This window comes from Tursiops truncatus, chromosome Y (assembly GCF_011762595.2).
Source record: "Tursiops truncatus isolate mTurTru1 chromosome Y, mTurTru1.mat.Y, whole genome shotgun sequence".
NCBI classification, from domain to species: Eukaryota; Metazoa; Chordata; class Mammalia; order Artiodactyla; family Delphinidae; genus Tursiops; species Tursiops truncatus.
This window is the reverse complement of record NC_133428.1, coordinates 4,935,956-5,065,639: the sequence shown is the minus strand read 5'-3', so window position 1 is coordinate 5,065,639 and position 129,684 is coordinate 4,935,956. Positions and strand designations below refer to the sequence as shown.

Here is a 129,684-nt window from a genome sequence, read left to right as displayed (position 1 = left end):
ACTCAAACCACATGGAATTCCCACTTTATCGTATGTTTTGCATATATAAATTATTAGGAAAAGATAACCGATGGAAGGGGCAGATGGTATAAGTTATCTCACCCATTTCAAAGCAACATGAAGAAAATAACATATAACAGATGGTCAACTTGGTTCATTTAAAACTGCACAGCACTGACTTGGAGGGCACTGTGCTTGGGGAGATAAGTCAGACAAAGGGAAATTCTGTATGGCACCCCTTACACGTGGAATCTAAAAAAATACAAGAAACTAGTGAATATAACAAAAAAGAAACAGACTCGCAGATATAGAGAACAAACTAGCGGTTCCCAGCAGGGAGAGGGAAGTGGGGAGGGGCAAGATAGAAGGAGGGGATTAAGAGGTACAAACTAGTAGGTATAAAGTAAATCAGCCACAAGGATGTATGGTACAGCACAGGGAATACAGCCAAGATTCTGTAATAACTGCAAATGGGTGTAACCATTAAAAATGGTATAAAAAATAAAAATTGAAAAAAGAAAACCAAAGAGTTCACCCAACAAAAAACATTTTTAGGGCTTCCCTGGTGGCGCAGTGGTTGAGAGTCCGCCTGCCGATGCAGGGGACACGGGTTCGTGCCCCGGTCCGGGAAGATCCCACATGCCGCGCAGCGGCTGGGCCCGTAAGCCATGGCCGCTGAGCCTGCGCATCTGGAGCCTGTGCTCCGCAACAGGAGGGGCCACAATGGTGAGAGGCCCGCGTACCGCCAAAAACAAAACAAAACAAAACAAAAACACAGACAAAAATTTTTAGATGCATATCAAGCTGAAATAGATTTTACCTATGTAGCTAGCAAAAAAACCCTTAGAAGTAACTTTAAAGTACACGGCAGTAAAGATCTGAAGAAAAGTATTTTTTTAAAATGATTGAATGAGTAGAAACAGGAAGAATATTTTCTGAAGGCCAATTTGCCAAGCTGTTTCAGAATTTAACATGTAGGTAAGCAGGAAGTTTGGAGGAGGAGAGATGAAGAGTGAGGCGTTTTTCTATTTCCCATTCGTGTGTTCATGGTTCAAATTAAAATCCTAGAGGTAGAAAGAGAAAGAAAGGGTGGGAAAGCCACATTTCTGCCCCAGCCCTGGGGCTCCTGCACCGGGGGGGAAGGTGCAGACTGGCTCTGCCGGCCAGCAGGTAGGACATCTCCTCCATGGGGGGAGCAGGCAGACCCTACGTGGGGCCTCAGGAGCTCCCCGACCCACCAGGAGGACAAGCAGAGGAAGACAAGTGTGGATGGAGGTTCCTCTTCCCTCCAGAGACTCGAAGCCAATCCAGGACGCCTCCTTCTTGGAGCACTTGTGCCGGAGACAGTAAGAGCTGGCTTCTTCCAGCTCTGGGAAGTCCACCTTCCCCCCCAGTTGCCACCACCCGGACAGTAAGAGCTGGCTTCTTCCAGCTCTGAGAAGGGGACTTAAATTCTGAAGAACTCTGTGAGCCAGCTCTTCCACCGTCAGAAGCTTGAAATCAGTCACGGCGGGATTAAGTACTGACACCATGGACGTCGGGAGAAGCCACGCGTCAGGGCCTTATTTCCCCCGGGAGAACCGGTTTACAAAGCACACCACCACCTAAGACCTTCTAAGCCTCTGCGGCGCTGACACGGAGCAAGACCCTACGTGGCCTTCTCAGGACAGACACTCCCCCACCCAATGTCCTCCACCTGCCTCTTTTCTGTAGAAAAACTTTAGCCAGAGAATAACTTTAACCAGAGAAGTGAGAAAATGCAGAAGCAAAGGAAAGCAGTCAAACAAAACCAAATAATAACAGTTGAGCCATTACACAAAGTCAAGGACGCTTAGTCCCTCCTCAGGGACTCTCGATCGTATTCTGAGCCACGTCCTGTGAGCTGCTCTGCAGATACTGAAGACCCCGCCAGGTGGAAGAAGTGAACTGCACGGTGACCGGGCTGTAGCCATGTCATAAGCTGCCACCATTCTGAGAACTGGCCTCAAGGAAATGGGAACCAACTGACCTCGGAAGTGAAGACCAACCGTACTGAAAACAATCAAGAGGATACAGATCAGACCATCCCATGACAAATTTCAAGACGACGATAACAGCTGACTGTGCTGTTTCTGCATGTAGCCCCGTCCCTCCGCCTTGACACTCCCTTTTTTTTTTTTTTGCGGTACGCAGGCCTCTCACTGCTGTGGCCTCTCCCGTTGCGGAGCACAGGCTCCGGACGCGCAGGCTCAGCGGCCACGGCTCACGGGCCCAGCCGCTCCGCGGCATGTGGGATCTTCCCGGACCGGGGCACGAACCCGCATCCCCTGCGTCGGCAGGTGGACTCTCAACCACTGCGCCACCAGGGAAGCCTGAAACTCCCCTTTGAAAGCTCCCGTCCACTGATCAGCAGGGGAGAGGTGCCTTTTAGACACGAGTCCACCTTCTCCCCCCAGTTGCCACCATCCGGGATAAAGCACACTTTCCTTTCTACCAATGCCTGCCTCTCGAGTATTGGCTTGAGAGTGGCGAGCAGCGAGACCCGAGTTCGGTAACACGACGACAGCTGAGTTCTGTGTTCTTGGTCTCAAGGGATTAGAGCAGCAGGCTATATATGGGATTCATTACGCCTGGCAAAGCCACTAAACGGTTTTCTAAGTGTGATCAGGATACCGATGATGGTGGGGATTGACGGGAAAACAGATGTGGAGTGAAAATCCAGAAAGGTATATTCTGAGCTACTACATGGTGCTTAAAGCAAACGAAAAGACCCAGGAGCCTAGGTGCAAATATAGGAGACAACTGCCTTCCACCGGCAGCTTTCGGTTAAACAGAAAGCAGAATAAATTTGAGAATAGGAATATTCTCAGTGCAGAAGCAGAATAGGCTGCAACCCCCTAATGTTCAGAACAACTGGCCAGAAGAACAATCACAGGCTTCAAAACCCGTTAGGGCTTCCCTCGTGGCGCAGCGGTTGAGAGTCCGCCTGCCGAGGCAGGGGACGCGGGTTCGTGCCCCGGTCCGGGAAGATCCCACATGCCGCGGAGCGGCTAGGCCCGTGAGCCATGGCCACTGAGCCTGCGCGTCCGGAGCCTGTGCTCCGCAGCGGGAGAGGCCACAGCAGTGAGAGGCCCGCGTACCGCAAAAAAAAACCCAACAAAACCAAAAAACCCTGTTAATTTACTTTCAGATGTTAGAGAAACATTGCAGATCTACATCTGCTAATGTATACGCAAACACTACACACCGATGGTAAAACAAAGTATACAGTGGGCGCTAATAAAATGAATACAAGTTTCATGTGGCCTTACCAGCCTAAAATAATAAGAAAACCCCTTTCAATGGGATTATTTGCTGAGGTCAGAGGTTGAAGAAACGGTGAAGGGTGATTTAGAATGATTTGCTAAAAATTAAGCAAAGGACAGGCAATTCAGAAAAAAAGAAATGTGGAAGTCCAAGACATGTGGCTATGTGCAAAACCTCACTCATAAATGTGGACTGAAAATACTGAGATATGACTTCTTTAACCCAATCCAGGTACCAAACACTATAAAAGCTGGCCTGTCCACTTGCTGCGGACAAGGCTGTGAGAAACTTCTCTTCTCTGTTGATGGGTGTAAATTGATAAAAGTGTTTCTGGGTTGCAACGGGCAGTATCTGATCATAATTGAGCACATCCTTTGGATCCAGCATTTTGTTTCTAGATCCTTTTCTAGAAACGACTGCTACACACACACACACACCAGATACACACACACCAGATACACACACACGGACCCCAGATATACACACACATACACACACCAGATACACATCCCACACCAGCGGTGCCCAACCTTTTTGGCACCAGGGACCGGTTTCGTGGAAGACAATTTCTCCATGGACCAGGGGTCGGGGGTGGGGGGCGATGGTTTCAGGATGATTCCAGTACATCACGTTCATTGTGCACTTCACTATTATTATTACGTTGTAATATATAATGAAATAATGATACAACTCACCATAATGCAGAATCAGTGGGAGCACTGAGCTCGTTTTCCTGCAACTAGATGGTCCCATCTGGGGGGTGATGGGAGACAGTGACACCCGACATGAGGGCTTGTGTCCAGTCTACTCCGTAAGACGCAGCTTAACTGTCACTTGCCACTCACTGATAGGGTTTTGCTATGAGTCTGCAAGCAATTGATTTATGATGGTCTCTGCGCCATCAAACCTCTCTGCTAATGATAATGTGTATTTCCAGCCGCTCCCCAGCGCTAGCATCACCGTCTCAGCTCCACCTCAGATCACCAGGCATTAGGTTCTCACAAGGAGCGCGCCACCTAGATGCCTCGCATGCGCGGTTCACAGTGGGGTTCGCGCTCCCGTGAGAATCTAATGCCGCCGCTGATCTGACGGGAGGGGGAGCTCAGGCGGTAATGCGAGCGAAGGGGAGCGGCTGTAAATACAGGTGGAGCTTCCCTCACTCGCCCGCCGCTCACCTCCTGCTGTGCGGCCCGTTTCCTAACAAGACACGGACCAGTACCGGTCCATGGCCCAGGGGATGGGGACCCCTGCCCCACAACACACACACACACAAAGATGCAACCACATGGGTATATACATGCACACTATTTTATATAAAGCACGGTTTGCGTTGTACAAAATGCAAAAAAATTCTCTTTTCAGCAATTCAATACATAAATTACAAAAGGGCACCTTGCCTACAGTAGGAGACCATCTCCTCATTGCAAAGGAAAGTGCAGTAAGTTTCTCTACACTTAGTGGCAGAGAAACTACACATAACAGAGTTTTACATGAGGATGTCCTTGCATGTCCTGAGAACTGCTCCAGGCACCAGACATACAACAGTGAACAAAACCAGAGACCAACTTCCCTGCCTCCATGGAGTTTGCATTATAACGGGGAGAGACAGACAGTAAAGATAAGTAAGAAAAGTGGGCATAACCCATTAGAAAGTGCTCAGTGCTATGGAGAAAAATAAATGAAGGAAGGGGTTGGTGAGTAGGGGCAGGAGAAATGAGTTGAAATTTTAAATACGATGCAGGAGGGACCCCTTTATGAGAAGAGAGCTGAGCCAAGTCTTTAAAGAAACGGTGCAGATGATGACACAGATAGACAGACAGATACAGACAGATAGGTGGATGGACAGTCTTATGCTAAGGTCCCGGGTCTCTGAACTTCAGTGCTACTGACATTTGGGGCTGGAGGACTCTGATGTGCGGCGTCCTGTACCCCATCGAGTGTGGAGAGCACACCTCTCCCCTGAGAGATCAGCACACCTTTCTTTATTACATTTATACTCTTAATGAAATGTTGCACGATCTAAATACTGCAATTCCAAAACTGTTTTAAATAATTGCTTTACATATGCAACATTACCCATTTGAGGGGTTAAACAGACGCCTCGAAAGGTGGTGAAAATCTCTTTAAAGTGGGCTATCAAATTTATCTTGCCTGGGTAGAAACAGTACATCTATTGGGAGCTTAGAAAGAGGATTATCTGTCACGACTGAAAGAATATTTTTACAAGGGCAGAAAATGAAGCCGATTTTCAGTGAAAACCAGTAGAAAATGTCAAAGGTAAGAACCAAAGGAGAACAAGGAAATAAAGTGAAAACTGGGGGATGGACACATAGGAAAATGGTTACACGTGTCGGGGTCTTCCATACCTGACGAGGACACGCTGAATCCTGGAGCCACAAAAACTCAACCTCTGCTTTGAGAGAGCTGAGAGTAAGGCACGTGGAATTCCACCAGCATCTCTTCCCCTTTTTGAAAAGAGAACCCTCCCAGCCATCCAGAAGCCCAGACGTCTATGCAGATCTGAGACTGGCTGGGACCCGGGACCCTTGGCTGCAGTGCCGCAGTGCTTGAACCTGGACACACCTCTCTTCCAGCAACAAAATATAAACACACTGTATGGGACTAAAAATAACTGCGTGCATGCGCAGTTGCGGCAAATTCTGGACAAAAGACACAAAGAGACCAAAAAACGCAACTGCCACTTTTGAAGAGTTTGGAGCAAAAGCAGGGCACTGCGCATGCCCCCTGCACTCACACCACCAAAGCAGGGCACTGCGCATGCCCCCTGCACTCACACCACCAAAGGGGTGGGGGCAGACCCCCTAAGCCTCCCCTCCGGCCCGACCCCTGGACCCACCCCTACCCTCACCCCGTAGAAGGAACCAGCTGCCCCCCCCCTCGGGGAGCGGGGCAAGGGTACCTGTTATTTGTTCTCGCTCCCCGCCTGCTGCAGCAGGGACCCCAGTAAAGCTTTGCCTGAATTTCTTGTCTGGCCTCTGATCAATTTCTATCGATTAAGGAGGCCAGGAACCCCGGTCGGTAACAGATCTTCAATGAGAGCTGGAGACGTCTGGGGGAGGGGCCGGTGGCTGCCCCATCGCCAGCTGCCGAGAGCTGACAAAGACCTTCCACCACCGTTAGGAAGGAAAATCCGTCCAACCAGCATCCCAGAGCAGACTATAAAAAAGTGATGGCCACAGGCCATGTCCATGGCAATTTCGACCCAACAGTTGTAAAACAAACAAACTAACTAACTTAAAAAATAAAAGAACACACTGGACCAACGTTCTGTCAAAGTACAAGTGTGCAGAGACTGGGAATAAGGGCTGGAGAAAAGAAAATACGAGTCCAGAAAGACAGAGCACTGGTAAGCATGCTGTAAACCGCACAGATGAAGAGAGAGCACTGGTTAAGCATGCTGTAAACCGCACAGATGAAGAGACAGCACTGGTTAAGCATGCTGTAAACCGCACAGATGAAGACAGAGCACCGGTAAGCACGCTGTAAACCGCACAGATGAAGACAGAGCACCGGTAAGCACGCTGTAAACCGCACAGATGAGGACAGAGCACCGGTAAGCACGCTGTAAACCGCACAGATGAAGACAGAGCACCGGTAAGCACGCTGTAAACCGCACAGATGAAGACAGAGCACCGGTAAGCATGCTATAAACCGCACCGATGAGGACAGAGCACCGGTAAGCACGCTGTAAACCGCACAGATGAGGACAGGGCACCGGTAAGCACGCTGTAAACTGCACAGATGAGGACAGAGCACCGGTAAGCATGCTGTAAACTGCACAGATGAGGACAGGGCACCGGTAAGCATGCTGTAAACCGCACAGATGAAGAGACAGCACCGGTAAGCACGCTGTAAATCGCACAGATGAGGACAGAGCACCGGTAAGCACGCTGTAAACCGCACAGATGAGGACAGAGCACCGGTAAGCACGCTGTAAACCGCACAGATGAGGACAGAGCACCGGTAAGCATGCTGTAAACTGCACAGATGAGGACAGAGCACCGGTAAGCATGCTGTAAACCGCACAGATGAAGAGACAGCACCGGTAAGCACGCTGTAAATCGCACAGATGAGGACAGAGCACCGGTAAGCACGCTGTAAACCGCACAGATGAGGACAGAGCACCGGTAAGCACGCTGTAAACTGCACAGATGAGGACAGAGCACCGGTAAGCATGCTGTAAACCGCACAGATGAAGAGAGAGCACCGGTAAGCACGCTGTAAACCTCACAGATGAGGACACAGCACCGGTAAGCACGCTGTAAACCGCACAGATGAGGACAGAGCACCGGTAAGCATGCTATAAACCGCACCGATGAGGACAGAGCACCAGTAAGCATGCTATAAACCGCACCGATGAGGACAGAGCACCGGTAAGCATGCTATAAACCGCACCGATGAGGACAGAGCACCGGTAAGCATGCTGTAAACCGCACAGATGAGGACAGAGCACCGGTAAGCACGCTGTAAACCGCACAGATGAAGACAGAGCACCGGTAAGCATGCTGTAAACCGCACAGATGAAGAGAGAGCACTGGTTAAGCATGCTGTAAACCGCACAGATGAAGAGACAGCACTGGTTAAGCATGCTGTAAACCGCACAGATGAAGACAGAGCACCGGTAAGCACGCTGTAAACCGCACAGATGAAGACAGAGCACCGGTAAGCACGCTGTAAACCGCACAGATGAGGACAGAGCACCGGTAAGCATGCTGTAAACCGCACAGATGAGGACAGAGCACCGGTAAGCACGCTGTAAACCGCACAGATGAAGACAGAGCACCGGTAAGCATGCTATAAACCGCACCGATGAGGACAGAGCACCGGTAAGCACGCTGTAAACCGCACAGATGAGGACAGGGCACCGGTAAGCATGCTGTAAACCGCACAGATGAGGACAGAGCACCGGTAAGCATGCTGTAAACTGCACAGATGAGGACAGAGCACCGGTAAGCATGCTGTAAACCGCACAGATGAAGAGACAGCACCGGTAAGCATGCTGTAAACTGCACAGATGAGGACAGAGCACCGGTAAGCATGCTGTAAACCGCACAGATGAGGACACAGCACCGGTAAGCACGCTGTAAACCGCACAGATGAGGACAGAGCACCGGTAAGCATGCTATAAACCGCACCGATGAGGACAGAGCACCGGTAAGCACGCTGTAAACCGCACAGATGAGGACAGGGCACCGGTAAGCACGCTGTAAACCGCACAGATGAGGACAGAGCACCGGTAAGCATGCTGTAAACTGCACAGATGAGGACAGAGCACCGGTAAGCATGCTGTAAACCGCACAGATGAAGAGACAGCACCGGTAAGCACGCTGTAAATCGCACAGATGAGGACAGAGCACCGGTAAGCACGCTGTAAACCGCACAGATGAGGACAGAGCACCGGTAAGCACGCTGTAAACCGCACAGATGAGGACAGAGCACCGGTAAGCATGCTGTAAACCGCACAGATGAAGAGACAGCACCGGTAAGCACGCTGTAAATCGCACAGATGAGGACAGAGCACCGGTAAGCACGCTGTAAACCGCACAGATGAGGACAGAGCACCGGTAAGCATGCTGTAAACCGCACAGATGAGGACAGAGCACCGGTAAGCACGCTGTAAACTGCACAGATGAGGACAGAGCACCGGTAAGCACGCTGTAAACCGCACAGATGAAGAGACAGCACCGGTAAGCACGCTGTAAACCGCACAGATGAGGACACAGCACCGGTAAGCACGCTGTAAACCGCACAGATGAGGACACAGCACCGGTAAGCATGCTGTAAACCGCACCGATGAGCCAGAAGGCTGGTGTGCGCCGTGGTGAACGACGGAAATGAAGGGGTAGAAAAGAGGATCACCTTTTAAGTTCACAGACGTGATGGGAAAGAGAGCCGTAGCTTTCTTCTAACCCCTCCCTAGTATTCGGTCCCCTGTGAAATCAGCAACACAGAGCTTGGAGTTCATGTGAGGAAAAAAAAAGCGGGATTCAGAGCAGTCACCTATGGGCTTCCCACAAAAGACCCAAGCCTGAAATATGGTTTCATTTCTGGATGGTTCTGCTAAATATGCCAAATAGGTTTCCCACCATGACCACAGTAAAGGCTTGAAAAGCACGAATTAGGGGATCTCTGCTAAAGCCCCAATTCTTTAAGATGACATTCTGAAAGTGGCATAAATTCCCCCGAATAGGTCATGGGGGCTCCCTCCCTTAGGAAGGAAAAGACAACAGATTCCCAAGAAAAAGCCAAGGATCTAAACATCTGGCCAGGGACTTCCTGGTGGTGCAGTGGTTAAGCATCCGCCCGCCAATGCAGGGGACACGGGTGCGAGCCCTGGTTGGGGAAGATCCCACATGCCGCGGAGCCACTAAGCCCGTGCACCACGACTACTGAGCCTGTGCTCTAGAGCCCGCGAGCCACAACTACTGAGCCCACGAGCCACAACTACTGAAGCCCGTGCTCCGCAACAAGAGAAGCCACCGCAATGAGAAGCCCGTGCGCAGCAACGAAGACCCAACGTAGCCAAAAATAAATAATAAATTTGTTTTTTAATAAAAGGATATCAGTTTAAGAAAATAAACAAGCATCTGGCCACCGGGAAATGGAGAGTTCTCGGGTATTAGAATGTACTCTGCACAAGGCCAATCCTCCCCCTTTGCCTTTTAGGCCTTGGGTCGTGCTTCTCCACCTTGACAAAAATAAGCACAGTGGATAAGAACTGCCCAAATTCAGACCTCCGTGGGCCAAATTAACCTTTGCTCTTTCCCACTTACTGGAAGGACGTCCCTTTAAAAACTCTGCCTTTTGTGGATTTTTTATTTTTCGCTTTCTCTAAGGCACTGGTTTTAAACAGCCTGCACACAAATTCTGATTCATGAGAAAGAAGCACTGTTCAGCCAGTGGCTTTCCGAGACATCGCCCTCCCCGGGGGACTATAAAAGCTGACTGTGCAGCGGGCTCCGAGCCAGACCTTTCTAACCAGATACCAAAGCCAGTCTATTCTCCAGGATGTTCTTGAGAACTGGAAACACTTCGGGTGAAATTCGAGACCCAGCCCCGAAGGCGGCTGCCCGGGGCCAAGGGCAGTGGGGACAGGGGAGCGGTGGGAGGCACTCACTCACTGTTCAACGGGGATAGAGTTCGGTTACGTGAGAGCAATACATCCTAGGGAGCTGCTGTACTTGACGGTGCCTACGTAACAGGGGAAACCAGCTACCTGCTCCTTTGACCTCTGTGCTCTGTCGCCTGTGCTCAGTGATGCTGGCTCTGCACCTTCTGTAAAAGAATGTTGCCTGTGGCCTGAAATATACGTAACGGCACATGCTCCGGGCTCTGACCTTTACCAGTAGAACACTTTTCGGTTCATACAGAGATAAAAGGTTGCAGAACAGAGAATAACATGTGTCTTGTTGGAGGCTTACGTGAACGTGGTGACCTGACCTACATGGACAGATGGAAGAGCAAAGGATTCCAGCATCCAGAAGGTGCCACAACCCCAGCCCGCCCTCCCCATGCCTTTAAAAATGCTTTGCTGAAACCCTTCAGGGAGTATGGGATTTTCTGAGCACGGTCTCCTGGCAAGCCCTGCAATAAACCTTTCTCTGCCGCAAACTCCCACGTTCCGGTTTGTTTCGCCTCACTGTACGTCGGGCACACGAACTTGCGTCCAGTAACATCTATACTTGACGATACTGTACTTTGCACTTAAAATTTTATTGAGGGTAGATCTCCTGTGATGCACTTTTTAACCACCATTTAAAAATAAACGTTTATCTGTGCTCGTAGCTTCACAGGTCTACAGAAGAGTCTCTCGCCTGCATTTCTGGAAGGTAATTTGCCTGTTAATAACTCTTACTTTCAAAAGGGTTCAAGTAGATCATGGTTTCCTGCCTTAAGACAAAGCAAGGCATCCAATTGTCAATGCTCTTATCAATCCACTGACTGGAGGTCTTCAGCATTTGACAGTTTGCCCGGCATCCAATGTTTTCCTCCAAATATAGAGAATCTGGTTCTTTCTTTCTTCAGTGACGGTCCTAATATTTTTATTACTGAAATGTCATGTGGTGCACTGGAATGAGCAGGAGTCAGGTGGAGTTTGAATCTCAGCTCCATGATTTATTAACTAGGAGACTCTGGGTGAATCACTTAGTTTTTCTTGGCCTCAATTTTGTTACCTTTAAAGGAGGGGGTGGATATCTCCTATTTTTAAATGTTAAATGGTAGCCACGCCCAGGAGTGGGATTGCTGGATCATCTGGTAATTCTACTTTTAATTTCTGAGGAACCTCACCTCCATGTGGCTTTCCATAGTGGCTGCACCAGTTTATATCCCACCCACAGTGTAGGAGGGTTCTCTCTTCTCCACACTCTCTCCGGCATTTGTTGTTTGTTATCTTTTTGATAATAGCCATTCTGACAGGTGTGAGGTCGTACCTCACTGTGGTTCTGATTTGCATTTTGAAGAGGTATCTGCACCCCCAGATTCACAGCATCATTATTCACGACAGTCGAGACACGGAAAACACCTCACTGTCTGTCAACAGAGGAATGAATAAAGGAGATGTGGCGTACAGATACATACGACGGAATATTACTTGGCCATCAAAGAGGAAATCCTGCCATTCTTGACAACATAGATGGGCCAAGAGGGTATTATGCTTAGTGAAATAAGCCAGACAGAGAAAGACAAATAGGGTATGGTATCACTTATCTGCAGAATCTTAGAAAGTCACATTCATAGAAACAGAGTTAAAAGGTGGTTACTGGGGCTGCGGGGTGGAGGGGTAATAGGAGAGATGTTGATCAGGGTATAAAGTTGCAACTAGTAGGTAAATACGTCCTGGAGATTTAATGCAGAGCACGGTGATTACAGACAATAATATTGTATAATAAACGTCACCCTGACTAAGAGACTAGTGCTTAATTATCCCCACCACATACACACACACAAAAATGATAATTAGGTAACCTGACAGAGATGACAGCTATCGCTACAAGGGCAATCATACTGCAATATATAAATGTATCAACCAACACGTGGAACACCTACCAGAATGTTATATGCCAACTATATTACAATAATAATTTAAAAAACAAACCCTGTAAAGCAGGTATCTTACTGTCCTGTATGGAGGGGAGCTCCAAAAACAGAAGAAAAATTTTTTTTCTGCAGGCAATACCTGAGGCAGCCTCGGACTGAGACCACACCTGTTCTTCCTTAACTTCTTGAGACAAGGTTGTTGGATTCTTTAACAAGAATGCAAAATGAGACTGGCTTCCAGACTTCCATGAACAGAGTATGGTTACGGAAAAAAAAGGAGAAAGAAAAGAAAAGAAGCCAATGAGGGCAACCAAAACGGCAGAGGAGACAGAAGAACTTAGCTGCTTCGCAACACAGACTCCGTGGACCATCTCCAGCAATCCCTCAAAAACCCTTTCTCATTTTCTCCCGAAATATGCATGGATGTGCATGTGCATGTACACACACACGTACACCACACACACACGTCCACGCACGTACGCACACACACACACTCTCTCTCTCTCTCCCAAACCAGAATGTCACCCCCTAAGCACCTACTCTATAGAAATTCTAGACCGTCACTCCCAGAAGGTTTGCAGCCAGACCCTGAGTTGCCGCGCCTGTCTGTGGAGACGTTCCCAAAGGAGTTCCATGAGCAGAGGTGGACAAGGGTGGTCACCAAGTAATAAACAGGCTCGTTCGGGACCCTCGTTTTGGTGTGATGCTTGTTACCGGGCTGTAGCAGTGACGTGAATGCTACAAATCACACACGGGTTGACTTACAGTGAGGAAGGGCGCATGTTTCAGCGAACTGCAGAGGTAGCGTGGAGAGCCGGGCGCCAAGCTACGTGACGGGTGAGAATGAAATTTTAAAATAGTTCAGTTTTTGATGACAATGATGGAGGCACATTTTGAACAAACGGCAAAGGCGACTGGCAGAGACACCCTCGGGTACTAGATGAGAGGCTGGCAAAGCATGGCCAAATCCAGCCCCCCAGCCTCTCTTTATAAATAAAACTTTATTGGAACGCAGCCACGCCCCTTCATTTACATACAGTCTAGGCCTGCTTCTGCACACAGCTTGTCCTGCAGCGCCCAAAATATTAACCATCTGGGCCTCTGCAGAAGAAAATACAATAATACTGTATCATATGTTTGAAACTTGTTTTAAGGGAGAATTTGAAAGTTCTCAGCACAAGAAAAACATTTTATAGCTATGTAAGGGGACGGATGTTAAATAGATATACTGGGGTGTTTTTCTGCTACGTATACATATATAGCATCGTTATGCTGTAAACCTGAAACAAACATAATTTTTTGGTCAATTATATCTCAGTAAAATATAAAAAATTAAAAAGAAAAAGGAAGACTTCCGACACCTAGGCTCGATGAAAGCAGAAAAGCTACAGCTTTCCCTGTGAGCAAAGAACCAGACCGGAGACAGACTTTATCTTAAAAGATACAAAGTTTTATTAAACAAACCTGGAATCAATAGTATTATTCCATAAATTAGACAGCAGTAAAATTTTCCTAGGGTATATATACAAATCACAGTGATTTTCATTGTGCAAGGAATTGACAGGGTTTTTTAATCCACATGAGAAGCTGGGATGACCCGGCGGGGCTCCCAGTGTGACTCACTGGGGACGTGCCACGCTGGCCCAGGAACTTCATCCCGCAAGAAAGAAGGAAGCTCTGACGGCCCTGCAGAGCTGGAAAAGCATCTCAGGGAACCAGGAAAGACGGCCTGCGAGCAGAAAGGCTTCACATCCCAGTTGCAAAAACAAACATGTAATGACTTGTACTTAAATAACAAAAGTCCACCATGGAAGATCAACAGAACATCTTAAGACACAATAATTTAGAGGAAACCGATACAGAGTATTTCCTTTTGATTATGAAGCACTGCTCCTTGGATGCAACCCCACAGGGTCTGCAAAAACAAGCTTGATATGAAAACATTATGCTTGGTGAAAGCATCCCCCCCCATTCCACCTCCAACAAGACAGACAGACAGACACACACACACAACTACTCAAACATATTAAGACAACTGTGCATGTGTTTTTCTCTTTGTTTTTGGTAACTCAACAACATCCAGGGAAGTGGAACTAATTAGTCAGAAACAGGGCTAGAGGGTACATACAGTACGTAGGATGTGCCCAACAGGTGTAAAATACACGCCAGGGAGACGGACCCCTGGAGAAAGAATAACGCAGGCATGTGTCCCTTCAAATCTTAATTGGGAGCCATCAAGGGCTCCTGTGATGGTGTAAATTTCGCGATGCAAAATCAAAGGGCTGGGAAAAAAAAAAATCCAATCTTTCCTGCACCTGCAGCTAACGTGAGAATTTTGATGTTCTGATGGGACCTGCTGCAGCCTGCAGCGTTCACCTGGGTGGGCGGCCCTCGGTGCCTACGGGGCGGTGCGTCGGGGTCTCGCGGGAACAGGATGGAGCTGTATTTCACAGTTCAAGTGGTTCCGAACTGAGAGGCAACTTAGGTTGTACGTAGACAGGGCAAATGTGTGTCACATCACCCAACTGCTCAGCGCTACTGGTGACGCTGTGGCTGGCAGCAGGGGAGTCCCGACATACAGACGGACAGAAGGAAACAAAACACTGCACGAGACCTTTATAAACAGCTGATGGTGCAGCTGCCCCAGGAGCACAACAGGAGGTGGTGTTTTAAAGCATCGTGACGGTGTGACATGGACACCTGTTACCTGGTGACTGGAGTTTCTTTTGCGTATTTTGACATGTGGAGAGCATAAGTCACGATTTTTCCATTGCTGGCAAACGATACATTTCTGCTGAGGGGGATTCCAACTTCTGTGACCATGAACATTATGCCGTATGGTCAGCTGTGATTTCATCTCCTTCTCAGCTTTACAGATGCCTATCAGAGCAGGCTGGCGACAGTCCCCTTAGGAAAACAAGACCCGCCTCAATCCACCTCTTGCAATACATGTGTTTCCTAAAGACTTTTTAAATAGCATTGTCATTTACCAACTTGTCAAAATTGCAGACCACAAAAATCAATCTGTCCTTTTCCGGCTCTGAATGTTGTGCTGATGGATGTGAATTTTCTCCAAAACTTTGCACCCTGATTATTTTTGATCCGATATGTGAACGCGGCAGAAGGCCTCCAGGGAGGGAACAATTTTTCGGTTATACACGGGGAGCATGCCATGTGCTTAAGAGTCACTTTGATCACACCCATCTTTGCATTACGTCAAACCATGTAATTTATGCCCTGGTCACCGGCAGGTAACGCTTTGTGTAATTAAATGGGCCCGAGGGTCTGGAAGGTGAGACAAACACCATGTGGTACTCTTGGAATTCCTCTTCACTTTCAATGTTTTGCGTGGCTGACGGTCAATGACAACGTTTTTAAAGAACCAAGTCATCAATGCATTTGAACTTTTGTCTTCCCTGCATATTTGTTCAAAATTAAGGCAGTGTGTGTTCATGCATTCTTGGACTCTTTTCATCTCATAAATTAAATCCTGGACAGGAAGCGCGAACCCAAAAAAACACGCATAGGGATCGTGTGTGTGTACAATTTTGCATTGTGTTCAAGAAAGGTGTTTCACTTATTTTGTATTTTTTTAAGCATAAACCTCCAAATAATAATTTTTTTTTTTTTTTGCGGCACGCGGGCCTCTCACTGTTGCGGCCTCTCCCGTTGCGGAGCACAGGCTCCGGACGCGCAGGCTCAGCGGCCATGGCTCACGGGCCCAGCCGCTCCGCGGCATGTGGGATCTTCCCAGACCGGGGCACGAACCCGCGTCCCCTGCATCGGCAGGCGGACTCTCAACCACTGCGCCACCAGGGAAGCCCTAATTGTTTATCTTTATAGTCAGAAGACACAGGACATGTTTTTCCTCGTGTGTCTACACCTCCGTGCAGGTTTGCTTTGCTCATTTAACCTGACGTTCAACGATGAAACAGTGCAGAAATTACATGGTAAAATTTTAGCCCCTGTTGGCCCATGGCTTCATCCAAAGAGCACGGCGCCCGAAAAGTACAGACTGAAAACACAGTTCTGTGGGAACATTTATCCAAGCGCACCCTCGGAAAATAAATTTTTATTGAGCTACTCATTGTAACGGGTTTCTTTTACTAAATTTTGGACTCACTCTCACCTATGGAGTTGGTTTTTGAAGACGAGGTCATTTATGAGAAGGGGGTGATTTAGTGTCTTCAACTTAAAGCTCTTATAGGTGTAAGCTGCCTTCATGTCACCTTCAAACACACACAGCCCTCGTCTTTGGATTCGTGAGTGGAAACTGGCCAAATGTGAGAGGTGACTGCATCTCCTTGGACATTTTTTGCTGCGGTAAAAAAAATGTATGATTTTTTTGCAAATGGCAGCTCTCCACACCCCCAGATGTGCCTGCAGAAGAGATAGAGGTAGGAAGGGGCTATAGGAAGAAAAGCCTTCCTGGCCCAGCCCAGGAAAAACAGTGTTGATGGCAAAGAACCTGCCCGGTAACCCAAGAACACATGAGCTGCAGAGGCCGGGGAGGGGGCTGAGAGCTCAGGGGGCGCCCAACGCTTGACACCAACACACCTGTCGGGCATACTCTGCCCCATGCCGGCTGCCCAAGGAGCTGGACCTTTCTCGGCAGGAAAAGGGAGGATGCAGGAGAGGCGATCTCGGAGATCTATCGGGTGCATCCCTGCCACCACTGAAGGCTCTGGAACCTACTTCTTAAACGCACAGACCTCCACGGAGAAGGCCGTGGTTGGGCCCTACGACCGGATACGTAACAGGTTTGAGCGATGCTGTGTTTTCAGGTGACTCACAGCCAACAGAGTATGGGCGGCGCCTTCAGATTTTCACAGCAAAGTTTGGAATCAGAAAGCAGAAGCAGAGAGGAGAGGAGGAAATGCACGAGGGACCAGACAGACACCAAGGACCTCTGCCCAGGCACTGCTTCTGGGAAGACCCATATTTACACAGCAACATACTCATGGCGACCCACTCAGCACGTGGCTTTCAAGATCAGTGCTAAGGGGAAGGCACAGCAGAGCACTCCTCAGGGGACCCTCACCATCACGTCCAAAGAGAAACGAATCTCACCCAACAGTTATGCTGCACAAGCCAACCAGGTCTATGACACCAGATGGACTGAACATTGACAAGAAGAAGCAAAACTAAGCAGAAACGAGGGAGGTTCAAACACTTCCATCGTACCCGTTTTGTTTCTTACTTTTCCTAAAACCAAAGGGAAAAGAAAACATTTGCATAACTTCATTGAGCCAATACAGAAAGCTACGAGTTTGCTTTGGGAGATGCCGTTTGGTCCACGGATTTAACCTGGAATATTAATAGATAGCCATCCCCCTACAGAGTATGAGATTTTTTAATGCAATAGAGAAAATTCCTTGAATAACAGTCATGGCCAATGGCTCGCCTTGCACTACAGTCCAAAGCCACATCTCCTTCCCTGTCGTCCTGGATTCATGACCCAAGGCTACCAGACACAAAGCATTGAAGATATTGGATACAGACCGTCGTAGGATACTTTCTTCACATATAACCATAAAAGGCATATAAGATGGTAAAAAATGCGCATATCATACTTTTAAAATTTGTCCCCAAGAGAACAGATGCTTGAAAAAAAACTGGAAACATAAAACACCATAGGCTCTGGAAAGTAGGAACATTTACTTCACTGCACAATTTCCCTGATCCAGGCACACCGTCCTTTTTATACACACACAGACACACGCACAGGCACACACACGCGATTTGTGGTTGTATCTGAACAAGTTCAGCTGAAACTTATAAAGTCTATGAGAAAAAAACCCCAGGATATCCCAGTAGGAACACAAGCCTAAAAAGAAGATAAAATCTACAACGAAACAATTTTTCAAAACGTCCTACTGTGCAGTCGATTTCCAGTTGCTTAAATAATTCTAGGTCCACAAATGTCAATGGCTCTGCAATCTCTTTATACATATCCGGGTGTATATAAATGTGGAAAAGTCCTTATCCCATTAAGAAGATGCTTCTTCAGGTCTGCCTGGGGGCAGCCATCTGTCCCAGGCAGGCTCAAATCACCCTGTTTCTGGCATGAAATCAGACAAAGGATTTTGTTAGTTTTTAAACACCTGGGTAGAGTTTGTCATCCTAAGAACAACAACAACAATAATAGCACGAAAGAAACCCAACTTTCCTTTGGAATTCTTACTGCAAAGACCCACAAGCCTGAATTCTAAGGAGAGAAGATGCCTAATAAGAGACATGGAACAATATTTGAAAGGTGGGTTTTTAATGTTCTATGGTGTTGACATGCACAGAACTAGCCTCTCCTCACCCACGATGAGAAGGGAGATTCATCACTCAAGCAAAAACAGATCCTAGGGCTTCCCTGGTGGCACAGCGGTTGAGAGTCCGCCTGCCGATGCAGGAGACACGGGTTCGTGCCCCGGTCCGGGAGGATCCCACATGCCGCGGAGCGGCTGGGCCCGTGAGCCATGGCCACTGAGCCTGCGCGTCCGGAGCCAGTGCTCCGCAGCGGGAGAGGGCACAACAGTGAGAGGCCCGCGTACCGCAAACAAAACAAAACAAAACAAAAACAGATCCTAGTTTCAATGTGCTTTGCTGTGGGATTATACAACCAGAAAAAAACATTTTATGATGAAGAGAACTACAAGGCACAGAGAGCCGAGAGGTCCCCTGCCAGCTGTCTTAACATCCATCTCCACCTGCCGAGAAGCAGGAGTCCACACACAGAGGCACGAGTAAGTCCCACAGCTGCAGAACAGAGCTCCGGAATCCTGTAACGAAGCTGAACTCGGGTCTCACCTGTGGGATGAGATTTCGCTTCATGAAAGAATATCTTTTCGCATAGCATCATCACACCTAATCGCTCAGCGGAAAATACCAGCCGGTAAAATGACTGAGAGAGATTCAAATATGAAAGTGTCTGGCTTTTAGAAGAGCAAAGTGCAAGCTGGTTGCATGAACAGGAAGCAATGAGATCATGAAATGGTCTCCTGACTTCCAAAGGGTCACCAAGAATGTCATCAAATACGGCCCCTGCCATTGGCCAGAGTACATTAAAAGTAACTCGACTATAAATCTGGGGAAAAAAATGATACAAATGAACTTCTTTACAAAACGGAAACAGACTCACAGACACAGAAAACAAACTTATGGTTACCGAAGGGGAAAAACGGGGAGGGAATATATTAGGAGTTCGGGATGAACAGATTCACATTACTAGGTATAAAATAGACAAACAACAAGGACCTACTGTACAGCACAGGGAACTATACTCAGTATATTGCAAAAACCTACAATGGAAAACAATCTGAAAAAAAATATATGCATATATACAATGGAATCACTTTGCTACACCTGAAACTAACACAATATTGCAAATCAACTATACTTCAATAAAAAATAAAAATGAAGAAAATAAAAACCAACCCCTAGATACCAGAGAGAAAAATAAAAGGCAATTAAACTAACTCAATAACTAACTAAATAAACCAGACCTTCAAAGTCAGAGAGTCATAGACCTTCAAAGGTTCGTGGAAATAAGGGACTCAAAGTCATTTCTTTTCAATCTCAAATTGACTTTAGCAAATTTCCTACAAGGTGTTCTCAGATGATTCCTTTCTAACAAAAAGAGACCCAAGAGCCCTTCTGAAAATCCTTGGGAAGTACTGTGGTCTGGACCTCGGGGATTCCAGGAAGCAGCCACGAGAGCTATGCTTCTCCAATGTGTGGGCGCACCGGTCTCCTGGGAGCCGTATGTGTTGGTACAGACCCTGCCCCGGCAGGTCGGCCCGGGGAGTGAGATGCTGGTGGTGAGGCTGCTGCTCTGGCCGTGCGGCCCACACACACCGGCTGTTTCTTCTGCTGCCCTGGAAGGGACTAGGGCTGGTTCTGCTCCATCGCTCATGCCCGAGGCGGGGAGAGAAGCCCCATTCGGTCTATGCAAGACCTCCTGCACATGAGGTTCTGTCAACCTCGTTGATTTTTTTTTTTTTTTTTTTGTGGTACGCGGGCCTCTCACTGCTGTGGCCTCTCCCGTTGCGGGGCACAGCCTCCGGATGCGCAGGCTCAGTGGCCATGGCTCACGGGCCCAGCCGCTCCACGGCATGTGGGATCTTCCCGGACCGGGGCACGAACCCGTGTCCCCTGCATCGGCAGGCGGACTCTCAACCGCTGTGGCCACCAGGGAAGCCCCCCTCGCTGATTTTTAACTACTAAAAATAAAGATACACCTTGTCGTTTACCCATTTTAAATACAGCAGTGTGGACGTATCAATCCCGAACTCCCAATGTATCCCTCCCCCCTCCCCCCGAACCCTCCCCCCCTCGTAATCATAAGTTCGTTCTCTGAGTCTATGAGTCTGTTTCTGTTTTGTAAATAAGTTCAACCAACGAGGACCTTCTGTAGAGCACAGGGAACTGGGCACAGTGTTATGTAACAACCTAAATGGGAAAAGAATTTGAAAAAGACTAGATACATGTATATGTTAAAAAAAAAGAAAGAAAGAAAGAAGGAAACAGAATTCAACTGATAAAATTAAGGCATGAAATGAGATTCCTTGATATTAAAAAAAAAAAGATATACCTTCCAGGTGGGGAGCCCATGCTCAGAAATTCTTGAAGACTTCCAGATCTTTCTGTGACACCGGAGGGGCCATGTTCCAGTCGTTCTCGGGATAAGCTTCGAAGTTGGAGGTGTCGCCCTCGCTGCACACTTTGGGCACGATGGGAGGCTGGGGGATCAACAAGACCCAACACCGCGTTACAGAGGAACAGCGCGCGCCAGGATGTTATTACGCTCAGCGCACGTTATTGCACTTTGCACAGACTGTGTCTTTTACAAATGGAAGCTTTGCAGCAACCCTACCCTGAGCAAGTCTATTGGGATTCTTTTTCCAACCACACTGGCTCACTTCGGGTCTGTGTCACATTTTGACAATTCTCACAGTTCAAACTTTTCCCCTATGATTATATTTGCTATGTTGATCTGTGACCAGGGATCTTTGATGTTACTACTGAAATTGTGTTTGTTTTGTTTTCTTTTGTACTTTGGAATCAAGGTACGGACACTTTTTTTAGACATAGTGTGACTGTATGCTTAATAGATTACAGGATAGTATATATTGTACATAACTTAATTTTTCTTCTTTTTTTTTTTTTAATTTTTGGCCACGCCTTGGTTTGCGGGAATCTTAGCTCCCGGACCAGGGGTCGAACCCTCACCCTTGGTAGTGAAAGCACAGTCCTAACCACTGGACCACCAGGGAATTTCCTATACATAACTTTTATATGTGCTGCGAAACCAAAACATTAGTGTGACTCGCTTTATTGTGGTACTCTGGAACCAAGCTTACAGTATCTCCGAGGTCTACCCATACATCCCTCTATGTCTACAGCTTTCTGTGAAAATGTAAAAAGAACTGGAAAACAACAGAGCTGCTTTTCTTTGTTTATGAACAGGAAAAGCTTGGAATTAAAGATATTGCAAGTGAGGTGTCAACTATCAGATTGATGAATGCTTACACAGTTTGAAGAATTTAGGGAAGAAGGAAGGTACCCAGCACTTGCTTCTTAAATTCTAGAATTGAGGACCACCTGGACTGCTTGTTAAATTGAGATTCCCAGGCCGGGGACTTTCTGATGTAGCTGGTCCTGTAGCCATACTTTGGAAAATTCCAGAAAGATGGAAAGAGCTCCAGACTTGGGTTTTATTATCTCAAGAGGCCATACCACAATCCTGCATTGATAAAAATGAAGGCATTGGGATTGAGAAGAGGGTCAGCAAACTTTTCCCATAAAGGGCCAGTTAGTAAAACATTTTGTTTTTCAGGCCATACAACTTCTGTTGCGACTACTCAGTGCTGCCATTGCAGTGGGAAAGCAGCCATCGACAATCTTTAAACAAATGGATGTGGCTATGTGCCAATAAAACTTTATTTATAAAAACAAGCAAGGGGCCAGATTTGGCCCACAGGTTGTACTTTGCTGATTCCTGCATACATCCAACTCCAACATTCTGTCACACACACAGACACCAACTAGTTTTCTCTAATCCTATGAAACTGTTATGCTTTGTCCAGAGCCTTTAACACACGTGGTGAGCACCACCCCTCTCTCCCTTCCTCTGCAGGATGGATCCTAACCTGGATGTTTCACAAGACACTTGAGGCTCATGATGCTAGAATCCTCAAGTCAAGTCCAGGGTGAGGACCTAGATTTGTCCCTGTCCCAAAGCTCCGTGCTTCCTAACAGACCACAGCAAAGCAGATGCAGCTGGAGAATCCTGACAGAGCATGCGTTCATACGTGGATCCCAGGGGGAACATTTTAACCACTACGTGGACACAGAAATGAGTCAAGTAAATTAAAAATTATTCATGTAAAAAAAAAAAAAAAAAAGAAAAGGAAACCCTCTTGTCACTTGTATATTTCGGTGAGTGTATCAAAGTGCAAAGAGCATGGAGTGGTCAGCATCTCAGAAACATCAAGGAACTTCAGGTGAAGGTGCCACGTTCCTCATCTGACTCAGAAGTTCCATGCCAGAAAGTCCAATTAGTGAGGTTCACGCTGTATACGCACAGCAGACAACTCCCATCCCCCAATGGGCCAACCCACACGTGAATAGATCATAGGTTGGCTCCATAAAAGAGGCTGAGGATTTACAAAGATTTTAAAAGTCACAGAGTAAGTTTAATGGTGACTTTTCCTTCATTCTTTCCCACTGCATTCAATAAATGAGCTATTTCTATAAACCAGGCACCACGTGGACAGAAGGTGCATGATTCTGGCTTTCAGAAACCTTCCAGCCCAGTCAATGGCTCCAGGGGAGTATCTCTATCTGGGTGGCATATTTGGAATCACTTGACGAGCTTTTAAAAAGCTATAAAAATAAAGTTACACAGAGATACCTCTTTTTAACCATCAGTTAGGCAAAACTGCAAAAGTTGTATAACTCACCACTCTTGAGCTGGGGGAAAAGAGGCATTTTTCAGAACAAGTCCCCTGGGAGCACAAAAGGATGCCATTTCTACAGGGAAGTATGCTGCAAAAGTACCTAGATTTCAAACGCATTCACCCTCTGACCCAAGGATCTCACTTCTGGAAAGTCATCTTCAACACAAAAGAAATGTACGCCATTATTCCTCTTAGGAGACTGGAATCGGCATTAAGTGTCTGTCAGTTGAGGTCTGGTTAAGTAAACGATGGTAGAGACATGTAAAGGAGTTCCGTGCGGTTTAAAAAGAATGAGAAAGCTATTCAGGCATACGGGAAGATCTCGAGGTTGTATCGTTAAATGAAAAAAGCAAAATTAGAATAGTGAATGTGTAACTGTAGGTTTTGTGTTTTTAAAAAAGGGAGAAGGATTTCCCTGGTGGTCCAGTGGCTAAGCATCCACCTTCCAATGCAGGGGACATGGGCTCGAGCCCTGGTCAGGGAACTAAGATCCCACGTGCCACGGGGCAACTAAGCCCGTGTGCTCTAGAGCCTGCGTGCCACAACTAGAAAGCCCGCGTGCCACAACTACTGAGCCCAAGTGCTCTGGAGCCCTCGCACCACAACTAGAGAGCCTGCGTGCCACAACTAAAGACCCGACACAGCCAAATAAATAAATAAAAACAAATACTTTTTTTAAAAAAGGGAGAAAATAAGAATATGTGTATCCACCCGGGTTTACATTAACCTAAGGAAACTTTTAAAGGATACACAGAAGAATCTAATAAAAGTGGTTACCTATAGCCAGCTGGGAGGGGACAGCCTGGCCATGTATACCTATTAATATTGATTTGGTTTTTGAACAATGAGAATATATTACTTAGGCAATTTTGTAAGTCAATGTAATAGAATAAAATACATAAAAGTTAAAACCTTGAACAAAATGAATATCGGTTCCACCCCTAGAGTCTGGGCTGGGGGCGAGGCATTAGCATTTTTTAAGTCTCTCCACTGGCGTCCAAGGGCAACGTTGAAAACACTGCTGTTGAGGATACCCGTCAATCACATATTAAGTTCAAAGAAAGATGGGCCTCAGAATACTTTCCATCTAAGCTGCCACCATCACTGTGCCACATCCGTCCATAAGTATGAGACATGCGTCCTACCTGTGTTATTCCCCCTTAGAAAGGGAACAGATGAGATTCATCAGAGTCTCAGAGCCAGGGACGGATGGAGCCAGTTCTCCAAAACCCCAACTGCAAAAGTGGGGTCTGAAGCCCCCATTAGGTGACTCTTTAGCTGAGCTCCCCCCTGAATAGGGAACTTGGCTTGTTAATGACTTGGGATGGTTGCTTGTACCGAATCAATTCATTATGTGTCCATCCTAAGTGAATGAGAGCTCAGGAGAGCTCCAGGCTGCCCAGGGACGACCTGCCCATTTAAACACGTTGTACCTTCAGTTTCCTTTCTGGGACAGTCTCCCAGTCCATGGTCCGGAACCACCGATGCCGTTTCACATCCTCTGCTCCATTCTGCAAAAGAAACATGCATCATCCGTGAACAGAAGGTTGACAGGATAGGAAAGAAAATATTCCAAAAGAACCTCTACGTGATGTCCTACGGAGAAAAACGAGAGTTTGCTATGTGTGCAATCACTGTGCCCAGACTGTGAGCTATTAGGGAAAACTACAGATGAAGGCATTTGAGTTTCATCTGCTTTCCTTTGTCGTAGAAAGAAGTCGGTCACGAGGTTCACGTGTATGCCGCTCTGGACCAAAGACCAAAGTATAATTATGATTCAGCCTCTTGACATAAAATTAGACTGACGCGCGGTCAGGTCTGAGTTTGACACCTGTTTTCATCTTGACAATTTCCTCAGGTGAAATTACGCTCATTTTAGAAATGTATAAACTGAGATTCATTAAATGATGTCATTTGCTCTGTACTGCCCAGCGAGTAAGTCTGTAACTCAAACTGAGCATGTCAAACTTCAGAGACTTTAACAACTACCCAACGTTGCCTCTCAATTAACAATGTGTACAGCACAGGGAATGCTACCCTATACTCCGTCATAACCTATATGGGAATAGAATCTAAAAAAGAGTGGATACATGCATATGCGCTCACTTTGCCGTACAACTGAAACTAACACAACACTGTAAATCAACTCTACCCCAAAAATAATTTAAAAAAAACAAAACACAAAAACCAATGTGTACTAAGGTCTGTCTAGTTCATCCTCAGCTGTGGTGTCAATAGCTGGACGGGAGGCACCACCAGTACCAGGGCCTCTGAAAATCCCTTCCAAGTTCTCAGCCTTCAGCTGCACCCTTCTCCTTTTTTACGACACTTGTAGCAACTTTTTAATCAATTAAATGCGTGAAGTTATAAGACAGAAACATGTGAAGTCTGTGACACAGGAGCCAGTGCATCTGAAGTTAACTTTTTAAAACGTGTATCAGTTCATATTTTTTAAAGTTTTAAATGATTTATCCTCAAAAAAGAAAGTTCTCTGTAACCATATCTCCAAAAGGTAGGAGATGGGGTGTCAATGTTTTCTACTTTTTTCCAGTCCTATTATTTTGAAAACTCTTTTTCTTTTCCTATGTCTTACCATCCATATGTAAGTCAAATAATGACATCTGATGAGTGTTACCTTGAGGGATGCTGAGAGAAGGTAAATGGGACTGAAGGTTTACTCCCTAAAAGTTCAAACTCAGTATGGATACTAAGGTTTTATGGTATCTAGATAGATGACAGAGAGATAGATGTAGATGACGGTAGAGGACAGAGGATGAGCTATTTAGATAGATACATTTATAGATGATAGATGAAAGTTAGGTAGATAGGTGTTCAATAGATAACAGACAGATGATAGATGACGGAAGATAACAGATGATAGGTGATAGGTACATAGGCAGATAGATGATAGATAAATTGACAGATAATGGAGAGATAGATGGATGAGATATCTAGATAGATGACTGATAGATGACGGATATATAGGTAGATAGATGATGGAATATGACAGACATATAGATACACATAGATGATAGACAGATAGATACAACAAATAGACAAAGAAGTGAAGGAGAAAGTAAGTGCTAGAAACTTTCCAAGTGTGGAGGACAGAGCAGTGTCCACAGAGGATGAAGGAGTTAAACACAATGGTCTGTTTGGGAAATAAAAAGAGAAACACTGCAAGTGAGGGAGCGCCAGGAGGAGAAACACAGCCCGTTACTGGATGAACAACCATGCTGTTTCACAGATCTGTTCCTTTCACCAGTGATATCCAACCACTTAGCGTTTACTCCCCTCCCTTAAGGACCTCAACACATGAGCCAATCTCCATGAGTAGCCTTAACTAGCCAAGCAATTTAACTCGTTATGTATTGAACTGTGCTCCCCACGAAAGGACATGTTGAGGCCCTAGTCCTCAGCACCTGCGAATGTAACTTTATTTGGAAACAAGGTTTCTGTAGATGTAAACAAGTCAAGATGAAGCCATTGGAGTGGACCCTAAATGCAATGACAGTGTCCTTACAAGACACAGAAGAGGAGAGACACGGACACAGAGGAGAAGCCCCGGGAAGACAGAGGCAGAGACAGGAGGGAGGCGGCCACAAGCCCAGGGACGCCTGGAGCCCCCAGAAGCTGGAAGGGGCAGGAAGGACCCTCCCCTGGAGCCTCTGGAGGGAGCACGGCTCTGGGACACCTGGACCTCAGACGTCTGGTCTCCAGGATGGGGGAGGATGGATTCCTGTGGTTTTAAGCTCACGGTTTGTGGTCCGTTGTTACAGCCGCCCCAGGAAATGTACACACCCACATAAACAGGGCCCCACGAGACCTGCGGGGTTCAAGTCTCACACACAGGTCTGCTTCGTCCCTCAAGACTGCAACTGACAGGGTCAGTGCACTGGTCCACGTCTAAGTTTATCCACAGACATCCAGAGCTAGAAACAGCTAAGAAAATGTCCCTGGTTTGTCTCAAATTCAGCAGTGCCAAAACAGAACCAAGACAGGCATATACAATATCACAGTTGATACAAGTCAGTTCCTTCCACGTGTCTCCCTCCGGATGAAAAGTTTGACAAAAGCACACATGGTGTACAGCTTCTAAAATGACGATGAACTCACACGCCAACCTGCCCATGCATGTTTATAGCAGCACTATTCCTAACAGCCCAAAAGCGGAAACAGCCCAAGTGTCCGTGGACAGACGGATGGATACACAGCACGGGGTCCATCCACACAGTAGAACAGGACTCAGCCAGGACAAGAAGAGAAGCTCTGACCCAGGCTACCACGTGGATGGACCCTGAACACACGATGCTCAGTGACAGAAGCAGACACAAAAGGTCATGTTTTGTATGATTCCATTTTCATGAGAGCTCAGAATAAGACAATCTATGGAGACAGAAAGTAGCCCAGTGGTTGCCTACCACCAGGAGGGATAGAAGGATAGAGAGGTGACAGATACAGGATACAGGATATGGGTTTCTTTTGGAAAGGATGAGCAGGTTCTTTAAAACTGTGGTGATGGTCGCACAATTTTGCCAATACATTACAAGCCATCGGACCGTCCACTTTAAAGCGGGGAAACTGGATGGTATGTGAATTATACCTCAACAACGTTGTTGAAAAATACAAAAGTAAATAAAGTCGTGATTCGTAACCTACAGATCACTGCTGAGTCACTGGCTCCTTTGGAGAGACAAGGAGATGGGGCGTAGACCCAGTCTGGTTCTGCAGGCCCCAGAAACCCAGATTTGGAATCTGACCAATGACTGAATACGAATGTTCTGCCTTTGCTGAAGGGTGTGAAGTCAAATGACAGGCACTTGTAACGAATACCACTTCACATGTACGGACGGAAACACTCACCTTCATGTTTCCCAATCTCCTGGTTCTGTCGACAACAAGCAATTTCTTAATGAGGTCTCTGTTTGGGAGACGGAGACAAAAACACAGACATGTTGATACGGACCCACGCAAACACAGCAGGTCAACAGCAGTAAAATCCACACCGCACAACGTGGACAACGGGCGCAGCGGTTCACACTGGCTGGACGCTTTCTCACGCTTCTTTCTAACCATTATCTGTTCCTAAATAATTTCTGTGGCGCAGAGCTGCGAGAAGGACCTAGCTAAGGGGAAGAGGTTGATTAGATCATCGTAGAGAAGAACAGCCCCGGAGCGAGAGAAAATGTGCCTGCCCTGGGGATGGGGAGGCTTCATTTCAGACATACGGGTCAGGCCATCCCCGCCAACTACACGACACACGCTTTTACCAAAATCGATGGTCTCGCTTTGCCCTGTGGGTCTGTTTATCTGTGAGATTCTTGTCTGGCCATCCTTGCCTTCCCGTAAGCACGTAAACTTACTGGATCCCTTTCGTGTGTGCCGGTTCACTGAGATCCTCCCTCTACATAGCAGACGGGGGACTTCCCTGGTGGTCCAGTGGTAAAGAATCCACCTTCCAGTGCAGGGGACACGGGTTTGATCCCTGGTCAGGGAACTAAGATCCCACATGCCGCGGAGCAACTAAGCCTGCGTGCCGCAACTACTGAGCTCACACGCCTCAACTAGAGAGCCTACGCCCTTTGGAACCCGCGCGCTACAACGACAGAGCCCACGCGCCCTGGAGCCTGCACGCCACAACTAGAGAAGAGGAAATCCGCACGCCACAACTAGAGAGAAGCCTGCACGCTGCAACGAAGAGCCCGTGCACTTCAACAAAAGATCCCGCGTGACGCAACTAAGACCCGACACAGCCAAAAATAAATTAAATAATAAATAAATAATCTCGTTTAAAAATAAATAAATAAATTGCAGGCAGTATCAGAATACAGCAGGACGGTCAACTATGATGGGAAACTGGAGATGGTTTTCAAGACTTCCAGAAGATGGGCTAGCTCTCAGAGTAACAGTTAAGGAAATAAAAAGTACAATGTGTGTGTTTAAGTATCTAATACGCTGACTATGTTGTGTATACATTAATATCCAGGGACTTCAAGCATATAAGGATGTTTTCCAGGACAATCAAACACCCCCGACTCAGCTTTAAGCATCTCAGCTTTCCTGAATCCAACCATGCCCCGGGGTAAGCAGCACAAACCCAGGCTCCAGCTACGCCCTGGGCGCTGTGGGACCAGCTAAGGAGGCTCAGCTGCGTCAGGTGATAAATGAGGGACCAGGGACCCAGGGCTCCTCACATCTGCACTGTGAAATCCCCCAGGTTCCTACTGATCAAACTCTGTTAAGGTATAACTGTAACACAGTTTCCCAACACTGTGTACCTTAAGTAGCACGGGAGGCCTTCTAGACGTTCTCCCAAATCCATCTCAAAGAGAAAACGCAAGAACACTGGCTCACCTAAGGCTAGGATGTAGCCTTAAGGCTAGGATTTTGATGTGTCCATCGAAAACAGAGGAACTTTACTCTTGTGCAAGGCAGAGGGATATAAGAGCACTGAGAAATGAAGGTACCTTTCCCATACTTAGTGAGTCTCCCCTTCATTATTTTGACATACCAAAGAAACAAACTGAAAAAAACAAGGTCACCAAACACCACACTCCCAAAACATCCCCAACTCCATGTGTTTTTCTTCTTTCCCCTATTATTTACAGCACCCTCAGCCCTATGAGTGCATATCCTTAAAGCTGCCAGTCCCAGGATTACAAGAAAATCAAAGATTTATTTAATATATAAAATCGGATCTTTGCGAAACAGCTCGATCCTGAAGGCAAAAGGTGCAAAGGAAAGGGGGCCACCCGATACGGCAAAGCCACACAGGAACTCTGCAGGCATCCAAGACGCGGCAGGTGGGCACCTCCATCCTGGAATGCCTGTGAGTCCACTGGCAGGCCCTTCATTCACCGAGGCTGAAACTCTGAATCCTACTGACTCCCCGGGTGCCAGCTGGCTTCTCCTCGACACTTTCAGACACAGAGAAACACTTGTAAATAAATATGAGTTCTACCAGGTCGGCACAAAGCCCCCAAGCTTCTACTTCCTTTTCCATTAAACATATTCCTGCAAGGAAACCTGAAGCTTCATCCAAAGAGACATGTGCCCAGGCCAACACGCTGACACGGTCCAACGCTGAGGTTGCAGGAACCCACAAAGGACCTGAACAACTTCAGTCAAAATTCTACCCTCAGGGCCACCTGGTGACAGTCACTTGGGTAGGAAATCACTCCCTCGGGCTCTGCTTCTCAGCCAGCTCATGAAGATCTAGGCAAAAACGTGAAGAAGTAAAGCTTTACTCAACTATGGTCTGCCATCACCAAGGGCAGCAAAGGGTCCCAGGTTCCTGCCCTTGCTGAGCCCTCACTGGGGACGTGAGAGGAAACGCCTGGAGCTGCGCACGTGAGCCCTCGCCCTCGCCCTCACCCTCACCCTCACCAAGGATTCCAGAACAGCCTCTGCTGCTTCTCTCTTGAAAGTAAACTAGGAGAAAAAGACGGGGAGTTGGCAGGAGACCGGACGGAGATTACGCTTAGGTCTGTTCTCTTTCTATAACATCTTCTTGTTCACGAAACGTTGGAAACGTACTCTATATACAAACGTGAGTGTAAAAAAGAATGAAACTGTGCCGTTTGCAGTAACGTGGATGGACCTGGAGGGGATCATACTAAGTGACGTCAGTCAGAAGAGAAAGACAAACATCATATGATGTCACTTGTATGTGGCATCTAAAAAATGATACAGGGACTTCCCTTCCAGTGGTCAGGGCTCCGCACTTCCAATGCAGGGGGCATGGGTTCAATCCCTGGTCGGGGAACTAAGATCCTACATGCTGCGCTCATGGCCAGAAAAAAAAAAAAAAGATACAAGTGAACTTATCTGTGAAACAGAAACAGACTCACAGACACAGAAAACAGACTTATTGGGAAAGGGGGTGGGGGGAGATAAATTAGGAGTTTGGGATTAGCAGATACACACTACTGTATATAAAATAAACAACAAGGACCTACTATATAGCATAGGGAATTATATTCAATATCTTGTAATAACCTATAATGGGAAAGAATCTGAAAAAGAATTTATATGTATATATAATATACATATATATATATACATATATATGTACATATATGTGTATATGTACAACCTAATCACTGCTGTACACCTGAAACTAACACAATACTGTGAAGCAACTACGCTTCAATAAAACAAAATGGATAAAAAAATGGGGGTAAAATAGAAATAAAATTTACTATTTTAACCATTACAAATACATACATTAACATAAGCAAATAAATGACCTAAGATTTATGGATCTTCTCTTCTCCTGGGGAAACACCTCCTGGAAGAATTTAAGTCCTTCCTTGAAAGAGGAAGGGGATCCAGTCTGATGATCTGTGTTGCCTGAGACCGTCACAAGTTTACCAAAGAAAGCAGCAGGCTATGAGGACAAAGGAGGTAGTTCATCTTTATCTTGCTTGGAGCACGTGCAGCAGTGACGTCACACCCATCGCGGGCGGGTCCCGCCAACATGCAGCGGGTGTTTACAAGCCGCAGGTGTACCAGGAGAATTCCAGGGAGTCTACAGGGGCCGTCAAGTAGCAGTGCCCGTGGGTGTGAGGCGGCGCTAATCTGACCATATCATCGGTCAATCGTTGATACATTTATCACTCAACTTTATTTTTTTCTCTTTATTTTGTCTTCTCTTAATACCCTCCCCCGATCCTTCCTCATCCCTCCCCACCCCTCCCCTATAACTCAATTTGTGTTTTGCCATCCATTCGAAACATTGTTTCGAATGGATGGCAAATCTCAATGATCAAAAATAATTGGCAAATCTCAATGATCAAAAACAATTCTCGTGCTGATTCCAAATCAACTCCTCACATCAACACTGATGGGATCTGGAGCCTGGGAGAGAAATCCTAGACCATATTTCTTCATTTCTTTCTAGAGCAATAGACTTTTGAGTGCTGTATGCATTCCCCTTGTCACCTTACGGTCGGCCCATTCAGGACTCAGAAGTCTCCCTTCCGGATAATTTACGTCTAACTGGAGTCTCCTTTTCTTGCTAAAATCTTTTGAAACCTAGCTGGTGGGTCAAACACGACACAAGCTCCAGCCACACGAACCAAGAAGAACACCATCCTTGGTCCATACTGAGCATTGCTGTTTAAGGTGAAACAAAACTAGATGCAGCCAGTGGCCCCAGGATCACAGCTGATCACTGTCATGGAATAAGTTTTCCCTGAACTTAACAGGTTCCTTTAAAACTATGTAGCAAAAAAAGAGACAAAAGTTTAGTTCTCAACTAAACACAATTAAACCCCATTTGGGAATCAGAAGAGGTTGGAAGCACCTATCAACGTATCTGGGAAATACAGTAAAACAGCTAGAAATTAGGACTCACAACGGTGCCAATGGCTAAAAGCTGACACACAGAGCAAGGTCGTTGGAAAAATCGTTGGAAAACCTAAAGCGTTCTTATCTTTTAAAAAATTTAGCTTTTCCTCCCACTGACACAAAAACGCACACCCAAAGTTTAACACTGAAGCAATGCGACAGTTCTTGAAACAACGAGGGCGTAACTCAAAATTCTAGCAGGAGAAAGGACTTTAAGAATGAAAATAATTTAAGCAGGAGAGAAAAGAGAAACTCTGCTAAAGCCATCAACGCTTGTGCCAACCGCAACACTAGCTGGGAGGAAGGACACCCTTCTTGTCAAATAACAAAACGGCTCTCGTATTAAATATGGTAACAAACGCCTTTATTCGCTAATTGTAAGTGTCATTTCTGTTAAACGGTATAAAATAGGGCTGAGAATCGTTAAAAGGTGAAGTCTCATCCCAGCAGAGTCATGAAAACCTCTTCCCTTTTGGTGGAAAAAAGGACCGGTCAAGACGGCTTCAGCCCAGCACAGAGAATAACACAGGATGGTACCCCGCTCGGCAGATGCCGTAACTGGGGTTTCTTAGATGCTTTAAAAACAAACACACCCGACGAGGAGGGAACGGTTTACTTACTTGACACTGAAGTCCAAATGCCTGGGGAAATCGATCTTGCCTGCAAGAATTTTTTGGTAAATGCCAAATGCATTGTCATCAAAAAACGGAGGAAACCTGTTAGAAACATAAACATCTATTTTTAGTGCCGAGCAAGTGTGGAAAACATCCCTGCGGGGTAAGGAGGACTCTTTCCGCCTGACCCGGGCAGAACAGAATTTATTTCACGGCCGCTCTTTCCTCGCATCCTGGAGTCCATGGATGGCTCGAGACCAGCTTCGAAGACATGGTTGCGAGAGGCCAAGCGTGAAGCACTGCAGCTCGAGGACAGAGGATGGGCCGGCAAAGAAAAGGCAATGACCGTGAGGCCATCTGACCAACTCTGAGGTCACTAGGGTGCCATTAAAAATGTCTCCCCAACTGGACCATGAGTGGACCTCTTTGTATCCCTCCTGCCTACGGGAGTGTGGAGCATACAGTAGGTGCTCAATAAGTGTACGCAGGCCAAATGTAAGAGGAGAGGTTACACTGGATCCTATTTTTTTTGGCTCAAGTACTTCATAACTTTACAGAAGCCAACATGTAAATCTCCACGGTCGATGAATTCACCTCCATCCTACTTTGGGAGGTGAGTGACAGCAGGGCTGGTTTCCAGTTTGCGATTTTAGGCACAAAGATCTACCCTAGGGGTTGGCCAATGATGGCCCAACAGCCTCTTTTGGTCAATAAAGTTGTACTGGCACACGCATGCCATACACGTATGTATCCTCTGCGGCAGTGTTCCCACAATTAAAGACTACAGTCTAGTTAGAGGAACTAACAGACCTATCCTTTCTAACATCTGGAAACAGAAAAACAACACCACGTGACATAAGCCAAACAAGAAATATACTTCCAACTGTGAGGACCACGAAAAACCCAAGAAACTCCAGAAGTAAACCACTAAATGCATACCAGATAGCCACACGCCCCTGGGCACGAGGTATACTTCTGATACTTCCTCAGAGTGTTCAAGGCAAAGACCTTCTACTCGAAAGCAAAACCTCTATTTAGTTTCTTTAGAAGGAGGTCTTCTAATTCAGTGGAATAAGCAATGGAAATATGAAGGGGAGGTTTCAAATGATGGTCTGATTGATGGCAAATCTCAATGATCACCAATAATTCTCGTGCTGATTCCAAATCAACTCCTCATGTTTTTTTAGAGAAACAGTGTCTCAGGGGTGGAATGGTGGCCTCCAGAGTTACACCCGTGTCCTCACCCCGACTACCTACATGGGACCTTATACGGAAACAGAGTTTTTGCAGATGGGATGAAGTGAAGGGTCTGAGATGAGGTCCTCAGGGAGAAAATGTGTCATACATACCTACCCACGTGCGTGGAGAATGTGGCACGCGGTACTCTGGGGGAGCTGGCATTACACGACACTATCATGGGAAAGGCATGTTAGCAGTAGTTTAGCGAGCGGAAAAAACAATAATAAGGGAGAGCACTAACACAGCTTGCCTGAAGGAAAAAGCACGGAGAGGGCGTATCGGAGAACTCGGCGTGTGCAAAGCGGCCAGAGAAAGTGCCCTCAAGTCTCTGCCTTTAATCCAACAGAATCCTTCCAATTCTTAATAAACGGGTGCTTGTCATACAGAACTGGGCGTTATGTGCTCCTTGCGTTGTCCATGGTGAGACGTAGTCAGAGGGACAAGCTGCCCATCCCCGTGAAGGCAGGCTCGAGACTTTCGTCTGAAAAATTCATGCCAGTTTTGCCATTTTCTCCATCATCTATCTGGATTCTTTGTATAGATACCGTCGACCTACCTAAATCTCCCAGTAAAAAAAATGGATCGTCCAGAAACAGGCGCCATTGTTGTGACCTTGCGTTTCTCATCAGACCTCAGAGACCCGTTACAAAATGATGCTCCTGGGACGGCCCCAGTGGTCCAGTGCTTAAGACTCCATGCTTTGGACTTCCCTGGTGGCGCAGTGGTTAAGAATCCACCTGCCAACGTAGGGGACACGGGTTGAGCCCTCGTCTGGGAAGATCCCTCGTGCCGTGGAGCCACGAAGCCCGTGCGCCACAACTACTGAGCCTGCGCTCTAGACCCCGCGAGTCACAAGTACTGAGCCCGCGTGCCTAGAGCCCGTGCTCCCAACAAGAGAAGCCACCGCAATGAGAAGCCCGCGCTAGCCGCAACTAGAGAAAGCCCGCGTGCAGCAACAGAGACCCAATGCAGCCACAAACAAACAAACAGATACACAAATTTATCTTAAAAAAAAAAAAAAAAGACTCCGTGCTTTCATTGCAGGGGGCACGGGGGGTTTGATCCCCGGTCCGGGAAGTTCCGCATGCCACAGGATGTGGTCAGAAAACAAAAACAAAATGATGGTCCCACACTATCATCCCATTTTAACAGGGAAAGGACCTTGGAAGGCAGGTACTTTGGAAATGGCTTCAAGGAAAAGGAGAGTTTCTGGAGAGAGAAGTGAGAGATGGGCTGCTATAGCATCGCCCTCTTTTTTTTTTTTTTTTTTTTTTTTAGCATCGCCCTCTTTTGACTTCTCCCTCCAAGGTCCTCGGCCTCATACGTTCCTATAAAACAAATATCTGAGATCCTCAGAAAAAGGGGCAAGAACAAAGTACTGGGCCAGGAAACACCCGGGCAGACTGGAGCGGGAGAGAGAGTCCCGGGGCACCCTATCTTTGGCATGGCAGCTGCGATTCTCAAAGTGGGGTCCCAGGGAACCCTCGGGTTCCTCGAGCCCTTTTCAGGAGATCTGTGACACCCTTTTTCTGACTATAAATCTGAATGTGGCTGCATTTTCGTCACATACCTCAACCTAAACAACGAATCACACCAGACAGAGCGTGAGAGAAGGGAAGAACGCAGTGGCCCACAATGAAGCCGGACATAAAAGAGACTAGTGAACATGTGAAACGACGTCACTGTTTTCTCTAACTATTTTTAATACTAGGAAATATTTTTTCATTAAAAATTTGATTTATGTTCATCATTAGTTTATCACCTTATGCTTTTACGTATAAACTTATATATATAATCTCAGTTTAATTTCCAAATGTGGTAAACGTTGACAGATATAACGTCTGCATGCATGAGCGCTCTTTGGGGTCGATACTAACATTTAGGGGCGTTTTCATAACTTTCAGGAAGGGAGTCACTTTTAGGACAGATGGTTACTGAAAACTTTTAGGGTCCTGCGGCTGAAATGTTTTGAGAACCACTGTACCGCAGCTAATGTTCTACATGGACGCAGCTCCAAATGCAGACTAGTTCCACCTTCCTGAAAAACAGGCGTGCGACTGAAACTCTCCACATGGATGGACATGAAAGGAACAGATGATGGAAGACATCAGGGCTGAGTTGGGTGCTCCTGGAAAAGCCCATGAATGGGCCACCTGTTTTCAATCCAACCGAAACATTTCTTACTCGATGAAAATAAAATCCCAGTTATGACATGCTCTCATACCTAATCACGTGGCTGGTGGTACCCAACAAGTGTACTTCATGAAACATTTCACCCACCAATGAAAGCAATAAGCAAACAGACAAGGCAGAGTCTAGCCTGATCTTGCTAAAGGCGCCAAAACAGAAAATGGAAATCCAACAGGCACGCGGGAGACGGGAACCTGGAAGAAAAGGCCACCTCCGCCATCTATATGAGAACTCCCTCCCACTGGCCACCAAAGGCGTCTGGGTTCAAGGGGGTGAGAAGAGCAGCTTGCACCATCCAGTGATCTCGTGGGCAACGAACACACGGAACCAGATGGTTTCAGACCCACTGAGCGCTCCAGAGAGAACAGAAAGGGGTGCTAGGGCGGAGCGTGGCTGGAAGCTGCGGAGGAGGGCTCTGAGGGCAGGTTACAGGTGAGCCTGAATCTTGAGGACCGGAAGAGAAGGGACCGGCCGGGGGGATGCCCTCAGGCGGCTGGCAGAGAGAGGGACAGCAATGCCGCATCGGGTGCTGGAGGGGCAGCAGGAAGGCCCGCGATCCCAGGAGAGAGGCCAGGCCTCCGTCTAAGGTGGGTAGATCTTCTACAGACCGACTCAGAGCCTCGTATAACGAGGAGCTCCGGCTCTGTCCCCTTGAGGGCTGCTACGGAGAAGGACGTGGCCTGGCGGGTGTCGGTGAGGGACCCCTCCGGTGGCTGCCAGGGGAACGTGCCACGGGCAGGGGCAGCTGGAGGAGACGTGAGGACACTCGGGACGGGTCCAGGCGAGAGCAGAGGCTGGCCAGACTTCAGGGGCAGCCCCGGGTCAGCCAGGCGTGCGGTCTGGGCAAGGACGGGTGTCTCTGGAAATACCACCCAGACAAGCCTGACTAACTGAAATGTGGAAAACAAAAATATGCCGACTGTGAACTAACAGCTCCCTTTTATGAAATGCAAAGTTCAGCTTACGGTGTTCTGGGTTAGGAGAGGGTCTGAATGATTAACCTCCAATTATTCTAATAATAGGACCTAGTAACAGATTCTAATTACATTATTTTCTACTGAATTCCTAATGTTCTCTGAGACTACTAGAACTACCGTATGGCTAACCTTCTACTGGAATAGAATATTTTCTATTTTCTAATATTCTAATATTTTAATATACTACATCCCAATAGTAATGAGAATATTATTTTAATATATTATATCCTAATAGTATCTTAGTTACTATTAAAATAGCATATTAAATTATTAGAATTCTAATAATTATGTTTATATAATAACCCGCATAATAATTCTAGTACATCCTAATATTATATTCTAATTCTACCCTAGCCTACTCTATTTTAATAATTTTCTATTATGGTCTATCCATACTGTGTTCTAACAGTCTATTATATTCCAACCTTGCTTCTCCTAATGATATTCCGCATGACTGTATTCTGCACTATTACAGTCCAACCGAACAATAAAGACAAAACAGAGGACACGTGGACCCCATTCTGCTCAACATGACTGGGCGCCGGGATTCAATTCTCCTCGGACAAGGCTGCCCTCTCGTGGTCAGCAATGTACAGGAGGGAAGGTATGCTGCTGGCTTGAGCATGGAAGCTGATAAAGTACAGGTGCAGAAAGATGTACAGTTTCTATACCTTCTTGGTGGCTTGACCGTACATGCCATTTATTTCAGCGTGCTGCTTTGATGAGGACTTCCTGGGCTAGGGTGCATATGAAGAAACTTGGGTCTATGTGATTTGCTAGAGGTGTTTGACTAAAGAGCAATGGAAAACTGAAAAGATTTGATAGATTGATAGATATTGATCTATGATTGATAGATGTTGATCTATGATTGACAGATATTGATCTATGATTGATAGATATTGATCTATGATTGACAAATATTGATCTATGATTGATAGATATGGATCTATGATTGATAGAAAGGCAGATAGCTAAAAATTAATAGATATACAGCTAGAGATAGATATAAATAGATGATAGGTAGATAAAAATACATAGAGAGTTAGAGATCGATACAGGTAGATGATAGAATAGGTAGATGACAGATGATAGATACATAGAATAGATGACATACAGATGATAGACAGCAGATATACAGTTAGAGATAAATAGGTACAGATAGTAAGACAAATAGGTAGATAGATGATGGATAAAAATGACAAACTAGATGATAGGTAAATATGATGATAAACAGGTGACAAGAGTGGGCAGATAGGTATATTATGTAAATAGATACCAGAGCTGACCACAGATACAATAGAGAAGATATACAAAGACGACAGATAGATACAGATGACAGATACACAGACGATAACCAGATATAAACGACAGAGAGATCATAGGTAGACGATGAAGAGAGGGACGACTGACAGATGAATACGGACAGCTTTGCAGAGATTCCCCCCTGGCTGCTCACACACTCAATGCAGGAGAAGGCCTCTTTCCATCTTTCTTTCCAACTGAAAGCTGTGGACCAGCCCTGCAGGGAATCACACAGGCATGGAACAGGCTCCGGGTTTTATTAAAACCAGAGCAAACTCAGTGTCTGCAAAACTTACCAGCAAAAAGCACAGCCGCCAAAGAAGGCAGGACACAGGGAAGGGGTGGGAGTGTGGACGGAGGGCTGCCCGTCAGACAGAAGAGCCTCGCGTTCACAGGACAGGGGAGAATCCCCAGGTCCACGGTTTCTACGAGGGGGAGGCCTGCTTTCTGTGTCCATCCTGCACGTCTCACGCAGAAGCCACACACTTCACTATTTAATCATGCCGACCCCGAGAAACAGTCCGACTCTCGGCTCTCTGGACGAGGGGCAGCGTGACTCCTAACCTCCCCCGAGGCACGTTTGGGATTCCAGGGAAGAACACCCTTTCCCTTCCGGCACACTCTCCGTTCATAACGTCCTCAGTTGCGTGATCCGACACGTACGTTACCCAGCTCCGGGAATCACGCCAGAGCGTCCGTGCGGGAGATGAACAGCATTTTCTTGGGAGACAGGGACACTTACAGACAGGACGGAAGACCTCGACAGCTGTGCCCTGCTGGTGCTTCAAGCCTCCGCTTTCGCTCTTTGGAAATCAAGCCGGACGGTCCGTTCATATCACCGTCACCAGCAGCGGGAAACTGCCGTGCGCCCCGACCCCGAGAAGCTGCCCCCGACCCCCGGTGCCCCATCCTGGGGGCGGGCTGAGCACCCCAGGGCCAGCGAGGGGGGCAGGGACTCGCCGCAGACTTCTCCACGGAAACCCGACTCACCCTGAGAGCATCTCGAATATGAGGATGCCGAGCGCCCACCAGTCCACGGCTCTCCCGTGGCCCTTGCTCTGGATGACTTCGGGGGCCAGGTACTCGGGGGTCCCGCAAAGGGTCCACGTCCTGTGGGCAGAGAAGGGGGTCCACAAAACTCAGCTGTGCTTGGCCAGTGCGTGCGTCTCAGAAGCACTGAAGGTTAGTCACTGAATCGATCGACAAGATGCCTTAAACCCTCGCCCGGTAGATAAAGACAGTAACCTCGTCTTCCCTGACGTTTGTCCTTTATAACAAACACTCTGTAACCAAGAAAGAATCTGAGTGACGGCCCTGTTATCACGGCTGTGTCTTCTTCTTGGTGCTTACCTTTGCTGCTCAGAAGCAAAACCCCCAGTCCCTGTTTCCCCATAAAATGATGGAAAAAAGGATTCAAGGATTGACTCAAGGGAACGACCCTCAGGAACCCAGACGTCTGCTTTATGAATAAATGAGCTGGTTCTGTGCCCCCAGAGGAGACACCAAGCCACAGCTAAGTGCCTTTTCCACCTGCTCTCCAAAAGGCCTGAGGTGTTTTTGTGGGTTCGCGGTCATTTTAGTATCCGTGGTGGCTTTTGGAAATCCTCAGGTTAAGGGGCTCTGGGATGTTTGGGGTTTAAATGGGGCGGACAGCTTGGGAAAGGATTTTCTCCCCAGGAGTTGAGACTTGCAAAATATTTAGCTTTTAGCGCCACCTAGAGGACAGCTGGCTGAAAGCAAGAGATTCCAACCAGCCAAGCCGGACCCAGCGCAGAAAGCGGAGATTTCTGATCGCGTGGGTGGTTGGTTTTTATTCGGGTCGTCCCTTCCCTGTGCTGCCTTAGATCTGTCTTTTTCACAACAGATGGGAGAAGCGGTCTTCTTCTCCTTTTAAGAGAATTCTATTTATACTTTAAAAAGCCCCATGTTTAATTAAAACTTATAATTTGTAACATTTCTCCTGAAATATCTAAATTTTTATGCCCTATGGAAAATAAAGAATGATTTTCCTAATTTTCTCTTTATTTGTATATCTCAGTATGGAGGACTTTGCTAACAAAAATTCACCCGTGAAAAGATAAAAACAATACAAACTTCCAGCTGAAAGATTAGGTCCTGGGGTTGTAACATATGTCGTGGTGACTATATAGTTAATAATACTGTATTGTACATTTGGAAGTTGCTAAGAGAATAGATGTTAAAAGTTCTCATCAAGAGTAAAAAATTGTAGGGCTTCCCTGGTGGCGCAGTGGTTGACAGTCCGCCTGCCGATGCAGGGGACGCGGGTTCGTGCCCCGGTCCGGGAAGATCCCACATGCCGCGGAGCGGCTGGGCCCGTGAGCCATGGCCACTGAGCCTGCGCGTCCGGAGCCTGTGCTCTGCAACGGGAGAGGCCACAGCAGTGAGAGGCCCGCGTACCGCAAAAACAAAACAAAACAAAACAAAACCCTGTGTCCAAAGCATAGGAAAATAACACGCTATGGTCATGTTCACGTTTTATATGACAGATCAGCGATAGTGATTAATATCCAAAAGGGAAACCACGGACTTCCCTGGCGGCCCAGTGGTTCTTTGCCTTCCTATGCAGGGGGCGCAGGTTCCATCCCCGGTCGGGGAGCTAAGATCCCACAGGCCTGGTGGCCAAAAAAACCAAAACATAAACCGGAAGCAATATTGTAACAAATTCAATGAAGACTTCAAAAAGGGTCCACATCAAAAAAATCTTAAAAAAAAAAAAAGGGCAACCAAAGGAGATGCCGGGGAAAACGCTGCTGTGACACATGAGCTATGAGCTCCATCGGCGCCTTCGGCCAAAGTCTGAACGGTGACTTTCTCTTCCCCAAAGTGCAACTGACACAGCTAGGCTGTTAAACCACTAAGAAGATCTGGAAACGGTCTGGTTCCAGCCCACGTTCTTACGTTGGGTAAACGTCCAAGGCAATCAATGTCATCTGCCTGTTTTGTGTTTTTGGTGTGTGTCTGTCATCATGATATACGCTAGATCCCCAGAACGTATTTATCATACAACTGGAAGTTTGTACCTTCACCCATTTCCCCTTCCGCTCATCCCCTGCCCCTGGCAACCACCATGCTACCCTCTGGTTCTATGAGTTCAGCTGTTTTTTTAAAAAATTAAAGTATAGTTGATTCACAATGTTGTGTTTGTTTCAGGTGTACAGCGAAGTGATCCAATTAAACACATATTTTTTTCAGATTCTTTTCCATATGGTTTATCATAGGATATGGGATATACTTCCCTGTGCTCTACAGGAGGTCCTTGTTGGTTATCTATTTTATATACAGTAGTGTGTATCTGCTAATCCCAAACTCCTAATTTATCCCTCCCCCACCCTTTCCCCTTTGGTAATCATAAGTTTGTTTTCTAAGTCTGTGAGTCCGTTTCTGTTTTGTAAATAAGATCATTTGTATTATTTATTTAGATTCCACCTATAAGTGATATCATATGACATCTGTCTTTCTCTGTCTTACTTTGCTTAGTATGATCATCTCTAGGTCCACTCATGTTGCTGCCAATGGCATTATTTCATTCTTTTTCATGGCTGAGTAATATTCCATTGTATACATGTACCCCATCTTCTTTACCCATTCATCTGTCAATGGACACTGAGGTTGCTTCCATGTCTTGGCGACTGTAAATAGTGCTGCTAGTAACACAGGGGCACATGTATCTTCTCCAATTAGCGTTTTCGTCTTTTCTGGACATATGCCCAGGAGTGGGATCTCCAAGTCAGCTTTGTAGATTCCACACGTTAAGCGAGATGCCACAGTATGCGTCCTTCTGTGGCTGACTTATCTCACTTTAATGCCCCCAAGGTCCAACCATGTTGTCCCAAATGGCAAGATTTCCTTCTTTTTAATGGCCGAATAATATTCCATTTTACACACATCTCCTAGCTTCTTTATCTACAAGCCAAGAAACACGTGAGGCTACCAAAAGCTAGGAGAGGGGCACAGAACAGATGGTTTTCTAGAGCCTTTGCAAGGAACACTGCCCTGGCAACACCTTGATTTCCTACGCTGGCCCCCAGAACTGTGAGGCTGTAACATGGTTGGGTTAAGCCCCTTCGTTTGTGGTACTTTGTTATGACGGTCTCAGAAGCCAAACGCCCACCCCATGTGGGCCACATCACATCAGCCCTCACCCAGTTCACCTCTGCTTCTCAAGCACCTGGGGTTTTCACACTCCACACTGGGTATTATAACTTGTGCTACGTGACGGGCTACAAGCTAAGTGATGGCCAGGGAAACAAAACATTTGGAAACACAGCTTTGGAGGTCCAGAAAATTGTCATCATGATGTCCATGTTTATCTCTTTAAAGAGGCTGACCACCCAGTTGCCCCCTCAGGCTTGGAGAGATGACATCATGTCACGTAGACAAGGAGCTACAGCTCAGAAAGGGGATGCGATGGAGTTTCCGTGAGGAAGAACTTCAGGTTCTCCTTGTGACTTTCCATGGGATCGGCGAGAGGAAAGAGTCGAAAGTGCAGAGGCGACCACTTCACCCCATGCAGATGGCTACCATCAAAAAAACAGAGAACAAGTGGTGACAGGATGTGGAGAGAAGGGAGCCCCCCTGCACTGTAGGTGGGAATGTAAAATGGTGCGGCCACTGTGGAGGGGCCTCAAAAAACTAAAAATAGAACCACCGTTACGATCCAGCAATCCCACTCCTGGGCAGATACCCACGGGACATGAAAGCAGGGTCTTGAAGAGAGATCTGCACACGTGTGTTCATTACAGCACTGTTCACGACAGCCAAAAGGGAGAAGCAACCCCAGTGTCCCTCACGGATGAATAAACAAAAAGGAATATATCCAGACTATGGAGTATTATTCGGCCTTGAAAAGGAAGGGGACTCTGACACCTGCTACAACATGGAAGAACCAACCCTGAAGACATTATGCTCAGTGAAAAGGAAAACTACCTAATGATTCCACTTACATGAGGCCCCTAGAGGAGTCATATTCACAGAGACAGAAAGCAGATGGTGGGTCCAGGGGCTGAGGGTGAGGAAGTAGGGGAGCTGGCACGTTTTAACGGGGACAGAGTTTCAGTTCTGCAAGAAGAAAGGAGTTCTGGAAATGGATGGTTGGGGATGGCTGTACCACGTACTGAATGTAATTCATACGCTGAATTTTACGCTTAAAATTGGTTAAGGTGGTATCTTGGATGCTATCTGTATTTTGCCACAATTAAAATTTTATAAAGTGCAGAGACAGAAGAGGCTAAGAAAGGAGGGTGTCCCCGTGGGCGGGAGATCCAGGAACAGGTATCTGATACCCAGAGTCAAGGTAAGGTAGCCAGGACGTCGGCAGAAGCTGGACCAAGGGCGGGTTTGGAAAGGATCCGGGACGAGTCCAGACAGAGCTGTGTGGGAGCCACGTCCAGCTGGCACGCTTCTGCCAAGGAGCATGTCTCTGGGGCAGCCACTTAAAAACTCTGGGCTGCAGCCCAGGTCCAGACCACGTGTGCCCGGGTTGCCTAGTGTTGCCGTTGTGTCTGGCACTTGTCTGTAGACAGGGAGAAAGGAACGGCATCTTAGGAGGGAGAAAATACCCTTTGCAAAGAACTCCTCCAACAAGAGATGCAATGATGAAGCACTGATAGAAGAAACCCCTATCTTGCAGGTTTAATGTAAAGAAAGTAACAGTGTCTGCTCACTGATACGTTTGTCCACTCTCTCTGTTTCTCTGCCCATCATCGAGCTCACGCTGACCCTGCTGTGTAAGCAGTGCATCTGGTCCGAGCCCTCCCCAGGTCCACTGGAGTGTTGGGGGTCTTGGGCGGGAGTGTTCAGCTCTCTCCAGGAACCCACCCAAAGGTGCTCTTGGGTCCCTGCTTCCCTTCTCCATGACACCTCTCCATTCCCAATCTCTGATTCTTTTTTCACACGACAGACTCTTTCCCATTTCCCTAGAACCCCCTGTGATATGAAGTACCATTCCACTTTCAAATCCTATGGAAGGAATGGAAGGTCACGTTACGTTGGTGCAGATAGAAATTGTATGGTCTGGTAACCAGCCAGGAATTTGGGTGCAGAAGGTGGCCGTAAGTTCAAGGAAGGAAAGGAGATGGGAGACGTGGGTTCTTCCCACACGGAGTCGAGCGGGAAGGGGCTCACACTACCTGCTGGGCTTTTTCAAGAGGCATCCCGTCAGGGTGCACAGAACCGCCTGGCGGTCCAGTTAGGAGTTTCTTGTCCCCAAGACTTAAGCTTACGAGCATCTTTCTTCCCGCCACACCCAGCTGAGTCAACTCAAAGTCAACCCTCGTCGCTCTGGCTCATGAAATTCATTAATTCTGCTGAGAGATCCAGGTACTGGCCCGTGAATGCTGTGTTCCCAGGTGGGGCACATCCACGGTGGCCTGAATCTGGCTGGAAGCCTGGCGCTTAGCTGATGTCCTCACCAGGTGCAGGTGGGTGCAGATAATTGTATCTGTGTTAGGCGTGGTGTCTCCGCTTACATGTGGAAAGGTGAGTCTCTCCCTGGCTTCATCCTGGGGTATGGGGCACAGGTGGAAGGCTGTATGACTTTCCAGTTTCTCAGTAAACTCAGGTAGCCTGACCCCCTGATTCAAGGAAAAGCTTTCTCCGAAAAGCCCCCAGGCTTCTTGGATGTAGAGAGGCATAAACTGCTAGAAAGAGCTTCAGACTGCAGTACACATCCTTAAAGCCTTAGATTTCTAACAGTACTGCAGTTCCCTAAAAAGTTAAAGAGAATTTCCGTAAGTCCCAGAAACTTCCGTCCTTGGTTAAGGCCCCCGAAGCATTGACAGCAGGGACTCTAACAGACATGTGTACACCCAGGTGCACAGCAGACGATTACTGTGCAAGGTGGAAGCAGTCTTCTCCTTTTAAGAGAATTCTCTTTATACTTAAAAAAGCTTCCTGCAAAAAGCCCCCATGCTTCTTGGAGGTAGAGAGTCACAAATTGCTAGAAAGAGCTTCAGACTGCAGTAAATGTGTTACGACAAGACAGACAGTGGGGGATGTTACTGGGAGAGTGTGCTGGTCCAGGCTGTGAATTATCGATGCCCCTGGTCTTATCGTTTCTGCTCACTGGCTCTTGAAGAGAGGGCCAAGTGACACCCGCCGTTCTCAGTTTTCTCACTGTTATCAGGTCCACCACAACGGGGGGTGGCAGACCGTTATCCAAGTATGCTCTGTGAAACAGACGTCCAACTGCTCATGTGTTCCGACTCCCCCACTGCCTTCCATGGCATCCCCACTGAGTTGAATTGTGTTCCCCCCCAAAAGTCCTAGACTCCGGTACCTGTGAATGTATTTGGAAATAGGGTCTTGCAGATGTAATCAGGTTAAGACTGGGGCTAATCCAATGACTCGTGTCCTTAAAAGAAGAGGAAGAGAGAGAGACCTCTCTACTGTATTAGAAGGAGGCCGTCTACAAGCCAGGAAGAGGCCTCACCGGGAACCAAATCAGCCAGCATCCTGACCATGGACTTCCAGAACTGGGAGAAATACATTTCTCATAAGGTCACCAATCCTATGGGATTAGGACCCCACTGTCATGACCTCATTTGACCTTAATTACTTCTTAACAACATGATCTCCAAATACAGCCATACAGTGGGGGTTGGAGCTTCAAGACATGAATTTTGGAGGAACACAAGTTCAGTCCAGAGCAATGGTGGTGATCATGAAGGTGATGGTGACGGTGGTGATGGAGGTGATAATTATGGAGATGACAATGATGGAGATGGTGGTGATGATGATGATAGTGGTGATGATGGTGATGATGATAATGGTGATAATGATAGTGATAATGATGGTGATAATGATGGTGATAATGAGGGTGATGATGACGGTGGTGATGGTGATGAAGGTGATATCTATGGGATGATGATGGTGATGACAGCGGTGGCGATGGTGGTGGTGATGATGATGTGAGGGTGGGCATGATGAAGTCAGAAGCACCTACAGTCTACTCAATGCTTACTACATGAGAGGAACCGTTCTTAGGAAATACTTTCCATCGAGCAGACCCATCCATTGTTACCAATCACCCTGCAGGGTAGGAACAATTCTCATTACACAGACGAGCAAAACCAAGGCACACGGGGTGATGACAACATACAATGTCCTCAATCTCTCCAGCTGGAGAGCGGCAGACACAGGGGTCCAGCAGAGGCAAGGGGTCCCCATATCCACTCTTCATTCCTAACTGCCCCTCTGAGGTGCTTCCGTGAACAGAGGCTCTTGGTAAGGGAAACAAATTTAACCTGGAAGCCATAAGGTACTACCACTTGGCAATTGTGGGGATACACGCAAACTACCTTACCTCTCAGGGCCTCAGATTTCTCAGCTGTAAAATGATGACGGCTGGCCAAACTTATCACCGAGTGAATTTGTGAAACCCTTTATTGGTTGTTTGTTTGAATCAGGGCTTCCAAATAAAATGATTAAAAAAACCCCAAAAAACTAGCAGGTGGACTATATACCACACGTTACCAATAGGGGGCAGCACCAATGCCATAAACCAATTTTTAAAACTATATAAAGTCCTCACACTCTTCTACGTAAAACCATCCCATTTTATTCTCAGCCATGAAATAGATGAAATTCTATAGGGGAAAATCAGATTGCATTTAACAGCAGCCTAGAACGAAACTGGGTCATTTGTAGAGACATGGATGGACCTAGAGACTCATACAGAGTGAAGAAAGTCAGGAAAACAAACATCGTATATTAATGCATATATGTGGAACCTAGAAAAATGGTACAGATGAACTTACCTGCAAAGCAGAAATAGAGACACAGACGTAGAGAACAAATGTATGGATACCAAGGGGGAAGGAGGGGTGGTGGGATGAATTGGGAGATTGGGATGGACATATATACACTATTGATACTATGTATAAAATAGATAACTGGGCTTCCCTGGTGGCACAGTGGTTGAGAGTCCACTTGCCGATGCAGGGGACACGGGTTCGTGCCCCAGTCCGGGAGGATCCCATGTGCCGCGGAGCGGCTGGGCCCGTGAGCCATGGTCGCTGAGCCTGCGCGTCCAGAGCCTGTGCTCCGCAATGGGAGAGGCCACAGCAGTGAGAGGCCTGTGTACCACAAAAAATAAAAATAAAAAAAGAAAGACAAGCCGTAATATGAGTTGGTGACGGTGTGGAGAAAAGGGAAAGCACGTCCACTGTTGGTGGGAATGTAAACTGGTGCAGCCACTATGGAGAACAGGATGGAGGGTCCTCAAAAAACTAAAAATAGAGCTACCATGTGATCCAGCAATCCCACTCCTGGGTATATATCTGGAGAAAACTCTAATTCGAAAAGATACATGCACCCCAATGTTCATTGCAGCACTATTTACAATAGCCAAGACATGGAAGCAACCTAAGTGTCCATCGACAGAGGAATGGATAAAGATGTGGGGTGTATATATATATATATATATATATATACACACACACACATATATACACAATAGAATATTACACAGCCATCAAAATGAATGAAATCATGCCATCTGCAGCACCGTGCATGGACCTGGAGATTGTCATATTGAGTGAAGTGAGTCAGACAGAGAGAGACAAATACCATACGATGTCACTTCTGTGTGGAATCTAAAGAAAAAGGAGGTCACAGCGCAGAGGACGCAGAGCACGCTGCCAGAGGCAGGGGGCGGGAAGATGGGAAAACGGGGGAAACGCTCACGTACTTGTCCACCAGTTTCTTGGCGAACCCGAAGTCAGTGAGCTTGATGTGACCGTCTCTATCCAGCAGGATGTTCTCCGGCTTGAGGTCCCTGTAGACGATCTCCTTGGAGTGCAGGTACTCAATGGCACAGACGATCTCCGCGGCGTAGAAGAGCCCGGTGGAGCTGGAGAAGCGGCCCTGGTTGCGCAGGTAGCTGAAGAGCTCACCACCCGGCACGAACTCCATCAGCATGTACAGGAAGCGGTCATCGTGCCCCGTCCAGAACCTGCGGGACCAGAGCGGGAGTGAGGGCTGCGCCTCGGAGGGACAGGAAGGGACAGGGACGGACGGATGCTGGGATGGCACTTAGACGGAGGTCGTGTTCCATGAACAGGTCATGTTAAGATATATCTCTCGGTAAGACATGATCATACGAAGTGAAGTAAGTCAGACAGAGAAAGACAAATACCATATGATATCACTTCTATGTGGAATCTAAAATGAGACACAAATGAACTTATCTACAAAACAGAAACAGACTCACAGACACAGAGAACAGACTGGTGGTTGCCAAGGGGGAGGGGGTGGGGGAGGGATGGACTGGGAGTTTGGGGTGAGCAGACGCCAACTATTATATAGAGAATGGATAAACAACAAGGTCCTACTGTAGAGCACAGGGAACTGTATTCACTCTCCTGCGATAAACCATATGGAAAAGAATATGATAAAGAATGCATATATACGTATAAGGGAATAACTTTGCTGTGCAGCAGAAATTAACACGACATTGTAAATCAACTATACTTCATTTAAATCTTTAAATCTCTAGGTCCATGTTAGGATACTCATATACATGGACAGATGCAAGACATGTGTGGACAGATGTTAAGATTTGGTAGAGGGCTTCCCTGGTGGCGCAGTGGTTGGGAGTCCACCTGCCGATGCAGGGGACACGGGTTCGTGCCCCGGTCTGGGAAGATCCCACGTGCCGTGGAGCGGCTGGGCCTGTGAGCCATGGCCGCTGAGCCTGTGCGCCCGGAGCCTGTGCTCCGCAACGGGAGAGGCCACAACAGTGAGACGCCCGCGTACTGCAAAAAAAAACAAAACAAAACAAAAAAAACGATTTGGTAGAGATCGATGTTAAGATATGTCTATAGGTATTAGAACAGAAAAACCAACACATAAGCAGATGATTATTTTGTAAGAAAAGATACATCCCTAGGTAGATGTTAAGATACTCATACAGATGGACCGATGCCCACATTTGTGTGTGCGGCGATGCTAAGATTTGGTAGAGAGCGATGTTATTGGTACAGATACATGTTAAGACATGGCATAGACACATGTCACGTTATGTGTATAAATACACGTTAAGATCGATCTCTAGGTGGATGTTAAGATACTCGTATAGGTGAACAGATGTCGAGATATGTGTGTGGACACATGTTAAGGTTTGGCAGAGATCCATGTTATGGGTACAGGTACCCATTCGATGTGCTAAGATGTGGCACAGATGATGTTAACGTTACGTGTACAGACACACGTTTGGACACGTATAGGCAGACGTTAAGATTCGGGTGCACGCAGATGTTAGGATACGGGGAGACACAACGCTAAGGGATGGCTATCCTGTCGACGTGCAAAGATCTCAGAACGGCCAAGAGTAAATACCAACTTCTGACGATAAACTGGTGAAAGGCTTGTTATGGGCTGAACTGTGTCCCCAACCCCCAAATTCATATGTTAAGTCCTCACCCCAGGACCTCAGGAGGTGATTCGATTAGGAAATACGGTCTTTAAAGAGGGGATGAAGGTAAATGAGGTCACTAGGGTGGGCCCTGATCCCATAGGACAGGTGGCCCTATAAGAAGAGGAGATCAGGACACAGACACACACAGAGGGACGACCCTGGGAGGACACAGGGAGGAGACGGCCGTCTCCACGGTCTCAAAGGGCACCCACAAGGCTGACATCCTGACCTCAGATTTGCAACCTCCCCAAACATGCGCCAATAACTCTGCTGCTACAGCCGTGCCATCTGGGGCGCTTGTCTCACAGCCCGAGCAGACTCACACGGGGTGGGCACACCTCAGGGATCACACCTGGTTCAGTGGCCCCAGGGTCGTCATCAAGACTGCAAATTTCCAGTCCATTCATGATGGCCTCCCAGACACCTGCTGGGAAAGGCGGCCATTAACAAAAGCCCAAAGCAAGAGACTTCTAAGCAACGACGGGTAGGAGACGTCCCCAGAGAGTCAGAAGAGACGCATCCCCTTTAGAAAGGCGCTGATTGGCTCTGTTCACGGGAGAAAAGGCAGCAGCGAGAAACTGAGGAGAAAAGAGGAATACAGATGCGAGAAGAGACAGAGTCCTGAATGAATTTTAGAGGTCACGGCAAAGAGGAAAAGCAACAGCTACATCCTGGGGAGATAAGCACGGATGGAGAAGAAAGTTTGCCTGTAAAGGAGCTGTGGCTACGTATGGCTGATTCACTCTGAGATACAGCAGAAACTCATACACCACTGTAAAGCAACTGTACTCCAATAAAGATGTAAAAAAAAAAAAAGATGTAGAAAAAAAGAGAAACGCTCGTTGGAAGTAAGGGCTCTGTTTCTGAGCGGATTTAGGACACAGACGTGTGACTCACGCACAAGCATATAAAGGTCCCCCCGCAGGATCGGGACACACAGACGACGATGTGAAGCAACGCGAGGCTACCGTGCCAGCAGCGGTGCCTGATCCCCGAACCCCCGGGCCGGGCATCTTCTCTGCTCAGGACACTGTGCTCCCCTCCAAGGCTGGTCCCAAAGGGCTGCGTCCCTCTGGGCTTCCATGAAAACAAAGGATGCTCGGAGGAGCCGGCGTCCTTGGGTGAGGATGCGCAGGGCACCACGCACCAGATGGTCCTGGCTGCTGGGAGGGGCTGTTCCAATAAAATAAAGAAAAATACAGGCACGCCTCGTTTCAGTGTGCTTTGCACACACCGCATTTGTAACAAATGGAAGGTCTGTCACAACCCTGTTTTGCAAGCAACTCTACGGGCACCATTTTTGGAACAGCATTTGCTCACTTTGTGTGTCTGGGTCCCCTTTTGGTAATTCTCGCGATACTTCAAACCTTTTCGTTATCGTGGCGATCTGTGATTTGGGGTGTTTCTATTGCAAAAAAGCAAGTCACGAAAGGCTCCGAGGTCGGTGAGCAATTTTAACCAATAAAGTGTTTTTCACTGTGGCACCCACATTGCTTTTCTTTAGACATAATGGTACTGCACACTTAACAGACTACAGTCCAGCGTAAACGTAACTTTCAGATGCGCTGGGAAACCAAAAGCTTCGTGTGACTCGCTTTATGGCGATATTTACTTTACTCTGGATATTTACTCTACTCTTTGCTCTGGAACGGAACCCACCGTTATCTCTGAGATCTGCCTGTAATCAACCGTATCGATATATACACAAAGCACTGGAGGAGATAGTTTGCAATGACCCAAAAACTAGCTGGAAGGAAAATCACGAAGCAATAACCGAGTGTGGCAGTGGTCAGGAAGGTGTAAGTTTATGCAATAAACAAAAAGATGGGGGACTTCCCGGGCGGCCCAGTGGTCAGGACTTGGTGCTTTCACTGCCGAGGGCACGGATTCAATTCCTGGTTGGGGAACTAAGATCCCCGTAAGCCTTGCGGTGCGTGCGGTCAAATTTGAAAAAAAAAAAAAAAAAAAAAAAAAAAGATGGGCTGCAGAGAGGAAAAACGCCCCCCGTTGTGGATGTGAAAAACTTTTCTATGCCCAAGGGAAGCCTTTTAAAAAGAAAAAAGGACAACATACTCTTCTGATGTTCAAATGAATGGCTTTTTCGTTAAGCACTACGGTTTTTATGTCTTTGCACAATATGGGCCACGCGTTACGAAAGGGTTTCTCTACATGCGCGTTTCCACGTGCAGACTCTTTGCACGACGGGTGCGGTTGGGGGATGACGGCTACCCTCCGATAGGGTTGCCATACATGCCATTCTTTCTCGGTGTTCCCCGTTGATTTCTGTCTCTCAGAGTGAGAGACGGCCCGGGGTCCTGTCTGTAAGAAGCACAGTGGCAGCCCCGTCTAGGCGTTGCTTTTCCCCCAGTTCCATATAGCCGTGCATCTCTGGCCTGTTCCCCTTCTCACATCTGACAGCTCAAAGGCTCGAGATTTGCAGTGTTGAAACTTGAGGGAACACAGGACGCAGGAAGAGTGCTTTGGGGTTGTGGGTTGTGGCTATTGCTACTGGAGTGGAACACAACTTTGCTTCCCCCCGCAAAGTATCTCTTGGCATGCGGATTATTTCGACCTGAAAACAATCAAAGACTCAAAAGAGAAACTTTGACCTTCTCGCTAATAGCCTAAAAGAATTTAGACGGAGGAGCTGTTCCTGGGACCCCTATCCTCACCAGAGATGTCTGCCCGTGATATGGGCCACCCGTGGTGGGGAAACAGCAGGGCCTGGAGATCAGGGTCCACTCCGTGTCCCATTGTCTCTGCAGGCTCAGCAAACACTTGTCTACCAACTTTTTCTTTTCCGTCTCCATGTCGACGGCCTTCCTCCCCTTTGAAGTCCCAAGCCACTACCCCAACAGGCTCTTTTGTCTTTAGCTGAAGATGACAGCATTTAAGATGAGGGTTTGGACCATGTTTGTGAGTGACTCCGTTTTCCTGGGTCTCTCCCGTGTGTCCAGGGGATTCAACTTTCGTGTGACTTTCTCCTGTTCATCTGTCTCACGTCCATTTCATTCTCAGACCAGCCAGAAGAGCCTGGAAGGATAAGGAAAATGTCTTCCTCCCTGACATGGCTTTCTGGAGAAATCGTCTGAGCAGACGCCCATCCTCCTTCCATCATTTAAAATCGAGATGAGTCGTTATCTTTGGGCCGCCCGCCCTCCTTCTCCGGTCCACATACCTACGTGTATGGCAAGGACGTTCCGTGCCGTGACGCTTGCATAGAAGCGCACGGTACCCCAAACGCATGACAGCCTCGCTGTGTCTTGCGGGCGAGCTTAGAACCCAGCAAGGGCTTTGCGGTTCTGACGGGGAGATGTGTTCTAGGGCAGGGGTCCCCAACCCCCAGGCCACGGTACTGGTCCGCGTCCAGTTAGGAACCGGGTCGCACAGCAGGCGATGAGCCGCCGTTCCGCCCCGCCCCCCCACCGCTCTCATTACCACCTGAAGCCCACCATAGACACACACCTTCCGTGGAAAAACTGTCTTCCACAAAACCGGCCCCCGGGGCCAAAAAGCTTGGGGACCGCCGTTGTAGGATCCTGACACCTGACTGGTGAACTTGTACACCGAACCTCTACGTAAACTGGTGACTTGCTGAATTTCTCTGGGGCAGGGCGGATGGCCAATCTAGCTAGCACTCATCTGGGCAGGCCTGGTATTCTGGGATTTCGGGGCCGAACTGAGCCCTTAAGAAGACGTGGAACAGTCAATAATATCTAAGCAAGGGCACGACCATTTTCTACGGCTGTGAATTGGGTTGAAAAGGTAGGAGAAATATATATATAAGGCTATCTCTCTGCTGCTCCAATGCACGCACGCACGCACGCACGCACACGCACGCACGCACGCACACGCACGCACGCACGCACGCACACGCACCTGGAGGGCATCAGTGAGCTGCTAGGCAACTCACTCTTTGCGTAACTTCTGTAACTGCTCCCACAGACCCACTACCAGGCTAAGAAGCTGCCCTGACGGATTCCCAGCTCCGGCAAACAATGGATCACAAGGTTCCAAGGCAAAGTCATCTCAAGTCTCAGGAGCATCAGATAATGAACAACGTGGGGAGGTGAGGACAGAACCCAGATGGGGTTAGGAGCGAGGAATGAGACGACTTTCAGGGTTGAGCAAGTAGGTGGAGTGCGTCAGTCCCCAAAAATAGCGTGGCTGGACACCAGGTGATTCGGGAAGGAGGCCGGGGTCACAGTCTCTCTTTCCGTCCCCTGGGCTCCAGGGGAACTGCAGTTTCATCCACGGGTAGGTCGACCGACACAGGAAGCAACTGAGGGTGAAGTGTCTGTTATCCGGCTCCCAATTCCTCACACGTCAAGCCCTTCTCGGATACCAGCTGGGTGTCCTAGAATTCAACTCAGTTCTGGTACTATGCACCCAGAGGTACCATCAGACCCCACGGGGTAAGGGCTCAGTCCCACAAGACCCCAACGGCAAGTCCAGGGGGCCACCTGTGCTTCTGACCGACCGGCTGCAGGTGGAAGGTTGCCACGACCTCTCCTTGGGTTTCATCTGCTAGAACGGCTCACAGAAGTCAGGAACGTTTACGCGCTAGATCGCCTGTTTATTATAAGAGGAGCTAACTCAGGAACAGCCAGATGGGACCAATGCAGAGGGTGAGATTTGGGGAGGGGGCAGGCTGCACTCTCCCCAAATCTCTACATGTTCACCGACACGGAAGCTCTCTGAACCCTACCTTCTTGGGGTTTTATAGAGGCTTCATTACGTAGGTCTGATGAACTCACTGGCCACTGGGAAGTGAACTCAACCTCCAGCCCCCCTCCGCTTCCCAAGGTCAGGGTGGGACTGACAGTTCCAACCCTCTAAGGGTTGGTTCCCCTATAACCAGCCCCCAGCCACAGGTGACCCGGGGGCTTTCCAAGACACCTTTATGGCTCTCGACACTTAGGAAATTGCAAGGGTTTTAGGAACTCTGTGCCAGGAACTGAGAAGAAGACCAAATAAATATTTCCTAGGGTAAATCACCGTATCACAATCTCAAATGTCACAAACAAGGGATCGAGTGGGGAGAACTATACCGACCGACCAAGCTAGATGAAGATGTTCGTTCCACAAATATCTAATGAAATCAAACAAACCTTCAACCAACCGCCATACCTACGAAAGCCACCGTATATTAAGCGGATAAGTCATTTTTGCCTTTGTAGATCACACGCAGAAGTGATCCGTCATCAGCTTGCTTAAGAAGCAATACTTTTCAAATAAAGGCCCCCATAACGAATAGAACTTACGGCTATAAAACAAACAAAAGTCCTGAGGGCTCTGACGCCACTTTCCTCCTCCAAATCACGAAAATCAGATACATTATCGAAAGGAAGAAAAGAAATTCCTCCGATACATCTTTGCTTCAAAGCTCCACCAGTTAAGAGGTTCCTTGTATGGAAAGAAGATGTAAAGAGTTGGGTATTATTAACGATCGGAAGTAAACAAATATTCAAACAGTTCCTGACATCACGATTCCAAGAACAGTTACAGTCATTGCTTGGTGCTTGTGGCTGACAGGAGGCAGTCCACGTGACCACAGAGGAATTCAACTCTTGAGTTTAGAGAATCAGAAGCGGGATGAACTGCAGGAGCTAATCTGTTCATCCCGTCATTCTCATCAACTGCAGGACCGAGTCTATAAAAAAAATAGAAGTTCGAGGGCCAAAAGCAAGGTTTATCACGTCGCTACGAGAAAAGCACGCATGTAGTGGATCTAAAAGGCGTGGGACCCACGGTTAGCATCACCAAGCAGCATCTCCAGTAACTCATGATCGCCCGTCTTTATTGACCTCACCACCCACTGATTTTCTCTGTTTAGTGGATACATCTGGACAAGGACCCACTTCGGGGACTTCCCTGGTGGTCCAGTGGTTGAGACTTCGCCTTCCAGTGCAGGGGGTGCGGGTTCGAGCCCTGGTCGGGGAAACTAAGATCCCACACGCCTCACAGCCGAAACACCAAAACACATAAAGCAGAAGCAATATTGTCACAAACTCAGTAACGACTTAAAAAATGGTCCACATCAAAAAAAAAAAAAAAGAAATCTTAAAAAAAACCAAACAAAGGACCCACTTCAAACCTGGCAATGTCCTATCTTGGACACACTGGAAAGGGCATCTCCCGTTTGGCCTGTCGTGAGCCTTGTGGGAAGCAGGGGAACCAGCTCTAAACACCGAACACAGAAGGGGGTGTGTGTCCCAGCAAGATGGGAAGGGTTGCCCAGGTGTATCTGTGGTCGAAGGAGGCTGGGGACAGACATACAGGGAAGTTGGAAACTGAGGCACCCGTCAAACCCTAGAGCTGTGGATGCACCGTAGGGAGTCTGCATTTTGTTGACGGCAGGAAGGAAAGTCATTGACGGGACTGGAAAACAAAGGATGACAGTTGGGTTTTCATGTCAGAAAGAAGCCCCCGTCTCCAATCAAGAGTGGATAAGCCCTGGGGAGGTGACTGAGAAGAAAGAGAGGGGACCCAGATGAACAAAGGTGGACGGACTTTGGAGATGTGACTTACAAGAGGAAAGGGCAGGTCTGGAAAAGATGAAAACTCTAACTCGAAAAGATCCATGCACCCCTGTGTGCACAGCAGCAGTAGTCACTACAGCCAAGACATGGAAGCAACAGAAGTGTCCATCGGCAGAGGACTGGATAAAGAAGACGTGGTACGTGTATACACAGTGCAATACCACTGAGCCATGAAAAAGAATGAAACAATGCAGCCTGCAGCGGCATGGATGGACCTGGAGATGATCACGCTACGTGAGGTCAGTCAGACAGAGAAAGACAAACGTTATACAGTATCACTCCTATGTGAAACCTAACAAGTAACAGGACTGCATCTACGTACAAAACAGAAACAGACTCACAGACACAGAAGCATGGATGGACCTAGAGATTATCATAATGAGCGAAGTGAGCCAGAAAGAGAAAGACAAATGCCATATGATGTCACTTAGACGCGGAATCTAAAATATGATACAAACGAACTTACTTACACAACAGCAGTAGACTCACTGACACAGAAAACAAACTTACGGTCACCCAAGGGGAAGCGGGGGGAGGGCTCAAAAACTAGGGGTTTGGGGTTAACATATACACACCACTATATATAAAATAACCAACAAGGACCTACTGTACAGCACAGGGAACTGTGCTCAATAGCTTATAATAATCTATAATGGAAAAGAATAGGAAAAAAGTTTTATATAAATATATAAAACTGAATCACTTTGCTGTACACATGAAACGAGCACAATATTGTAAATCAACTATAGTTCAAAGAGTTAAAAAAAAGGAAGAGGAAAGGGCAGAAGCCCTGGTTAGAGTGAACACAGCAGCAAAGAAAAGGAAATCAAAAACAGTGCCCGGGGGGTGGGGGGGGTGGGGAGGGGACCCGGGAGCTGGAAGGGCCATTTGGGGGGAGTCCAAAGGAGGAACTGATTGGAGGTGTGGGGCAAAGAGGAAGGTCAAGAATTCTTTTCCAACATGAGGACCCTGAACTGCCTGCAGAGACATCCGGGCAGAAGGGACCAGGCGCCAGGTGGGTGGATGAGTCTAGCTTGGAAGGAGCAGGTGTGAGTGAGAAGCTGAGCTTAGGAGTCCAGAGTGTCTAGTGTGCAGCAAGTGTGACTACAGTGCATGACGTTGGGAGCACGTGCACACGTTCACACACGTCCGTCCCCTATACCACGTCCGCTCCCTGATCCTCCCACCTCTACCTTGCATGGCCCATGCCCAGCCTCTCTCCAAGGAAAAGCTAAGAGACCTCCCTCCCTTTCTGTACGCCCTCACGCCTGCCCGGCCTCCTGGAAAGCGTCCACCCAAAATGCCCAGGAGGGATCTCTACGAAGCAGAGTTCAAAACAGTGAGAGGCAAAAAAAATAGTATGCTGTGAGCATGCCACACTCCGCATGTGTGTGCGCACGCGCACAGAGCTCTTTAAGCGCGGGGAGAAGGACAGAAGGCGTCAGACCAAACTGTCCACGTGGTGACCTGGTGATGATGGAGGGACAAAGGAGGAAAGAAAAGGGAATGAGGCAAGCTGAGGAAAAAAAAGAAAAAAGAAAGAAAAGCAGAGAGGAGAAGAGAAAATGCTTAAGCACTCTCCACGGGCAGGAAAGAGAAAGAGATGTCGAAAATGCACTCAAGGAGTTGAGGCTGGGACTGAGACGCCTGTACACCTGTGTTCACAGCAGCATTACAACAGCCAAGAGGTGGAGGCAGACCAAGTGTCCCTGGATGCATGATGCATATAAACAAATGTGTTCCAGTCACACAGTGGAATATTACTCAGCCATGAAAAAGGAAGGACATTGTGATACAGGCTACAATGTGGACAGGCCTTGAGAACATGATGCTTGGTGAGAGAAGCCAGACCCAAAAGGACACACAGTGTGGGATTCCACTCAGAGGAGGTCCCTAGGGTTGTCACACTCATCAGAAAGTAGATGGTGGGGCTGGGGGAGGGGGAGGGGGACGCAGTGTTTCATGGGCACCATGAGTTCCAACTTTGCAAGATGAAAAGGTTCTGGAGATGATGGTTGGGATGGCTGCACGATGTGGATGGACTTAATGTCACTGAATTATACACTTAAAAATGGTCAAGATGGCAGACGAATGGATAAAGAAGATGTGGCACATGTATACAATGTAATATTACTCGGCCATAAAAAGAAACGAAGTTAAGTTAGTTGTAGTGAGGTGGATGGACCTAGAGTCCGTCATACAGAGTGAAGTAAGTCAGAAGGAGAAAAACAAATACCGTATGCTCACACATACATATGGAATCTAAAAAAAAAAAAAAAAAAAAGGTTCTGAAGAACCTAGGGGCAGGACAGGAATAAAGACACAGATGTAGAGAATGGACTTGAGGACACGGGGAGGGGGAAGGGTAAGCTGGGACGAAGTGAGAGAGACGCAAGGACATATATACACTACCAAACGTAAAATAGGTAGCTAGTGGGAAGCAGCCGCACAGCACAGGGAGATCAGCTCGGTGCTTTGTGACCACCTAGAGGGGTGGGATAGGGAGGGTGGGAGGGAGGGAGAGGCAAGAGGGAAGAGGTATGGAGATATATGTATATGTATGGCTGGTTCACTTTGTTATAAAGCAGAAACTAACACACCACTCTAAAGCAATTATACTCCAATAAAGATGTTTAAAAAAAAAAAGTCAAGATGGTCAATTTTATGTGAGGTACATTTTACCACGATTAAAAAATTAAAATTGAAAAAAATGCATTGGAGAGAACATATTAATCAATTATTCCATAAACAGCAAAAAAAAAAAAGTGGCTGTCATTGACAATGAGTAGGAACACACTGGCAGAGACGTCAGCTCTGAGCGCAAAGAAGCACTTTCCACCTTTGATTATTGTCTTTTATTTGCAAAGTCCGCAGTGAGCACCTCCCTTGTGGCATTTTAATCAACTTAAAAGTCAGCCTCATCTAGCTGGAGACACCTAACTTGAAAGTTGGTCACAATTTCTCCAGATGCTGCCGTAAAGCTGGACTCTGCCATTCAAAAGGAGAAAACAGAAAGCCACTCACGTCACCCTTTCTTGAGCCCCATCGCCCGGCGCAATCTGAGGTTCTGGAACATCCCTTCCAGTTTCCGAACCGGCTCCATGGTAACCAGTGCCCCCCGCCCGCCCCGCCGAGGGGACCTGAACTTGTTTCCCCGTCCCCAGCCCAGGCTCCCCCCGTTGTGGACCCCAGGGGTCCCAACGCTCGGTGGCTGATGCCTTCCCAAGGACGACCGTTCGCTCTCTCTCTCTTTCCAGATGGCTCCCTGGAAACTGCCCCACCTGGAACGCTGTCTCTCCCATCCAACTTCCCAGGCATGTGCCAGGCCAGTACACCGCTGTGGAAGGCGGGGACGGGGTGACCTCGTGCTCCGTTCTCGCACCCAAGTCCCCAGCTGAACGCACAGGAAGCGCACCCTCCGAGGTGCCCATCTAACCTCCCCAGAAGTGCCCTGGGGGCCCGTTCCCATCTCCTGCCCCCGCTCCTGAGTTACACACCAGCATCAATGCTGGAGCTCCCCGCCACGTCCAGCCTTGCGTCCAAGGCGGACTCAGATCCCTCCCCATGTCCCAGCCTCCTGGCTGACCCGTGGCCCCTGCACCAAGCATTCCCCCCACCTGTCAGCCACCAAATGCCTTCTCCTTCTGCGAGATTCTGCTGCAGCACCCTCAGCGGCTTAGGACCTCCGGCCCCAAAGGGCTGACGATTCCGTCCTTACCAACCACGCTGGCATCTACCAGAGCCTCATCGGGAACGTCACAGTTTCCCTCCATCAGGAGAATTCAAACCTCCCTTTTATAAGCATCCACCTTGCCAGATCCCCCAAAATTCAAAACGGACATTTTGTTACGTTCGGACAAAGCACAGAACAAGGAATTGGGAAGTGGCCGTGTTCCTTCTGTCACGGCCGTCCCTTGCAGGCGGTGAAAGAGGAAGGAGAGCTATTTCTGGACTTTTGCTTCTGAAACTCAAGTGCAGAGGGGTCAAGGGAAGTCAGAACAGGGTGTTCTTTCCTCCTTAACTACCAGAAAAGCCAAGGAACAGTTTTACTAACTACCCGTCCATGTGCCATGGAGATGCACACGAGACTCAAGTCTGTGGGCAGGAAGAAAGACCTTTCCTTTAGGCTATGGGCTCGTCCTCTCCAGACTAAGACCCAAGTTCCTCTACGTGGAGATCCAAGCTGTCATTTCGCCAATAATGAGAAGGATGTGCCCCATGGGTGATGGACCTCTGAGTTCTTTCATACCCAGATCTGTAGCGGAAAGCCAATGAAACATGGCTGGCTAGCTGGGTCTTCTACTGCACAATGAGCGACACGGCACCGGGACTGTTACTGGGTCCACAGGCTCATCACCAAGACGAAATGATGGAACTCCACGTGCAGGGGCTGGGACAGGAAAGTGAGAATGCACCCACACCACCTAGTCTCTGTGTGTGCCCCTATCACAGGTGTTATCAACCAACCTTCCATCCATCATTCAACCCATCCATCCATCCGTCAACCTATCTAATCATTTGTCTACCATCTGTGTATCCATCCATCCATCCACCCACCCATCCATCTACCCAAATATCTACCTATCGATCTATTTATCTCACTATCTATTTCTATATCACCTGCCTATTCATCCTGTCTTCCTTTCTTCCTTCCATCCATCCATCCACGCATTCTTTCTTTCTATCTATCTATCTATCTATCTATCTATCTAGGCAGTGGTCTGTAATCAGGACTATTTCACTCCCTGGGACATTTTCTGTCAACGTCTAAAGACATTTTTTGCCATCACACCACGGAGGGAGTGTGCTCCTGGCATCGAGTGGGTAGACACCAGGGATGCTGCTAGACCTCCTCTACTACACAGAAGAGCCGCCACCACAAAGAATTTCCCGTCCCCAATGTCAGTGGCGCCCAGGTGAGAATGCCTGTCCTGGATCCCACCAACTCTAAGATGCCAGCGATTTCTAGACGCACAAAGGGCAGGGAGCAGACACAGGGTCCTGGTCTAGGGGCGGGACACAAGCCTTCCTCCCCGGGACACCTTGACTGTAACACAATCCTTCTACACTGAGTTTGTCAGCTCTTCTGAAATTATCTCTACGCTGGCTGAACCGGCCTTCAGGATGGCTTTATCCCAGAACAGAATGCGTTCTCTGATGTGGACGTAATGAACGTCCTGGCCGACTTTCAACAACGCAACCAGTAGTACTTCAAATACCGCACGCTAATGACACCGTGGGCGAACGTGCCAAACCGTTCACGTGGAAGTTGAAACTTGAGTCTTTGTTCGGCGTGATACCCGGGGTCATCGGTATTCCATGTGGCTTCACGGGAACATGAGTAAGGCTCACTCAACACTTCTGGATGGTATGAAAGGCAGATGTTGGGAGAAGCAACTCATTTCCAAGAGAAACTGCACAGCTGGGGGGATTCGGTACCTGCTTCCCTCGTGGTCTCTTCCCACTAAATCTGGTGCCCCATCCAGTGGCCCTGGGCACCCTACTCCCCCCGTTCGCGGGGCTGGTCAGAGACAGCGCTCTCCCCATTACGTGTGGGGCACCTCTAGAGTCTGCTGACCCTGGATCAATTCAATCCCAGTTTTCAAACACCGCCAGGTCCCTCATATGATAAAGCAGAGAAAACTTCCAAAGGCTACGAGTACTTTGTAGTAAGACCCCTGTGCACTGAAAGACCTGCACTTAGCAAGTCACTAAGTAGTAGTGTCCACCCCAAAATCTCTATGCTGAAGTCCTAACCCCCAGGACCTCAGCATGTGGCTGGATTTAGAGATGGGGTCTTTAAAAAGGGGATGAACGTGAAATGAGGTCACTAGGCTGGGTCCTGATCCCGTAGGGCTGCGGTCCTTATAGGAAGACGAGGCCAGGACACAGACATGCAGAGGACAGCCTTGCGGACTAAAGGACCAGGAAAAGTTCCTGCCTGTTGGCCGTAGCACAGTTGGACCTGACATATAAGAAGACTGCGTTGACGTGTGCCGGCACCCAGTGAGCTGTGCGGCAACAGGAATATCAAGGTCGCAAAGAGACTGTCAGATTACAGAGCCACCGCAGTGCAGAGAGATCACACTCTTTCAAATTAGAGAAAACCCGATTCAGATAACCTGGGGTCAAATTCCATCCCACTGAAACTAGGGCTTACAGCCTTTGTGATGGAAACAATTCAGGTACTTATCCAAAAGCACGGAACGTCGGAATACACAGTCTGCGTCCCTCTGGATTCGGCAGTCTACCCTACCTGAGGAGGAGACCGCCTGATTGGCTGTCCAGGAGTCAAGGAAGCAGAGTTGTTTGACTAAAGCTCTGTTCTTCACGGTCCTCCTCTTCCCTATTCCCTTTTAACTTCCCAAAGCTCAAGGATTCTATCCTGGGGACTCCTCTGAGGTAGTTAGAAAGCACCCCCAGAGCCCATCCCCTAGGCTGGTGCCCACTCCAGGAGACGACGGGGTGTGTGGTACTTTGCTGGGGCTGCCGTAACAGAAGACCACAAACTGGGTGGCTTAAACAACAGAAATGCATCCTGTCATAGTTCTGGAGGCCAGAAGTGCAAGATCAGGGTGTTGGTGGTTCCTTCTAGAATCTCCAGGGAAGGATCCGTCCTAGCTTCTTCCATAGCTTCTGCTGGTTGCCAGCAATCCCTGGGGCTCCTCGGCTTACGGCCGCATCACCCCCGATCTCCTCCTCTGTCTTCACGTGGCCGTCTCCTCTCTGTGTGTCTCTGTGTGTCTTCTCTGCTTGGTACGAGGGCACCCATCACATCAGATGGAGAACCCACCTTACTCCTATAGGACCTCGACCTCCATCTTGATGACACCTACAAAGACCCAACTTCCAAATAAGGTCACATTCACGGGTACTGGGGGTCAGGACATCAACGTATCTTTTGCAGGAGAGGGGGGACACGACACACAATTCAACCCACAGCAAGGTGGAGTTCCCAGAATGGAAGCCATCCCCCAAGGTTCCCTATAGCATCACCCTAATGTTTCCAGGGGGACGTGCCTGGTCCCAGAACATACGCGTTGAGGTGACCTCAGCAACCCCGCCAGCCGCCGGGCAGCATGCCCGCCACCCACGCACAGCCCTGGGAAGCACTCCTCCCACTGGCTTCTTCCCTCTTCTCCAAACTTGTGTCTTCTCGACACCCATGTCGCAGACTTTTCATTTTCACCATCAATTCCACCTGCTTCTCTTCCGTGTTCTCCTAATTTCACTGCAGACACATAACCCATCACGCCACTTGGTCTCCAGAGCAAACCGGAACCCAGCGGCCAGGTGCCCCGTCTTCCTGGGAAAACTCAGCCACAAAGCACCCTCGGGGACACACCCTGGGGTCCTGGCTTGAGACTTCCTGTATTTGGTAAAAGCCCAAGACCGTTCTCCCAAATCACGTGAGAATGACTTGGCAACAGATAAAGGAGTCCACAGCTCCTTTACAAAACGTGTACTGAACACCCTAGCCAACTGAAGTCGTCATCCAGAATCACTATTTCAGTTTCTCGAAGAGACACCAGAAGTAGAAGCTTTTCTTCTTTCCAGAAGAAGATCTACACGCATGAGATTTTCTACCCATCTCCCCACCACCTCCCAGCGAAGAGGAGACTCAGACCTGAACAGGGAGGGATGGTGGCTCTGCTGCACCGGCTAAGTTCTTTTTCTGTTTCGATTTTAATGACTCAACAGCATGAGACTCTACTGACCCGTCCACGCTGGCCCAGCACGGCCACTGGGCTTCATAAAAGGAAAGTAAGACAAGAAGTCAGCTGCTTCCCTTCTGTCACCCGTCAAACATGCCGCCTGTCCCTGCTCCGAGTGACACGCTGTTTCGGGCCCTGGGGACGTTGCTCCGGTGGCTGTGAGCCGGCAGGTGTTATCTCCCTGCACTGGGGCACAGGCAAGGTGCTCCAAGCGCAGGGTGCAGGCGCCTGTCTCTGTGTACAGGCAGGTGTATCACAGAAGAAAGGCAGGTGAGGGTGAGGTGGGAGAGGTAGGGGGTGGGGAGAGGCAGATGAAGGGGGCACCATGGGGGGGCGGGTGGCCCTGCGGTGACAACATGGATGGTACCTCCCACCTCCTCCTGCAGGTCACTTTCCTGGGATGGAGGCAAGAGCGTCTGAAAAGAGCCAGAGGCAGAGGCAGAGCCCGGGATGAGCCGTTTCTAGGCCACTGAGCCCCTGGGGTCATTCCCTGAGGATGTGTCAGCAGAGACGCAGGTCATCAGAGGGCCGTGCGGGTGAAGGGATCCCTACGGCTGTAGTTAAAGCAATGAACGCCTTGAAAGAGGCAAGTCTGGGAGGCCAAGAACAGCTGGGCACTCAGGCCAGAGAGGGGGGCCCACACCAGGCTGGGCTGGGAGGGGTCGGGGGCTGCGAAGGGGCGTGAGGAAGGCGGCGGAAGGGGCAGGCCCCCGGGGATGGGGACGGAGAGCCCTCTGTGGACGCCCACACTTGAGGCCCCTGAGTGGGAAACGGCCTTACCCTCCGCCAGCAAAGAGCGTGGCAGAAAGAGGGATCCATTTGGTCCACATCGGGCACCTTCAACTGGAAGGTTCTATGAGGCATCGACATGGGGCCACTGAACGGCCAGCTAGAAACCCAAGGAACGATGTGAGTGAGCAGAGGTGAGCAGGTGACTGAGGTCCCAGGAAGACCGACTGGACCAGCTGTCCAGGGGGCTGGGGGTGGGAGGAGGGGACAGAGCCTCTGGCGGGCCCCAGGTGGCCCTGTGGACACGCGGCTGGTGCAGGGGGGGCAGCGCCAGGCGCGCCACCCTGGCAGGCACTCGTGGGAACGGCGCCTTTCTCCGCGAGACCGGGAGCTGAGATGTCTCAGCAGAGGGTGACCCGCTGTGACCGCACCCCATCCCACCTCCCGCAGGAGAATCCACCTGGGGGCCGGGAGGGTGGGGACCCGGCGAAGGGGACTCACAGCTTGACCAGGAACGGGTGGCTGACTTCCTTCAGCACGGATTTCTCGTTGTGCACGTGCTGTTCCTGCTTCAGGCGGATGACGTCCGGGATACTCATGACCTTCAGGGCGAAGAAACGTGTGCTCTGCTTCTCGCGGACCAGCTGCACGCGACCGAACGTCCCCGTACCTGCAGTGGGGAGACGCGGTGTCAGCAGCCACGGCCCCCAGGACGGGAGACCAGCACCCCGACCTCAAGACAACCTGGGGGCTCGGACAACTCAGTAATGGGCGATACACCTGGTGCGAGGGCTGGGTGACGGGCACCTGTCTGGAACGGTCAACTGAACCGACACACACACAGGATCACTCGCCCCCGAATTGTTCTTTAATAGGGGCGACTGGCCATGCTTTCTGCAAATGAGTCATCCCAGAGGAAACGCGCACACACACACACACAGGGAAAGGCAGAATGGAAAAGGATGCTAAATACATTCCTTCGACGTGTCTTTTTCTTTAGGTTTTCTAAATCAAGACAAGACATAGAAAATAAACTTACGGTTACCGGAGGGGATAGCAGGGGGTGGGGAGAGATAAATTAGGAGTTTGGGATTAGCAGAGACACACTACTATATATAAAACAGGTGAACAACAAGGACCTACTGTAGAGCACAGGAAACTCTACTCAACACCTTATAATAACCTATGATAGGAAAGAATCTGAAAAAGAACAGATAAGCATATATATAACCGCATCACTCTGCTGTGCACCTGAAGCTAACACACATTGCGAATTAACTATACTTCAATTTTAAAAATTGGATTAAAAAATAAAAAATCAGAAGATGACTCTTTCCACGAAAACTTGTGAGTATCCCTGCCTGGTTCCCCTTTATCCCACAAAGCACTGTATGAGAGGCTAATGAACGCAAAACTCTAGTACACGTGTTGGTGATTGCCACCGTCCTGTTAAAACAAAACAAAACAGAAAAGGCTAAGTGTGACACACCCCTCCTCACAAGCTGCTTCCTTTAAGCCATTAATGCCAGCTAAACGCACTCAGTGTTTCTGTGAACACTTGCCAGGGGTTAGAACCAAGTGATGCAGATACTCACAGAGAGAAAAATTTAAAAAGTGCAAACATGAAAGGAAATCAACAGCATAAATGTAAAAGGAAATCAAACCCTCCTGTGTACCATAGGCTGTGACACTGTCAACCCAATGTCTCCTCCTCTGTGGTCTCCCACCAGCCCTTCTTCATCCTCTGAGCCTCACTGTGGGGTGGGGTCCAGCTGCTACCCCTCCCCCAGGCCGGCAATCACTTAGGGCACCTCTGAGATTAAAGCTCCGAAGGCATTTTATCTACGGCCAGAGAAAAGGTAAAGTTGGGGGCAGAAAAGTGACATCTGCATGTGTGACCCTCTGGAAGCTTACCCAAGACGGCTGTCCTTTCCGCCCCCGTTTATCGAAGAAATAACGCAGAGGAAGGGCTCTCCCAGGGGAAGGAGGTGTGGAAAACGGCCAACGAATTGGGGCTCCCTGGCTGGAAAAATGGCCATCAACATGATGAGAAAGCAGGAAGACAGGAATTCAGGGATGGCTCGAAGACGAAAAAGACCTTCAACGCAACCACGCAGCCACCTTCTCCTCTTTCACAGAGTTGGGAACGCCATTTACGGCACATGGTAACATGGAGAGGAAAACAAAGTTACACCTAAGCAACGCACTTGGGGGGAGGGCCCCTTCTACAAATTGAAATTCTCAAGCTGCAAAATACGTAAGTACCTCTACTGGCTTACGCAGCTGGGGTGAGGGGCATGGCTACGTCACCTTGGCTTTTCACGCAAGCTCCCAATCGTGCCTATTTTATGACTGCACAAGTAGAAAGCGATGGACACACATGAAGGAAAGAAACTGCCGGAAGAAGCCAATGACGAGCCCCAGCACAGGTGTTAAAAGTCCGTCCTCATCAAAAGATGATTCAGAAGTAGAAACAGCATTGTGTCACAGTGAGGCAGCGTTGACAAAGTTCTGCGCAAGCAGGTTCACAGAGAGGCAAGTAGGGGAAGGGCCCCGAGGCGAGTGAATGGACACAGTCGAGGTGTTTTCAGGAGATCGCTTGGCAAAGGGCGCAGGAACGGGAACTGAGGACACTGGCATGGCATCTAGTGCAAGTTGTGCCTTCGACTTGCTCTGTGAACCCACCGCAAACCAATGAACCCGTCTGGACTCATACTGTTTTCATCTCTCTGGTAGAACAGGTAGATGACTAGATCGACGTTATCAACGGTCTCGCCACACGCTAAAATTCTAACGATGAAAAGAAAGACAACACGGCTATGACTCAACAGATTTTTTTTTAATTTTTTTACCTTTCTGCCTGCCACATCTTTTAAGCTTTGCTCTGAGCTGTGTGTGCTGTAAACACTGAGAACTCAAAGCAGAGTGCCTGCAGTGCAGAGATGGGGGAACTCCCTCGGCACCACAGTCAGATTACAGGATGATACAGGGAAACCGTCTTGTTGACGGCGGATGAAACCAGCATGCTGTAATTTTTAAGGTGACCGGCTTTAACGCGCTAAAGACCAAACCAACATTCAACGGTGCTGGTATGAAGTCGTTATTGCAGTAGAAAGAAAAAGGACAAACATCTTTTCTGATCGGTGTTGGCAGGCTCTCCAATATACATCCCCAGCTCTCCATATCTCCCGTTGGAAAGTAGAAAAGTCCCCCTTTTAGCTTTGCTGCAGGTAAGGATGGTTACATGACCCACTCCACCCAATAAGAGACGAAATGGAATATTATTCAGCCTAAAAATGAAGGAAAGCCTTGTTGATGATCTATTTTATATATACTAGTATGTGTATGTCAATCCCAGGTTCCTGACTGATTCCTCCCCCTCACGTTTCCCCTCTGGTAAACATAAGTTTGTTTTCGAAATCTGTGAGTCTGTTTCTGTTTTGTAAGTAAGTTCATTTATATCATTTTTAATTAGATGCCACAGATGAGTGACAGCATATGATCTTTGTCTAACTTACTTCACTTAGTGTGATAGTCAACTATACTCCAATAAAATTAAAAAACGAAGGAAATCCTGCCACTTGGGACATCACGGATGAGCCACGAGAGCATTAGGCTAAGTGAAGTAAGTCCAACAGAGAAAAACGCACACTGTATGATCTCATATATATGAGGAATCTAAAAAAGGGCAAACTCATAGAAACAGAGTCGACGGTGGTCGCCAGAGGTGAGGGGTGAGCGATCGGGGGAATGGATGAAGGGAGTTAAAAGGTAGAAGGTTACAGTTACAAAATAAATAAGTCCTGGGAATGTCAAGTACGGCATGGTGACTACAGTTAGTAACACCGTATTGTTTACTTGAAAGCCGCTAAGAGAGTAGATCTTAAAAGTTCTCATCGCGAGAAAAAAATGTGTAACTATGTGAGGTGATGGATGTTAACTAGATAGACTGTGGTGATCCGTTTGCAATATATACGAATATCCAGTCATTGCGTTGCACACCCAAAACTAATACAGCGTTATATATCAAACACATCTCAAAAAAACGCGGAAAAAACAAACAAACCTATTTCTCGACTACACTCCAGTAAAAATTTAAAAAATAAATAAAGGGGTCACCTTGAACACAAGGTATCACTTTACTGTGAAGTCACAACAGAGAGGAAAAAAAAAAAAAGAACTGCAGAGTGAGGTGTGGGAAAGCACAGAAAATGCATTTCGCAGGGTCAGGAGGGACTGACCTGCCGTCTTCCTCAGCCCCAAACCCACAAACGGTCCCGAGAGGAGGGAGGTCACACAGGGACCATGGCAAAACCTTTGCCCCGCAGACGCCAGGTTAAAAAAAAGCGACCACCTTATTTTGTCTTTGAAAACCCATAATGTAAATGAAGCAGGTGGAAAATCAAAGCTACTAGGATTTAAGTTCGTGTGGGTCATTGTAAGTTTGCTGGAACTGAAAACACTTGGGGGGAAATCCACACAGAATGGGAACCGTAGGAGTAGCGTGGAATGCCAGGGAATTACAAAAGGAGAAAACGGAAACCACTCTGGGTTTTATCTCGGGGTATGGGGATCACAGGGGTAATGACAGAAATGATAGGGAGGCCACTCCCTCTGATTTCACCCTCCATCCCCCTCTGGTCTCCCCCCTTTTCCCGCACCACGTTCTGCAGAAAAAATCCACTAATGGACCAACACACCAGAAAACCGACATCGCCCATGTGGACCCTACGCAACCTCTGTCCTGGGAGGGGACCCACAGTGGGCCTGGTCCTGTTTGCCTCACCTACACACAGTTTTTCTAACCCTCCTCCCACCAGTTGAGGGTTGAATTGTGTCCCACAAGAGACAGATTCAATTCCTAACCCTGGAACCTGGGAACGGGAGCTTATTTGGAAACAGGGTCTTTGCAGAGGTGATGAAGGGAAGGGTCTGAGATGAGGTCCTCCTGGATGAGGGTGGCCCTACATCCAATGACAGGGTCCTTCCAAGAGACAGAAGAGGAGAGACCCAGACACAGAGGAGAAGCCCCGGGAAGACAGAGGCAGAGACGGGAGGGATGTGGCCGCAAGTCCAGGGACGCCTGGAGCCCCCAAAAGCTGGAAGAGGCGGGAAGGACCCTCCCCTGGAGCCTCTGGAGGGAGCGCGGCCCTGGGACACCTTGACTTCAGACATCTGGTGTCCAGGATTCAGAGAGGATGAATGCCTATGGTTTTAAGCTCCCTAGTTTGGTGGTAATTTGTTACGGCAGCTCCAGGGGTACAAATTCAACCAAGCAATGCAACGATTCTTCTAGCATCCTTATTATCTAATCACCTAATCCTATGTGTTCATGTTTTTGCATACAGAACCTAACAGGATTTTTACTTATCTTCCTCCCGTTTGAGAACACGTCTGGAAATGAAAATTTACGTTTTTCAAACACCCCAACAGGGATCTGCTCAAGTCTTTTGATACACTGATGTGGTTTGGGAAATCTGGGGAAATTTAAGGGCCAGCACTGAGGACACCACACTCAACTGTCTTTGTCCAGATAGTTGATGAGGAGATACTCAACGAAAACTCTAGAATTCATAAAATGAAAAGCCGGTCTGTTCTGGAAAAGTGATGAACTTTCCAAAAGCTTATCAAAAGAAGCATGCAGGGTTTCCCTGGTGGCGCAGTGGTTGAGAGTCCGCCTGCCGATGCAGGGGACACGGGTTCGTGCCCCGGTCCGGGAAGATCCCACATGCCGCGGACCGGCTGGGCCCGTGAGTCATGGCCGCTGGGCCTGGGCGTCCGGAGCCTGTGCTCCGCAACGGGAGAGGCCACAGCAGTGAGAGGCCCGCGTACCACAAAAAAAAAAAAAAAAAAAAAAAAAAGAAGCACGCAAACCAGGAGTCTGCTTCAAGACAGAATAGGATGATAGCTAATAACAGCAACATTTTCTGGGCAAAGGAAACACTGCTGGGTTTCTGCTCCGGTGGGGTAAGCCCCGTGGCTGTCCTCACCAGGAACACGCCCCCGCCAGAAAAGGGAATTTCTCCTGGAGACTCTGACACAGGCAGTTTCGCCAGAGAGACAGCCAAATTCCACATTCCCTTTCATGAACTGCATTTTCATTTCATGTTTTAATTACTGGAAGTGAGAAGATTCCTCCTCTTACAAAGGATTTTGTAAAAGTGTATACGCATAATGTCTCCTGCGAAAAAGGCACATGCTTAAGCTTACCGTTATGACACAGAAGTCTGGCTTCCCAATGACTGTTTTTTTAATCCTTGAGACTGCAGCAATCAAATGATATATGCAACACCCCTCTATCTATTTCTAGATACCTTACAAAATTTAACCTTTAAGAAACACACTGCTTTTTTATGACTTCACATCGTGGAGACCATCGGCAGTGACTTTATGTTACACGCGTCCGTCTTGTGCTTTAAGGAAAAAAGACTCCACAAGAAAGGACGTATCCACGCTTTGATGATGAAAGGAGTAGAAACAAACGCTTTGAGGACACGTTTAAGGAGAACATTTATTTCACAAGTAAAGGAAAAGACAACGTGAAATAACAAGATCATTGTAACAACGCGTGGAGCAGAATTAAGATAGAAACTCCACCAAGGTAGAAACTAGCAAAGCCTGGTTAAATGTGCAAAGGGAGTCCTGTACATAAGAACCGTATTTCCTGTGTTCTGTTGAAAATTAGGGAACTGAACCAGTTTTTAACCTGACGAGAAATCACCTTTTCTTTTCTTCCTGTTTCAGAGATTCAGAAATAGTACTGGTTCCCTAAAAATGACTGAGTTCATGCTTTGAAGGGTCTGCTCTAAACAGGATGAGCTCTGGGGGGAGGGATAAATGGGGAGACTGGGATTGACACATACACACTACTATATATATAATAGATAAATACTAAAGTCCTACTGTAGAGCACAGGGAACTCTACTCAGTACTCTGTAATGGCCTATATGGGAAAAGAATCTGAAAAAGATATATGTATATGTATAACAGATTCACTCTGCTGTACACCTGAAACTAACACAACACTGTAAATCAACTGTACTCCCATAAAAATTTCAAACAATAGGGGCTTCCCTGGTGGCGCAGTGGTTGAGAGTCCGCCTGCCGATGCAGGGGACACGGGTTCGTGCCGCGGTCCGGGAAGATCCCACGTGCTGCAGAGCGGCTGGGCCCGTGAGCCATGGACGCTGAGCCTGCACGTCCAGAGCCTGTGCTCTGCAACGGGAGAGGCCACAGCAGTGAGAGGTCCTCATACCGCAAAAAAAAAAAAAAAAAAAAAAAAAATTCAAACAATAAATCAATAAATAGGATGATGTCGTCCACACAGCAAGGGAGGGGCACTTATTTGAATATGCAAACAATTCTTAAACACACACACACATTTTCCATTCTGGGTCCACGCTGGGGATGAAACAGTTCTGAACAGGAGGTACCACGGCTGTGGGGATGGATTCGGGGGTCTGAGATGTCAAGGCCTGTCTTTCACATCTGTGGGCCTAATCCAGCAATGAAAGACATCAGCTTCATCCTTCTAATTCATTCTTTACCCAAAGATCCCAGGGTGGCCTCCCGGGTGTTACCTTCTTACAAGGGACCCAGAATCAAAGCTCAGATTTCGTGCAGAAAGTCCTTCAGTTGCCTCCACTCTTACCCAAAGAAGGCCCACTCGGGAGATTCTGTAAAGCCAGGTCTTGGTTTTAACTTCGTCCTGTGTTTACGGAGGATGTTATCACTGGGGGTCCCGGAGGAGGACTCAGGGGGACTCCCCTCTGTGGACTATTCTACAACTTCTCCTGCGTCTTCAACTGCTGAATGAATCGTCTTCAACTAGTTCATCATAAAAAGTTCTTGTAAAAAATCGCGTCTGTCGTACACCCTGGGGGATCCTATGCCCCACGAGACCATCTTCAAGAAGCCCTGTGTCCGAAATCCATAGATTCCGGTTCGACCAGAGACACTTCGCTAAAGGCATCGGTAGAGAAGGACCGACTGTACCAGCTCACCTGCCTTCTTTTTCTTAACCTGACTGTATCCCCCCCCACCCCTGTCAAAAAACAGGAAGGAACGGATACACAGATACGTGGACAGATAGAAAGAATGGAGAGATGGACGAAGGAGAGACAGATGACAGATAGATACGGGCTTTGTAAGCCTATTTCCAAGAGAGGAGACAAAACCTCATCACAGTCCACCTGACAATTACCTGTAATCTCCACCTTCATTTAGTAACAGCCGACGCAACCTTAGGACAGTCCAAACCACTCTATCAAACCTTAAAGCACAGAGAGCTGGGAAGAGGATTAAATACACCCGTCACCCAGCTTCTGACGTCAAGAAACCTCACTCCCGAAGACTCCTGGGATCCGGACGCCAACTAATTTCAACTCACTTCCCACAGCCGTCTGATACAGAGAAACCTTTTTTTGTTTAATATTTATTTTACTTATTTTATTTTTGGCTGCGTCGGGTCTTAGTTGCGGCATGCGGCGGGCTCCTTCGCTGCGGCGTGCGGGCCTCTCTCTAGTTGTGGTGCGAGGGCTCAGTAGTTGTGGCGTGCGGGCTTAGTTGCTCCGCGGCATGGGGGATCTTAGTTCCCCAACCAGGATCGAACCCACGTCCCGTGCACTGGAAGGCGGATTCTTAACCACTGGACCACCAGGGAAGTCCAGAGAAAGCTATTTTTTTTAATGGAACTATAGGTAATTTACAATGTTGTGTTAGTTTCAGTTTACAGCAAGTGATTCAGTTCTTTATATATATATATATATATATTCTTTTTCAGATTCTTTTCCATTATACGTTATTACAAGATATTGAGTACAGTTCCCTGTGCTCTACAGTAGGTCCTTGTTGTTTATCTATTTCATATATAGTAGTGTGTACCTGTTAATCCCAAACTCCTAATTTATCTCTCCCTCCCACGACCCACTATCCCCTCTGGTAACCAGAAGTTTGTTAGAGGTAAAGCTTTTTCAGGGGAGCATCTCAGGATCACAAAGAGACCAACTGCAAGAGTTCTCAGTACGTATCCACCCCATCCTGAAACAGTCTGCACCCGCCCCTTGTATATAGAGCATAATCATACCTGTTTATACTGGCAGGAAGGGAGCTGAACCAGAGCTCAGAAAGAGGTGACCCAACCATCTCTAAAGACCTGCCTTACCGGCCATCCCATCCCCTGCACCCTCCACCTCTCTGTAACCCGCGATCTCTCTTGAAGTTACGATGCTCAGTGTGCCTTGCACTGGTGTATCCCAGATACTAACAAAACAGAACCAGGCATGGCCAAGGGGACAGAGAGTGTGGGTGGAGGAGACCCAACCTGCCCTGAAATGCAGGAGAAAAGACAGCCGACAGGCCAGTGCGGGGGGGTGGGTAAAAATGCCACAGGAGCAGCGCTTCCAAGAAAGCACGACATCTCTTCCCTGTGGCGCTGGGAAAGAGGATGCGGCGGAAAAGGCGCTTCAACCCAGGTCCCCTCAGCGGGAGCAGAATCCCCACACCCTGTGTGTCACCTGCTGGGCCAGGGGGTTGAGCTCTGCGTTGGGTTTCGAGGGAACACTCTTCTTCCTCACACTTCTATATGGTCGAGGTAGGTTAAGGTACAGAGGCTAACACAGGATGTATATAATATTAAGGGCTGCAACTGGGAGACTTCTGAGCGACCCAGCGACCCTCAAGGGGCTACAGAGGGGTGTGGACCACGCTTCAGAGCCGAGGCTGCCTGAGGATCACACACCCCCGGCCTCGTCGTGCCGTGGCCTCTGATGCAGCCGTTCTGTAAGATGGGGGCCGGACAGAGGGTGACATACCCCCAATGCGCTAGCATGCCCAGACGTGGGAAGAATTCAGCGGACCCGGAGGTGAGCCTGGGACACGGCAGGCAGCCTCAGCCTCAGCAGCGTCACCTGGCCACCCGGGGGGATCCGGGGGTCCCTTCCAACTCCCTTCCACCACCCGTGCACCCCAAGTGTCATCAGCAGTCACCCCCTTTGCCTGGAACCCCGCCTGCAAGGTGTCAGGAATCACTTGTCTCCTCCACCCAACGGGAGCAAAGGTTTTATCTCCTCAACTGTTTAGACAAGTGAAATTAGTTTGCAGATGTTTAAACCAATTGAAAAAAGGATCTATAATTTCTAAGGAGGCTGAAAGAAGGCAGTATATGAAGAAAACGTCAGTCCACTCTTGATAGTGATATGTGCACCTCTATGTTGAAAAGACTTTTTTTAAAAAAATAAATAAATTTATTTATTTATGGCCGCGTTGGGTCTTCGTTGCTGCGCGCGGACTTTGTCTAGTTGCGGCGAGTGGGGACTGTGCTTAGTTGCGATGCGCGGGCTTCTCACTGAGGGGGCTTCTTTTGTTGCGGAGCACGGGCTCTAGCCACACGGGCTTCAGTAGTTGTGGCCTGCGGGCTCAGTAGTTGTGGCTCACAGGCTCTAGAGCGCAGGCTCAGTAGTTGCGGCGCACGGGCTTAGTTGCTCCGCGGCATGTGGGATCTTCCCGGATCAGGGCTCGAACCCGCGTCCCCCTGCACTGGCAGGTGGACTCCCAACCACTGCACCACCAGGGAAGTCCCTGAAAGGGGCTTCTGCAGAAAGATACAAGATACTAAGCTGGGTACCTGGAGTTGGCTAGGGGATGTGGTGATGGAGGCAGATGGGGGCCAAAAACAGGGATGCATTTCCATGTATAATTTTCATTTTTTAAATCTGTGAGCTGTAGAAATGTTTCAGGTACATGATAGTTAAATCTATGTTCAACTGATCAATTCAATAAACATACATTATATAATTATTGCAAGATAATTACTACACCATAATGAAAGAATGTATCATTGTAAAACCCAGTTCTTTTCTTTGAGGTTTCCCCCCTTTAAGGTAACATCAGAAAAGCTTATAAACTACAATGCATGACATCATGTGTCCCAAGCCTGCAGTTCTCCTTTTCAAAGTTGGCTTTTGGAAATTACGGCTGCAAACTAGTACAAACTTCTGTTTTACAGGCGAAAAAAAAAACCTTTAGAAGGTGTTTATTAAAGAATGTGTGCTAACTCAGATTAAAATTAGAACTGTGGAACTGTACAGTTTGAAAGGGTGAATTTTACGGTTTGTGAATTATCTCTTAATAAGCAAAATTTACCCCCAAAAATGTGTGCTTTGGATAAAGCTCTGAGGATTTTTTCTTTTTAAACTTGGAACCTTCAAAGATCAGCTGATTAAACTGGACACAATTCAGCTGAGCCCTGGGTGGGAGGGGTTAGAGTTGTGAGCTCACTAGTCTAGACAGATTTAAAAAAACAAAAACAATCAGTTCTCTCAAAATGTTGCTGGGTCAAGCCACATTCCCTTTCACAGAGCCCTCCTGCAGAACAGATATTTCAGACACACAATTCTTCTATTTACAGATTAATTACTAAGCTACACTCTCTCTTAAGAAAGATACAAAGTGTATAATCATGCAAGAAAAAAGAAACACAGGAAGTCCCTCACACCAACCCCAATGCTAAGGAATGTAACACAAGGAAACGCCTGGAATCCCTGGCCCTGCACTGGGCTCCCCAGGAGCAGATGTGAGGGACCTGGAACCGCGCTGGGTGACTCTTCACCCAGGAGCACAAAGGCTGGTCTTTGTATTCTGACAATACCATCCGGGCAGGTTAAAAGTCACAGCCTGGTACTGCATCCAGGGTGGGATGTGATGATGTCATAGCACCCCGCAAAGTTACGAACAATGCCCCTCAGCGTAATTGACACTCTGGGTTAGATAATTCGGGGGTTGGGGGGGAGGGCGTGTGCTGGGCACTGTGGGCTGTGGAGCACGATCCCTGGTCTCCACCCGCCACATGTCAGTAGACACCCCCCCCGCATGTGTGACACCCCAAATGCCTCCAGACATTGTCAAGTGTCCCCCCGAGGAGCAGAATCCCCTTGGTTGAAGACCACTGGTATAGACAGATGGATGACAGATGGACGACAGATAGAAGATAGATAATAGGTAGGTGGTAGATGATAAGTAAGAGTGATGACAGATGACAGCTAGATAGAAAAAGGTAATAAATGGATGGATGGATGGATACATGGATAGAAAGATACAGAAGACAGATGATAAATGGATGGGTGATATAGGAATAGATGGATACATACATACATAATAGAGAAATACAGAGATGGTAGATAGATGATAGAGAAATAGAGACAGACAGTAGATGGATAAATAGATAATAGGTAGAGTGGTAGATGACAGATGGATAGATAGATATGGATAGATGAAAGATTTATAGTTTTGATAGATGGTGCATAGATATAATAATGATAGGTGGATGGATAGATGATTGATAGACAGACAGACAGACAGACAGACAGGGTCTCTCATGTCAACGCAGAGTTTCTCTGCCTCAGCACTACTGACACTGGGGCTGGATGAATCTCAGATGCGGGGCGTGCTGGGCCCAGCTTCCCTGGTCTCCATCCCCCCAGGTGTAACCATCAATAATGTCTCCAGACTCTGCCAAGTGTCCACTGGGGGCAGCATTGCCCCCCGTTCAGAAGCACCAACTTGGAGCAAGACAGCCCAGTCGAACTTTCTGTGGTGACAGAAACAGTCTACGTCCGTGCCGTCCAACCCGTGGCCACGAGCTCACAGCGGCTCCAGAGGCTGGGCGACTGGCTTTGATCGTCTTTCACGTGGCCAGCAGCTGTCATACCGGACAGCCTTCAAGGTGCCGCAACTCAGCTCACGCTCAATTCCTGCGTCAAGTGTCAACTTGCCCCTCTGGAAATGTAGAGAATGCTGTACCTCTGACAACAGATGGTTTGTGTGGCCCACGCTGTGAAGACCACCTAGCTCTCTAAGCAAAAACGGGGTCCGGGACTTCCCTGGTGGTGCAGTGCTTAAGACTCCGCACTCCCAGTGCAGGGGGCCCAGGTTCGATATCTGGTCAGGGAACTAGATGCCACGTGCATGCCACAACTAAGAGTTCGCACGCTGCAACCAAGGAGCCCGCGAGCCGCAACTAAGACCCAGTGCAACCAGATAAATAAGTATTAAAAAAAAACTACTGAAATATTGCTGTGTGTTGGACGCTCTGCACGATTCAGAAACAGCCACAATCCACACAACGCTGGTCCCTGATATCTTAGTTTTGTTACCATCGTGCGGGAAAGGCTGACAGTAAACGTTAATGACAACAGCCATCCTGACTCTGATGCGCTCATCTGTGTTTCAGGGGCTTCTAAGGCTACAGGACTTCAGGACACAGGTGTGCTGAGGTACATACGGATGGACCTCACCTTGGGGTGAAGGTCGGGACAGACGTTCGTTTCTGAGGAAGGGAAGTTTCCAGTGGAAATTGGAGGGTGGGGCGGACTGGAAAGTAGAGGCTCACTGAAGTTAAGGACAGGTGGGACTTCCCTGGTGGCGCAGAGGCTAAGAATCTGCCTACCAATGCAGGGGACACAGGTTCGAGCCCTGGTCCGGGAAGATCCCACATGCCGCGGAGCAACTAAGCCCGTGCTCGACAACTACTGAGCCTGTGCTCTAGAGCCTGCGAGCCACAACTACTGAGCCCATGTACCACAACTACTGAGCCCACGTGCCACAACTAGAGCCCACGTGCCACAACTACTGAAGCCCTTGCGCCTAGAGTCCGTGCTCCGCAACAAGAGAAGCCACCGCAATGAGAAGCCTGCGTACCGCAAGGAAGAGTAGCCCCCACTCGCCGCAACCAGAGAAAGCCCGCACGCAGCAACGAAGACCCAATGCAGCCAAAAAACTAAACTAAAATAAAATAATTAAAAATTAAAAAAAAAAGGAAATTAAGGATAGCAAAGGCCACAGAGACAATGGAGATTTGTGAGGATGGAGGAAACAGGGCAAGAGAAGGCAGGGATTCTGAAATCCTTCCACTGCGTTCTTTAGGCAACAGATTACAGGAACTCACGCGGCGGGCAGGGGGAAGTGACTGACTCCTCTGAGTTCGGCGTGCTTTCCGTTTTGTTTCAGAGATTTCCCTGCGGTTGCAGAAGCCAGTAGGAAGGACGAAAGACTAGTGTGGAGCGAAAGAACAGATCCTGCATGAGGCTGGAGGGGATGGGCTGGGAGAGGGAGGGAGGAGATGCCCACAGGGTAGCACTGAGGCATCTGAGAAGGTCGTGATTTAAAACTTGAAAAAAGAGCCTGTACTTTTATGAAGATGTATTTTATATAACTTAACAACGCTAAAATATAGTAAGATCTTTTGAGAATGTTATTGTAGTATATGTTGTTGTTTGCACAGACTTTTATGCATAATTCACTCTAAAAGTATACAGTGTATGCTCTAAGAAAGAAAGAAAAAAAAAAAGACAGGAACCCCTGGCAGGTGTCCAAAGGGCCCACTGAGTTGTTCTGTTTTGGGGAGGGTGGTGACAAGTTCCATGTTGGACCCTGCGGATGTCTGGAGGAGCAGGGATGTACTTACTGGGTTCAATCGAGCCCCCAAAGATTCATGTCCACCCAGAACCTTAGGATGGGACGTTATTTGGAAACAGGGTCTCTGCAGATGTGATGAAGTGAAGAGTCTGAGATGAGGTCCTTCTGGAGGAGGGTGGCCCTACATCTAATGACAGGGTCCTTCTAAGACACAGAAGAGGAGAGACACAAACACAGAGGAGAAGCCCTGTGAAGCTGGAAGGCAGAGACGGGAGGGACGCGGCCACAAGTCCAGGGACGCCTGGAGCCCCCAGAAGCTGGAAGAGGCAGGAAGGACCCTCCCCCCGAGCCTCTGGAGGGACCGCGGCCCTGGGACACCTTGACCTCAGACGTCTGGTCTCCAGGACTGGGGGAGGATGGATTCCTGTTTCTGTAGGTCACCTGGTTTGTAACGATTTGTAACAAGAGCCCCGGGAAATTAATATAAGGGGCCCCCTGGATGTCGGGGAGAGAGAGACAAACCCACCCAACAGGGTCTGCCTTGGAGACCACCCTGCAGCTCGCAAGAGCAAGGTGCAGGTGACGGCTGTGCCTTTGGCCACCAGCTCCAGGATGATAACTACAGTCACAAGCATGGATCAGATCACCCTTTGGACTTTAGAAAATTCTCCTTTGTAATACCCAGCCATCCTGTTGGAAACTCTTCTGTTTCTCTCTTATTGGAACTTCCTATTATTGTTGATGGATACAGTATCTTGTCAAACTTCTCTGAAAATGACTCAAAGTGAGACTTTTAACAAAATTCCCTATGTTCCCTTGTTTTCACCTTCTCTTAGGTTCCCTGAATTATTGGCTTTCTCTGGGATCTCAAGTCTTCTGCTATCTTGATGTCTCAGACTGTGTAAACCTATCCAACAAGGCGAGTTTGGTGGCTGTTTCCTGTTAAGAATGAGGGTCTTCAGAGGACCACTCAAGTTTCCACGTGTGAGTGAGGCTGGGACCCTCGGCATGAGAGCATTAGGAGAACGTTACCCTTAGAGGGCAACCACTGCCTTCCGTCTCTTTACTGAATAAACTGTTCCAACAGCGCTGATGGTTTTCTGGGCACCGTGCTCATCACAGGAGCTGTAGAGTTCTCCAGGGATCCCTGAGCTTCCTTACTCAAGCCTTACTTTTTTTTTTTTTGGCCCCGCCGTGTGGCTTGCGGGGATCCCCGTTCCGCGACCAGGGATCGAACCCGAGCCCTCGGCAGTGAGAGCACCGAGTCCTAACCCCTGGGCCGCCCGGGAAGGCCCACTCAATGCTCACTCTTGTCACAGCTCGTCTGGGGTCTGGCGTGTCCCGCCCTCCCCATGCTGCTTCGTCCACACTGTCCTACACGCTGGCGTGTGCTCTGGGCTGCCCCGAAGTCTGATGCAACTTCTAACCTGTGCGTGACACCTGCAGCTCCTTCGTGACGACTGTCTGTACCTACGTTATTCCTGTGTTCCTGAAAATAAACTGTATTATCAGTTTAATGGAAACTTGAGAGAGGGAGACTATGAGGGGTGTGTGTGTGTGTGTGTGTGTGTGTGCGCGTGTGCGCACGTACCAGCAAGCAGGTGGCATCTGTGTACAGTCAGGTTGCCACACGACATCAGACGTCTCTGCACTACTGATACTATGTATACGATAAACAACTAATGCGAAGCTACTGTGTAGCACAGGGAACTCTACTCAGTGCTCTGGGGTGACCTAAACGGGAAGGAAATCCAAAAAAGAAGGGATAAATGGATACGTAGAGCCGATTCACTTTGCTGTACAGCAGAAACTAACGCAACACTGTAAAGCAACTATACTCCAATAAAAATTAATTAATAAAAAAGTCTCTGATGATATTTACAATGGAGAGAGGCCGGAAATAAATTACACACACACACACACACACACACACACAGTGGCAGACCTCAGAGACACAAGTTGGGTTCCAGACGAACTCAATAAAGCAAATATGGCAATAAATCGAGTCACAGGAATTTTTCTGGTTTTCCAGGGCGTATAAAAGTGATCTTTCCCAGTTGACAGACTCCCCTGTAGTCTGTTAGGTGTGCAATAGCATTCTGTCTAAAAAAACAATGTACAGACCTTCGCTTTACAATAGCTTCTTGCTAAAAACTGCACACCATCCTCCGAGCCTTCAGGGACTCGTTGCAGTAACATCCAAGTTCCCTGGTCACAGATACCACGACACGTATCATCACAATGAAAACGTTTGAAATATGGCGAGAACGACCACAATGTGACCCAGAGACACAAAGGGAGCAAGTGCTGTTGGAAAAGTGGCACCAACAGGCTTGCTCCAGGCGGGGCTGCTACACACCGTCAATTTGTAAAAAAACGCGGCATCTGCGAAGTGCGGTAACGCGAACTATGCCTGTGTGTCTATATATTTAAAACTGTACCTTTCGCTACATCTTCTCAAGGAAGATGCAGCTTGTCTTCTGCTGACAAACTCCATCTTCCCATCAGTGAAGGTGTTTTGCCCGTTTGAAAGTGTTTTGTTATGAAATCCTCAAGTAACCACAAGAATATGGTTCATACAGAAACAGAAGAGATGCTATAAGGGGTCTGTGTGGAACGTGCAACCAGAGATGTTTAGGAAATGGCATCTGGTATTCAATCACTTTTGGAAAATACACGTATGCCTCTGGACATTCACTTATACTAGGGAAAGGAGGTCTTTTTGACGTGTCATTTATCCCAGGTATCGTAATGAATCAGGGGACAGCCGAGAATTTTATTAAAGAGCTGTTTCCATTGGTATCCCTAACAGTGTCTGAGAAATCACTTAAAAACGATCCTGAGGTCGTGGCATCCCAGAAGGAAGGAATTCTGACGTCTGATTTTGTTGACCTATACGACTGCTGAGATTCTTAGGTGTGTAAGCTGTGCTGTCCAATGAGGTAGTTACCAGACACAGGTGACTTATTTAAAGTCCAATGAAGTGAGGTTGAGTCAAATAAGGAAGTTGATGATGACCCAGCAATCCCTCTCCTGGGCATATATCCAGACGACACTGTAATCCGAAAAGACACATGCACCCCTATGTTCATAGCAGCACTGTTCACAACAGCCAAGACATGGAAGCCTAAGTGCCCATCGACAGAGAAATAGATAAAGAAGATGTGGTACATGTATACACTGGAATATTACTCAGCCATGAAAAAGAATGAAATAATGCCACTGGCAGCAACATGCATGGACCTAGAGATTATCATACTAAGTGAAGTAAGTCAGAAAGAGAAAGACAAACATCATATGATACCACTTATATGTGAAATCTAAAATACAACACAGATGAACTTATTTACAAAACAGAAATAGGCTCACAGACATAGAAAACAGACCTGTGGTTGCCAAGGGGGAGGGGAGGTGGGGGAGGGATGGAGTGGGAGCTTGGGATTAGCGGATGCAAACTATTATGTATAGGATGGATAGATAACAAGGTCCTGCTGTGGAGCACAGGGAACTCTATTCAATATCCTGTGACAAACCATCATGGAAAAGAATGTTACACACGTATCACCGAATCACTTTGCTTTGCTGTACACCTGAAACGAACACAATACTGTACACCAACTATACTTCAATAAAATAAATTTTAAAAAAAGAAGCTGGTACCTCAGCTGGTCACCATAGCAACATAGATTCTAGGACATGGTCCTCACGGCACCCAGTTCTCTTGGACCGCGCTGCTCTATAGAATCCAAGAACAGGAGAAGTTTGCCATGAGAGAATCCAGGAGAGGCAGACGACTCAAGAACGAGGCACGCGAACTTGCTGAACTGGTCCTGCGGCGTCTCCTCGGGAGCCTGGCTCATTTGCGTGACAGCGCTGAGGCCGCCATGCTGCTCCCAAACTACTGAGAATCATCCTGATTTCATGACACGGGAGGGTCAGGGTTTAGCCCTAGACTTATTCTTGGTAACAGAAAACTGTACTGAAGTTGCATAATAGTCTTTACAATGTTTAGACCGTTCACGTGATGGTTAATGGAAAGCATGGATCCTGCTGAAATATCCCCCAGCTGAGCAACCGCTGGGTTCCCGGAGCACAAGAAGCTTTCTTCTTCTAAAGCCCCGACCCCGATCCTCGTCTCTTCTCTCTGTTGCTGATCACATCCCTGAGAGGTGACCCTTCCATTCTTCCAACTGACCTCAGGCTCTGAACTCTCGCCAGCGTAACTGACAGCCAGCAACACATCCATCCTTCCAGTGTCTGGCTGGACAAATCTGCTGGGGTCCCTACTGTGCCCCAGGGTACAGAGTGATGCACACACTGTGTGGTAGACACAGACCCAGGGCACCTGCAAGCCCGTCAATGTCCACTTCAGAGCCCCCCACGCTCCAAGCAGCACCTCTCAGACTCTCTGATCTCAGGATTTCTGGATGCGCTAGAAACCTATCGAGATCCCTGAGGAGCGTCTGTTGGTGTGGGGCTTGGGGTGCCTCTCGATAGCAGCCACGGTAACAAGGAAAACAAAAATACAGAAAACGCAAGAGCCCTCAAGGATGCATTTCACTGGCGGTCAAAGAGGCAACCATGATGCCACGTCAGGCGGCCACTGGAAACGCCACCCAACACTCACGCGAGAAGGAGAGAGGAAAAAAAAGCAAATAATGCTTTCGTATTCTTACGAAAGTCATAGTGACCTCAGAGTCCCACAAGGAACTCCCATGGGCCCCAGGACCCCACTTGGAGAACCACTTGCATCTCAGCTATGGACCGACCGTAGCAACCCATCGCGTAACCGACGCGGTCTTTCAAGAGGCATTTCATTCTGCCTCTTAAATAGACTATTTCGCAAGAGCCAGCATTTTCCAAACTGGATAAAGAAATATTCTTACAGTCTTTTTAGTTTAGACTCTGCAAAGCAGACACATTTTGAGTTGAGTCTGTTAGGTATTACAATCCGCCCTTTTCATTCTCATTTAGTGTCTATTTTGTGATCATTTAAGAGCTCACGGCACTAAATACGGGCATTCTGAAAACCTGAACAAACGACACATAATCAAATATAACTGTCTCCCATTCAAAGTCTTTCTGATGATTCCTACTTCAAACCACAACCTTCTCCCCAAGATCAAAGGTGTCATTTGGGAATGTGACAAAGACCTACCTTCCCTCAACCGTCTTCCTCCAGGATTTCCTACCTGCCAAGGATATCCAATTCCCACAGCATAACCCTCATTCCCCAAAGACTAAGGACGGAGACCAGGGGGTCTGGGAGGGAGCGACCTAAGGGTCCCCAGGAGTCATCTTAAAAGTCCCCCGTGGCCCCAGGTTGGGGTAAGCGTCCACCCTTCATCTTTGCACGACACAGGCGAACCACGTCCCGGGAAAGCACATGGAATCCAAACATCTACTAAGAAGACAGAAATGAGTGTCTCCCAATGCCCGTGCCTGAGCCTTGCCCAGCTGGAGCCAGAGAACATGTTCATAACCCCAAGTACACTGCTCTACAAACCCGGGCACGGCCAGTCCATGCAGAGTCAGGACAGCCAGAGACCTGTTTCATGCCAGCCACTCGGGAAGTCAAGTTTAATGCTGGCAACAAATAAAATCGATAGAAAGACAATGTCTCCAGTTCCTCCAGAGCCTTGACAAAAGCTGCTCACTCCGTCTCGATGGCCCCCCTGCAAACCTGTGGTCTTTCAGGAATCCACATGCAAGACTCCTGCTGTCTGTGCTACTGAGCGATTCCTGGGCTGGGCTGGCGTCCTCATTTTAGACTAACCCTGCCTTCTACTTTCCTATCCCTGTGTGATGTCTGTCACGATTCATTACTCTTTTCTAGGCTGCAAAAGAAGCAGCCTGGACCCTGGACCGCAAAGGAAGCAGCCCGGAACCTGGACCGTCAGAGGTTGCACTGTTTCCAGAACAAAAACATTCTGAAGGGACAATTCAGAAACCACCTTCTGGCGCAGACTCGGGACTGTCTACCTAGGAACGACCTGCCCTGCTGACTTGACAGGAAGGCTAGGCAGCGGGCCTGGCAACAGGAGATGGCTTTTCCCATCCAAAGAGGTGGCCGGTCTCAGGTTTCATCAGAGGATTTGGCAACGTCCGGAGAACTGGAGTGTTTTCAACAGCCAGAAGGGTTCTCACCCCCTCAGCCAAAAACCTTCCAGTGTACGTGGGTGTGTGCACACCTGTGTATGCAGTCATGCAGGGAGAAACAGCAGCACGGAAAGTCACTGGACAACTAAAGAAAGAAGTCGGTTTCCCCTTTTACAAAGGTAGAAGACCTCCCGCCGATAGCCCAGGAGGTGAAGAACCCGGTCCACACCCCCACCCCTCCCACGGACGGTTTTGCCAATGGCATCCCCAGTTCTAGACGGGGATTGTAAAGCTGACGTCTAAAGCTGACGGCGCCCTCGTTTTACTTTTGCTTTTAAGGAAGCCGAGCGGCTGTCCTGAAATGCACTGCGCTCAGAAACAGGCTGGAGCAGGTGGCCGCCGACTCGCTGTTCTCCCTGCTTATTTCTGTGGCTGGTTCTCCCCAGGGAAGCAGCTGCGGGTTTTCATTCGTGGAGGGGGAACTGTCAGGAAAGCAGCAGCAGCTGGGAGAGGGAAACAGACCTGCAAGAGGGTCCACCAGCCACAGTGCATAGAACACAAGACTCCCCCAACGACCAAGGTGCCCTGGGAGGGTGGGAAAAGATGACGCAGGCTTAGCGGTTCTCCTGGGTCACGATTCCCTTTCTTCCATGGCCCTCTGGGAGGCTCAGAGGAGTAGCCCAGAATCTCAATCAAAATACAACATGTTACTACCAGGAAAAGTAAATAAAGACCCAAAAAAGAAAGAAAGAAAGAAAGAAAAAGCCTACCCAAAGAAGAGTAACAAAAACCAAAAGCAAGCAGAAATAAAGACCTAACCCGCGTCTCTGTGTTAGGTCTTTACTGACTTTACAAGCAGAAAACAATGAACTTGAAAACAAAAGAGACTTCCCTGGTGGTCCAGTGGCTAAGACTCCACGCTTCCACTGCAGGGGACACGGATCTGATCCCTGGTCAAGGAACCAGATGCCCCGTGCCACGACTAAGACGCAGTGCAGTGAAATAAATAATAATAATAAAAGAAAACAAGAAATCAATAGAGAAAAAATAATGGAGACAACGAGAAGCTGCGGCTTTGACCCAAATCAATACAACGGATACCTCAGAACCTGTTACCAAAAGAACGCGCTAACTCATCTTTCGGAGGATCAACGAAATGAACGTCTTCATGAGTAAAATCACTGCCAACCATGACTATATTCAAGGAGCCAATACTCTGACTCACTGGTGTTTGGTTTTTTTCTGGGTAAATGTTTTTTCCCCCTACGGTGTGAGGATAAATGGAAACTAGCACCCAGGCAGAATTTCCACAAGAGGAAACTCTAGATAGCTGGCCTTCTGGGTGCCCGTTCGATTTAGGGGGGCGGGGGGGGAACCCTCCAAGCGAGAGTTTTCAATCTGTGCTGAATGTTTTTGGAATTGTCCGCAAACACCAGCTGGCTAACTACCCACCTCTCCTCGCTCCCTGCTAGCCGTCCCCCCCAGACTGCACACACCCAGGCACAAGCAGGCGTGGGCACACGAGCCCTGCTTCTGTCTGCCCCTGCAACCTCAGACCCCAGGTGCCCTCGGCGTTACAAAGGCCGTCCTGTGAGCAGCGGAGCCCTGCCCGCCACACCCAGCCCTCAGATCTGCCCGTTCTGGTCCTTTGTTCAGTGAACTGGCTCCCGAGATAATGAGGCAGCAGAGTGACATCATCGACCCAAATCACTGTCAACTGTGTTACAGGAACCCTGGGGAGGCTGCCCTCCAAACGCCTTCCATGAGCCCGCCTCATCAAAACCGTGTCCAAAGGACACGTCCAGAGGATGCGTATAGAGAGCAGCGCACGACGTGGGAGCGCTGGGTGCAACGATTTTCAGGAACTCACGCGTTTGAGCAGGGACTCCGGGAGACGGTTTGTTTTTCCTGTAACTGGAGGGAAAGCCAGCGTGAATTTCCAGTGGTGAGTGGGGTGAACAGATGTGCAAGGGGCGGAAGGTGGATCTTTTTTTCAAGCATGGAATCACCCAGTGGGAGGGGACCTCGGACGCCCAGAGTCTAGTCTTGACAGACCTCCTAGACTAAGCGGGAGGCACTGGGCCAAGCAGGTGCTGGGGAGGCCGCGGCAGCACCTGGCGCGAAATAAAGGCTGGAAGGACGGCCCAGAGGGGTCCGACGGGAGCTCCTACACGGGGACAAGGTGACTCACAGGACGGGTGACAGCCACCCACACGGAGAATGCCCCCTTCACGTTCCTACGCCCCAGGGCAGCAGGACGGTCCGTGCCGGAGGAGGAAAGGACCTGCATCGTAGAACACACGCGCCCACTCCATCCGCGGCCTTGACTGATACGGGGCGTTCCAATGGGACGAGCCTCGGGGACACTCAGGATGCGTGACTGGAGTCCTCCACGGCTAACTCCAAAGGCAATGAAGAGCTATTTGTAACATATGCTCTTATTTGCAGACGCAACCCAGATGCCAAGCGGACGTTTACTGGAGTGCCGTAGGGGTGTAGCGAGAGATGCAGCATCCTGGGCACCCAACCCAGCGCAGTATCGCAGATCCGTCCTCCCCGTGAAACGCAGGCGGGGCACGACGCTGCTGGAATTAGGAGCTGCTTAGACGCCTTCATAGTGTTGCTTTTATTATTCTTCCAAGGGTAACCTCGGGGAGGCGGGGGGAGAGCCTGCCAAGTTCCTCAAAAAAAAAGATAAATAAACGTCCCCGTGTTGTCCAGTCAATGAGCATGCTCAAGACTCCTTGAGAAGAAACCGCCCGCTGCCGCCGTTACCTCCCGCCCCCGCGTGGACACCAGCTTGGTTTCTGGGATTCCGCGTGGCTAACCACACCTGCCTCCGCACGGGTCACAGCCGTGTGTCCAAAGGTCCATCCCGGGGCCAGAAGCTCCTCGAAGGTATGAGGCTTTGTCATCTCATCTGGGAGCAGCCCCGTCACTGGCCTTTCTCTTGCAACACGAGAACTGGTGCTGCTTGGCCGGGGACGTGGCAGTCAGCGGTGACACCATTCCAGCCCCTCAAAAGAGGGCAAAGATGTGACAGCCTCAGGTAACTCATGAACCCCTTCCCCAGCGCGCACGGGCACGCGCACACACACACCCCATTTCCAGCCCCGTCTGTCCGTCAGTGGATCTCCCGTTTCTCCTCCCGGGTAGTAACGGAAGAGCTTTTTACTGCTAACTGCGGTCCCTCCGTTTGTGGAAGTCAAGGCCGTCAGACCAGGGCTGAGGCCAGGCTGGGCGCAGCCATCCACCCGCCACGTCCTCCAAAGCGGTGCTGCGTCTCAGGAGAGGCGCACACAGAAGAGTAGAAGCATCAGTGCACGATACACAGAATAAGATGTCCTTGTCGTCATCCCCAGAACCCGGGGACGCGTTCATTTACGTGGCCGAGGGGAACTGAGTTTCAAGGAGCTAACCACAGAGGTGAATCAGCAGAGCCTTAATAGCGAGATGCCCCTGGGTTAGCTGGGTGAATCCAGTGGGGTCCTTAGAAGGAGCCGAGAGAAGCAGGAGAGAAACGGCACGAGAAGGGTTGACCCGGCAATGCCGTCTTCAATGACGAAGGAAGATTATCATAAACAAAGGAATGCGGGCGGCTTCTAGGAGCTGCAAAAGGCCAGGAAAGAATTCTCCCCTGGAGTCTCCCAAAGGCACACAGCCTTGCCCACGCCTTGGTTTTTTTTTTTTTTCACACCTTGGTTTTTAACCCAGCCATGCTGGGAATTCCCTGGCGGTCCAGTGGTTAGGGCTGGGAGCTTTCACTGCCGAGAGCACTGGAGAACTGAGATCCTGCGAGCTGCACAGCACGGCCAAAAAACAAAGAAAGAAAGGAAAAAAAAACAACCAGTAATACCATTTCCAGACTCCTAACCCTTGGAACTGCAGGTTAATCAATGCATGTTGTTTTAAGCCACTGAGTTCGAGGTCATTTGTTCCAGTAGCCCACAGGTGGGAAAGGCCACGCGAGAGATCCCAACAGGAGACCACGGGAAGTGGAGCTTGCACTGGGCTCCCTGTGCGGGCCCTGCCCGCCCCCCTCCCCTCCCCGGCTCCCTGACTCCGGGGTCAGAAGAAGGAGGTGCTCTGAGCATCGGAGGGGTGGACGCACGACAGGTGTGCTGAGAGGAGTCAGCGCCAAAGCCACGCAAAGACGCTACCGTATGTCCTGGAACACGAGATGAGCCTGTGTTTGGAAAAGGTGACGCTGGTGATGATGAGGGTGATGATACTATGGTGCCTACCCTGGATGCAATGAGCCAAGTCCACCTGGGGTGAGGCTCAACTAGTGCATCATGGGAACGCCAAGGAGGCTGAGGTACCATACGATGCATTGAAAGGTTCATGGTGTCGTGGGCTGAACTGCGTCCCTCCACCCAAAGGATTTCATCTTGAAGTCCTGACCCCCAGCACCTCAGGATGCGGCTGTATTTGGAGATGGGGTCTTTAGGTAAAATGAGGTCATTAGGGTGGGCCCTGATCCCAGAGCACTGGTTCCTTATAAGAAGAGGAGATCAGGACACAGACGCGCAGAGAGAGGCGACCCCATGAGGACACAGGGAGGAGACGGCCGTCTACACGCCCAGGAGAGAGGCCTCGGGAGGAACCCAGCCCTGCCCACGCCTGGATCTCAGATTCCGGCCTCCAGGGCTGTGTGAAAATAAATGTCTATTGTTTAAGCCGCCCAGGCTGTGGTACATTGTTTCTCTAAGCAAATGCATGCAACAGGAGAAACAAAATGGGGTCCATCCAGCACAATGAAACATGACTCAGCCTAGAAAGGAATGAGGCACTCACACAGGCTACCAGGATAAAATTCAAGAATGTGAAGCTCGGTGAGAAGCCGGACACGAAAGGCCAGACAGTGTAGGATTCCACTGACGCGAAACGTCCAGCACACGCAAAGCCACAGAGACGTGGGTTAGCGTTCGCCAGGGGCCGGGGAGTGACTGCCTGACGGGCAGAGCGTGTCCTTCGGGGGATGACGAAAATGTTTTAGAACCAGACAGAGGCGGTGGTTGCACAGCACTGTGCCACTGAATTGTTCACGTTACAACAACCTTCCGTGCGTTTCCATTAAACGAAAGTTCCCCGAGGGTCAGAAGTGATGCAGGTGATGCTGGTGGAGGGTGGCAGGATGTGGCAGCAGGTGGCGGAAGGGGACGGAGACGATGTAGATAACGACAAAGACACCTCCCAGGCAGATCAAACTAACCATGTCCCGAACGGTACCCCTGGGCTTTTCCCCCCAACACTGCTCCATCCCTAACCCCCTCAGTGTCTCCAAGGGGTGGTACAGCTTTCCAATCATGTAAACCCCAAACCTTGGATTTACCCCTGATTCTTTTCTGTTAGGTTCTCTAAAGAACCTTCCTGTCTCAGTTCTTTACTGTTCTTCCCAGCAAGAAAGAGCATTTGTAGTTTTCAAAGAAAAGGGGAAACGTTTTAAATGGTGTGAAGGTGGTGACATGTGGGTGTTTGAAAATAAGCAAACAAACTTGGGGGAAAATACCAAGAAAGCCCCAAGAAGTTGCTCCTGAGACTGAAGGAGGCACTGAGAATCCTGAACACGTGTTTCTCAAGAAGAACATCGTGCTCACAAGCTTCAAGTGACCCCGGAAAGGGGAAGCGTGTGTCTGTGTCACGGGGTGCTTCTGCCCTTTTCTTGCAGTGACAGACAAGGCCTCCTTGGTGGTCCCCAACTGTGGAGAGACCCATCCCGGAAGCAGGTCTGAGACCAGCATCATGGCGTCATGTCCTCGTCCCCATGCATGAGCCAGGTCGGGACAAGGAGGGTCGTCCCCAGATCCAGGGAGAGAGGTGTCCTCCTGTAAGGAATCCAGGACGTGGCAAGGTGAGGCTGTTGCTCGGACAGCCACCTGCACCCCAAAGGCAGAAGCTCAGGAGAAAGAAGCCAGGGTGACATGTAAGGAGGAGTCAACCCAGTGTTATGGACTGGATGTCTGTGCCCCCCCAAATTCCCAGGTTCCCAGGTTCTGAGAGGACCTGAATTTCGGGGGAGAAGGGGACTCGATCCGACCCAGGACAGCGGGTTCTGTGTGCACGTGTCTGTGACTCGTTGGCTCACCCCTGCCTCTCTCACTGCCTGCACGTTTCTCCTCCTGGCTAGTCTTCACCTGACCGCCCCCCCCCCATCCCACACTTTCTATCCTCTGGCGCATTTTCCTTTTCTCCTCCTGAGCAGGGAACTATTGGCTGTGCATCTCCTAAGCTTCTCTTCCCAAAGTCCCCCCCCTCCCCCCACCCCGCCGTCCCCTTGGAGATGCAAAGTAAGAAAGCAGAGTGTGTAAGATGAAGACGACACAAAACAGACAGATCCACGGAGACAGAAAGCAGATGGGGGTTCCCAGCAGCCGGAGGAAATAGGGGGTGACTGCTCACAGATTTGGGGTCGCCCTGCGGGGGCAGCAGACGAAAATGTTCTGGAACCTCACAGAGATGAGGGTCGTGCGACTTTGTGAACGTGTAAAGCGCCACGGCACGGTTCCCTTTGAAATGGTTCCTTTTGTGTTATGTGAATTTCACTACAATTTTTTAAAAATGAGAAGGAACAGGGGCTTCCCCGGCGGTCCAGCGGTTAAGACTCCGCGCTTCCACTGCAGGCGGCCAGGGTTCGATCCCTGGTCAGGGAACTGACATCCCACATGCCACCGGCAGTGGCCAAAAAACAAGTAAAAGTTTTTTTTAAATGAGGAGGAACAGCCTGCAGGACTTCTGTAAGACGAAATATTCTTTTCTAGTATTTTCCGTAATTTTATAAAAAGAAACATTCTTTTCTCGTATTTTACCCAACTTTCGAAGTTCCTCTGATGCTCTTAAGTTGAAACTACCATTCACGCCCACTCAAGGTAAATCAGATTAAAAGGTGAACACAATTTTCTGGGTATCACTACACCGTAAGCAACATTCCCTCCTAAAGGCTTCTGTCAACATCGCCCCGGGAGAAGCCATTCACATGCAGTGGGAAATCTCCCCACTGCGGATTCCACCCGCCTCCAGGGCGTGCTGCTCCCGGTGATGCTTTGGGAGTCCCTGGTGGGAGAGAAAAAAATTAGGGCCGGTTCTGGGGAACCAAGGGTGCATGAGACAATCTTATCAGCAGGGAGGAAAATGAAAGTAAGAGACAACAGTGCAGGTTTAATTACTCACTACGGAAGGTCTCCTCGGTCTAAAGAAAATACAACTTTCTGACAGTGTGACGTGATAGTAAAAAAATACAAGTGTCAGGCGTGAGCGCGTTTCTGTGGTCAGGGAATGAGCTTTGTGCCTCGATCTCGGGGCTGGTGGCTGCCCAGACGGATGTACAGGATAAAACTGCACAAAACCAAACGCATGCCCGCTCCTCACAAGCTCAAAGGAGTTCCCATGAAAGGTGGGAGCACTGATGAAGGTCTGTGGTCTCTTAGCAGGATGGACCCCACGACGGCGTGCGTCCTGGTTTTGATATTGTGTGACACCTACAGAAGACATCACGGGGGAAAACTTCATGAAGGGTGCATGGGACTAGGTGCAGGTTTTGGAATCCCCCGTGCACCTATCATTATTTCAAAACATTTTATCTTTAATAGCACCATTGTTCGTGCTCATAGCGAGAAATCAAGCTTGGTTACCTGGACCAGGAATGTGGACCGGGGGGCTGCACACCATTCCTTCTGTAACTGGGCCTGTTTTTCAATCTATGAAATCAGTTTGGCCAAGACAGGACCCAAGGTCTCTTCCACGCTCTTTAAAAAATGCCCATGTTGGGGCTTCTCTGGTGGCGCAGTGGTTGAGAATCTGCCTGCTAATGCAGGGGACACAGGTTCGAGCCCTGGTCTGGGAGGATCCCACATGCCGCGGAGCAACTAGGCCCGTGAGCCACAACTACTGAGCCTGCGCGTCTGGAGCCTGTGCTCCGCAATAAGAGAGGCCGCGATAGTGAGAGGCCCGCGCACCGCGACGAAGAGCAGCCCCCGCTTGCCACAACTAGAGAAAGCCCTCGCACAGAAACGAAGACCCAACACAGCAAAAATAAATGAATAAACTAATAAACTCCTACCCCCAACAACAACAACACCAAAATGCCCATGAGATTTTTCACCAACATAAGCTAAGCTTTCTTCCAAGCTGTCTGAATTTGTGGAGGGCTAATCAACCTAGAACACGGACAACTTCCCACAGACAGTTTATTGAGGAGCACAGAATAAGAGCATCTGAGACCTTACTGGTCACTGACTTTCCTCCTTATTCTATCTCCAAGGTGTCATGCCGCCCCGTGAACTGGGCCGTCGGCTTCCAGCTGGGTCTCGGTATCCTGGTGCCAACCCTCCTGGGGGGTCCTGCCATCTGAACAGCCACTGCCGGTTTTGCTAAATCATGGAGAAGCACATCTGTGCCCACCTGCTGCGTTCCACCTGCGCTGATCGTCACAACCGTCCTTGGGGGATTGTGAGTCAGCAATTCTGTCCCACAGGCGCCTCCCCCGGGGCCCAGCTCACAGGCAAAAGAAAAGGATGAAAAAAACACCTGTTGGTGAGAAAAAGAAGAGCTCACACACCGGAGTGGAGATCAGACCAGGTGAAAATGCACAACTGTGTGAGGCCAGAACTTCAGGGTGGAGGACAAGCCCAGCCGGCCCGGTCCTTCCACCCTGACTCATTCTGGAAGGTTCCAAGGGCGTGGGGATTGTGGTTATGCTAAGAAAGGCTGAGAGGTTTGTCAGGATGTTTTTTTTGTCTTCTGTTTTGTGTGTGGGTTCTTTTCAAGTTGTGGAAGACAGCCTTGCTCAGCTGGAGAAATGCATACAGATGGCCTCAGACGATTCAGAGCCACTGGGGGTGCCTGTTTGCGATGGGCGACAGTTAGGGATGGGTCCGGGGCAGTCAAAAGGGAACTTAAGTTTCCTGGGCCCGAAGCTTAGGATGAAGAGGCACCATGCTGGCCCCAACTGCGTTCTAACTGTGGGTAAAGAGCCCAACATAGCCCCTCACTTTTGTCCATGACACCTCATGGTCTAACGTTACTGGAAACTCTAACACCTCTGATGGGTTTGGGATTTTTTAAAAGCTTATTCTTACTCTCTTAGATTAACCATGCGCAGATAAATCTGGAATATTAAAGAAAGTTCTGGCAAAAGGTGATTTTAAAAAGCCACCAAAACTGCAAAGCCACACACACACACACACCCTGGGTCCCAGGCCCCTGCTGGTCCAACATCCTGAACACGTGTGACCTGGCTCTCCCTTCACACCCTTGGAACCCACAGGAAGTTATCCTTGAAGAGCAAGTATCTTCTTCATTAAGAAAGGGAAAGACAACTGGAGAGCTCATTTCCCCCCCACCCGGCCCTGCTCGGTCCCCAGAGCCAGTGACTTTCTATTTTTAAGGACAAGATGACTCACTGGGCACCCTATGCCCACTAGGCAGCGCCCAAAGGGCCCCCAGGCAGCTGCAGACACCGGGCTACGCCACGTCCGCAGCCCACCCCCCAGCCCACGCCCCGCCTGATGCCCTGGCACCTTTCACAATAGACTTGCTTAAGTGCCCAAAACAGATCCAGTTGCCAGCGCCGTGTGCCAAGGGCCGCCGGGTCCTCCACCAACTTTCCATTGTTGAATTGTGTTTCCACCTACCGGTATGACTGCACTGGTCTAGGTTTCTATCCTCGTCTCCTACCCTGCAAAACACAGCCAGCTTTTAAAGCAGCCCTGCAGAGCGCCCCAGAGGGAGGGAGGGAGGGAGGGAGAGACAGAGAAAAAGAAAGGGAGAGAGAGAGAAGATGGAGAAGATGAGACAGAGAGACACACAGAGAGAGAGAAAAACAGGAAAGGGAGGGAGAGATGGACAGAGAGAGAGAAAGAAGATGAAGGAGGAGATGGACAAGAAGGCTTGGAGGGAGAGGAGGAGAGAAACAGGAGAGAGGGAGGGTGCCTCCTGTCCCCTCCGTCCCAAACGAGGCTTCCTGGGCACCCCTTCCTCACAGCCAACTACATACCGGCAAAAGGCTACTGACGGAAAAGGGAAGGTTTCAAGGCCACTCTGAGTGGTTTTAATGCCATTCTGGCTGTGCCCCTTGGTCATATGAAACCCCAAGCCATGCCCTTGAGGCCAATGCTTCCTCCCTTCCAAGAGAGGGTGGGGAAGGGCCCGAAGAAGTACCTGGGTACCCCTGCTCCAGGGTCATTTACGGTATGTGCCCCCTTCCCCACTGATTCTTTCCTGACAGGTTGGGACAACTCCCTTAGCAACAAAGGGTTGCTAAGAAGCCACAGGCTGGCTTGAGCCCACAGCCTGAAGGCAGCGCCCTCGCGGAGTCGGGATATTCTGACCCACTCAGGGCGGGCTCCATACACCAACACGTTTTGGGATCCAGGCACTCATGGGACTGGAGACTTCACGTTTCCAGCTGCCTAGGAGTGGTCAGGTTCAAAGGAGGACGACAAAAAGGAAATCAGTGCCGGGATAAAAGAAATGCCCAGTTCCGGATACACAGACGGAAAATACGGCAGGATAAGGAAATGCGTAATTCACCCCCAACGCCGCCCCGCGCCCCTAAAACGCCACGGGACACCTGACCTCCCAGTTCCAGATACGCTCTCAAGTCCACGCGGGAGCATCCTGACGCGGGGGAGAGGGGGAGCCTGGCCAAGGTGAGGTCTGCAAGGGTCTCCGCGGCCGCCGCCGCCCTCAATGTGACGTGACCCCAGCAAGTTCTGTGACGTCGGGGGGGCCCAGACACCGGGGAGGTTGCTGGGGGGCGGGAGGGAAGGTCTAAAACAGGAGACTTCGGAGGTGCGGGGCAGAGCGCCCGCAGGTGGGGAGGCTCTCGGGGGCCGGAAGGAAGCCCTCCAAGTCTTGGGGCGTTCGGCGGACCTAGGGCGCACGGGGAGCCCCGCGCGGAGATCCCGAGCAGGCGGGACCAGGCAGGGCCCTCCCCGGGCGGCGGCCGGGCGACCGCACACAAGCCTTTTGTCTGACGCCGGCTTCCCGGGCGGCGCCGAGCGCCCCAGCGGGCCGGGTCCCCGCGCGTCGCACTCACCCACGGTGGCCAGCGTGTCGAAGTCCTGCGGGCGGTAGGCGGGCGGCTCCGGCGAGGGCGCCCCGGGGCCGGGGAAGTGCGCGGGCGCGCCGTCGGGGGTCTCCCCCGAGCTCTCTCGGGCGTCGGCGTCCGCCGCGGCCGCCTTGGCCAGCCCGGGCGCCTCCATGGGGGCGCGCTCAGGTCCGGGACGCCGGGCCGGGCCGGGGGGCGCGGGGGGCCGGGCTTCCCGGGACGCAGCCTCGGAGGGCGGCGCGGCGGCGGCGGCGGCGGCGGCATCAGCGGCGGCCACCCATGCGCGGCCCCCGCCTCCCGGTCGGCGGCCGGGCGCAGCAGGCGGCGCGGCGGGGACAATGGCTGGGCGCGGGGCGGCGCTCAGGGCAGGAGCGGCGGCGGCAGCCGGTGGGAGTAGCCAGCGGCCTCTGAGGGCGGGCGCGGCGTGGCCTGGGCGGGGGACGCGGCCCGGGCGGGCGGGCGCGAGGCGGGGTTCTGGCCGCGGCCGCCCGGCCGCCTGTTCATTCCTCTCGTCCCGCGCCCGCCGCCGCCGCGCGGGCGCTGCGTGCGCGCTGCTGGGGGGCCGGGCGGAAACGGCCTGGGCGGGGCCGCGCGCTCCCTCCGCCCGCCCGGGCGCCGGCCCGGACTCAGCCCGCCCGGCTGGGGGTGTGGCCCGCGCCGCCGCGCCCCGCCCCCTCCGCGCCCCAGCCCTGGGAGCTCAGGGCCCGGGCGCCAGGAGCCTCTCCCGCCATTCTGGGGCGGGCGCTGGCGCGGGCGCGGGCGACCAGGTTGCTTGCGCGGCCTCCGCGCCCCGGGGCGCCCCAGGGATGGGGTCTCGGCCGAGCTCCCCCGGGAGACGCGCAGGCCTGTCCCCGCGCCCCCTGCGCCCCAGCCCGGAAGGCTGGGGGAAGGCGGGATCGGCTGGGGAGCGGGAGGGCGTGGCTTAAAGAAAAGTAAAGTTAAAAAATAAAGCTGGAGTTGGATGCGGATGGGGCGCGCTCCGCCGACCGCGCGATGCCCGCGAGTCCCGGCGGGCGGCCGCCACGTCTGGCGAATAACCATCGGGACCAAGGCCGCTCCCAGCGCTGGCTTGTTGGACTGCAGTCATGTAAGATACGCACCATGGGGGAGGCGCGGAGCCGCGCTCCCGGAGCGTTTCTTGACAGCTTCCGATAAATCTTTAATTATTTCAAAAGAACCATTTCTTAAAATACTAAGAGGCAGGTAACAATCAGACAACTACCAAATGCGGCGCATGCAACTTGACGGGCAGCTGGTGTAAACACACCAGGGACGATTTCGGAAAAGAAACGCAGTACGGTCACAGACAACTACACAACGATAGCGTTAGGTTTTTCCTAATGGGAAGTGTGTCCCAGGCCACCTTTGGTTATAGTTATACCCCCAAAATGTCGGGGCTGTATCTGAAATGCAAATGTAACTAGACGGATGCGGCCACTGTTTTTCCGGGGATCTGGTTAAAGTGCTCCTTGGACCACAGCGGGCCGGGCAAGGAACGCCTGGAATCGGTCTTTCAGAGCAGCCCCCAGGGCTATCCGGGCCGCAGGTCCGCGGACCACAGTTTGAGCAGCGAGAGGCACCGAGCCTGCCCTATTGTTTGGCGGGATTCCAGCGATTCCGCCCTTGAAAGGGAGGGTCCTGCCCCTGAGTCCTCTAGTCGGCGTGGGGACGGTCTGTCGCAGAGGCCAGAACTACAGAAAGGAGGCGTTTTACGGGGGACCAGGCCGGGCCTGCCTCGCTTGGCCAACTGGGAGGGGGTGACAGGAAATCAGAACCGGCTCTGGGTGTGGTGCTCTGGCCCCCGGCTGCCAGCCGCGCCCCTGCCCTCCTCTGCACAATGTGGGTGGCTTTTTCCCCGGGCGAGACGCCTGCTCTCTGCTGGTTGCCAGATCTTGAGCTGGAATGCGAAAAATGCGCTCCAGGAGCGGGCCGCGTGCGCCCCAGCGGCTGCTTAGACAAGGACTGGTCCCCCGCGCTCAGGCCACCAGGCCGTGCCCCGCGGAGGGGCGACCGGGACGGTCCACGCCGGGCAAGGGCGCAACTCCACGCGGAGCGCGCGCCCGCTCCCCGCGGACGCGACCTTGTGACTGCGGTCGGGCTGGCTAATTAAGGTCGATGGTCAAGGCTAGTGTTTCACACCCAGTGAAAGGCACGCCTTGCCCTTCTAATGGCAGCCGGGGAGGAAAAAGTAACAGAGACGCTTGCAGAGTTAAACTCTGGGTGGCGGCGTGGATCTGACCCTTCCTCGCCCGCCCGGAGTTTGACCGCATACCTACCTGTTCCTATAAATATCCCGGCGGGTTTCACAACACCTTGATGAACAAAGTCGCTTTCATCTGGAAGGCTCATAAAAATTCTTCAGAAACCACAGCATATTTCTTGAAAGGCAAAAAAGAAAAAAAAAGCCGTGCAAGCGAGGCATTACAGGGGCATTTGTACCGCCTTTGGGATGAGCATTCGGTGGTGATGGGGCAGGGAAATACCGAACTCTGTAACCCAGCGGACTAAACGCTCCCCGTACGCAGAATGAGCTCTAAAGTCAACGCCGGAACAGGTGTAGGCGGGGTTGAATGAGGGAGAGAGAAAAAGGGTGGTCCGTGAGGGCAGCTGGACACTTCTTTTGGAATTGCATGTATTTGGAAATGCGCATGTCTATAAGTAGACAGGTAGATATGTGTGCGTGTGTGTACCGAGTGAAAATAAAAAGCGCACAGTTGCCTTCACGAAGTTTACAGTCTCTCTACATTATTATATCTATATTACATTCCAATGTGTTCTGATATATATTCTAAAGTGTTTACCAGCCTTCACAGACTTAACAATTTATACGTGTATAATAGATATTAAATATCACATATTATATTCTAATCTATTCCGTGATACATATGTTTTACAGTATATATTCTATCTGATTATGTTCCAATATATATATTCCAAAAGAAGTGTTCAGCTGCCCTCACAGACTTTATCTATATTAGATATTATTATATCACATATATTCTATTCTGAATATATATTCTAATATGTTTTATTATATGTTCTAATATATATATTCCAAGAGGTTTTCAGCTGCCCTCACAGACTTTACAGTTTTTAATGTATATAATATGAGATACTATTTATACCCCACATATTCTAATCTATTCTGAGATATATATTCTCATGTTTTATTATATGTCCTAATATATATATTCCAAAAGAAGTTTTCAGCTGCCTTCAGACGCTACAATTTATATATAATATTAGGTATTATTTATGTGACATTACTACATTCTAATATATTCTGGAATATACATTCTAATATATTTTAGTATATATTCTGATTCAGAGAAGCGTCCAGTTACAGGAATACGGTTTCCGATTTGCGTGGTTAGACTTTACTGTCATTCAGATGAAGCCGTGGTTTACGAGGAATAGCCTAGGTCATGTCTCATGCTCAGTGATTTTGTTCCTCTTTCTCAGGTGAGCTGCTGCATAGGCTCGTAGGGGGGTTTTGTGCTTTCATTCGGCACCAGTGAATGTTTTCCTGGCAAGGAGTGATTCAAGTATTTATAAGCGCTCACCTTTAGTAGGTTTGCAACCCTCTGCTGCTTCTTTTTCCCTTGTCCGGATGGCCCTGGGGTGGGTTTGCGTTGGTTTCATGCGCTAGAAATTCACGATAACCTAGTTAGTTGGCTACGTTCTATTACAATCCTGGGCACTTCTGCCTCCACGGATGGACCGCTGCTGTCACGATGAGTCACAGATGATGCTACTTCTTTTATCATTACGATCAGAACACCCACCGTCATCAGAGGCCTGCCCCGGTGGGAGCCCAGCTGAATCCCCACCACTCGCAAAGCGTCCCCACGCGCCCCAAGGCTGTATTTTGGCGCCTGGCTCTCTAGAGATATTTTATGCAAAGCGGACCCCCTTTTCCAACAGCTTCAATTTCACTTGTTGAGTAAGTGTTTGACCCAACATACGTGGATAAGTTGTGACCTAGCAATGGCCTTCCTGCTGATGGAAATGAAGTTTTCACCATGGAGATGTCACACACGCTGCCCTGGTTAGGGAGGCCACGAACTCCAAACGGGCTGAGAGCAAGGAACTCATCCAAGGTAGAATCCTGCATGGTTAAACATGTGCACATTTGGGTAAAATGAAGGAACCCACCATCACTAACACAAAACCCTAAGCCACCCTCTCTACAAACTGAAGGTTAAAAATCTGAAAAAGTACAAGGACATTTGACTGTCACACTGCTCTTATTCATGTATGGAGCTCCAACGTCTATGAATAATGGTTTTGTTTTGTTTCTGTTTTTGCGGTACACGGGCCTCTCACTGTTGTGGCCTCTCCCGTTGCGGAGCACGGGCTCCGGACGCGCAGGCTCAGCGGCCATGGCTCACGGGCCCAGCCGCTCCGCGGCACGTGGGATCCTCCCGGACCGGGGCACGAACCCGTGTCCCCTGCATCGGCAGGCGGACTCTCAACCGCTGCGCCACCAGGGAAGGCCTGAATAATGTTTTTATACGTGTCTATTTACTCGGAGGCTTTTCTTGAGAGATTTCAAAGGAAGCTGTAGAGGAACGTGTTGAGAATAGACACATTGCCTGGGATAGACCAGCCTGTAATTAGAAGAAGGTGCATTTACTCATCACCGAAGAGATGCAGGCAAGTTTTTACTTGTCAGATGCTGAAGAGATTCATGGAACATCTAAGCTGTGATGCTGGAGGAACACAGGTGGGTCATGCTTCCCGAAACGTGAATACATATGGTGGATAGAGGCATCCTTCATCCGAAAGGGAAGTTAACGTTCGGTGCCCCTGTGGCTGCTGTGTAACTGGACTTCTGAACTTGAACTTTAGAAGTCACATTTTACCCAAGGAATCATAGTGATGATTAGAAAGCAAAGATGATTAGGAAGTAAATATGATGACTTCAGAGAGATTTCACCAAGGGCATCGATCATTCTGTTCCATCATACGTTAACGCAGTTTCCTTTCCCTACCTAAAATCTCAAGTTGTGAAAATGAATGAGTGGGGTGGCCCCCATGAGCCACGGTGACCTGCATCCTAGAACCCACAAACCAGACCTTGTCACTTGGGTCAGGCTGTCCTTTTAGCTCATGTGCTAGTGTCTGGAGCTTTCCATGAATTCCAAGTACCACAAAGGAACATGAGAAAAATTATACCAGATCAAGTCGTGTATGTCTCTAGACATTATAAATAATATTCTAGTACCAACTGTTATCTACTTTGGATTAAAACCTTCTTTAGATTTTTAGATTCTCACCTTGTATGCTATTAAAAAGACATTACCACAAAAGAAAACTAAAATCCATTTCAGAAGGACTAGATTTAAAGATAGGGGGAAAGTACAAGACAGGTTCAAGGTTGTATTGTACAACACAGGGCATATAGCTAATATTTTATAATAACTGCAAATGGAAAGTAACCTTTAAAAATTGTACATTTAAAATTTTTTAATTAAATAAATAAAAAATTTTAAATAAAGAAGTGGGAAAACAAACAACACAATGAGACTAGGGACTTCCCTGGTGGTCCAGTGGTTAGGAGTCTGCGCTTCCACTGCAGGGGGCACAGGTTCAATCCCTGGTCAGGGAACTAAGATCCCCCAAGCCGTGTGGCATGGCCAAAAAATATAAAACAACAAGACTAGAACATGATAGTGGAGTGGGGTCAGTTTTCCAAACCCTGGATGGTCATAGGAGGGCCTCCTAAACTTGACAGAGACAGAATCACAGGGGTAAACAGATAAATAGATCTGACAGCCTAAAAATGTAAGAACATTATGGAATTATAAACAAAATAAAAACACATTTACAACAAGAATGCAAAGTGCCTAAGAAAAGTACATGAGCCAAACTGATATATGTTCAATGGGCATTAAAAGACAATTAACCCAAAAAAGGGCATAGCTACAGGTCATTCACACAGGGAGGAAACAAAAAATCTTTAAAGTAACTAATAATCAAAGAAACTGGACTGAGAACGAACGTGACGGCTTTTTTCTTTTTGTTTTTAAATCCACCTGACATGGTACAGGTGAAATGTTCCATGCTAATGAGGGAATTCTTATACACTTTTGGCTGTAATGTTACGAAATGATCGTATGTTTTGGTGCAGTCATTCTATGTCTAGAAATGTACTTTTCAGAATTAAATTTTGGAGAATATCAAAAGCCTCATGATCAGAGTTACCCATGATTATGGGATGAAGTGTGCTCTGCAATCTCACACAAATTCAGATGTTGAAGTCCCCACCCCCAGGACCTCAGAAAATGTGGCTGGATTTGGAGATGGGGTCTTTAAAGAGGGGATGAGGGTACAATGAGGTCACTAGGGTGGGTCCTGATCCCGTAGCACTGGTGTCCTTATAAGAAGAGGAGATCAGGACCCAGACACACACAGAGGGACAACCCTGTGAGGACACAGGGAGGAGACGGCCGTCTACACGCCCAGGAGAGAGGCCTCGGGAGGGACCAGCCCTGCTGACACCTGGATCTCAGATTCCAGCCTCCAGGACTGGAGACCATAAATTTCTGCTGTTTAAGCCGCCCAGTCCGTGATATTCTGTTTTTGTGACATCATCTGACAATGACACCAATGATTCAAGGCAGTTTTTATTATAGAGAAATAAATAGGCATACTTTCAACACCCAGAAATATGGGAAAGTATACTGGTCTGTTTACGTAAGGGGATTTTCAAACTCTTCAGAATGGGAGCATTATGACCACATTTTAAGTATCATAGGCAGCTGTCCAAGTTTTGTAACACACTCTGATCTTCACTATATAACAAGACGATGCCTCCCCCGCCCCAGAAAGGGAGGAAAATGTCCCAAAAGGCTGTGTCTGGATTAGGAGAATCTTTACAAAGATTTTTCTAATGCTGTACGCCAATTTCTTTTTCATAAGGACAGAGACCTCAGAACACACAAGATTTCACAGGAGATACAGAATGAGAGTTATCTTAGGGCTTGCCTAGAAACTGTGGTTCTGTAGTTTATCTTAACTTCCAGGAGGGACGTAAGAAAACATTAATTCTTATCGGAGAAACAGATTGCTGTAGTTGGTCATCAGTATTTATCGGTAGGAAGAGAAAAGTTGAAAACTCGTGAAGGACGTGAGGAGGATGTGACTAGAAGTAGAAACACACCCCCTGATCTTGGAGGAAGGCATTTGTGGCTGGAATTCTTCCTTAATGGAGGATTCAGGCCAGCCTCACAGCATCATCCCCTCCAAGGCGTGGTGGCGGGGCTCTAAAAATCCCGAAAAATAAGACTGGGAATGAGGTGGCAACTAGCTTTTCTCGTGCTAAAGCCAGGATTTTAAAAAAACAGTTTCCTATTGCAGAGGAAAGAAAGAGATTGAGAAATGCATTTCACAGGAGTCCAGAATGCATATGCCGTTTTAACAGGGCAAAGAACGTGGGTCACCCAGTAAACGTTATTCGGAAAACTGCAGGGTGACTTAAACGTAAATAAAGCCGGCCTCTTGGTCTACTCTTGACGCGGAAATCAATTCTTCACGTGTCAAAAGGCACGTGCAACAATAAAGCCCTGGAGCGTTAGATGAGAATATGGATTTTAAAATACGATAGTCGTAATAAATACATTTGTATCATCTGTATAACGTATACGTTTTCCATAGTGTATATGTAAGTTATATTGGGGTGGCCAAAAAGTTTGTTCAGGTTTTTCCCTAAGATCTTTGTTTTTAAATTAATTAATTTATTTTTATTTACTCGGCTGCATGTATCTTTTCGAATTAGGGAAAAGGGGATGGGAGGGATAAATTAGGAGTTTGGGATTAGCAGATATATAAAATAGATAAACAACAAGGACCTACTGTACAACACAGGGCTCTGTACTCAATATCTTGTAATAATCTATAATGGAAAAGAATCTGAAAAAGAATATATATATATACACACACACACACACACACACACACACACACACACACACACATATATAACTGAATCGCTTTGCTGTCCACCTGAAACCAAAACATTGTAAATCAACAAAACTTCAATTTAAAAGTACATAAGTAAAGGGGAAAGAAAGAAGTGCTGTTCAGAACAGTCTTAGAAAATGTGGACAGACTTGAATAGAAACAGGCAATACTGGACATATCCAAAAGGAGCCCTAAAACATCCCATCCCATAACCTTGAAAGAGCAGATTCCACCCATCCCCAGAAAGCAAGGATGCCATCAACACCTCATGCCTGGACTTAACATCAAACACCTGCCCACAGGATAAAAGGCACAACAGGTCGTATCCATCACACATACATGGGGTATATTTGGGGTTACCACCACCAAGAACAACAACACAACCATGTGCTTGTATAATGAACAGTGGAACTTTATAAGAAAACGAGGGTTTGGTATCACTTGTTTTGAATTTTGCTGAATTCGTGGCTGCCCTCTCGGGCAAAAAGAAAGATGATACAAGTGTGACAGATAAGCTTGAGGTTAAATACAAAAAGACCTTCATGGGATAGGAATGTTCTGTGGTGTGAAATCTTTGAGGGACACAGAACTAAGAACAATTTAGAAACAAATTTAATCTGCTGTGTGGACACACACAGAACTGGAGTTCACTGAATATCAGATACAGCACTTCAGCTTTTAAAAGGGGGGCAGTAGGTGTGGGCTTGTCTAGAGACAGTACAAAGAGTTTCAAATTTCCAGAAGAAACTATATTCAATATCCTGGGATAAACCATAATAGAAAAGAATATTAAAAAGAATGTATATATATGTATAACTGAGTCGCTTTGCTGTAGAGCAGAAATTAACACAGCATTGTAAATCAACTATAATTAGTTCAATAAAAAAATAAATTAAAAAAATTTTCCAAAAGATTCACAACAGAGTGTTCAATGGATGAAACTGTATAGTTTGGGGGAAAATTGATCCCTCAATGGGCCCAGCCTTCTGTGGGGCATTTTAATACAGACCGTGAAGTCATTTAGGCTGGAGTCTGTGGGTCTAAATTTTAGGATTCGAAAATGTCAATCAGTCTAATATTTCTACCGTGTGATCATTAAGGAATCTGAAGGTACCTGGATAAATGTGAATTCCTGGTAGGGGATTCCACAATCTTTGGCCAAAATGTTGAGATTCCACCATATTCTTAAAAAGCCGATGGCCAAGAAGCTTAGAGGTTGTCTTTCATGGACCAGGTCCTGGGTTCCATGGTGGCCCCCCCTCTCTCCCCCCCGCAAAAAATGATATGTCCTCTTACAATCCATCAATGGGATGTTATTTGGAAAAAGAGTCTTTGTGGATGTGACTGAGGATCTCGAAATGAGATCAGCCTGGATGAATCAGGTGAGCCTTAAATCCAGTGATGCATGGACACATGTCCCTACATGAAAAGGAAACGCAAGAGGAGAAAGCACTGTTTACAAGGAGGTAGAGGTTGGGGTAATACATCTACAAGCCCAGGACCACCAGAAGCTGGGAGAGGGGATGGGACAGCTTCTCCCTCAGAGCCTCCAGAACTAACCAGCCCTACCCACACCTTCCTCTCACACTTCTGGTCTCCAGAACTCAGGATACATTTCTGTTGCCCTAAGTCGCCCCAGTTTGGGGTAATTTGTTACAGTAACCCCAGAAATCCAACACACCAGCTTGTCTTATTTTAGATCCCCATGAGAATTTGATGAACTGGAGGTCGTACTGTGGAGGGTCTGTTTCTGTAGACACTCCCATTTGTTGCCCCAAGGGCACGGGATAAACCTTTTACAGAAAAACTCTAAAAATATGTATACATCTGTCTACCTTTAGCCAGTTGGCAGGTTGCCTTCCTCTTTGCAAAATGATGAGGTTGTACCGGTGGGGGGGTCTGTCAATGTGTCACATCCCAGACTGATGGTGCAAGAATGTTCCACAGTCCAGCCCACCCAAGATAAACTGTGCACTTGCCACAGATGATGGCTTCAATTGGCGAGGGTGTGGAGAAAAGGGAACCCTCGTGCACTGTTGGTGGGATTGTAAATTGGTGCAGCTACTATGGAGAACAATATGGAGGTTCCTTAAAAAACTGAAAATAGAGCTACCATGTGATTCAGCAATCCCACTCCTGGGCATATACCCAGAAAGGATGAAAACTAATTGGAAAAGGTACATGCACCCCAATGTTCATAGCAGCACTATCTACAATAGCCAGGACATGGAAGCAACCTAAATGTCCATCAAACAGAGGAATGGATAAAGAAGATGTGCTATATATATATATATATATATATATATATATATATATATAATGGAATATTACTCAGCCATAAAAAAGAATAAAATAATTCTATTTGTAACCACATGGATGGACCTAGAGATGATCAGACTAAATGAAATAAGCCAGACAGAGAAAGAGAAATACTGTATGTTATCACTTATATGTGGAATGTAAAAAACATAAGAAACTAGTGACTATAACAGAAAAGAAGCAGACTCACAGATGTAGAGAATGCATTAGTGGTTACCAGTGGGGAGAGGGAAGTGGGGAGGGGCAGTATAGGGGGAGGGGAGTAAGAGGTACAAACTATTAGGGATAAAATAAGCTACAAGAAAATAGATAGCTAGTGGGAAGCAGCCGCGTAGCACAGGGAGATCAGCTCCGTGCTTTGTGACCACCTAGAGGGGTGGGATAGGGAGGGTGGGAGGGAGACGCAAGAGGGAGGGGATATGGGGATATATGTATACGTATAGCTGATTCACTTCGTTATACAGCAGAAACTAACACACCATTGTAAAGCAATTATACTCCAATAAAGACGTTAAAAAAAAAGCTACAAGAATACATTATACAGCACAGGGAACATAGCCAATATTTTATAATACCTGTAAGTGGAGTACAACCTATAAAAATCGTGAATCACTATATTGTACACCTGTAACTTCAGCAACTATACTTCAATAAAAAAATTTAAATTAAAAAAAAAAAGAATGACAGCTTCAAAACTCTGACATCCTTTTGGAACTATTGCTACCGATTTTCTTGCTCTCAAAGATCTTTCCAGAATTTTGCAAGGAGCAGTGAGAACAAGACACAGAGGACAGAAGCAGCGTCCCTCATACTAGCCGCCAGTGTTCATTAGAGGCGCGTGTTATTATTTCCTGACTCGGAGGTGTGAGATGGCTGCAGGCTTTTGTGGTTGCAGGCTGGGTGTTTGTTCTTCTGAGCTCCTGCCGTGTGAGCCGGGATGCTTGCAGGTAGAGCCTACGCGTCAGAGCTCTGTGGGGCCACAGGGAGCCGTCTGTCTCAAGGCTACACCTGGTGCAACTCCAGCTTGTCAAAAGTAAAGTAAAGGCTGCCGGGAAATGGAATCTCGGAAGGAGGTGAATGCAGTTATTTCAGAAACAGACTGGATTTCTGGCTCCCTCCTGCATAATGAATACGAATGAAATAGCACAACTTCTGCCCTCTCTCTTCCCAATCTTCAGGTTTCTTCATGGTTTTCATTAAATGGGATGAGGTCGGTTGCATATTTAGATGGATGGGGTGCTATTCTGGAATGAGCACGCAGCGGTCATCAAATCGAGAGCTGAGGAGCGGTGACTTGAAGCTGGGTTCCGCTGGGGCTGTCCGCAGGACCACGTCCATGGGGCTTCGGTTTCCTCCCAGCCCTGGGAGCATCCCTGGAGAAATGGGAGGAAGCTACAGGGGCTTTCCTAACCTCTTACAAGTGTCCCTTCCACCCCCATTCTGTGGTGACATGGACTGAACTGCGTGCCTTTAAAATCCATATGTTGAAGTCCCAACCCCCAGGACCTCAGGATGGGGCTGTGTTTGGACATGGGGTCTTCAAAGACGGGATGAGGGTACAATGAGATCACTAGGGTGGGTCCTGATCCCTTATAAGAAAAGGCGATCAAGACAGAGACGCGCAGAGAGGGACAACCCTGTGAGGACACAGGGAGGAGATGGCCGTCCACACGCCCAGGAGAGAGGCCTCGGGAGGAACCAGCCCTGCCCACACCCGGATCTCAGATTCCAACCTCCAGGACTGGGAGAGATACATGTCTGATGTTTAAGCCCCAGTCGCACGGCGATTGGGTGCAGCCCCAGTGCATCACCCAATCAGTGGTGCATTGTTTTGGCAGCTCTAGGGAACTAAGACATGTGAGACATAGTAAGTTTATCTCGGATGCAAGGGGGAGGAATTTAGGCTCCACTTCTTGGGGGAGAGGCGAGATAAGAACCTGTGGAAGGGAGATGTCAGGTCACCTCTGGGGCTGCGCCATCTTTAAGGTGCTTGTTTTGCGGGGACGGTGGGAAAAGGTGATGTCATTCGTCTGAAGTACCGTGACTGCACTCTGACACGCACCAGATCAGCTGCCGCAGAGCAGTGAAGCAAGAATCTTCATCTGATACCCCCCCTTTTTTTTTTTAATACCCTTTTCTTAATACTATCTTCTTGACTTCTCAAACCACTTTGGCCACCGAGCCGGGGCCCCACCCTTAACACTTCCTGCTTCCGTTTGCAGTCAAAAGCCATCTGAGTGTTTTACTAAACCTTGGTAAGTAAACAATTCATGCTCTGACGTTGAGGGGTTCCGGAGAGGTTCTTTAACATTTTTATGCCGCCATAAAAAAACAACAAACTTTTGCCATTTGCAACAACGTGGATGGACCTGGAAGATATTACGCTCAGCAAGACAAGTCAGGCAGAGAAAGACAGATACTGTAGGATCTCACTTATATGTGGAATCTAAAAAACAAAGCAAACTAGTGAATATAGCAAAAAAAGCAGACTCACAGATACAGAGAAGAAACTAGCGGTTACCAGTGGGGAGAGGGACGGGGGGAGGGACAAGATGGGGGAGGGGATTAAAAGACACAAAGTATTACGTATAAAATAAATAAGATACAAGGGTATATTGTACAGCACAGGGACTAGAGCCATTGTATCTTGTAATAAGCTATAATGGAGTTTAATCTGGAAAAATTGTGAATCACCATGTTGTACCCCTGAGACATATAATATTGTATATGTATATCAACTCTATTTCAATTTAAAAACAAACCCCCAAAAGCCCTGGCTCATCCACCCCCCCCCAAAAAAAAAGACACTGTAAAAGAAAATACATAATTTATTGGAAAATACATTAAAAATTGTTTAGGGACTTTCTATTTTATTTCTTTTCTAGAATAGGTGGTACCTGGAGTTATGTTCAACTCCCTGTATAGGGCATGCCACCGGGTGCAAAGACCAGAGATGCCAGGTGAGAATGACACTGATCAGATCCTTCTACAGCGTTTGTGTTGTTCTGTCCGTCACTCTGTGGGCACCCTTCCCTGGTGCGCACATCTCACGGGTCCCGCTGAATATTTCCTAATCTACAGCCCAGGGTTTTTCTTCCCTGGCACTGGGGATATTTAGACCAGATAATTCTTTGCTGTAGGGGAGCTGTCCTGGGCACTGCGGGCTGTGGAGTAGCATCCCTGGTCACCGCTCACCCCATGCCAGGACCATGTCCTTTTCCCCAGTGGTGACAAGCAAAAATGTCTGCAGACATTGCCTCTCTGCAGAAGGAGGGCACTGTCTGTGGTAGAGAATCACTGTCTTAGCACCACGTATAGTTGCTATTCCACACAGACGATAGATATAATTTTTGTACGTGGGTGTGTATATATACGTTTAGATAGATAGATAGGTAGATAGATAGATGCTAGATGGATAGGTGGACAGATAGATAGAAACTATGTACCAGACACTTATTATATAGTAGACAAATTAGATAGATAGATAGGCCCACATTTGTCTTTTTAAATTTGGCTACAATTTTCATTTAAAGAAAACATCCCTAAAATTGATTTGTCTCCATTTAATCTTTTTTTTTAATTAATTAATTTATTTGTTCTTATTTTTGGTTGTGTTGGGTCTTCGTTGCGGTGTGTGGGCTTCTCATTGCGGTGACTTCTCTTTTTGCGGAGCACGGGCTCTAGGCACGCGGGCTTCAGTAGTTGTGGCACGCAGGCTCAGTAGTTGTGGCTCGCGGGCTCTAGAGCGCAGGCTCGGTAGTTGTGGCGCACAAGCTCAGCTGCTCCGCGGCATGTGGGATCTTCCCGGACCAGGGCTCGAACCTGTGTCCCCTGCTTTGAAAGGCAGATTCTTAACCACTGCACCACCAGGGAAGCCCAGTCTCCGTTTAATCTTAAATAATACTTCTACAAACTTAGCTACTTTCCTGGTATCTGTTCCATGACAATACTACTCAACCAATTTATCATGACAGCGTAGGGGGAAGCAAGTTTCACATGCTTTGTGAAACTCTCCAGTTTGAAAGAAACTCCATTCTGGGAAGCTGAAATGATATTTGTATAGAAAACAGTGCAGCAAGAAATCCAATGCGGAAATCACAGTGACCTAAAGAAACAAACAAATTGTTGCGTTTGTATTTTTTTAAGTTTTTAAGTTTTTCTTCAGTAAAGGTCTATAAGCAAAAGAGCTTTTTTTTTTAGACCTATTTTTTTGTTTGCACCTACGTGGGTAGCGTAATCCCAACACAGCATATGCGGGAATTATTCGTATTTGCAAAGCTTTCTCAGAGAATCTGAAGACACATTAGCTCGATACTTCTAAAGCTCTCTCAAGCTCATTTCATTAATTCCTTAAAATGTCACTGGGCTAGTGCAAAAACTAGAACGCAACTTTGAGAAAACATCACCAAATGCAGCTTTTCTCTGGAAACTGCAGCTTCCAAACGTAAAAAGTCCTCTTTCCGACATAACTCCTTCCAAACGAATCTTGCCTCAGTGGTGAAATTACTTTGTATAAAAGAACAGCTTAAAATTAGGTTGAAGCCAGGTAATGATTACTCTTAGGAAAATATTTAGACGCTGATGCTGAAATTTTAGGTATTTTTAAATGTTTGAGCTGATCACCCCTAAGGCATCTGTGGACACATCCATATTCTTTTCCTCGTGGGTGTTTGTTTTAAATTGAGCAATCTGGGCTTCGAGGGGAGAAACTGTGTTCATCCCGTGGAATTTTGATCTTGTCTGTCTAATCAGATGTCACTGGGAGAGTCTGTCCAGTTCCTGGGGGTTGAGGGGGTTTACGTCAGCAGACCTCACTCTTCCAGACGTTATTGCTTATCTCAGTGCCTCAGACGGGAAAATCTGGGGTCAGGAATCTCACTCATCTGTCTTTTATTGACCTGGAGGTCCTTTTAACACCCGGACCAAAAAAAAAAAAAAAAACCAAATGAAAAAAGCACCCCCAACTTCTATGAACAAAGAGATGTCGCCGCCTATATTCATTTAACGTTTTGGTTAAACATAGTTTTTAAAAGGAAGAAGATGCAGACATAAGTTATGTTGATTATTTTAATAAAGGATTTTAAAAATATAAAACAATCTATCGTTACGTCTGTACTATTTAAGTAGACTTTTATGAAGACATGGGGGAGGTGGGTGTTTTCCTAAGCATAGAATTAGCAGCTAGAATGAATACTCCTTCCTTGATTTAAGATGGAATTGAAACACGTTGTAGTTTTAATGTTGAGTTTAGCTTTCATCCCCCCAGTTTTCCCGAGATTTCTGGGACCGCGGTGTTCCTTCAATCGCTTCTGAAATACCCTCTGATTCTAATAAGAAGTCTGATCTTCTGTTTTTTTACCTAGAGAAATACAATCGTGAGCTCTATTCCAGAGGCACTTATCCGTATTACAAAAACACATTTGCAAACCCAAATGCCTTTCCTAAAATACGGTTTGGATATTGGAGTGGAATAAAATGCTTCAAACGAATCAAGCCAAAAAAAAAAAAAAAAAGTCTAAAGTGTACATCCTTAAGAATTAAAATTTTAAGTATTTTTTTGTACGGTCCCTTCGAAAGGCGTTTTATGATTCAAATGTTGTCCTTGTCCTCTGGCAAGCGATCGAGAAAATTGCACAAACATTTTATCTCTGGACAAGAAGATCTAAAACACAGCAGTTACTCAAGAGACGAGACGTGAGCACAGAGAAATTGCACGTGGTTCACTTCCCCGCAAAGGACACTCATTTTACTGTGTGGGAAATCACTGTCTTCTAGCCTCAGTGCCACTGACTTTTGGGGCTGCGTGACTCTGTGATGCGGGGCGTGCTGGGCACTGTGGGCTGTGGAGCAGTGTCCCTGGTCTCCACCCACCACGTGCCAGCAGCATCCCCTCCCCTATAGCTGTCACAGCCAAAATGTCTCCAGACACTGCCAAGTGTCCCTGGGGAGGCAAAATAACCCCCAGGTTGTGAATCACGACTCAAGAGACATGAGGACGATACACAAACGAACTGGAAATCGTGAACACTGATCTTAGCGGGACTGACTTGGGATCTGGTCGGCTGGACCCCAAGTTTCCGGTTGGGTGACTATCTTCCCCATGGGTCTTCATGCTGGGGTGCAGGCCAAGGGGCAGCGGGTACTTGGGGTGTCCCACTCTTCTGGCAGAGAATGGGAGCTAAGATTAAACCAACGAGGCTGCCACATTTCGAGCCCACACTTTGGTCACCTGTTACTGACGCACTGGCCAGTCACATGTTTGAACCCAATACAATGGTGCAGGAATAGTTCCTGTGCTATAAAAATGATTCTAGTACCAATTCCAAGGTGTATGTGTGTGTGGGGGGAGGGTTCCCCACATCAATTCTTGCACACCAGTTGGGTGTCCTACAGTTCAACTCAATTCTGACACATCTACCTGGAGAAAAGGTCGGACCCCACAGGTGAAGGGCTCAAGTCCTACAAGACTTCCTCCACTTCAGATGCCAATCCAAAATCCAGGGTGACACCTGTGTTTCTGAGCGACCACCTATTCTGGGTGGGATTCTATTAATTTGCTAGAGTGGTTCACAGAATTCAGGAAACCTGTTTATTCTCTAGATTACCGGTTTGTGACAAAGGATATTAAAAGGTACAAATTCACAGCCAGACGGAGAGGTCCCAAACAAAGGAGCTTCTGTCCCTGTGGAGTGTGGGGTCTGGCATCATGTCACGTGGAACTGACCTCGCTCCCCAACTTGGAAGCTCTCTGAATTCCATCCTTCTGGGTCTTCAGGGAAGCTTCATTACTTAAGCACGACAGATTCACTCATTGGCCATGGATGACTGATTCAACCTCCAGCCCCTCTCCTCTCCCTGGAAATCAGGGGGGTGGGACTGAAAATTCCAACCTCTAATCACAGGGTTGGTTCCCCGGGCCCCCATCCTTAGGCAAGTTAACAAAAGTCACCTCATTAGCATAACAAAAGACACCTTGGTCTCTCTCCTGATGAAATTCCAAAGGTTTGGGGAGCTCCATGCCACAAAGGGGGGTGAGCCCCGAAGACATATTTCTTATAAATCACAATATCACACCTACTTTTGTGGGAGACTCTACAAAGTCCCTGAGTCTCTTGTTTCTGCCTTTTACCATCTTCCTTAATATCTGGGCAGCCTAGCGCTACAATTACAGGATGCTGCCTTTGGCTTTTTTTTTTTTCACATCTTTATTGCTTTACAATGGTGTTAGTTTCTGCTGTATAACAAAGTGAATCAGCTATATGTGTACATATATCCCCATATCCCCTCCCTCTTGCATCCCCCTCCCACCTCCCTATCCCACCCCTCTAGGTGGTCACAGAGCACCGAGCCGATCTCCCTGTGCTATGTGGCTGCTTCCCACTAGCTAGCTATTTTACGTTTGGTAGTGTGTATATATATGTCCATGCCACTCTCTCACTTCGTCCCAGCTTACCCTTCCCCCTCCCCGTGTCCTCAAGTCCATTCTCTACGTCTGCGTCTTTATTCCTGTCCTGACCCTAGGTTCTTCAGAACCTTTTTTTTTTTTTAAGATTCCATGTATATGTGTTAGCATACGGTATTTGTTTCTCTTTCTGACTTACTTCACTCTGTATGACAGACTCTGGGTCCATCCACCTGACTACAAATAACTCAATTTCGTTTCTTTTTATGGCTGAGTAATATTCCATTGTATATATGTGCCACATCTTCTTTATCCATTCATCTCTCGATGGACACTTAGGTTGCTTCCATATCCTGGCTTCAGCTTTGGTTTCTCGCTGAAAGACTGCACATTCCTTTCGGTGATGAATCCCACACAGAACTTCCCCAGTGCTGCATCATCTGGGGATTTTCTGGACATGCAGAATCTGGGGTCCCTCCCAGATGGGATGAACAGAAAGCTCTGGGGGTGTGGCTGTGTTGAACGAGCCTTCTGGGAAATTCCCAAGCACGCACCAGGCTAAGAGGAGAAGGCTGCTTCTTCCCAGAGACGCCCAAGCTTCACCACCTGAATCCCTAGGGAGGATGGGACCCTTCTTCTGGAGCAGCATCCTGGGGGTGGATATACGATGGGCAAGACACCGGACAGTGTGGAAGATGCTGGAGCGCACCCACCCCTCCCCGGTGATGGCTGTGGGCTGGGCACCAAGTGCTGGGGTCATGCAGAATCTCATTCCTTTCTCGGGTCAGCTCACGTGAGGGCAGGGGACGCTGTCCAGGCCAGTGAGACTCAGTGAGGCTTCTGCTTCTTGGCAGAAAACGTGGAGCTCATTTCTGTTGGACTCAAAGCTGGACTGTTGCAGGCTTAGAGTCGGGCTTCTCAACCAGGGGTGATCCTGCCTCCTGGGGGACCACTGGCAATGCCTGCAGGTGTTTTTGATTGTTATAATTAGAGGCCAGGGGTGCCACTGTATGAGATGTCCTAGGGCTGCCTTCACAAATGACCCAAACCAGATGGCTTAAAACAACAGAAATTTATCCTCTGTCAGTCCTGGGGACCAGACGTCAGAGGTCAAGGTGCCCCAGGGCCGCGCCCCCTCCAGAGGCTCCAGGCGAGGGTCCTTCCCGCCTCTTCCAGCTTCTGGGGGCTCCAGGCATCTCTGGGCTCGTGGCCGCGTCCCTCCCGTCTCTGTCTCCGTCTTCATGTGGCTTCCCCTCTGTGTCTGGGTCTCTCCTCTTCTGTGTCTTGTAAGAATGCTGTCACTGGATTTAGGGCTACCCTCCTCCAGGAGGATCTCATCTCAGACCCTTCCCTTCATCACATCTGCAGAGAGACCCGATTTCCAAACGAATTCCTATTTGCAGGTTCTGGGTAGACATACATTTTGGACCCACTGAACCCACAACTGGGCCCATCTTAGGATTCTACCCACCACACTCACGATTTTCAATATACTTCCTAACAAGGAAACACAAAAGTGTATCTGAAACATTCCCTTCCTGTTAAAGAATAAAATACACGAATACGTTCTTCAAATAGCCTTCAATCAAGTCCAACCTCTGAAATATCGACAGTTGGCCTTTTTCCAACCAACCAAACATTAAAAATACGCAAAACTCTCCTGCATCTGCCGGTCTGATTCTCTCTCATTCTATGCTCTACCAGGAAAGGTGCCTCTGAGCTACCTTTCAGTGCTTTTTACACAGTTGCTTTTTCTGAAACAACCATGTTTGAAGTGAACTTTCAGTGGACACGGGGGAGGATTTATTTAGCATCTGTGTTTTCCAAGGAGCATCAGCTCTGTTCTGTGTCACCCAGCCCCGCCAAACAATTACATGGTGTTAATACAGATCGAAACGGTGGCCATGATTATGCCACCCATCTAATCCAACGCATGACGAAAGTGCTATTACGAGCCCAATTACTATATAATTATATATGATCAGAAGTTTTCCAGCTAATAGGAGCACATTCTTTGCAAGGAAAGGAGTGTGTGTGTGTGTGTGTGTGTGTGTGTGTGTGTGTGTGTTTGCATTAGTAATTATAGTGCTGTCGCAGTGCTTTGAAAAAGAAAAGTGGCTTTGGCTTTGCTTTGTTTCACTCTAGGTACCCTTCATTAAATAAAGTCTGAGGTGTGTATGTCACCAAGAGAAGTGAAGAGTCATCCCAACTTGTTTTTTATGATTACATGAATATTATTTGCTGTGAGCCAAGTTGTAGGATGAGAATCCTGAATTGGAAAATAATTACATTTTCCAAGTTCAAGGGTTTACATTGTTTATTCCTTGGAAACATTAGGAGTGAGATGTCTTTCACAGAAATGTTTTGAGGCTTAAACAACCTGTGTGAAAACATTTTGTCAACCAATGATCAGGTGGAATTGTTATTAGAGTATGAAGTGTTGCAATAAGTAAAAACCAGGAGATCTAATCCAGCTGGGCAAACGTCTCATGACGGTGTCAGGCTTGAATTGGGCTGAGGTGCTAGGAAAAAAAAAAGATTGCCCTTGCATGGTGCCTGAAATGACCTTCTTTGTGGAGACCCCTGGGATTCCATCATCTTCCAGAAGGTCCCAGTTGAAATACAAACAAAACTGAGAAAGGAGATAGGTGAAACCAGCAGAATTCACTATTTTTATTTTATTATTTTGTATCATTTTAATTTTAGCTACGGTCTGCAGATGGGAAGAAGAAAATTCTAGCGCTTTTCCGTTTTCACAGCTTTTGGAGATACTATTCACATAGCTTTCAATTCACCCAAGGGGTACAATGGGATGCCCTCAGTCCATGCACAGAGCTGTGCAACCAGCACCTGTATTTAATTCCAGAACATTTTCATCACCCCAAATAGAAAGCCCGTCCCCATGAACATTCAGTCCTCACCCCCTCCCTGGTAAACACGAACCCACTTTCTGTCTGTCTGGATCTACCTGTTCTGGATGTTTCCTATCAATGGAATCACACTGTGTGTCCTTCCGCGTCTGGCTTCTCTCACTGAGCATCGTGTGTTCAAGGTCCAACCGCGTTATAGCCTGTGTCAGAGCTTCACTCCTTTTCACGGCTGAGTCATATTCCACGCGTGGGTGGATCCCATTCTGTTTATCCATCCGTCCCTCCTTCCCTCCATCCATCTGTCCATCCAAGCATCCACGGACACTTGGGTGGTTTCCACCTTCTGGTGGTTGTGAACAGTGCTGTGAACGTGTGTGTACAGGTGTTTTCATTTCTCACCCTGCCACTTCCGTCAAGCAAGTGCGTGCAAGCATCTTTCAAAACAGATGGTGCCACGTGTATAGAGGCTCTTCCCGCTGAGACCCACCGTGGTTCAGATAAAGTCTGAGAGGGCAGCAGGGTGGGCTGGGGGGTCAGCCCGGGGCGTCAGGTGACTTGCCAAAGAGCAGGGACATTTATTATCCACTCGTCACCACTGTCGCCTTCATAGATTTGATGGTGTCTTCATGGTCACCTGCTTTTTCACCACCTGACCCTGAACAGGCCACGCGGTCTCAGCAACGCCAGCAAGTGTAAAATACATGTGGGTACCACGTTGGGTAGGATTCATTTCCTCTGCAGGGAACAGAAAGTCCAGTGCACAGTGATGCAGAAGAGATGGATATTCTCTCTTCCTAGGAAGGAGAAAGTCCACCCGGATGCAGCCCAACGCCCGTGGGGTGCTCTGCCCACTTGGAGTCTGGTCTGTACCCGGATAGCCCAGGACGGCGGCATCTGGCTTCTCAGAGGGAGGCTGGAGACGTCAGAGAAGAAGGTGACAGACACCCAGCTCTTCCGAAGAGGCTCATGGGAGCTGCCCCCGGGGGCTTCTTGCTTTCATTATGCCCAACCAACTGTCATCCTACGCCCCTCCAGCGGCAAGGAAGCCTGGGGTCGTTGTCCTGAATCCGAGAGGCCTTGTGCCGGGTTCCAGACTCTTCGTGGCGGAAGGAGAGTGGAATGAATACTGCAAGCGCCCCCAGGCGGCTGTCCCACGGCAGGGGCTGCATTTTGGTCTCTTGTATGTGTGTTGTGGGCGAATAGAAAAAAAGAAGTTATGTTGCAGAAACTAGACGAGTGCGGGAACAGTTGAAGCTTGAAAGACGCAGTGCTCGGGCGGTAGGGAAAGAATAACAGAAGAGAAAAGAAAAAGCCAGCCGTTATAACGGAATCGATGTGAAAAATCAGTGAAAGGAGGGACGAGGCAGACAGGTGGGTGACTGCGGCTGGTGAGAGGGGAGAATTCCCTGTCGTGGTTACTAGACTTGAGATCAGTGATTCTCACCTGGGGCTGACCTTTTCCCTCCACCCCCAGGGGACACTTGGCAACGTGTCCGGAGACACATTTGGTTGTCACAATTTGTGGAGGGGGGGAAAGAGGGAGAGGGAGAGAGAGACACAGAGACACAGAGAGAGATTCTGATCGCACCCACGAGGTTTCCCACTTTGCTGTTTTAACAATCATAGAGCATACAACTCAGGGGCAGTCAGCGCACGCACAATGCTGTGCACCCCCCATTTCACCCCAAAAAGAGACCTCGTACCCATCAAGCGGTCACTCTCCGTTCCCCTCCTGCAGCCCCTGAGGATCTGCGTCCATCGTCCCATGGTTTTTTTCCCTGTGTCTCCACTGGACCATCCTGTCATCAAAACACCAGCTCTATGAAGAGAGGGGCCCCGCCCGCTCCACTAGGACCTGACGTTAACTTGATTCTACCTGCCAAGACCCTATTTCCAAGGACGGTCCCGTTCTGAGATACAGGGGTTAGGATTTCGGGGTATCTTTGGGGGAGGTTGGGGGTATAATTGAGCCCATCAGAGTGCTCAAAACTCAGTAATGACGACCCATGCATTTTTTAAAAGGGAAATAATATTAAACTTTTATTTATATTTGGTGTACTTATTGAAATTAAACTCTTCCAGCAGGTCAGAACGGTTTACAGTTTACAGTTCATGGCATTTACAGATGGTTTCTTTTGTTTTAACTGAACTCAAAGGGAAAAGAAGGGACTTCCCTGGCGGTCCAGTGGTTAAGACTCCACACTGCCAAGGCAGGGGGTGAGGGTTTGATCGCTGGTGGGGGAATTAAGATCCCACGTGCCGTGCAGAGCGGCCAAAAGATAAAAAAGGTAACAATATTAATTGTTTTAAAAAAGGGACAAGAAGCTTAAAGAAAATACCTGAGAAGAAAGTACAGATGGACGTGTATATGCTATGTCATGAATCAGGCCTGGGTATGCGTGTGTAAATGTGATATTAGGGTTAGCAAGACTTCAGCCCGTGTTGGCCAAGTGGCAATTAGGGATGCAAGGCTGGGTTCAAGGGTCATGAAAAAGACAACACATGGTGCGCGTTCTAAACGAAAAGAAAACCTGATTCCTGGCACGATTCTACGTGATGTGGCAGCAGTCAGCTCCCATGGATACCTCAGGAGCTGACGAAGATGATACCCAGCCAGGCCAGTTAATCCTCCCCCTGCGTCCCGCCTGGGGAAGCACACCAGGTAAGAGGACACGCTTCCCTCAGCATCATCGAAAAGGCGCAAGGGATACAGCACCAGGGATGGACCTGGAGGGTATGATGCCTAATGAAATACGCCAGAGAGACACAAATACTGTAGGATATCACTTACAGGTCGAACTTACAAAATACAACAAAGCAGTGACTATAACAAAAACAGAAGCACACTCACAGACCTAGAGATCTATAGTGACCATAACAAAAACAGAAACAGACTCATAGATCTAGAGAACTTCCCAGTGGGGAGAGGGAAGGGGGAGGGGCAAGATAGGGGGAGGGGAGTAAGAGATACAAACTACTGTGTACAAAATAAATAAGCCCTGGGACCTCCCTGGCGGGCCAGTGGTTAAGACTCTGCGCTTCCACTACAGGGGACGCAGGTTCTATCCCTGGTGAGGGAACTAAGATCCCACATGCCGCGCGGCACAGCCAAAAATAAAATAAAATAAATAAGGTAAAAAGGTATATTGTACAGCACAGAGAATATAGTCAATATTCTATAATAATAATAAATGAAGTATAATCTGTAAACATTATGAATCGTTATATGTACACCTGAAACATAACATGGTACATCAAATATACCTCAATTTAAAAAAATTTTTTTAAAGAAAAGGAAAGATGCAGGGAGCTTGGAAGGGGCCACCTACGTGACCCTCCCTCTTCAAAACCAGCACAAAGCAAGTACCCATCTCCTCCACCCAGAAGATGGTGGGGCACATATAGCATCGGCCACGAATCATCTAATCTACGTGCAAAGACACAGGCACGAAGGCTAATTCCCTTTTGTGCTTTCCCACACGGGTCTCGTTTGTGCTATTTTGGGTCACCCAGTCATGCGGTCACGGATGCTTTCAGCACAGGCTAAAGGCACGGGGAATCCATCTGCCTACTGCTTTTGTTCCAAGGACAAAAGTCTCCCCTAAGGGGCTCAGGGAATCTTGTCGCTGCTTCCAGCTCCCGGACAGGGAGCTTTGCTAAAAACGCAACAAAGTGTCCGTTCTTTCCAAATTCGCGGAGGAGTAGGTAGCACAGAGTGACCTTCACGTGGGGCAAATGTTTATCTTTGAAACTCGATTGCGCCCTTATATTTACATAGACAGTCTCCATTTCCTGAGCAAACATTGGCGAGTTCCATTTGGGGCTACTTGGTACTCTTCAACAGTTCAGAGGCTGTGGGATGCAGAGAGGTTACATTGAAAGGTCCAGTGTTTGTGCCAGGAAAGGAGAGACGGCACCAGATTAAAAGAGCACAGTGTCCGACCTGGGAGGTTAGAAAGAGTACAGCAGTTGAACACACACAAAGGAAAGAGGAAGAAAGAAGAGGGAAACAGCAGGGTTCATTACATGAAAAAAGAAAGAAAGAAAAGAAACAGAAGATCCACGTAGTCAAAATTAAAAGCATTGAAAACTTTTAAATAAAATCCATTTTAAGTTAAAATTGAATTTTAGTAAAATTAGTGTTATTTAAAAATTTACATTTGGAATTCCCTGGCAGTCCAGGGGTTAGCACCCCGTGCTTCCACGGCAGGGGGCACAGGTTCGATCCGTGGTCAGGAATCTAAGATCCAGCAAGCCAGGACACGTGGCCAAAAAAAAAAAAAATTTTTTTTTAAATTTAATTTTATTTTTCATACAGCAGGTTCTTATTGGTTATCTATTTTATACATATTAGTGTATATATGTCAATCCCCATCTCCCAATTCCAAATAAAAATTTACATTTAACACATTCAATTATTTTAATTTAAATTTTAATTTGTAATATAGCTAAAAGCACACTGAAATAGAAATAGTAGAATCAGCAAAATTCTGGTAAGATTGAACATAAAAAGAAAATAGAATGTGGCAATGAATAATAAAAAGCAGATATAACTTAAGATGCAGCAGTGTTTATAACAACAACAACAAAAAATCCAAGAAGATAACTTTTTTTTTTTTCTCGGTACGCGGGCCTCTCACTGCTGTGGCCTCTCCCGTTGCGGAGCACAGGCTCTGGACGCGCAGGCTCAGTGGCCATGGCTCACGGGCCCAGCCGCTCCACGGCACGTGGGATCTTCCCGGACCGGGGCACGAACCCGTGTCCCCTGCATCGGCAGGCAGACTCTCAACCACTGCGCCACCAGGGAAGCCCAAGAAGATAACATTTTTAATAGCGCTTTTCCCCGTACATTTAAGAACTTGGATACAACAGATGCATTCACACTGTACTATGAATTTGGTATTTTTTTTTTTACCAGAACTGACTCAACTACCTATGTAAGAGCTGAAAAGTATTATAGACATTTAATAAATCGAATCAGTACTCTAAAAGCTTCCCACTGAGAAAATACTCGGCTCAGGTAGTTTTATCAAGTAGTCGAAAATTCCAGTATTATCTAAACTACTCCAGACAACAGAAAAACAAGCAACATCTTCAATGCATTTTATGAAACCAGTAATATTTCTATGCCAAAACTTAAGAAAGCATGGGAAAGAAAATCACAGATCAATCTCACTCTTTGTGAAAACAAACTGCAAATTTCAAAGCAAAGTGTTGGCAAAACAAGCTAGGTAAGCCATTAAGTGAGTTTGTTTTATGTTGCACATTAAATGTGAACAGATTAAAGGAAAGAACAAAATGAAGTAAAAACAAGCCCTTCTTATACCACCTGATGCAGAAAATAACTTGGGTAAAACTGAACATCCATTCTTGATTTAACAAAACAGGAATAAATAAAAACTTCCTTAATTGAATAAAGGCTTTCTACAAAACAACTGATTGTACATAATACCAAAGAGTGAAACTTTGAAAGTGGTCTCCTTAAAATCAGGAACAATTCAGGGATAACATCATTTCTATTCAACACTGTCTTGCAGGTTCTAGCCAGTACAATCAGACCAGAACAAGAAAAAAATAAAGTACAAGAACTGGAAAGGAGGAGGATCATATCATTTGCAGAGGGCATTTTCTACATGTATACAGAAGGCGGCAAACAAACAAGTTTCTAGATAAAACATAGAATTAATGAGTTTAGCAAATTACCACTTATAAAATCGTGAAGCAAAGTCAGTCTCCTTTCAATACACTGGAACAAGAATATTTCATAATATGAAAAAAATCCCATTTATAATAACAAGAAAAAATAAAGTCTTTTGGATTGTTCTACCAAAAGAAACACAAGAACAAATGAGGAAAATTGTACAGATCTAGTGTCCTGTTGACAGACATAGCTGAAGAATATAATCTGAGAAATGTATCATGTTGAAAGTTTGAAAAATTGGGTAGCATAAAGATGCAAGCAGTCTCTCTCTCTCTCTCTTTCTCATAGTTATAGCAACATTTTTTTCAAAAGTCTGACTACCTGACTTTAAAACTGATACACAGATAGCCAATATTGCTAAAATAAATGTGAAGAAGAAAAACAAGGGGGAGATGATTCTTGCAGATGTCAAGTTATCTTTAAGGATGCAATAGGAGGAATGCAGTGGTGCCTGGGTGCTGGGACTGAAAACAGTCGATGGAAGGCATGGTAGTGTGTGACAAATCCATGGGTAACCCATGACCTAATCACTATGGCGCTGGGACCACTCGTTCTCCATAAGGACCAAGCCATACTCCAAATCAAAAGTTTCAAGTAAATCAACAATGCTTCAAAAAAAAAAAAAATCAAAGGTTTTAAGATTAAGCAGTTAGGTTTAAAAGGTGAAACCTTAACACGCTTTAGAAGAAAATACAAGCAAATATATTGATGACCTTGTGGAAGAAAGAATTTTTTAACCAAGAGACAATCGGCAGAAACTCTGAAAGGAGAAGACTGCTGCATGCGATGACATGAAAACGAAGGACTTCTTTGCCTCACGACTCCTTGCCTGCCTCACGGCCAGGCAAGACACAGATTGGGGGAACTTATTTGCTATACATAATCCACAGAAGATTAGTATTCATAATACATAAAGAACTCCTACACGTCCACTTGAGAAGACCACACGATTATAGAAAAAAGGGTGAAAGACTCCAACAGGCATTTCAAAGAAAAGGAAACCTAAGTTATAAATTAAACAAAGGGAAGCAGCTCACTCAGTGGTCATCAGGGATATAAAATTAAAACCAGCACTGGTATCTCATAGTGTAACCAAGCGGGACCCTATGGGGACTTCCCAGACAGGTCTCCCCCACCTCCTCCCACCCCATGTCCTCCACCTGCCTTTTGTCTGTAGAAAAACTTTAGTCAAAGATTACATTTAATCAGAGAAGTGAGAAGATGCAGAAAGAAAACAGTCAAGCAAGACAAAATAATAATAGTTTGGCCATTAAACAAAGTCAAGGACCTTTAGTTCCTCCTCAAGGGCTATAGATCATATTCTGAGCCATGTCCTGTGAGCTGTTTTGCAGATACTGAAACCTCCACTAGGTGGGAGAAGTTACCTGCATGCTGCCCACCAGCATGGAGACCCCAGACCGCTTGGAACCAGAAGGTTGATGATGTGGACTGCCGATGACCTCACCACCAACCAATCAGAAGGTCCATGAGCTGACCACACACCCACAGACCCCCTCCCTCACTCTGTCTTGAAAAACCCTCCCCCGAAATCCATCAGGGAGTTCGGGTCTTCTGAGTACTAACTGCCCGGACTCCTTGCTTGGTGCCTTTCCTTCACCACAATCCCGTGTCAGTAGATTGGTTTTACTTCACGTGGGTGAGGGGACCCAAGTGTGGTTTGGTAACAATAGTAGCAAGAGCTGAGCACAGACATGGAAACATGGGAACACGCATACTCTGCCTGTAGATGTGCTATGGCTACTTGGAAAAACCATGTGGCATGACTAAATAAAGATGAGGAAATGCATATGACTCAGTAATTCCACAAATTACTCACCCTGGAAAGACTTTTACAAATGTGTACTAGGAAAAAAAGACGGGAAGCCCTCCAAATGGTTATCGAGAGGGAAAAAAATAGTAAGTAAACCACGTGATATTCAGATGGTGGAATAATATACAGCAAAGAAAATGAATAAAACACAGCTAAGTACATCAACAACGTAATTCTCAGAAACAGTGTTGAAGGAAACAGGCATGTTGGAGAAGACATGTAACCCAATGCCATTTATATAAAGATCAAAAACAGGCAAACAACATACTTTACAGTTTAGAGATGAGACCCATGACAAAACTACTTATAAAACAAAATAACGAGCGGGAATTTCCTGGCTGTCCAGCAGTTAGGACTTGGTGCTTTCACTGCTGAGGGCCTGGGTTCAATCCCTGGTTGGGGAACTAAGATCTCGCAAACCGCATGGTGTGGCCAAAAACAAAAACAAACAAACAAGAACAAATTAATGAGGATCATACATTCAGGATATTTTAACCGTGAGGGCTTTGGAGGGACAGACAAGAAGCTTATAACATATGGGATGTGCGTCTTGCTTTATGCTACATTGTACATGCGTATTCGAATTATTATTTTTTAACTCTACAAGATATTATATACTCATGCATGCGTGAAAGGAAAAGAAAATAATTCTATCGACTGGTTTATTTACACTCTGTGGTGAGAACTTATCGGTGATTTTGTAACTGCAGCACGTCAATCAGAATTTAAGACCCAGAAGAGACCAGAAATACAGAAATATGCATGGAGGAAAAAAATCTCAACGTCGCAATTAGTGGTAGAATAGGTTGAGAACCAGCTTTTTTTCTCTCCTTCTCTCTCGTTTTACTAAGCAATATATCCCATATATGACAGGACATAGTTCCAATATGTTGACCTTAATCTTTCTCTAGGAAAGACGTCAACTAGACTTCATGTATGCAAAGCTAGTCTAAAAGTATCTTGCCCTCTTTAAAATGAAAATTATTATTTGTTCATTTTAGAAGTGTACGTTCTCATTCTTTTTATGTATTTATAAAATAACCCCCAATTGAACCAATCACCAACAGAAGGCATCTTATCTGGTTTTGGTGAAACGTGAGTGTCTTGACTATTAAAGCAAGTACATGTGCTTTGAATATGAACATGATTTTAAAGTGATAATTGAAAGATCTGTGAGTTCTTATTACTTCCTTGTAAAGGCTCAGGGTCGAAAATTGATTTTCTAGAGTAAAAATAATAACAAGTGAATTCATTGCTCCCACCTTTTGCCCCCATCACCCAAGCTGGTGGTTCCCTTTCTCAATATTAAAAAATATATATATACACACTTCTGTTCAATCCTGCTGAGTCCTAATTTGGACGTTATCTCTGCCTTTCTTTTCTTTTTTCCAAATGCGGTCTGTCACCACATCCTGTTGACTGTGCACTTATCAGGTCCTTCAAACTGGAACCTTTCTCTCCTTATCTCCCTCATCAATCTCCCATCCAGGACTGCACGGGGCTTGTACCTGTGTGCTCACCACAGCCTTCCTCTGGGTTTCTGTTTGGACCGTCACACGCCCTGACTGTGGCAGACGGGATTATTTTTCTTAGATAGTAGGATATGCTCACGCGACAACTCACAAAAGTTTTCTTGTTCTGCAGGAGGAAACCCGTCCATGGGGCATCCATTTCTAGACCCTTCCAGACCAAGGTACATGTTCCCCCATGCCGTGGCGGCCCATATTTACCACCTGGCCCTTTACAGGAAGAATGTGTCAACACTCGGTGTGGACAAACCCCGTTCTTGTCCTCAGAGAGGTCACCACGTGAGGATGGAGAGAGATGAATGCATGATTATAACCTATTGTGATACCTACTAGGGTGAGGGCAGAGCAGAGGAATAGTGTTGCATTCAGAGACTTCTGGAATGAAATCTGATACAGGATGTGATGGGTGGGACCTCAACCACTCAACGACCCTGGCATGAATAAGTGCACCACACATTTCAGACACTACAAAGAACTCCAATACGTGATCCCAATCGTTCATTCCCCCTTGAATACCTCCGGTTGGAGTTTTGTCTTTTTTGTTTTTTTTTAATTAATTTAATTTTTTTGGGCTGCGTTGGGTCTCCGTTGCTGTGCGCAGGCTTTCTCTAGTTGCAGTGAGCGGGGGCTACTCTTTGTTGTGGTGCGTGGGCTTCTCATTGCGGTGGCTTCTCTTGTGGAGCACGGGCTTCAGTAGTTGTGGTACGCGGGCTCAGTAGTTGTGGCGCACAGGCTTAGTTGATCCGCGGCATGTGGGATCTTCCTGGACGATGGCTCGAACCCGTGTCCCCCGCATTGGCAGGCGGATTCTTAACCCCTGTGCCCCCAGGGAAGTCCCTGAGTTTTGTCTTTTTCTCACTTTTTCTAAACCTTTTTTTTCGTCAAATGATTTGCGTGCACTTCAGAGAATGGAATTTTTAAAAAAATCTCAATTCGGTAAAACGTTACTAAGGGCTTATGATGTGTGAAGGGTATAAGGGTCGGGGTTGGTCTTAAAGATGCAAACAGGTGAGGTGCTTTGTATTTGTCAGGTAGGGCTGCAATAACAGAATACCATGGGTTGGGGGCTCCAGTAACAGAAATCACTGTTTCCCAGCCCTGGAGGCTGGACATCCCAAATCAAGGTGTGGGCAGGGCTGGTTTCTCCCGGGGCCCCTTGCCTTGGCATGTGGACGGCTGTCTTCTCCCTGTGTCCTCAGGTTGCCAATTCTCTGCACATGCCAGTAGACAGACAGGGAGAGAGACATACAGAGAGAGACAGAGAACTGTGGTGTCTCTTCCTCTCCTGACAAGGGCACAGCCCTGTGGGGTTAGGGTGCCACCCTGATGCCCTCATTGAACCTTAATTACTTCCCTAAAGTTCCTGGCTCCAAATATGTCCTCAGAGGGGTTACGGGAAGACACAGTTCAGTTCATAACAGCCTTACTCAGAATTGCATGCTGATTGCATGGGACCTAGCAGTTCCTTTCTTCCTTCCTTGCTTCCTTCCTTCCTGAAGAAAAATTCAAATATATATTACATCACTCATTATTACTAATAATGGACGCTATGGGAGAAAATTACCACGACTCTATGAAGATAACTAGTAAGTCACTTATTTTCTTCTCATCTTGTTGCCAAACGTAACGAATTGGTCTTGGCTTGTAAATTTGTGATACACGTGGTTTTCACGCTGATTCGTGGTTAGCATGCTTCTCGTGGTCAATGGTTCTACATGTCTCACTTCCTTTTTCTCAGGGATAAACAGGCTAAGAACGTATGGAACAATCAGATGATTTTATTCCTTTGCTTTTGAGTGAAGGTCACTGGGGGCCTTTGCCTGGGAGGCTGACGGAGACACTGAGAAAACAGAGCAAGGCCTACATACTCTTCCTTTTTCCTATATCCCCAGAAGGGGTGGGGGAATGAAATACTTCAAGGTAATGAGCACAAAAATGGGACAGCCCCAAGCCTCAGAAAGGTAGCCACGACTCCCTGCCTTACTGAGTGCGGCCAGATGTACGGAGGAGTCATCCAGGCTTAGACATTCCCCTTCTTTGGGGTGAGTTAAGGATTGTGGGTGGAAGTCCAAGTGGATGATCTTAAACGCCAGTTTCCTGTTCAAAGAATTGTGTTCCAGCGACTGCCTCTGTCCCCGTGTGGTGGACGCCGCCCTGGAAGGGCAGGTTGCAAGACAGGGAGGTACAGACTTTCCCCGCAGGTGCCCCGTGCAGGAGGGCGCATCCCCGAGCTCATCCCGGGCACAGCCCAGATGCCCGCCCGCCGAGCACCCAGACCTGCCCAGGAGGCAGCTGTCTGCTCCCGGGCTCTGCACAGCTACTGGGAGCAGGTGCATCCAGCCCGCAGGGACCCCCCCCACCCATTCCCTCTGGATGTTCTTCCCTAAAGAGACAATCTGCGCCTGTTTTGGACACGAACGCCAGCTCCCTCAGTTCGTAGCTACGCCAGTCTGGGCTCGTGTCGCTAAGAGATGGCATGGAATCATTTCCTCTTGTCGGTTAAAGGCTGCGAAGCAGGAAGAGAGTCAGATGTGAAGTTTGGGTCAAGCCTGTGTAGCCTCAGCTCTGGATTCCCTGGGGCCTGATGCGTGCGCTTCGTCTTCTGGGCCTTCCTGCTAATGCTCTGCGTTTTGATCTGTTTCCCGTTGGTTACGTTTTATGACTTAGACACGAGACTCGATGAAAAGAGATTCAACCAAATGTATGCTGAGGAATAGAAGGGAAACAGAAATAAGGGAATAGAGTGGGAATTTTAGATTTCCTGTAAATTTTGTTCCTACAGATTCACATTGTTTTACACACACACACACACACACACACACACACACACACACACACACACACACACTCCGTCCATCCACCCATCCATCTACCCAACCATCCATCCATCCATCCATCCACCCACCCATCCATCTACCCAACCATCCATCCATCCATCTATCCATCCATTCACCCATCCACCCATCTATCTATCCATCCACCCATCCATCTACCCAACCATCCACCCACCCATCCATCCATCCACCCATCCATCTACCCAACCATCCATCCACCCATCCATCCATCCACCCATCCATCTACCCAACCATCCATCCACCCATCCATCCATCCAT

At 48.0% G+C, this 129,684-nt stretch overlaps 1 protein-coding gene and 1 long non-coding RNA gene across 6 annotated transcripts; one reads left to right on the top strand and one right to left on the bottom strand.

The window, feature by feature from the left end:
• Positions 1-13,773: 13,773 nt before the first annotated feature.
• Positions 13,774-99,318, bottom strand: LOC117310555 (cAMP-dependent protein kinase catalytic subunit PRKX). 5 transcript variants are annotated; one of them, XM_073799740.1, is made up of 9 exons: positions 96,943-97,470; positions 65,895-66,063; positions 48,680-48,943; positions 39,961-40,080; positions 33,269-33,364; positions 28,161-28,218; positions 24,731-24,808; positions 20,930-21,077; positions 13,774-16,663 (listed from the first exon to the last, which is right to left on the bottom strand). In XM_073799740.1, exons 1-8 carry the CDS (start codon positions 97,106-97,108, stop codon positions 20,952-20,954), a joined length of 1,077 nt encoding a protein of 358 aa, XP_073655841.1. In that variant the 5' UTR covers positions 97,109-97,470; the 3' UTR covers positions 13,774-16,663; positions 20,930-20,951. The 5 variants fall into 5 exon arrangements, with proteins under 5 accessions (XP_073655841.1, XP_033706130.1, XP_033706131.1 ...); XM_033850239.2 differs by having other exon boundaries at positions 13,774-15,252; XM_033850240.1 differs by lacking the exons at positions 13,774-16,663; positions 96,943-97,470 and adding exons at positions 17,683-18,406; positions 99,231-99,318.
• LOC117310559 (uncharacterized) lies at positions 87,260-88,629 on the top strand. The gene is made up of 2 exons (XR_004524710.2): positions 87,260-87,849; positions 88,353-88,629. It is a non-coding gene; the product is annotated as an uncharacterized lncRNA (long non-coding RNA).
• Positions 99,319-129,684: the final 30,366 nt, after the last annotated feature.

Excerpts from the sequence above, each read along its gene's own strand:
- LOC117310555 (XM_073799740.1), bottom strand. The coding sequence starts at position 97,108 with ATGGAGGCGCCCGGGCTGGCCAAGGCGGCCGCGGCGGACGCCGACGCC. Across the intron at positions 48,944-65,894 it reads CACCCGTTCCTGGTCAAGCT|GTTCTGGACGGGGCACGATG; the intron begins GTGAGTCCCCTT and ends CTGGTCCCGCAG. Across the intron at positions 21,078-24,730 it reads TCCCAGAAAGGAAACTGAAG|CCTCCCATCGTGCCCAAAGT; the intron begins GTACAACGTGTT and ends TTGATCCCCCAG.